The sequence below is a fragment of the Schistocerca piceifrons genome, chromosome 2 (assembly GCF_021461385.2).
Source record: "Schistocerca piceifrons isolate TAMUIC-IGC-003096 chromosome 2, iqSchPice1.1, whole genome shotgun sequence".
Lineage (NCBI taxonomy): Eukaryota > Metazoa > Arthropoda > Insecta > Orthoptera > Acrididae > Schistocerca > Schistocerca piceifrons.
In genome coordinates this window covers 731,976,579-732,120,757 of record NC_060139.1, presented here as the reverse complement: position 1 = coordinate 732,120,757, position 144,179 = coordinate 731,976,579, and positions in this window count along the sequence as shown.

Below are 144,179 nucleotides of genomic sequence, written 5' to 3'. Positions count from 1 at the left end.
GGTAGAATACCTGCGTCATGACGCACTTAAAATTGTTTAAATAAGTTCACCAGTTCTATTTGACCTACGAGACAGTGATAACTGTTCCCTGCTCCTGCATTAGTGATCTGAGCTATACTTCTAACTGATTTCACTTGGAAAACCTGCAAAGCAATTGACGTCTAAACTTAAATTCTATTATTTCTTTTGAAACTTATCAAATCTTTGAGAAGAAAAAATTCGGAATAATAGTTACAACATCATGTCCACAGTCTCACAAATGCAGACAGCTTCTACAGAGCCAACAAATGTATTGCCTGATGGATCAAACGAAATCGACTGTGTTCCTTCGAACTAGGCCTTCTCCAGATGTTAGCTCTACAATCTAACACATGACTGTCGCGGGAAAGCCTAGCTGTCTTAGGCTACAATAAAATCTAGCCTTCTGTTTCTCATTAGCTGCCAGCGAAATAAACCGTAAGTGCCACTTCCCGCTTCTTCTAGCCATTTAATTTATTGAGCTTCCATTGTGATAGTATCTTGCCTCGGAAATACTCATGTCTAAAGACGCAGCCAACTCTTCTGCCAGTTTATTTGTATTTTTTGCAATCTCGTCATCACATTCACGTCAAAAAATGAAGCATCCTTTAGATCCGCGTAAAATCATCTCGTACAGCGGAAAAGACGCACTAAAAGGCGTCCTCGGAATAGTGTGACTCATCACAAAATTATACGAGTACAGCGTAAATAAGAAAACTGGTACGCACCCTGAATGACTCTACTGCGTGTGTGGTACCTTCCTTGGAGAGTGATGTTCTCACATGCCAGTACACGACACACAACTACTCTGTCAGTTCAGCACAGATGCAGTGACGCCTCTTCTTGTTCGACAGTCGCCCTTTTTTTTTAGTATTTCAGTAGTCCTTAATGACATTTTTAGGCCTGCAGTCGTTTGACCTATACCGTTTCTATGCGTTTTGAATCGGATTCACGTTCGAGGAACGAGCTGGCCAATCTAGATGCCCGATATCTTCACTTTGTAGGCACAAGTCAGCCAGACCACTCCTCACTGCTCCATCAGTGTCACCCATCACGTGGACTGCAGGTTTATAAGCACCACGCAGCAGGTGCAGAAACAGTTGAAAGATGTCATTAAGTCGCAGCGTCACAGTACCTATGGAAGCATATTGAGTGCCGTGCGTGCGCACAACATGCAGTCGATGCAGAAAATAATACTGGCGGCGTTATTGGGACCATTCCACAAACCTGACAGTGCCGGAACGTTTACCAAGGCCGCACCGAAAGAATGAAATTTTAAATTCATGAGGTACCCTAGAGTAAAACACTATCCCACAGTTCTGAGTCTGGTGGCAAACTTCAAGTCTTGGCGGAAAACGCGACTGGACGGTTTTCATGTTATACACTGCACGCAATGTTACGGACTAACGCCAACAGTGTCCATAATTGGCTGCTGTCACTCTAATCAATGACTTGATGGCTGTACCTTTAACAAGCAAAGATAATGTAATACACACGTGTTTAATAAGCAGTACCGTTCGGCACAAGACAATGCAGCAGACACCACAGGTCTCTTTCCAAGACACTATCCGTTCCGTCCAACCGATCTTCCGAGTCCTTTTGCCTTCCTTACAGATCTATGCCGTCAGCAAACATTTATGAATATATTTCTTCTCCTTGAACTCCCAGAATTGTGCAATGTGACCTGGGATACAATTGTGATCTCCACATTCGTGAAGCTTCTCGGAACTATTTACACACAACCTCAGTATTGTGAGTAGCACTGTCCACATTATCGTAGTAAATTGTTATTATTCTGTTACTGATGTAACGGGTCCTAAGTGGTGATATTTTCTTTTTAAAAATTATACAAATTACAATGCAGCAAATAACGTGTTATAACACTCGCCGTCTGGAATGGAAGTATCAAACAGAATGCAGTTAATAGAAGAGTGAAATAAGAGAGGCCAGATCTGGAAAATATATTATTGAGGCTAAGTACGAGTAATATACACTGAGGTGACAGAAGTCATGGGATAGTGATACACACATAAGCAGATGGCGGTAGTGTCACCTACACAAGGTATAAAGGGGAGTGCGTCGGCGAAGCTGTCATTTGTACTCAGGTGATTCACGTGGGAAGGTTTCCGACGTGACTATGGCGACAATTCGGTAATTGACAGACTTTGAAAGCGAAATGGTAGTTCGAGCTAGGCGCATGGGATGTTTCATTTCGGAAACCGTTAGGGAATACAATTTTCCAAGATCCACAGTGTCAAGAGTTTACCGAGAATACCAAGTTTCAGGCATTACCTCTCACCACGGACAACGCAGTGTAGAGTTGTCAGTGCTAACAGACAATCAACACTGCGTGAAATAACCGCAAAAATCAATGTGGGAAGTACGACGAAAGTTCAGTTAGGACACTCTAGGGAAATTTGGCGATAGTGGGCTATGCCAGCATACGGCCGACGCGACTGCCTTTGCTAACAGCACGGCATCGCCTGCAGCGCCGCCCCAGGGCTCGTGACCATATCGGTTGGAACCTAGACGACTGGAAAACTACGGCCTGGTCAGGCTGTTGGTAAGAGCTGGTGGTAGGGTCCGAGTGTGGCCAAAACAACACGAAGCCATGGAGTCAAGTTCTGAACAAGGCACTGTGCAAGCTGGCGGTTTTCTATAATGGTGTGGGCTGCGTTTACATGGAATGGACTGGGACCTTTGGTCTAACTGAACCGATCATTGACTGGAAATGGTTATTTTCGGCTACATGGAGACCATCTGCAGCCATTCATGGACTTCATGTTTCCAGACAACGACGTCACGTCACCGGACCTCAGTTGTTCGCTATTTGTTAGAAGGAAATTCTGGACAATTCCAGAGAGTAATTTGGCCACCCAGATCGCCCTACATGAATCCCATCAACCATTTATGGGACATAACCGAGTGGTCAGCTCATGCAGAAAATTCTGCACGCCACAACACTTTCGGTATTATGGACAGCTCTGGAGGCAGCATGGCTCAATATATCTGCATGGGATTTCCAATTGGATGTTGAGTCCATGCCACGGCGAGTTGCTGCACTACGCCGGGCAAAAAGAGCTCAGATGCGATATTAGGACATGTCCCATGACTTTCGTCTCCTCAGTATATAGCAACTTTGCTTATTGTCTGTGGTCACTCTGTGCTGAAGATCGGGGTTAGTCACAGTGGAGGGGGCAGATTGTAGCGTCGTATGGAATGCAAATCAATCTATTTTTGGTGGTTTCTAACTGTCGGAAGCAGGTAGCACTATTTATCGTAAGCATGTAATACAAGAAAAACACATATTTGTCTGTCTTGCACCTACAGTTATTAGCTACAATGTTAAGCAACTATTGGAACGTATTCCACAGATACGAGTGTATTATCTGTGGATTTTCTGACAAGCTTTAATGGCAGAGTTTTACAGAAAATATGGCAGCATATTTAAAAAATAAAATACGAATCCGTACAATTAACTAAATGAAACATAAAAACGTAAAGTCTCTATGATTTCAATATTCAAAAAACCCATAAACGAAATTTTGACCTCGTAGGGATACGGGTCCCCTATGCGCTGTGCATCATCTGAAAGGCCATGTTGCGGAAATGTGTCCACGTCCAGTTGCGATGGAAGTGGAAGTGCGCGCGTTGTCAGCGGCGAGGCTGGTGGCTCGCGCGCGCCGTATATCAAGCAGCGGCCGGTATCGCGGCGTGGGCAGGCAGGCTGCGTCCTCGTTACCGCCCTGACAAATGGTGGCCGCCGCTGCCCTCCGCGCCGCGGTGTCGCCGCCTGCGCGGCCACGTCAGAAGCAACAGGTACGCCACACGCCCAGCATGGCAAAAACATGCGGCCGGCCCCGGCGGCTGCGAGACATCTGGCCCGCCGCGCCGTCGTCCGGCACACATTCGGTCGCTCTCAGAGCAAACAGCCCGGTCAACGAAAACCAGAAAATGTCGGCTGGAGGAAGAAATAGCGGCGTCGCAAAGTTTTGTACACAAGCAGGGGCAAGCTTCTCCCTTCTGTTCCAGTCTCGTATTGTTCGTGGAAAGATAGATTGTCGGTGTGCCTCTGTGTGGGCTCTAACCTCTCTGATTTTACCCTCATGGTCTCTTCGCGAGATACACGTAGGAGGGAGCAATATACTGCTTGACTCCTCGGTGAAGGCATGTTCTCCAAGCTTTAACAAAAGCCCGTACCCTGCAAAGTCTTCCCCTGGAGTTTATCTATCATCTCCGTAACGCTTTCGCGATTACTAAATGATCCTGTAACGAAGCGCGCTGCTCTCCGTTGGATCTTCTCTATCTCTTCTATCGACCCTATCTGGTACGGATCCCAAACTGGTTAGCAATATTCAAGCATGGGGCGAACAAGTGTACTGTAACCTACTTCCTTTGTTTTCGGATTGCATTTCCTTAGGATTCTTCCAATGAATCTCAGTCTGGCATCTGCTTTACCGACGATCGACTTTATATGATCATTCCATTTTCAATCGCTCCTAATGCCTACTCCCAGATAATTTCTGACATTAACCGCTTCCAGTTACTGACCTTCTATATTGTAGCTAAATGATGAAGTATCTTTCTTTCTATGTATTCGCAGCACATTACACTTGTCTACATTGAGATTCAATTGCCATTCCCTGCACCATGAGTCAATTGGTTGCAGATCCTCCTGCATTTCAGTACAATTTTCCATTGTTACAACCTCTCGATATGCCACAGCATCATCCGCAAAAAGCCTCAGTGAACTTCCCATGTTAACCACAAGGTCATTTATGTATATTGTGAATACCAACGGTCCTACGATACTCCCCTACGGCACACCTGAAATCACTCTTACTTCGGAAGACTTCTCTCCATTGAGAATGACATGCTGCGTTCTGTTATCTAAGAACTCTTCAATCCAATCACGCAATTGTTCTGATAGTCAATATGCTCTTACTTTGTTCATTAAACGACTGTGGGGAACTGTACTGAACGCCTTGTGGAAGTCAAGTAATACGGCATCTACCTACCTGCGAACCCGTGTCTATGACCCTCTGAGTCTCGTGGACGAATAGGGCGAGCTGGGTTTCACACGATCGTTTTTTTTCGAAACCCATGCTGATTCCTACAGCATGAACAATAAATATACTTAATATCCTGACTGGTGGTGTGTGAGAGTTTAAAGGCCAGTTTTTTAGGTTTTTCTTGAATACCAAATGAAATTTTATGGTTTTCAACTCTCGAACGTCTATGTTTTTCGTATACAGACTCAACCAATGAACCAAAATTTGTACAAAAACTGGAATTCGAACCTTGGCCTCCTACTCACTAGGCAGACGCGCTAACAACTACGCCACCCTGGCACAGTGGCTTTGCACAACTGCACGGACTACCTTAGCACGGCTCGCTGCTCACTCCAAATCACAATTCAGGTATCAGCCCACTTGATATTTCTCCTAAATTTGAACAGCATTGCAGAGGCTCTCCAGCTATGTTAGAAAAGCACCTCAACATCGAAGGAAACTGGGGATCCTGCGTAAAACCCAGGCATAGGTACTTTAATCAATACCCACGTGGTATTTCCTCTAATCTCGAACAGTGTTGTAGAGAAATTGGAATTCTGTGGTAAGTTCTATGGGACCAAACTGCTGAGGTCATCGATCCCTAAGCTTACACAGTACTTAATCTAACTTACGCTAAGGACAACAAACACAACCATTTCCGAGAGAGGACTCAAACCTCTGGCGGGGGGAGCCGCACGACCCGTGACAAGGCGCCTAAGACCGCGTGGCTACCTTGCGCGGCAGTGTTGCAGAGACTGTCCAACTGCATTGGAACAGCACCACAGTATGAAACGAAACGGGGGATCCTGCCAGAAGCCTAGGCATAGGTGCTTTAATCAATGCCCACCTGGTATTCCCCCTAAACTCGAATAGTATTGCAGAGGCTGTACAACTGTATTGTAATGGAACATCGGCGTCGATCTAAAAACTGTTGAGGTACTATTTCATTACACTTGGGGGACCTCGTGCAGTGCTGTTCAGGTTTAGAGGAAGTATCAAGTGGACTGAAATGTGAATAAGAGTTTGAATTGAGGAGGGAGCCGTGTTTGAGTAGTTCGTGCAGTTGTGTAAAGCCACTGTGCCAAGGTGGTGTAGTGGTTAGTGTATTTGCCTAATGAGCAGGAGACCCGGGTACGAATCCCGGCCTCGGTACAAATTTTCATTCTTTGCTTTCGTTTGCGTATGTGCATTTTCTTGAATATTTCAAAACTTGCGGCACACAGCAAAAATGTGTCCCAAAGCAAAACTAAACTACATAGAAAAATTTCAGATTATTGAAAATAGTGCTATAATGGTGTAAAATTAATGTTTATTATTAAGTGAAGCGGGTTAAGAACCAGTGTTAAATATGTGTACCACATCTAAGTGCAGTAGAGCCGTATTAGGGGGTAACTTGTGTAATCTGGTGGTGTAACAGGGTGGAGGCTGCGAGGGTGGAGGGTAAAAGCATGAGGGAAGGTAGGTCCCTGGATTGTGTTCTTGGAGTTCTCTCCTTCATAGGTCTGCAAACTGAAGAGCGAGCAGGTGATTCCCCGCACTATCTACCCCACTAAGTCACATGAAGCGGCTGCAGGGTATTTCATAAAGTTATACCGACCCTTTCTCAGCTTGCCTTATGAAGTACTGGTGACGTAGTATGTAGACATGCCTCGCGGTGTTTATTTTTCACAAAGTGCTTGAACACTACATGGAATACGGATATGAATTACTAATAATACTAACACAAGACACGCTTATGAACAGGACCTACGTAAATCTGCGCACACTGCTCTACAATGCTAGAGGGGAAATTGATTATTAGTCATCCAGTGCGGCTGTTGTAGCGTTCTGCTGGGAAAGGCGACTCCGTCCACCGAGAGCGCTGCTCGATATTCAGTTTACAGAAAGACTATTTCCCTCCCCCCAGCATTTCCTGGCCAATTCTCTTATGTGAGTAGACAAACTTATTTCACTGAGCTCGTGTTTAGATAGTGATCTACAGTTAATTATGTCAGTACTTATTTACATTTCGTAAGTGGACTTTTATGTAAAAAGCGTTCCTATTTGCAGTGAATCAGATGTGTATAATTTGTTTGCTGTTGTTGGGGAAGGGATTGGACTGGTAAATGTGGCACCTTGCTGCTGTCTATCGTTAATAACGTTTTGTAAAGCCATGTAACCGTGTTGTAGTCTCTTGTTGATGAATTAGTGGATGACCAGAAAGTTACTGTACTTTTCTCATCATGAACTGTGTTACTGGTGGACTGTATAAATCTCATCCATTTGGGAACTGCTGGCACTTGTAGAGTAGGCTGCACCGAGTGGAACCATTTACCATACATTCACAGTACATCTTCCAACGTGGGTTGGAATATATCTGATGGAATGGGACTGATAATGTACAAGTCTAGAACAGTCATCTTATGCGATGCATTGCTTGGCTTATACTGAAGTATCTGAAATTCCGTAACACCTAGGTGACCTACGTTTGTTGCAGAGGCATACAATTTAAGTCTGTTGGTGTCTTCAGATTTGGGGAGTCTAGGGCTGAGGTGATGCATTTGATACCCCTTATACTACGAAAAGTATTCCATCCACTCATGGTGGAGGCAGTGAAATCGACATTTTGAATACGCATTGACAGTATGTTACACTTGGAGCAGGCTCTTCAGTGTGGTAGACAGCTGACATCTACAGCTGTTGAGCTCTATACATAACTGCTTATTTAACAACTGCAGATGAGTACTCGCCTAATAAACTGGTATTAAAATTAGGTGCGCTAAACAAGAGCTCAGTGAAGTTATTTTGTCTACTCACATGAGAGAGCCGGACGGGATACAGGGAAGGTATAGTTTGTTTGTAAACTGAAAAGCGGTGGAGGAAGAGGCCTTTTCCGGAAGAATGCTACAGTTGCCGTACAGGGTCACTAAGAATAAGTTTATCTTTAGCATTGTAGTGCAATGTGTTGAGATTTACATAAATTCTAAACATATTCATTTCATGCGTTAGTATTATTAGTAAGCTATATCTGTATTCCATGCAGAGTTAACAAGGTTTGTGGAAAATAAACACCTCGAGGCATTTCTGCACACTGTGTCGCCAGTGAGTCATAAAGCGAGCAGTGCACGGGGCGGCATAACTTTGTGAAATACCCCGTAGCTGCTTTTTTCGCAGAGAGACTGGGGAATCGCGTGCTCGATCTTCATTTTGCAGATCTTTGAAGGAGGGAAGTACATTGCCACTGTCTGGCGACCCACCTTCCATCATGCTTCTAACCTCCACCCCCGCCTTTCTACCCTTTGACACCGCCGGAACACAATTTATCTCTAAATACAGCTCTACTGTATTTAGATTAATTATGGTTCTTATTTAACTCATTTCATGAAACAACAAACATCAATTTTATACCATTAAAATACTATCTTTAATAAGTTTATCGTCCCCTGCAATGCGGAAACTATAAGTCCTAGAGAAATAATAAAGGATCTTCTTTGTAGGAAATGTGGTGTACTTTAATTTTGTACAGGATAGCATTTTGTCTAGAAGCCGTGGTTTTCGAGCTATTCGAGAAAAACATAAAAAGTGACCTTTGAGAGTCTCTCTACCCCCACCCTCATACCCCGCCGGTCAATATTTTTAGTGTGTTCTTCATTACACTTCGCCCTATAACTGTACAAAACTTTGCGACTGCACGCAATTTTTCCCCAAATTTTCCTTTGTTGAAAGGACTAACAGCAGGTGAACACACATGGCCGACTCCTTCCATTCTTACCACAGAATAATTTATCGAATCCTTTCTTGGTGCTGAGCCCAGATTATCTGATATTTCTTAATCCTAATGTGTAAACTGCTGTAAGTGGAACATTGTTTGCACTAAAGAAACGCAGGTCAGAATTTGTCTAGTCGATTTCAACGCTATTGGAGACACAGCATGAGGAAACGAAAATAACATTTGGGACAGCTGCTTCTAAACTCAGTACCTTCGATCATTATGCCAAATACCCATCATCGAGGTCAAACGTTAGAGTTATGCTTTTACCTTCTCAAATAACTTCTTTGCAAACCGGTATTATACACTAGGGATGACTTGTACGAGGCCACTTTGTTTTAAAAAGACTAGCCTTGTACTGTAAAGGACGGAGGCTCCAATCTCTATCCGGCGATCCTACTTTAGGTATTTCGTAGTTTCTCAAAGTCACTTTAGGCAGATCCCGGGATAGTTTCTACAACAAGACAACAGCCAACTACCTGCCCGTCCATGCCAAACTAGACCTCTAAATACGTAAATGCTTATGTTTTTTTATACGTAAATCGAAACACCATGGTACGTCCAGTATCCTTGTAAAAGTGAGCTATGTATGAGCAAAACTACTGCTACTACTACTACTACTACTACTACTACTACTACTGCTGCTGCTTGCTGTAAGCTCATGTTAACATTGTGATTATACACCAATCAGTCAGAACATTGTAGCCAACAACCTAATAGCCGGTATGTTCACGGATAATAGCGGCGATGCGTCGTGGCGTGGAAGTAATGAGGCCTTGGTAGGTCGCTGGAGGGAATTGACACCACATCTGCACACACAAGTCACCTAATTCCCGTAAATTCCAGGCAGGGCGGCGATGAGATCTGATGGCACGTTCAATCACATCCCAGAGATGTTGGACCGGGTTCAGATCTGGCGAGTTGGGGAGTCAGAACATCAATTGTAACTCGCCACTGTGCGCCTTGAATCACTCCACCACACTCCTGGCCTTGTGACATGGCGCATTACCTTGTTGAAAAATGCCACTGCCGTCGGCAAACGTGATCGTCAGGAAGGGGTGTACGTGGTCTGCAACCAGTGTACGATACTCTTTGGCCGAGTTCCACTGGACCCATGGATGCCCACGTGAAAGTTCCCCAGAGTGTAATGAAGCCACCGCCAGCTTGTCCCCGTCTCGCGCTGCAGTGTCAAGGAGCAGTTCCCCTGGAAGACAACAGATTCGCTCCCTTCCATCAACATGATGAAGAAGATATCGAGATTCGTCAGACCATGCAGCGCTCTGCCACTGCGTCAACGTCCAATGCCGATGATCAAGTGCCCATTTCAGTCGTAGTTGTCGAATCGTGGTGTTGACATCAGCACAAGCATGGCCTGTCTGCTGCGGAGGCCCATCGTAAGGAGTATTCGGTGCACTGTGTGTTCAGACACACTTGTACTCTGACCAGCATTAAAATCTGTTGTTAGTTCCCCACAGTTCGCCGCCTGTCCTGTTTTACCAGTCCGCCCAGTCTACGACGTCCGATATCTGTAATGAGGGTTGGCCGCACAACTCCACGACGTCTGGGCATGGTTCCGCCTTGGTTTCGTCACGTGTTGAAGACACTCACCACAGTATTATTCAAACATCGGACAAGTCTTGCAGTTTCCGAAGTGCTCGTGCCGAGCATCCATGGCATCACAATTTGCGTTCTGTCAAACTCAGATATATCGCGCGCCTTCTCCATTGTGCACACGGACAGCATGCTCAGTGATACTACATGCACCGTCCGTGTTTCTGACGAACAGATATTCCACGCCAGGTGACGCTGCTATCGCCTAGACGGGTTTATACCGGGAGAAGGTTGGTGGTCAAAATGGTTCAAATGGCTCTGAGCACTATGGGACTTAACTTCTGAGGTCATCAGTCCCCTAGAACTTAGAACTACTTAAACCTAACTAACCTAAGGACATCACACACATCCATGCCCGAGGCAGGATTCGAACCTGCCACCGCAGCGGTCGCGCGGTTCCAGACTGAAGCGCCTAGAACCACTCGGCAACTCCGGCCGGTCATAATGTTCCAGTTGAACAGTGTACATGGCGTATTTACCATGAAAGCACCTTGTTCCAGAGCAAAGAGAATTTACCGAACCAGCCATCATGAAAAAGATTCTTCACCCTGTCGTTTCATAAGCGAGCTACATCAAACTTTCCCCTTCGTGCACAACTGTCCTTGTGTTTGCACACAAGAACTTTATGAGGTTCAACTTCAGATATGGGTTTTTATTTCAAAATTGCGGGTTTCTAATTTTACAGTTTTAAAGAAGTGAGTTCATTTGCTCTCGGCTGCAAAATATACCAAACGTTCTTTGACTCGCCCAACTTTTTGCTTAAGCCTCTGACCTTGCACAAGGATTTTTCTCCAAGAGGTCATAGTTTCTAGAACAGTATTTTCAAAACTTTGCTCCCAAATTCTTTTGCATATTTCTAAAGTCTTTTATTAACCTTTTTGTATTTACTAATGTGACTTTCATTTTTGTTATTTTCTAACTTACATACTGCCTATATACTATCTTTACGCGCAGCATAGCTTCTTTCATGAGTTATGTTCCAACCTCGCACAGTAATTCTGGTTTGTGTGTAAGAAAATGATGGGATTATCACGAATTATTCACTGGGTAAGGTGGTGCAGTGGTACGACACTGGAATCATATTCGGGAGGACGCAGGCTCAAATACCCGTCGGGAATGTGATTTCCATATACCACACAAGACGCATGCCGCGGTTGTTCCTATGAAACGATTCGGTCATTTCCTTCCTCGTCCTTTCCTAATCCGTCCACTTGTGGTCCTTGTCTTCATCATTTCATCATCATTCATCAAAGTGGCAGAGTGGACTGAGCAAAGGTTCGGAATTTGTACGGGCGCTGATAACCGCGCAGTTGAGCGCCCCACAAACCAAACATCATCATCACCACCACCACCTTGTGGTCCGTCTCTAATGAACTCTTTGTCGACGGAACATTAAACCATAATCTTTCTTCGTTCAGACCCTTAAGACCAATTGGGAAGCAGATTAAACTCATTAACAACGACAGAGACACGCAAGTCACTGAAGTGACTTCAAATCCAAGACTTGTGCCAGACGGATTGATTAAATCAATAATTACAAAAGGTGCAGTAAATCATCACGCTCTTCTTGGATGGTATATGTTAAAGAGGAATAAGGCCTAATTTCATTATTCCAGTCATAGAAATTCTTCGCAAAAACTCTCAGTAACTTGAAACTTACTGGCAGATTAAAACTTTGTGCCGGACCGAGACTCAGTAATTTGCATATCCTTCAAGTGAGTAATCTGCTTCCCTGGCAAATATTTCTGTATGTCATTGAACTAAACAGTCTTCGCTGTTTTACAACACTATAATATTTTTTTAAATGTGTAGCATATCTGTGAGGACCGTAGGCCATAGTTGAAGTTTCCACCATTACTCAGCACTGCGGTTGTTTGATGGAATCAAGGTGGCGGAGGCAGAAAAATTTAAAAATCCAAAATGGCTGATGGAGGGAAATTTAAATATCCAAGATGGTGTTGACAGGAAATTAAAAATCCAAGAGCGCGATGGTGGGAAATTTTTTAAAAAATATGCGAGTACACTGGCGGGAAGTTTTCTTAAATGAAACAGCCAGATGCAGTGCTTAAAAATACAAAATGGAAAAAAATTAACATTCATAAAAATGAAACTGCCAATGACATCGCAATATATTAATCTGTCAAAGCCCGCCATGTTCAAAAGTGTCCAGGTATACTTTAATGTTTCACCACTCATTATCAAAAAATTGTGTAAGTATCTAAAAGTCTGCCTCGTCAGTAAATTTAATTTCCGTTTTATACACCACTTTAATGATTTATGTCAAATTTCATAATCTATCTCTGTAAATGCTACTTGATATAGACATCAAAAAATCCATTACGGAGAGAATGGAAGGGAAAATTCTAGGTATAAATTTTTTCACTGTCACACAATAAATTGTATATCAGTTTTTCTTTTTTCAAGCATACATTAAAATCACAGTAACTTTGTTTTGTAGTACAAATAGTTCTGCTGACACATTCTTATACATCTTCAGCACTTTGTAGAATATCATCTATTGCAAACAGTAGATCCTTACATGAACACATGTCCATCTGCCAAGCTCTCACCTTCTCTGACGACACTTTATCTGTAATATTGGCACCATAATTTGGTTTATATTTTCAGTTCTCTGAAATCGAATACGATCCCTTGCTATCTAAGATCCAATGCATGCTGCTCGGCATGCGGAATCCGATGAACTGCTTCCAAATTTTTCGAATTTCCACAATGCACGTTTTGTCGATGTATTTCAAATGACGGAATTTTCTCATACACAACATCCCATTCAGCAGTTCACTTTATTATTTTTTGAGAGACCTCGTAAACTTCAAGCAATAATGAATACTTCACAGAGTTCCTTCTTAATAAATGCTATTTCATTGTGTGAATTATTACCTACCGTTTTCAAAGCCATCAAGAAAATTAATAACTGTACTAATTAATTCACGCCATTGCAATGTATGTGCTGGCGATTTGTTGGACTGTGTCTTCCAATAGTGAACATCATTTTCCTCATCGGAACCATCCTCTTCATCATCACCATCATCATCATCATCATCATCATCTTCTTCTTCTTCTTCTTCTTCTTCTTTTTCTTCTTCTTCATGATCATCATCATCATAATTTTTTCCTCTTCTTCTTCTTCTTCATCATCATCATCATCTTCCCCATCGTAATCATCCTACTTCTCGCCCAGTATCTTCACCTTCTGCTTTCACAAAAGCATTTTTTGTTTTTGCTTCATCTTCTCTGTATTGGCCCCTTGCCCTTTCGGAGCAGTTGCTCCAATATCTGTAGTGGTTGAGGAACGGGTTTAAACACAGAGTCAACTTCAGCTTGACTTTCTTGCAGCAACGCCGGGTTTCTGCGAATAATTCGACGAGATTTCATCACCCAGATTTAAAGAGTAATATTTTGTCCCACGAAATTGAGGGGTCCGCAGCTCGTGGTCGTGCGGTAGCGTTCTCGCTTCCCGCGCCCGGGTTCCCGGGTTCGATTTCCGGCGGGGTCAGGGATTTTTTCTGCCTCGTGATGACTGGGTGTTGTGTGATATCCTTAGGTTAGTTAGGTTTAAGTAGTTCTAAGTTCTAGGGGACTGATGACCATCGATGTTAAGTCCCATAGTGCTCAGAGCCATTTGAATCATTTTTTTTTTGAAATTGAGGGGCATGTTGACAACTGCAACGCTCAATCAGCATCTGAACCAGTTGCAAGCAAATGTCTGTAGTTATTCCGTAAACGGTAAACAGTTAAACAATAAAACAGTTGAACGATAAATGGTACCTATTACCCATTTAGTGTTTTCCGTTTACCCACTGCCAGTTCACTACTACATGTTACTTCTCACCTGTTTATTGTTACCCATTACTCGTTTGCCGTTAACCATTTCCAGGTTCCGCGGCAAGCCAAATGCTCCAAAAACATTAATTTCTACTTTTCGTGATAAAAACTGTGTATTTCAATATAGAAATCCAAAACAGTGCTTGCATCACAATCTGGTATAGAGAATGATTTGCCGGATATTATCGTTCTATCAAGCTCAGCACAACGAAAAACCAGCCAAAGTTGCAAATTTCACTTTCTTTCGTCACTCGACGAGTAGTTACAGGCCAGAACCTATTTTCAGATCATTCAAAAATGTTATTTCAGAAAATGCAAAAGCCATGTCAAAAATGTGCAAACGAACAGTTACAATGCGGCTCATTTGTCCCCTGGCTCAGCGTTATGTGACATTCAAGCCAATTTGTTTCGGCAGGCAAGCATTGGCAAGGCTGAGCTCGCTGAGTGTTCATTTTGCTTATTGGGACAATCCTCAGCTTGTCCTATCTTGTCTGAGAGAAGCACTCATGCGTTTTTGTCGAATCGGCAATGTATGACTTGCTTCGAGATTTTGAAATTACTGACTCGATGACTAAGCAGAAAGATAGGTAATAAAGTGAAGCAGGCACTACTAGAAGTCAGTCATTTGATGCTGCTATCTTCTATACGTGTCATACAGAAATTTTGCACATCGGAGTAGTGTGACATCTTCTTTCTGCAATTTTTTCGTGATGAAAAGGATTGCTAAAGACATTTCAGTAGTCTAAGCTATAAATGATTGTTTCTGAAGTGTTGGCAGAAGAGCCAACACTGTGTTGCTAGAGGAGGCCGAAATGCACGCGTTTATTACACGCTGACTGGCGCGAGGTCTGGAACAGTTAAGGGAATTAATAGTAGCAAATAAAGTACGTACTTGATATAATACTTAACTTTAATCCACAATTGGTATACATCGCTCTTGACGGTACATGTTATAATCTCAATATCAAATGCTATGACGCCTTGCTAGGTCGTAGCAAATGACGTAGCTGAAGGCTATGCTAACTATCGTCTCGGCAAATGAGAGCGTAGTTGTCAGTGATCCATCTCTGGCTAAGTCGGCTGTACAACTGGGGCGAGTGCTAGTAAGTCTCTCTAGACCTGCCGTGTGGTGGCGCTCGGTCTGCAATCACTGACAGTGGCGACACGCGGGTCCGACGTATACTACCGGACCGCGGCCGATTTAAAGGCTACCACCTAGCAAGTGTGGTGTCTGGCGGTGACACCACAGTTTCCCATTAATAATTGGTTCCTTTTACCGCCCCCCACCCCCACACCGACTAAGATCATTTAATTGCTAAACAGTTTAAAGAAAACTTGAGTGTCGTAACAAATAGGTACCTCACTCATACAATTATAGTTGGTGATGACTTCAGTATATCCTCGATATGTTGGCGAAAATACATGTACAAAGCCGATGCTTGGTATAAAACGTGCTAATAAATTATACTATATGGTTTCTCTGACAGCTATTTAGAACAGTTAGTTCACGAGCCCACTCGAAATATAAATGGGTAGAAAACGTACTTGACACCTCGGACACAAATAATTCTGAGGAAAATAGGGACCATCATGACGGAAATAGGGATTAGTGATCTCAGTGTCGTTATAGCGAGACTAACCACCACAAAATTCAAATCCACCAGAAATATACACAGAGCCGGCCGGTGTGGCCGAGCGGTTCTAGACGCTACGGTCGCAGGTTCGAATCCTGCTTCGGGCATGAATGTGTGTGATGTCCTTCGGTTGGTTAGGTTTAAGTAGTTCTAAGTTCTAGGGGATTGATGACCTCAGATGTTAAGTCCCACAGTGTTTACAGCCATTTCAGTCAATAAACGCAGAATATATCTGTTTTAAAAAACCGATAATAATTCCCTTGATGCATTTATAAGTGACAGTCTGCACTTCGTTCCAACTAACTATGTAAGTGGAGACGAAGTGTGACTTAGAGTCAAACAAATACACTGAAGCATCAAATAAACTGTTATAGCCATGCGTATTCAAATACAGAGGTATGTAAACAGGCAGAATACGGCGCTGCGGTCGCAACGCCTATATAAGATCACAAGTTCAAAAATGGTTCAAATGGCTCTAAGCACTATAGGACTTAACATCTGAGGTCATCGGTCCCCTAGACTTAGAACTACTTAAACCTAACTAACCTAAGGACATCACACACATCCATTCCCGAGGCAGGATTCGAACCTGCGACCGTAGCAGCAGCGCGGTTCCGGACTGAAGCCCCTATAACCGCTCGGCCAAGATCACATGTGTCTGGCGGAGTTGTTAGATCGGTTACTGTTACTAAAATGACAGGCTATCAAGAGTTAAGTGAGTTTGAACGAGGCGCACGAGCGATGAGACACAGCATCTCCGAGGTAGCGGTGAAGTGGAGATTTTTCCGTACGACCATTTCACGAGTGTACTGTGAACATCAGGAATCCGGTAAAACATCAAATCTCCGACATGGCTGCGGCCGGAATAAGATTCTGCTAGAACGGGACCAACGGCGAATGAAGAGAATCGATCAACGTTCCGGAAGTGCAACCCTTCCGCAAATTGCTGCTGATTTCAATTCTGGACCACCAACAAGTGTCACCATGCGAACCATTCAACGAAACATCATCGATATATGCTTTCGGAGTCGAAGGCTCACTCGTGTACCCTTGATGCCTGCACGTCACTAAGCCTGGGCTCCGCAACACCGACATTGGACTGTTGATGACTGGAAACATGTAGCCTGGTCGGACGAGTCTCGTTTCAAATTGTATCGAACGGATGGAAGTATACGAGTATGGAGAAAACCTCATGAATCCATGTATCCTGCATGCCAGCAGAAGCTGTTCAAGCTGGTGGAGACTCTGCAATGGTGAGGGGCGTATGCAGTTGGAGTGATATGGGACGTCTAGTTATGACTCTGACAGGAGACACGCACGTAAGAATCCTGTCTGATCACCTGCGTCCATTCATGTCCACTGTGGATTCCGACGGACTTGGGCAATTCCAGTAGGACAGTGCGACAACCCACATGTTCAGAATTGGTACAGAGTGTCCAGGAACACTCTTCTGAGGTAAAACACTTCTGCTGGCCACCAAACTCCCCAGAGATGAACATTATTAAGCATGTGTGGGGTGTCTTGCTACGTGCTGTTCAGAAGAGATCTCCATCCCTTCATACTCTCACGGATTTATGGACAGCCCTGCAGGATTAATTGTGTCAGTTCCCTCCATCATTACTTCGGACATTAGTGGAGTCCATGCTACGTCGTGTTGCAGCACTTCTGCGTGCTCGCGGGGCCCTACACGGTATTAGGCAGGTGTACCAGTTTCTTTGGCTCTTCAGTGTAACATCGGCGGCAGCTGAGACAATTACATCGAATTAACTAGAATTAATAAAATATGATATTGCTCCCACGTGGTACACAGAACACGTCAGAAAACTGTTGAAGAAGCAAAGAAAAGAAGCAAGCAAAATTTAAAAGAACACAAAGTCTCCAAGATTGGTGATGTTCTACCATAGCCGGAAACTTAGTGCTGACTTCAATGCGAGATTCTTTCAATAGCGTTCACAACGAAACTCTATCCCGGGATCGTACAGAGAATCCAAGGAGGTACTGGTCGTATGTAAAGCACACCAGCGGCGAGACATAATCGATACATTCGCTGCGCAACACCACTGGTAGCACTACCGATGACAACGTCGCTAAAGCTGCGTTACTGAAGACAGTGTGTGTGAACTCAGCGCTTAAGAATCGTATAAGTGGTACGTGCCGTCGACATAGCCAACTATGAAGGGTTTTAATAACATCATGTTGCAACATCAGAACTCAACATGCATTGTCAGTAACTATCAATAGTTAACTCTGTGACATTAGACTTTACCTCGCCCTTTGCTCTGCGCAATACACATCCTGATTCAGTATCTAGTGGATACATTTCAGCTCATTTACCGAAACATTCTGTAATAGGTTCGTCACTCATCTCGTCTTTGCATAATCCAATCTTCTTTTTATTCGCTAGTGGAATATTGTATCTTTACTTATAGATAAACCTAAATCATCAAAACACCTGATGTACTCGTATCACAGTTTTACTAGATTTCAAATTTGAATACTTTAGCTTTGGGTCAATACCGCCCGAAAAACGATGCTGACTAATTTTATGATGACGTTGAATGAATCCCGTTCCAGACCTCCCTACCTCAGGTTGATCTGAGGAGCTACCGGGAATTGAATCCAGGTCCTTTCGCACCAAAGGCAGTAACATTAACTGCTAGGCCACGGAGGTGGTCTGTTTTATCGTGTACGCGTGAAACTGTAAAAACGTTAAATGTGTTTCGTAATTGACTTATTGTGTGACAAATAAGCAAACATTTAAAATGGCTCTGAGCACTATGGATCTTAACATCTGAGGTCATCAGTCCCCTAGAACTTAGAACTACTTAAACCTAACTAACCTAAGGACGTCACACACATTGATACCCGAGGCAGGATTCGAACCTGCGACCGTAGCGGACGCGCGGTTCCAGACTGAAGCGCCTAGAACCCATCGGCCACACCGGCAGGCCAAACATTTGAAACCTCAATTTTATTTATTTCATCTGAAAATCATCCATTACGAGGAACTTGGGCTACCGTGTGTGAAATACGAGTAATTGTGTGTGTGTGTGTGTGTGTGTGTGTGTGTGTGTGTGTGTGTGTGTGTGTGTGTGTGTGTGTGTGCGTGCGTCTGTGTGTGCGTGTGCGTGTCTGTGCCTGTGTGTACACGTGTATGCTTATGAAATTTTTTTGATAAGTAGTGCGGTGATACAACTGTATGACTGGACGCTTTTGAACATGGTGGGTTTTGGAAAAAAAGCTCTCTTGTTGGCTGTAGAAATTTACAATTTTTTAATTTCTAAATTTACCATAACCATCTTTAGTTTATAAGTTTCACGCCGACCACCATGTTTAATTGTTAAATTTCCTGCTGCCGCTATCTTTAATTTTAAATTTACTGTTATCCACTATCATTAACTTTTAAGTATCCCACCATCTGCCATCTTGCATATAGTCACATTTCCTACCATCCACTATCTTGGACAGTTTTTTTAAATTTTCCACCGCTGCCGTCTTCATGACGTCACAGGACTGCGGCGTCGGCTACTAGCCTGAACTTGAACTGTGGCCCAGTGTTCTCATAGATAGAGTACTCAAATGATCTCCAAAATTAAAATACAATATTAATTGTCGTACCTAGATCCAATTAAGAAAAGTATGTTTCTCTGTATCGTTCAAAGTTTTACTGATTTTCTCTTTCGAATGGGTAACCGTCATCTATCCAGACATTATTTCTTTTTTATGTATAGTATGAAAATTTTACTCATTGCCCCTATCTTCTGCGCCACTCGAAGCGAGGCACAGAGTTATGAATATGGGAAAACACTACTTGTTGTGTTATAGACACTGAACCCGAACTCCACCAACAAAATTTGTGACGTTGTTTAGAGATAGTTTCTGATTATTTAGGTGAAATTGATACATGGTCTCTCGTGGTTCGTTGCAGAGAAATTATATTTTGTTTCATTTATGAAATCCATGTATCTTTATATATGTATAACACTAAAAGTATATGTACAATGCTACAAATATCGACGATATGCTCCGTGTGTAACTTTGGCAAAAAACGTGATCCATTCACTCGTGACACTTGCTGCCAACAACAGCACTGCCCAATTTGCTCTTCGCCTTCAAGCTTGCATTCAGTACCGCTCGATTCTGTCTCGGGCTTGCTTTTGCGGCAGTGTTGGTTGTACGTTAAGAGCGATGCGCGGATGTATGGACAGATTTACTGAATGCCAGAGCGGCTCACAGACGCAGTGCTGAGCTATTCCCTCAACTACAGCAGCCACAACAAAGTACTTTTGCAGATGAATGTTCTTGCATTGACTTAATCAGTGTTGTGAAAATATTTTCAAAGAATAAGGATAACTGGGATAGGAAACCGAATAAATCGTAATTAAATTATTATTCTGTAACGAACTGCCGGAAACCACGGGCCCCTTTACCAAAATACTCAGAACATGTCCCAGAGAATCCTATTAAATTTTGTTTGTGGAGTTTCAGGTCGTCCTGCAGAGAAGACGAAGTAAAGAAAATGTTAGATTTTAACGTTCCATCGATGGCCATATCATTAAAGTCGAAATGAATAAGAATGGACGATCTTATTTGAAATACGAGGGCTTGCTGAAAAGTAAGACCTCAGAAATTTTTATGAGAGGTTGCTTAAATCTTTTCAAATAAAAGATAGTTTACTTATCTTGAATAGTAAGGGGCTGTCTGTAATAATTACTTGAGAGAAAGTGAACTTCGTAACCAAGATCGCTTGTAATCAACTTTTATTGTTGATTACCAGTTTCGGTAAGCATGGTTACCATCTTCAGATTTCGATAAAAGGTTATTACATGTCCAGCGGTGCCATGGTTGCATTGAAGGACACAGTAGTATGTGGTATGAGACACGAGCGTTTGGCGAATTGCTCTACATATTGTGGTTCTGATGTTGACTTGCCGATGCATCGTTCATTTCGTCCCTCACATACCTGTTTTAGAAAGAGCACTTATACGGCAGTTATAGGGGGCATGTAATAATCTTTTATCGATACCAGAAAATGGTAACCATGCATACCGAAACCGATAATCGACAATAAAGATTGTTCACAAGCGATCTTGGCTAAGAAGTTCATCTTCTCTCGAGTAAAAACAAACAATATTAACATTCTTCATCTTTATTCTTCTGGTCTACATATTTGAGCCAAGTACCACTAGAGGGCTCCGAGTTGTGAAGTGTAACGTGGCGGTGTATAACGTTATTCGTAACTATGTAGATGCGTGACAAACGCGTGCTGTATTCGAGTTTCTAATTCTAAGAGTTCGTCCACACATGGAGCTGCCTCTCCATTACCATGACAATGCCAGACCACACATGAGCGTCGCGACATCTGGTACAATGCAACGTCTTGGGTTCACTGTCATCGATCAGCTTCCATACAGTCCCAACTTGGCTCATTCGATTTTCATCTGTTTCCAGAACTTAAAGAACACATTCTACGACTTCACTTTGATAGTGATGAAGCGGGGTAAACGGAGGTGAGGTTTTGCCTCTGTCAACAAAGTCAAGTTTTCTACTGTGACGGTATCAACAAACTGATCTCTCGTTGGGAGAAATGTGTTCGTCGCCAGAGTGACTATCTTGAGAAATAAATACGTAGACGTGAAGAATAAAGATGCATAATGTTAACAAAGTTTGATTTATCTAAAAAGGTTTAAGACCGTAAAAATTGGGAGGCATTACTTTTCAGCATGTCCTCGTAGTATCCCGGGACCTGCCTGGTTTAGGGAACAAGAATAACCTAAATCGAGATAATGGGACGGAGATGTGATCACCTCTTCTTCATAATGTAACTTACGTTTGTCAACAAGTAACCTAGTATAAAAGACTAAAATCACAAATTAAAGATATTCTTATAGAGAACCGAGCATAAACGAATATAAATGTACGATGCACAGAAGACTCCGTAAATACGGGTACAAGAAGTAAGATAACCAATTTCGTAACGGGGATGTCAAACATTTCACAGCTGTTCTATAAATGAGACTGGCTGGGTAATTTCTAATAGGCATTTAATCCCTTGGGGGAAAATGTTGTTTGCTTTATTTTATAGACGACACGTCTAAAGGGTAAAACCGCATATTCATGTGAGGTTGCTCTGCGTTAAACGATTATTGCTGAATGCATACAAATGTTAACCGCAGATAACTGTAAGCCCGCCTGTTTATGACCCCAATATAATCAACGAAATGAACCGTAAAAACCCCGAATATTGCGGTCAACGACAAACATTTTTCCACACACAGCAACAGGCCTTTAATACAAACTAGGGACTTCAAAGGAGCATTTTAATCGTCAGAGTGTATGTTTGATAATACACGAAAGTAAATTAGTAGTAAATACAAAAATATTACTAGAAATGTTTTCATTGTTTAAAATCGAGGCCATCTAATGCGGCAAAAGAGTAAAATGGTCTCTGTATCCTTTTTATTGTGCGTGGAGGAGACTGAAGTTTTCATTTGAATACAGGAAGAGTTTGTGATACATTAACTCTAAACAATCAAATTGTTCGTTTTTGCCTTGAGGGTTATTTATGTGTAGGTAACAACACGTCATTTTATCAAATACTCAAGTAAAAAGTGACTTTCTGTTTGTTTTTAGTGTCATGAAAGAACAACTACTCATAGGAGACGGTATACATAAGTGAACGCCGTTCAACACGTCCATTTGGTTCACTACGCTTAAGGGTGGTGTTGTAGGTGCCGATAGTGGCGGATATTTTAGTTCATGACTCTCGGGTGGCTTGGCGCGCTTAATGCTAGAGTTCAGCTATTTTTAATGATGAACACTTCTGAAATTCTGAACACAGTCTCGATTTTCCTGTGAGGTGATATGTCTATTCGACAGCCCTGTCTGTATGAATGTCACTTTGCAAAAGGTTCTCTCACTTTTTCGTTCTGTCCCCCTCCCCTCCTGTTTCCCCTCTCTTTTCATCAATGCATTATCTTACCTTCTTCCTGCTTGAAATTTATGACGGTGCATAAATTTTAAGGAACGTTCGTTCACAATTTTGGAGCCGATTTTATTTCCTGTACGATTTCAAATACTCAGATCATAAATTACTGAATTTTTCACAGTGACGGCATGACTGTTTAAAAAATAAAAAAAATTCCTTTGGTGCTTTGATTCCGAATTACGGTTATACAATTCTGTAAGTTAGGGAACAATTAAAAACAATATTAGAAATATTGCGTTCAGTTTCATTAACTAGATACAAGAACGCATTATGTTGTAGTATTTAGGATACTTTCCTTTCATTGTGAAACTGTATTACTCTGCAATTACAGTGATGCATCTTTCTTTCAGACACAGTGCTCAGCAAAACGTGGCGAACTCTCTTTCACACAAAAGTTTTGTTGCAAAAGGAATTAGAATTATCGACACCTTTTGTCACAGATACGGAGATTCCTTACCTATGTGTATCCATAACTCTTTCAGGGACATTTCATTAAATTTACCTTCCACTGACGTAGTACATTGCGAACCAATCAGCTTTTCTTATTCGTTTCTGCAGAGTATGAAACACATTCGAAATGCCTTATAACACAACTTCGTGAGTCAGAATCGTTGCAAAGTAATTTTCAAAATGTATTTCAGACCTTATACTTGGTTTTTCAAGTGCAATGAATGTTCCGGATAGTCAGTATCCCGAGGTAAGAGGGGGGAATACATCTAAGACATCACTTTATGTAGCAATTTTCTTGTAAATTTTTATACTTTGTCAAAAGATATGTGTTTCATTTGCCTACAGATAGGTGTTGTGAGTACTTAAATTTTCAAATACTGTATATTCACGAAATACTGCAAATGAATAAAAAGTTAACGTTTCTCAAATTTTCTGGTACATGGTAATCTCTCCCATGCGGGAAAGGGGGACATCTTGCCTAGGTCAACCACTTTCTGTAATATCTTGGCTGCTGTCATCTATCATTAGTATGATGTAGACCGAGTGTATTTAGCACTCGTTTACTTTCACATGGGGCTAAGAAGAATTCTAGGCTGTAGAAGATTTTTGTGGCTTAAATTCGTGTTTTTAGTTACATGGTGCAGCCTGCACGATGGGTTCACCCTTTTTTTTGGTTGAATTATACACTGCGTTCATAAATCTCAAAGAATGGAAGCTTTGACTTTTTGTTGTAACCCTGCACTTCCCCACGAGCTACCGATAATTCGCAGGCCCTGTCTCTAAATCATTTGTAGTCTCTAGAAAAGGCTCATAGAATAGCTGCTTCTGTCGGAGCCTCATCAACAAAACGAACAAATGCTATCATAGAAGCATCTTAGTTAAAATATCTCTGTTGCTCCATTTGAAAGACAATGCAAGCGCTGCACCACTTCTCAGCCTGTTGTTGACAGATTTATCGAGAGAGTTGAAATTCTTCAAGCAACGTCGTAGAAGAGTAGGACTGTGTTTGTCTGCTGAGGCGGTGATTCATTAAACATGGTTAAAACAACGCCAATCACTGTTTTTCTCCAATGGTGCGAGATTTCTTGTAAGAGGATGTATGACTCGCTTTTTGGTTTAACGAAGTCTGTCTGTGGACTTAAGATTTACAGGTTTTCTTCTAAGAAATTGTTTTGACTTATTTATCAATTCAGGATATGTTTGAAGATGCTTTTGTTAAGTTTCATTCTGTCTGTAAACGAAATTGCTAAAAAAATTACTCAGTATAGAGAAAAATTGTTTTTATAGTACCTTCGCGTTTCATCAGTTCCCTAAGTCTGTATGCAGCTATAGGCTGTACCAGAATCTATGTCCATATTGTAATCGTAATAGCTGTTTTTGAAATGTTTAATACTTGTTTACAGACAAGTGAGTATGAATGGATAAACAAAGTGTCAACAGCGCACACAAAAATCGAGAGAAAATGTAAAAGAAGTAAAAACGGTCGCATAATTATAAAACAAATACGCAACTAGTACAAAACCAAATCCTTCTTTTGCATCAATATTTGTTCCTGATTGCTCCATGGAGTGTAATTGAAGAACTGGCAAGCAACAGCGTAGTCGCTTTTGTCTACAGACCGGAATTAGGAAACAAATTATTTTCACGCGTGTTCTGAATTTGTAACACTTAAGATATCGTCAGTGGTTAATTAAATATAGCTAAAGAGTTAAGAGAAATCTTATATCGTGTGATGTTGTAAAAAGCCATTCTACTCTTGACACAAACAGTTACATTTCCATTATTACAGTTTTTTAAAGGGGGAGGAAGTTGTAAAGTTTGAGAAACTCTGTCTCGTCCTCTACTCCATCAAGAAGGACGATCAATCGCAATTGTGTTATGCGCTGAGAAACAGAACAGATGGCATTTTAGAAGTACTACCTACGAACGTGGTATAAACTGGTAATGTTGATCAAAAGATCAGCTTCCCTTCTATAGAAACACTAAGAGATACCAACTCGGCCTAATTTAACCTTCAAATGTAGAGATAGGTAGTTTGGTTGGTACTATAGCATTTTAAGTTTATTCTGAAATCCTGATTCATGAGGGGTTACATTAGATTCTGTCTTTATGAAAGAAAATGGGACCCGGTCTTTTCAGACAATATGTTACTGCTCTCTCCTAATCCATTCTTTTTCGAAGCATTTTTGTTTCTGTCCTTTTTTAAAGAAATTTTTAAACTGTTCGTAAAACGAGTGAAGCTAATGGAAGGTGTGATGGACTTCTAGACGCCTACCCTGCGGCTTTAGAAACTGAATGGTTCATGAAAACTGAATACAAATCGAGGAAACGCAATAGGGAAGGCCAAATCGAGGGTTTCCCTTCTGATTTAAGATTTATTTTGACCCTCTTTATTGTTCTGGGAAATGGCGAGTTGAACTCTTCAATCGGGCCACATCCATTTCACCGTTATACCGCAAATAATATGTAAATTGAATCAGTTTTTCTGAATACAGCGAACCAATAAGTATTCTGAATACGAATGAAGTGGACTTAATGTAGCAAAGGGGAAAGAGATGTGCGATCTGTGATTTAGAGACTATGATACCGGTAAGCACTATGTACACAACAATTACTCATATGTAAGCCAACTGATTGGACACTGTGGTTAGTTAGCAGCCCAGTTTAAGGCGCAGTGGCGCCTGACACAAAAGACTGTCACTTGCATTTACTAGACCTGTTTGTCACTGCACAAATTTACTGAGAGTCATTTTCAGTTCGTAAGATACAGCTTATGCTAAAATTAAATACTATTATCTTATCTGTGAACTACTGCTCATTTTTAACTAACAGATCGATGTACTTAGTTTCAAGTGACTGAAAAAATTAAGGTATATACTTCTCTATATTATTATGTATCTCGTCACGTAGTTTTTTGGTAAGCATACGAGAATTAAAATTTCGTTCTTTTGAGCAAAAAATCAGCAATACCACTATCGTCGTGTATTTATAGTCCAACGAATGGACTACCTATGTGCCAAACCGACTTTCTATCATAATAGACGTAAGCGTAATCTTTCGCCAAAGCCTTAGCCTAATGAAACATTGAATTACGACAAAAAAAGTTACTGTTTCGTGGTCAGCAATTTATACTTGTCTGACATTTTGTTTGGCTGTTAAAAATAATGTTGCAAAAGATGAAGTCGAAATAAGCTGTCGTTCAAAAAATCTCAAACTAGTATTGCATAAAACTCGCCGGGTCACACATCTACCGTACAACAAGCCTCTACTTTCAGTGCAAAAATTCTCTGTGATTTCGGCACGTCGTAAATATTTCTTGTACACTGTGAAAGTTAGCTTAAACCTTGTGACTGTCTTAGGAGAGGACGATTAGTTGCAGAAAATCGAGCAGAAAAAAAATGCAGGTGTGTTGTAGCCTGTATTATTATATGGCGTATTAATTTGTCGTTGATTAATACGTCTTCTACCCATTTTTGTTATTCTCCTGGAAACCCAAAATACGTATCAAGCTAAAATTGTCACCTGGCTTACATTCTTCCATTGCTGAATGGAATTCAGTGTAGGGTGTTTGAGGCAGTAGGAACACTGCCTTTAGAAAATTTTCTTGCATACTGAATGAGTAATAGACATTCTGTGACGATCCTGTAGTGATTTCCACATTTAAAATGTTGCAGTGACTGTTATAAATTAAAAGTGAAGTAGTTGGCACCAGCTGTTGATATACAACAGTATTTCTTAACTATGAAAACGCGTATTGTCAGCGAGTTTTAGGGTGTGCCGGTGTAATATCAGTTCGGTAGTAGGTATGACAAGTGACTCGAATAATGTGAATTTTTACTGGTGTGAAAGAACGACAAATACGAAGTAAAAGTTATACGACGAACATGCGTGATTCAGCAGAAAAAGGAAACTAGCAACGCTTCCTACCCCCTGAGTGAGCTTCGCTGCCATGAAGAAGACGGCGGGAAGATTACAATTTGCACAGAAGTTGTTTGTTTGTCAACAATTGGGTCAACGCTTTCTCAATAGCTCAGAAAATAGTGAGGCCATAGTATATACGACATATTTCGGTCATTTTAATTCACTGTTTCATTGAATATCAGTCTCTCATAGAAAAGATGTTAATGATTTCTTACAACAGACTCCTGCGGTCATTTGTACGTTTACGTTAAATTACTGTTCAGCTTCATTGAATCGTAAATAACGCAAATATCCTACAACCCATGGTCCAACATCGGATAATATATCATGTATTGTTGGAGTTTATTTACGTCTTTGAAACAGGAAGGAGAGGACTTAGACATGTGTAAGCAAATACACAGAAGACGTACTGGGCAGTTTGCTTTATGAACCTCCGATCGTTGCCTCACACGGAAGTACTTTCTGCAAAAGTACTGAGAATATTAATGAAATTCACACCAAGGCATATGCATTTAAAGATAATTTGTTTTAAAGAGAGTTTATATTTAGCTTTGATGTGACAGGAAGCATAGCAGACATTGCAATACCAAAGACATCCAGAGTCGTTTCTTCCGATGTTGTAAATTTGTGTACAAATATAGCCGTTAGTAAAACAATTTAATTAATTAATAAGAAATTGGTTGAATATAAAAAGTAGTTCGTGAAAAACTTGTGAATTTGTTGAAATATTATCATTGGTGCTGTTGCATAAATATTTCAAATTTAATAACAAATTCTATATACGGAAAGATGTCTCAGTAGTGGGCAATTGCCCTACTAGTCCTCTGCCCAACGTTTACATAAATAATTTAAGGACGTCGTATTTCACCGCTAGTGTAGTAATAGCCATAAAATTAAATGTTAGAAAACACTTAACTTTTTTCATTGCACACAAGGCGAAAATAGATTACTTAGCAAAATAGCTCATCAAAATGCAGCGTAAGATAGAATTAAGTGAAGAACATAAAAACGAAATGGGCATAAACTTCATTGACGTAGGTATCGTTAAACTCTACGGCAAACATGAATTTGAAATATATAGGAATCTACTAAAACTGATGTTACAGTTACTAGCACGTCATATCATCCTGAGAGTTAAAATTTTGAATATTTTAGAGAAATACATGCCATTGGATAATGATGATAAGTGCCAAGAAATAAACGTAATTAAACTCTTAGGCATAATAATGATTATAGCTCTTCCATCATCAATAAACTCTGCAGCAGCATTAAAAAATAATACGTTAACAAAACAGCTTTGTATGTTATTTAAAGCACATGACTGCAGTTCTTCCTCGTTCTCCACTACTCTGTGGATTAAGTCTGCATGCGATTCACTGTTAAGGTGTCACATCAGAATACATACATGTTCCATGTTAAAAATATTCCATAAGTTTTCAACAAAAACTATGATTAAATGTATACTAATTCATGGCTTAAATTTAAAGAATGAAGCTCGCCACAAATCCGACATTTATAAACTGAAGTGTTCTGCGGCTCGCAAGTATTAAATTTGCCAAACAGGGAGTACCATACAATGCAGATAACACACGGATGCACTCAGGCTAAAAAACCCTAATAAATCAGTTTTTGCTGCTCACATGGTTCAATATACAGACACAGGAAATTGCACTGAAGAAAACTGAGAAGTAATATATTTTGCTGAGAAGGGAGTACAGGTGAAGAGTTATAAATATAAGCATGCATGCAAGCATGCATGCACAACAAACTTCACTGCATCTTGACTGACCGACTAGAATTAAGAAACCAAATGTAACTACAACATTTCATCCAGTTCCTATAATTTTGGATTGATAGAGAGAGCCTGTATAGTGTGTTAGTTATCTTGAGTTAGCTAATAGAAAAGGAAAAAAACTAAACATTATCCTAAGAAAGTCAATTCTGCATTGGACATTGCCACTAGTATTAAAATTAAATGTGTACATTTCTTCACCACCTAGGCTACGAACCAAAACCTTTACAATAATGAACATTATAGCTGTAGCGTAGGCGTTAAACTAGTTACAGGAAAATAAATCATTCATTCAAAAAGTGTGACTGTTTACATTTGTTTTAGTGACGCTATCAAAAGAACAACTGCGATATGCTTAACAAAATCAAAATAAAATTTATTATCGGCAGTAAAGTCGTCTGTATACGAAAGTATTTCAAATGACATCCTTCTAAGTGTGTGATTTTATGGACATATTCCAATTATTTTGGACACCAATAGTGCAACGAATTTTTCAACTCTAAGACCTATCGCGTTTACAGCCCTTTCCTTTGATCGCAAGAGTTTATAAAGAGCTGATGATTTTTAATCAGATTAATCACTTAAATTTCATTCAGTAAAACAGCATTCAGACGTGCAGAACTTTTGGTAGCCTCTAAAGCTTCTTCGTATTTCTTGAAATGAGTGAAAGTAGTGGATTGAATTTTATCATGAAATATAGCTACTCTTTCTGTTATTTAAGCTGCAATATTGGTTCGACTCCGCAACATTTTTATTCAATTACGAACCTATTCCATCGAAAAAATTTTCTATCTTTTGAAAAATCTAACCTGTAACATTCCCTGTTAACTGCCGACAAATCAATAAATATTGGTTCACACTCTCAGCGTAACTGTACCAGGCCTACATTAACAACTAAATGAGATGTTTAGTATCAGTTGATTCACTTACCTAAACGGCATATTTCGAACTTCCTCTAATTCCTAAACACGTTCCCACAGCGGTCGCTGATAATTTCCAAAATACGTGTACCTATTGTATCATTTGACAGTGGATTTTTTAAATTCGTCTTAATTTTTGGATTAGGATAATTTCATTCATTCATACTACGGCAGATAACACAAGAATTTCGACTGTGCTGTATTACTTCTTAACCTTTGCATTTAAGTAAATGGCTACACACAATGCTCTTAAACTCTTCTTGTATATCATTGTATGGGATCCATGATTTCAAGAGCCATTCAAAAAATTATCGGAATAGGGAAAGTATAAGTTTTGGCTATAGGCATAAATCTTTCTGAATTTTGCTTTTTCCAAATTTTCAGTTGCCAAGCATTGAATATAAGCCAGGCATACAGGTCTTTATTATTACCACAAATCAATGTGGATTCATATTGCAGAAACACTTAGCTGTATTTCTGTTTGTGTGTGAATGCACAATGTCTTCGGTTTTACCAGCATATACATGCTATAACTAGGTCTTGCGGCTTTGCAGGATGAAAAGATTCAATGTTGTTTTGATCTTCGAAAGATTTAACCACTTATACATTGCTAAAATGTGTTGGATTATCTTTTATTCTGCAACAGTGCCAACCCGTAACTCGACGACTTCACTCGGTCGTTTCCGACTTCGTACGCTGGAGCAGAGTAGAAACGTTGGCATACGTTATATAGAACTGGTGACCTGCCCCAGCATTGCCCGGGTAGGACTAGGTATCTATGACCGGACGATCTGTCTGGGATAGTCATGGTGTCGTGTTATGGTCAAAATTCTGGTGTGAGCTAAGGCCATTTGCCCGACAGACGAGTCCAGCTACATTTTTTTGTGTGACCTTTTCCCCCATTTCCCAACATAACATTGCTAGAAACCACGCTCTGCCACGTAACATTAGTATGAAGCACCCTGTACTATGCAACTTCGGTACAAAGTACCTTCTGCCACGCAACACTGCTACGGACTACCATCTGACATGCACAATAGATACGGAACAGCTTTCACCTCCCAACATACTATGAAGCACCCTCTGCCGCGTAAAACTCATAAGAAGCGCCATTCTCCACACAGAATTGGTATGAGGCATCATCTGAAACGTAACGTCACGAAGTACACAGTGCCACGCATATATCGGTACAAAGCACCCTCCACCACGCACAATCGATATGGAACACCCTCCACCACGCGTCATCAATCCGGACCACTCTCCGCTACACACAGTCAGTACGGAATACTCTCCACCACACACAGTCAGTAAGGAGTTCCCTCTGCCATGCTGTATGGTAAAAAGCACCCTCTGGCACGTAACATTGATAAGAAGCAGCATCCGCCATTTAACATTGGTTAGAAGTAATGTCGAACTGAAGCACAATGTGCCACGCATCAATGGCATAAAACACTGTCTGCCAGGAAGCATCGGTAGGATGCGCCCTCTGCCACGAAATATTTGAATGACGCGCTTTCTACCGTTCAACAACGGTACGAAGCGCCCTTTGCCACACACAGGCTGTACTAAGCATCCGCCACCTCACAAATGTTTTAACGGAACGGAGTTCCCCATAACCCAGCCTTGACGAGTGGAGAAGTAAGAAAGACCAAACAGCACATTGAATATTTATCATAACTGATTTCCATAAAATACACTACTGGCCATTAAAATTGCTACACCAAGAAGAAATACAGATGATAAACGGGTATTCATTCGACAAATATATTATACTAGAACTGACATGTGATTACATTTTCACGAAATTTGGGTGCATAGATCCTCAGAAATCAGTACCCAGGACAACCACCTCTGGCCGTAATAACGGCCTTGATACGCCTGGGCATTGAGTCAAACAGAGCTTGGGTGGCGTGTACAGGTACAGCTGCCCATCCAGCTTCAACACGATACCACAGTTCATCAAGAGTAGTGACTGCCGTATTGTGACGAGCCAGTTGCTCGGCCACCATTGACAGACGTTTTCAGTTGGTGAGAGATCTGGAAATGTGCTGGCCAGGGCAGCAGCCGAACATTTTCTGTATCCAGAAAGGCCCGTACAGGACCTGCAACATCCGGTCGTGCATTATCCTGCTGAAATGTATGGTTCCTCAGGGATCGAATGAAGGATAGAGCCACGGCTCGTAACACATCTGAAATGTGACGTCCACTGTTCAAAGTGCCGTCAATGCGAACAAGAGGTGACCGAGACGTGTAACCAATGGCACTTCACACCATCACGCCAGGTGATACGCCAATATGGCGATGACGGATACACGCTTCCAATACGCGTTCACCGCGATGTCGCCAAACACGGATGCGACCATCATGATGCAGTAAACAGAACCTGGATTCATCCGAGAAAATGACGTTTTGCCATTTGTGCACCCAGGTTCCTCGTTGAGTACACCATCGCAGGCGCTTCTGTCTGTGATGCAGCGTCAAGGGTAACCGGAGCCATGCTCTCCGAGCTGATAGTCCATGCTGCTGCAAACGTCGTCGAACTGTTCGTGCAGATGCTTGTTGTCTTGCAAACGTCCCCATATTTTGACTCAGGGATCGAGACATGCCTTCGCGATCCGTTACAGCCATGCAGATAAGATGCCTGTCATCTCGACTGCTAGTGATACGAGGCCGTTATGATCCAGCACGGCGTTACGTATTACCCTCCTGAACCCACCGATTCCATATTCTGCTAACAGTCATTGGATCTCGACCAACGCGCGCAGCAATGTCGGGATACGGTAAACTGCAATCGCGATAGGCTACAATCCGACTTTTATCAAAGTCGGAAACGTGATGGTACGCATTTCTCCTCCTTACACGAGGCATCACAACGACGTTTCACCGGGCAACGCCGGTCTACTGCTGTTTGTGTAGGAGAAATCGGTTGGAAATTTTCCTCATGTGAGCACGTTGTACGTGTCGCCACCGGCGCCAACCTTGAGTGAACGCTCTGGAAAGCCAATGATTTGCATATCACTGCATCTTCTTCCTGTCGGTTGAATTTCGCGTCTTTAGCACGTCATCTTCCTGGTGTAGCAATTTTAATGGCCAGTAGAGTATGTAAAAAAAAAAGTAACGAACCCAATGACTATAGCCAGTGAGTGATTACAGTTCTTCTTCTTTCACTGCTTAACATTGTATGTTAATCCGGTTGTCGAAAGTGAAGACTAAGATAAAATATTACGATGAATGTTTCTCTTCCCTTCTGATCATTGTGGAACCGCCATAAATCTTTACGCAAACTCCAGCGACGCCAGTCTGAGAAACACTGGATTAACTGTCAGATATAGTTTGTTCACCACGTCCTGAACGTGTTTTCAGGGGGGCTACAGGAAACAGAGAAGCAAGCTGCTCCTTCCGAAGCCCAACTTCGGCTAAAGTACACTTAAGTAGGGTTCTGCTGGATCGCCAGTGTTGCCAGCGGGCGGACGTAAAACATTCGTTGGCTAAAGTCGACCAACTTCTACCGGCTCCAGCCAATCCAGAACTAGGGAGCCCTCGTACAACAAACTTACATATATTACTATCAGATGGAACGGTGTGGCAAGCAGAATCTGGTAGCCAGGCAAATCTTATCTCTCTTTCGCGGCATTACAGATTTTGAGGCTGCCAGTTTTCGGAATGATGTGCAATATTTTTTTCATCTAATGCGTTGTTAATTTAGAATTGTATCATCTACATAGCTGTGGTAATGTAGTAAGATGATGGTGAGATTAAACGACTTAATTCGGACTGAGAAGAGTGAGTTGACAAAGCGGTGTACATAGCATGTTGCGGTCGGAGCGTAACGAGCCTCGGAGGTCAGCGAGAGACGGCGGGTCGCGTGGTCCGGCAGGTGACAGGGAGGTGGGAGGCGGGAGTGGGCGGCGGGCGGCGTGGCGCTATCGATCAGAGCAGGGCTGAGGCCGGGCGCTGCCTTATCTGGACACGCGGCCGCTGCCGGCCCTGACCCGGCGTACTGCGCCCGCACACGTGCCTCGCCACACCCCTCACGTGACGCCTGCCACCTGCCACCTGTGTCCAAACACCGCGCGCGCTCTGCTTTCTGCCGGATTCCCAGCGGCGACACAGCACACTCACCTCGTTGCTATAGTAACTGCGGCTGGAACACGTCCTAATGTCAGGGCTCAATCCAACTTCTACATACAAGTCGTCCCGAGAGAAATGGTCAGTATTCAGGGATATGACAGGAACGATCATTCGAGGCAAAAAAGTCTAGTACGAATTGGCCAGATGCGAGTTGGACCCGCGCTCTGAGGGTTCCGTATAAACTTGGTTATGTTTATTGACATTTTACCTATCCCAAAAATCGAGGCTATTGACTATTTTTGGCTGTTATCGACGTTCATACGGGCAAGACATCCATCCCAGGGATTCCAAGCCGTTCGAAAATGGTTTAATGCTTACTGCCAAATTTCATGATTCTATGTGAACGGAAAATACCCTATAGGTTTTGAAGAGTGAGCTTTCGAGTATCAAAATAAGTGACATACATGACCGTATCTGTTGATTGCATTGACTTAGGAGCTTAAAATTTTTGCACCGCCAAGAGACCATAGACCTCAACATTTGACTTCACTCTGGAACCGCGCGACCGCTACGGTCTCAGGTCTGAATCGTGCCTCGGGCATGGATGTGTGTGATGTCCTTAGGTTAGTTAGTTTTAAGTAGTTCTAAGTTCTAGGGGACTGATGACCGTAGATGTTAAGTCCCATAAGTGCTCAGAGCCATTTGAATAATTTTTTTAAATTGATTTGTATATGCAGTAAATGAAGTAGGCAAAAAGGAATACAAACGTCTCAAAAATGAGATCGACAGGAAGTGCAAAATGGCTAAGCAGGCATGGCTAGAGGACAAATGTAAGGATGTAGATGCACATATCACTAGGGATAAGATAGATACTGCCTACAGGAAAATTAGAGAGACCTTTCAAGAATAGAGAACCACTTGTATGAATATCAAGGGCTCAGATGGAAACCCAGTTCTAAGCAAAGAAGGGAAAACAGAAAGGTGGAAGGAGTGTATAGATGGTCTATACAAGAGCGATGTTCTTGGGGATAGTATTATGGAAATGGAAGAGGATGTAGATGAAGATGAAATGGGAGATACGATACTGCGTGAAGAGTTTGACAGAGCACTGAAAGACCTAAGTCGAAACAAGGCCCCGGGGGTAGACAACATTCCATTAGAACCACAGACAGCCTTGGGAGAGCCAGCCCTGACAAAACTCTACCATCTGATGAGAAAGATGTATGAGACAGGCGAAATACCCTCAGACTTCAAGAAGAATATAATAACTCCAATCCCAAAGAAAGCAGATGTTGACAAATGTGAAAATTACCGAACTATCAGTTTAATAAGCCACGACTGCAAAATACTAACACGAATTCTTTACAGACGAATGGAAAAACTGGTAGAAGCTGACCTCGGGGAAGATCAGTTTGGATTCCGTAGAAAGGATGGAACACGTGAGGCAATACTGACCCTACTACTTATCTTAGAAGCTAGATTAAGGAAAGGCAAACCTACGTTTCTAGCATTTGTACACTTAGAGAAATCTTTTGACAACGTTGACTGGAATACTCTCTTTCAAATTCTGAAGGTGGCAGGGGTAAAATACAGGGAGCGAAAGGCTATCTACAGTTTGTACACAAACCAGATGGCAGTTATAAGGTTGTAGCCTATCCCCGATGTTATTCAATCTGTATATTGAGCAAGCAGTAAAGGAAACAAAAGAAAAATTCGGAGTAGGAATTAAAATCCATGGAGAAGAGGGTTGGGTTGTTTGGGGGAAGGAGACAGACAGCGAGGTCATCGGTCTCATCGGATTAGGGAAGGACGGGGAAGGAAGTCGGCATTGCCATTTGAAAGGATACATCCCGGCATTTGCCTGGAGAGATTTAGGGAAATCACGGAAAACCATGGAGAAGAAATAAAAACTTTGAGGTTCGCCGATGACAATGTAATTCTGTCAGAGACAGCAAAGGACCTGGAAGAGCAGCTGAACGGAATGGACAGTGTTTTAAAAGGAGGATATAAGATGAACATCGACAAAAGCAAAACGAGGATAATGGAATGTAATCGAATTAAATCGGGTGATGCTGCGGGAATTAGATTAGGAAATGAGACGCTTAAAGTAGTAAATGAGTTCTGCTATTTGGGGAGCAAAGTAACTGATGATGGTCGAAGTAGAGAAGATATAAAATGTAGACTGGCAATCGCAAGGAAAGAGTTTCTGAAGAACAGAAATTTGTTAACATCGAGTATAGATTTAAGTGTTAGGAAGTCGTTTCTGAAAGTATTTGTATGGAGTGTAGCCATGTATGGAAGTGAAACGTGGACCATAAATAGTTTAGTCAAGAAGGGAATAGAAGCTTTCGAAATGTGGTGCTACAGAAGAATGCTGAAGATTAGATGGGTAGATCACATAACTAATGAGGAGGTATTGAATAGAATTGGAGAGAAGAGAAATTTGCGGCTCAACTTGACTAGAAGAAGGTATCGGTTGATAGGGCATATTCTGAGGCATCAAAGGATCACCAATTTAATATTTGAGGGCAGCGTGGAGGGTAAAAATCGTAGAGGGGACCAAGAGGTGAATACACTAAACAGATTCATAAGGGTGCAGGTTGTAGTAGGTACTGGGAGATGAAGAAGCTTGCGCAGGATAGAGTAGCATGGAGAGCTGCATTAAACTAGTCTCTGGACTGAAGACCAGAACAACAACAACATTCATTCCTGAGATGAAGAGTTCCTATCAGTGGGACAGATAGACAGACAGATGGACTGGCAACAAAGCGATCTTTACAGATTGAGGCACGAAACCCTATAAATTGGCTCCAAAATAATGTTCCTCTTCGCTACGGTGAAAACCATCTCTTCTGCTGAACAAGTGCTCGTAGCTCTTAAGGTGTGCTCTTTAGAGGCCAAGTTTACTAGACTTCCTTTTTCGACTTGAGTGATCGTTCTGTCATATCCCCGAACATGGACCATTGCTCCTGGGACACCATATATACATCGCTCAAGCGACGGTACAGTGGGTGACAGAGCGTCTCCTCAACAATTTCGACTATTTTATGTCCTTTTCCATATGTCTACACTCCTTGTTATTGCTGTCTTCAGTCCGAAGACGGCAGCTGTCCACGCTTGTCGGTTCTGTGTATGGATGTATGGTTATTCTCTGTACGTACACCGCCGAGGAAGCTGTCGGTTTGAACGTCTTTGTTTAGACTATCTATAGCAAGTACATGCCATAATGTCGATGGAAAATCCCAATTCCTGGGGACAATCTCAGTCACTGTGTTCTTACTGCGCCGATGCTGTGCACACCTCTTTGACCGTTGTGGAAAATGACCGTAAGTGCCGTGTCTGTCAATGAAGCAGGCTTAGGCAGAAGTTGGTGTTCTTAATTTAAACTATTGCGAAAAACTGCGGATAGCTTTGTGTCTCTAAGAACAAAGTTTATTTAAATCATCGTCTCTGCTTATTATTCAGTAGACAGAACGTTAGAAGATAAGTGTTTCAAACTTCAGAGATAGCCTGTATGTCGCCCAAACTTAATGGATGTGGTCAAAGATTCATTTTAATCTTTCACGACTGAATCAGCTGCAAACATTTCATGGCGACAGCAGACAGAATTCGTAATATCGCCATGGAAAATAGTTATGTGGATACTGGCAGTGAAACGTCATTCAGCATTGAAAAAGAAGTCTGGTTTCTATTCTTGTAGCAACTTGTCTATTGTTTGAGTACCATTTACTCATTCAGTGTATGACTGAACTTAATATACCGATTAGTGCTGCAATTAGTGCTCTGTTGTAGAGCTCAAAAAAACTGAAGACGTGAATATGGAAAAGAAGCAGCTATGTGCTTGACGATTCAACACAAGTAACACACTCTTGATAAGTGTGGAACTCATAACACCGTTTGTGGCGAGCACAAAGGGAAATCTTAGTCATCTCGCAAAGCAACAGGCATTGTTAACTCAGCTGCGGCAGTAGAAAATTTTGCAAACTAAACTCTCTACATAGCAAATTCGTTATTTTTATGATAAAATTTACAGGCTGCTGCCAGACTTTGCATCAGATGGTAAGCATTAATGGTTGTTTCTTCATTTCAGGACACTTTTTTGCCGGAGTCATCTCTCTTTGATATAACAGCGAACTCAACGAACAGTCTCAAATAGGCGTTGATGTTATCTCCCTGCTTCTCTCCTGATATATGCTGAGTGATGGGCTTTATTACGCTGAAGGTTATAGATGGAAGTGATGAGGAAGGAAATGTGACACAATGTGAGCAATCCCAATTGATTGCAAAAGGTGAAAAACAAGTGGTTTCTCACCAAGAACTGGCATTTACACGGCAGTTTAACTAGTTATTTATAGAATACTAAGTACTGTCACACATACCTGCGACCGGAAGGGTTATCAGATTGCAAACCCTTGCTCAGGTTTTTGGTGGACGAGAAGGTAAACTGGCAGCAACTTAGCTGAGATAAAAGATCCTTTGGTCGCCCAAACGAGCTAAGGAAAAGTGCGGGAAGTCAGGTAGTTCGAAACGAGAGTTAACCTCAGCCTCGCTGTATTCCGTTCAGCTTCATACTGCGGCACCTCGATCAATGTATCAAGCCTACGATTTCTCAAAATGGTAAATGCGGTACGGATTCATGAAGCAAAAAAATTACCGCCGAGCGCGCAGGGTATCACAGTAATAGTAAACTTTCAAGTGTTCTGTTATGTGAGTGTTGGTGAAGAACGTGCATTACACAGTTGAGTCTTGCTGCAGGGGGAACTAGACAGTATCAACCTAGAGCAAAAGCAGCATTTCCGATTACTTTGACGTTACGATCGTTGCAGATGTGGCAAAAAACCTGAGAGAAATCAAGCCCTCAAACAGAAAACCAAGAACGAGTATGCGTGTTTCAACTTCATTTGTTCGCGGACTTCCTCGCCATAAAATATGCTATATATATTCACGCTCTATAGCTGTGCCAAGACAGGTTCATGAAAATTGGGAACTTACGATCTGTTACATCTATTTTCTCTCCTGAACGAGTTAGAAATTATTGTGTCGCAGCTGCTACATTTACTTTTGTTGAAATGAAGTTGCGAAACACTGACCACCTGGAATCAACGATATTTGGTACGAGTAATAACGGGGAGGATTTGTACGTAACTTTAATATATGCAGGCGGTTTCCACTGACGTCTTTATTATTGGTAAAATTGTTTCCAAATCTTCTGCAAGCTAATAGATTTTGGATGTAAATTACATCTTATGGAAGAAGCAGTGGAAGATAAATTCTCGTATTGCAAGGTTGCATTTTGAGCCAAGGCGCACGTTATCGCAGGCAGTGTGATCTGTAAACAGCTTTTTTTTTTTTTAAGTTTTTAGTATGTGGCATGGTTCACACTATTCGGCAAGCTGGTTTTTTGTTTGACCAAATGGTTGGGTGTTTGAAAACAGCCGTCTTGCGGACGTGGAATCAGTGATAGGGAAATTGTGACATTTGGAGCGTTATTTACCATAGTGCCAATATAAGAGATCATCAACATCTTACAGGAGCTAATACCAACTGATATTTGTGATGAAGCTAGGGATTGCCTAAATCATTTGTAAATATTTATGATGTGCTGCAGTTGTGTAAATCATCGCCGTCTTTCAGCGTCGACGCAGATATTACGATCGTACAGACGAGTTTTCGATGGACTTACCCCCTCTCTGGCCGCAGCTGATGTCTTCTCGTGAGCCTTCGAGCAAACAGCTTAACTTCTACGCCGTGGCACCCACGCTGCCGGCAGCGCTAGTGGAGGACATATTCGTCATATGGTGGCATGCATACTTCACTTTGGATATAGAAAATAACAGCACTGTTCCGTTATTGGTGTAGAAGTTTAAAGAACACAAAGCCCGAATTGGGACAAAATTTTCTGGGAACCGAAGCTCACAAATATAGCAGAGACACACTGTAATCCAGCATAACAGAATTATGTTTCACATATGCTGACAGCTCGAACATAGCGGATAAGCGATTCTGAAACTTCGAATATTAACAAAACAAGTCCCTCACCACATTCGGCTTAAACGGTACAGCATTAATGCAAACCAGTCAAGAAGGTGCGTCAAAGACAAAATATATAAAGAAACAGAATAGCGATTTCGTGTTAATCGATTACCGTTTTGAGTGTGGATATCTATCGTGAGGGCAAGATGCTTCGCCACAAGGATATTAACCAAATACTTCATAGCGGCCGATTGCTGTTGTGGAGCGGTTCTAGGCGCTTCAGTACGGAACCGTGCTGCTGCTACGGTCGCAGGTTCGAATCCCGCCTTGGGCATAGATGTGTCTGATGTCATTAGGTTAGTTAGGTTTAAGTAGTTCTAAGTCTAGGGGAATGATGACCTCAGATGTTAAGTCCCGTAGTGCCTCGAGCCAATTGAACCATTTGAACTTCATAACGGTAGCCGTACGAACCATCTTTTGCGCCCCAAAATGATGCGCTCTGCGTTGGAAGGCGCGTGTTATGTTCGGTTTAAGTGCGAAAGCGTACAAGTTGATCAGTCAAATAGATATTTAAGAATTTTGTGGCGTAGCCTCAACACTATAAACCACGAAAACAATCCAGCAAATCAGCAGTCGTTGAAAGTTACGTGAACTATGGTGGGGTCAATTCGTTTCAAAGAAAAAAGAAAAGTCTTGTACTTGCCCACAACCGTGGATGTATGGACGGAAAGTAAGAAGGCTTACCTCATTTGTTAAGCGCCCTGTAACATAAACAGGATGGAATGTCTGCCACCTGCCAACATCCTTGCTGTATTTGTTCGGCAGACAGTAGCTTAACAAAATCCAAATGCAACGGAGTGGAGGGCTGGCCATAGGATAACTGTTGTGCGACTCCGAGGTTTTCCTGCAGGTAAACTCTGTCCATGGGTACCAGCTGCTGCGCGATTGACAGCTGCAGGTGTTGACGAGTAAAGAGATATGTCTTGGGTCAAGGTCCACAGCACACACACTTCCATTTTCTTTGTAGTGTTCAGCGCGAGTGACTTGTGATGTGACCATATATCTGAAGTGTCTGTTGTTGCATCCATTAAAGTATCCAGTTGCGATACTGATAACTTTTCTAAGTAAGCTAGAACGAGTTTTTTAACCTTTTAAAGAAATCTGTATTGCAAATTTGGATCCAAAAAATATATTTTCAGCCTTGGGTCCAAATCCTCCGCTGAAATACTTCCAAGAGAGCACTTTCAGGACAGTGTCAAGCTTAATTATGGAGAGTATGTATTTCTTGACTGAAGAAAATAGTTTCGTTCTGAAATTTTCATACTGGCTGTGACTGGGCTTTCCTTGACAGTTCTTTTGTCAAATGCCCCACATACATTAAATTTTTCACTTCTTTAGCATTTTTCAGCACCGTTGCTCTCAACGTGGGTGTGTACTGGAGCGCAGAAACAAGACTACTGTGAAATTGTGTGTTAAAATAAGAAATCGTTCTGTCATGTAGAATGTGGAATTCTCGCATTCAGTAATATTTTTAAAGTTTCTCCTTCGAGAAATATTTTCATGTTTTGCACTTGTCTCAAATACTTGTAGATAGACGCTTTATGGCTTTAATAATATCTATAACGTTTCACGGTAGGAAATTGTGCAACCAGCGACAAGCTGGCTGGCTGGTTGCAGTATTTCCTACATGTAATATACGAAAACAGCTGCGGTGTTCTCTAACCAAAATGGATAAAGTAATTTATAATGTTGTTTATTGTCACATATAAATGACTTATTACAAATATGTTTACATCTTCATCTACATCTATATAACTACTCTGGAATTCACACTTAAGTACTTGACGGAGAGTTCGTTCAAGTACTTTCACACTATTTCTCGACCACGTAAATCCTTCCGAGCGAGCTCTGATTTCTCTTATTTTACACGTATCACGATGGTCATTTCTTTCTGTAGGATGGGGTCAACAACATATTCTCTCATTCGGAGAAGGATATTAAAATTTAGTGAAAATATCTCACCGCAACGAGAAAGGAAATTACTAGTAGTATGCGCTGTAAGGTGGATTGAGGAGTATCGAGAACGTCTTAGTTTGAATGATTTCCCGCCCCACTCACATATCATACCTGTGACACTCTCTCCCTTCTTTCGCGATAGTACAGAACACGTTGCCCTTCTTTGAACGTTTTCGATTTCCTCCATCACCATTATCTTTTAAGGATCCCATACGGCAGGGGCGGGCAAACGTTGCACGCGGCTCATGAGCGCACAGCGCTGCACGTGTGCTGCTCGCGTGCAGGCGTCCACCGGGGCTGTGGCGACAGCCGGCAGGTTGCGGCAGTGTGGTGCCAGGCTAAGCTGCGGACGTTGATGCGAAGCGAGCACTATGTAGTGAACATTGTATTTCAAGAAACGGAGAAGTGGAGATTTGCTATCTTTTAAAAAGTAATGGGAGAATCATTTTTTCTTTGTGCAAAAACGTGAAAATTCGAAATGTTTAATATGTGGCAGTATTCTCGCTGGTCAACGGAAGTTTAGTATTGAAGGCCATTATAATAAATTCACAAGGACGACTACAATTTATTGTCGGATTCTGAGCGGATGGGGAATTGACTGAGCTTAAGAAGAGCGATCTGACGATAACAGATGAATCTGTCGTAGTTGGCCGGCGGGAGTAGCCGAGCGGTTCTAGGCACTACAGTCTGGAACCGCGCGACCGCTATGGTCGCAGGGCCTCGGGCATGGATGTGTGTGATGTCCTTAGGTTAGTTAGGTTTAAGTAGTTCTAAGTTCTAGGGGACTGATGACCACAGCAGTTAAGTCCCATAGTGCTCAGAGCCATTTGCATTTGTCGTAGTTGCTGTTGTCACGAGAGATCTGCGACTTTCTCTCGTCATGTCTCTCATCTAACTGATTTAACATTTTATGGAGCACTGTTTTCAAGTTTTCAGGACGACAACAACAATAGCCCAGCGGTATGTGCAAGTTATAATACTGCGCTTAATATAGCGAGAGCTGGAAAACCATTTGCTGAATTAATAAGTCTCGGTTAAGAGCAAACATCAGTGATGAAAATTTACGTAACTGTTTGTGTTTGTCTGCATGTAGAAATTTTGTTCCAGTTATTAAACGTATTGTAAACTCCGCCTGTGATAATTAAATAAAACGTATCGTAGGTAATAGGTACTCTTTCAAACCATGATTTCTTTCAAGCACTCCTACTAACCTTCTTCATTCACTCAATAAAGCAAGGTAGGAAACAAAACGCATTACAGAGGAAGGAACGGACAGAAGGTATAGTGGGGATGGGAGATAAGCGGGTGGCCAGCTTGCCCCTATGTGCACGCGGAACACCTGTTAACTGCACGCGTGCAAGTGCACCGCACATGTGCAGCATTCCTGCCCGCCCCTGCCATACGGCATGATACTGTAGCAGAGGATGGGCAAGCGTAGTGTAGGCAGTCTCTTTAGTAGACCTGATGCATGTTCTTAATGTTCTGTGTGAAGGTTCCAGATTAAGTTGTCAGTTATTGTTACACCCAAGGGCTTAGCTGATTCAAGAAAATAGTCCGTTACTGTTATCCTTAAGTATTTAGTTTATTCAAGAAATTTTATATTTGTGTGATTTATCGTGTGATCGAAACTGAACTGATTTATTTGTTACTCGTGTGGAGAACCTAACAGTTTTTATTGTTAGGGATCAATTCCCACTTTTTGCATAGGCCTTATTGATCTCCTGACGAGTTTACTACACGGTAACGACAGAATCATCTCCAAACTGTCGACTCGAACAGCTGACACTGTTTCCTAAATCGTTTATATAGGGTGGAGAAAAATTGTGTCACGAAATTTTAACTCAGGGTAGCTGATGCCAGTAGGAACCAAAATTACTAATGTTGTGTAGGTCGATAACGCACTGTTTTTAAACTACGGAAACTTGGTGCCATGAGCTCCGATTGGCCGCGGGATTTCCCCGTTTGCCGTTCGTCGGTTGATGGCCAGCGCTATGCTTATCGGTTCACACATACAAACGTCCCTTGCCCCAGCGTGATACGCACGTGTGTCTAATAGGTCTTGCTGTTTGTCTCCACCTCACGTCAGACGTTACCAAGCTTGTGTCGCGTCAGATGGTCGCCAATTAGAGCACCTGCTTTAAGTAAATAATGTGCTAGCTACAAAAAAGGCCCTTTCTAGGGCCGACACAGTTTGTAAAAGACCTTCTGTACGCGAACTAACAGCTGTTGACGGGTTTGGCTCTGAGCACTATGGGACTTGACTTCTGAGGTCATCAGCCCCCTAGAACTTAGAACTACTTAAACCTAACTAACCTAAGGACATCACACACATCCATGCCCGAGGCAGGATTCGAATCTGCGACCGTAGCGGTCGCGCAGTTCCAGACTGTAGCGCCTAGAACCGCTCGGTTGACGGGTTTGTTCCCGGTACGTCTTATCATGAAACTACATTGGATGTGTCGGGACCCCGGCGGATTCGCCCCTAGGCCCCTAGAGTGGAAAGCTGGCGCGCTACCACCGAGCGTGCGGCCCGCCTTGGATACATCGCGTTCTGCGGCAGGCAGGCATTCGCGGTCATGCGTTGTTCAGAGCATCCGGCAACAGGGCAATCCTGCGGCAAATCGGAGCGCGTGGCGCCACGTTACCGTAGTTTAAAAATTGCACTTTGTCGACCTACACAACATTAGTAATTTTGGTTCCTACTAGCATCAGCTATCCAGGGTTAAAATTCCGTGACACAATTTTTCTCCACCCTGTATAAATAAGGATCAGCAAAGGGCCTATTACACTTTCTTGGGGAACGACAGATATCAGTCGCACAAGTGAGTCGATACTCTATATGCGCGCAATCTGGTTAGAAGCTGCTTGTGAGGAACGGTGTCCAGAATCTTCTGCAAATCTAGAAACATAGAATCAACTTGAGATCCTCTGTCGATGGCGCTCATTACTTCGTGAGAATAAATAACTAGCTCTGTTCCATGAAGACAGTATTTTCTGAATCCGTGCTGGCTAAGTGCCAATAAATCGTTTTCTTCGAAGTATTATAAATTTCGAGCTAGTGTAAAACATTGCCAATCGAAGAGATTTTGCGTTTATTTAAATCTGGCCTGTTTTTTTGTTGCTTCTGCCACAGTCTCGTGACCTATACTGATGTGACAAAAGTCATGAAATCTCAATATGCATAGGAGACCTTATGTAAAGTTTGGAAGGTAGGAGACGAGATACTGGCGGAAGTAAAGCTGTGAGGACCGGGCGTGAGTCGTGCTCAGATGGTAGAACACTTGCCCGCGAAAGGCAAAGGTCCCGAGTTCGAGTCTCGGTCGGGCACACAGTTTTTATCTGCCAGGAAGTTTCTCATTCTCAATATGCATAGTAGCCTAAACGTTCCAAAATCCTACTGCAATTCGATGTCAATGATATGGGTCTATAATTCAGAAGATTACTTCTATTTCCTTTTTTTGTGTATTGATGCGACTTATGCAACGTATTATTCTTTAGATATTGATCTTTCGTCAAGCGAGTGGTTATGTATGATTCCTCAGTATGGGCTATTCTATCAGCATACTCCTAAAGAAGCCTAAATGGTGTACAACCACAGAAGACCTGCCATTTTCGAGTGAGTTGTTTCCTCGCTACACCGAGGATATCTACTTCTAACTTACTCGTGTCGGCACCTGTTCTTGATTAGAATTCTGGGACATCAACTTCGTTTTCTTTTGTGAAGGAATTTCGGAAGCTGTGTTCACTAACTCCGCTTTAGTGGCATTGTCATCGCCGGTGCTTTTTCATATGAGCAGAATCTCTTTGGATTTTCTGCCAGATTTTGAGACAGAATTTCATTGTGTAAGCAGTCTCTCGTTGATATCAGCGCTAAATTTCGATCTAATGTAAAACATTGCCAGTCTAAGAGATTTTGCTTTTATTTAAATCTGGACTGCTTTTTTTGCTGATTCTGCCACAGTCTCGTGACCTACGCTGATGTGGCAAAAGTCATGGGATAGCAATATGCACCTGTACAAATGGCGGTAGTATCGCATAGGCAAGGTATGAAAGGGTAGCGCATTGGCAGAGCTGTTATTTGTACTCAGATAATTCAAGTAAAAAGTTTTCAGACGTGATTATGGCACAACGACGGGTATTAACGGACTTTGAACGCGGAACGGTAGTTGGAGATAGATGCGTGGGACATTCCATTTCAGAAATCGTTAGGGAATTCAGTGTTCCGAAATCCACAGTGTTAATGGTGTGGCGAGAATACCAGCGGTGTTTGCGTAGAGTTGTCAGTGCTAACAGACAAGCCACATTGCGTGAAATAACCGCAGAAATCAATGTGGGACGTACGATACAGGTATTCGTTAAGGCAGTGCGGCGAAATTTGAGCGTTAAAGGGCTATGGCAGCAGACGACCGACGCGAGTGCCTTTGCCAACAGCACGACATCGCCTGCAGCACCTCTCCAGGGCTCATTACGATATCACTTGGAGCCTAGGCGACCGGAAAACCGTGGCCTGGTCTGATTAGCCCCGATTTCAGTTGGTAAGAGCTAATGGTGGGGCTCGAGTGTAGCCCAGATCCCACGACACCATGGACCCAGGTTCTCAACAAGGCTTAGTGCCTCTTGGGATCTGTGTGTGGTGGTTCCATAATGATGTGGCCTGTGTTTACATGAAATGGACTGGGTCCTCTGGTCGTCATGACTAAAAATGATTATGTTCAGCTACTTGGGGACCATTTGCAGCCACTCGTGGACTTCAAGTTCCAAAACAACTATAGAATTTTTGGGAATTTGTGGTAAGGTTCTATGGGACCAAACTGCTGAGGTCATCTTTCCCTAGGCTTACACACTAATTAAACTAACTTACGCTAAGAACAACACACGCACCCATGCCAGAGGGAGGACTTGAACCTCCGAGGGGGTAACCGCTATAGAATTTTTATGGATGGCAATGCACCATATTAACGGGCCACAATTGCTCGCGATTGGTTTGAACAACATTCTGGAAAATTCGAGCGAATGATCTGGCCATTCAGATTGCCCGGCAAGAATCCCATCGAACGTTTATGGAGCGTATTCGACAGATCAGATCGTGCACAAAATCCTACACCTACAACACTTTCGCAGCTACGGACGGCTATAGAGACAGTATGGTTCAATATTTGTGCAGGGGACTTCAAACAACATGTTGAGTCCATGCCATGTCTAGTTGCTGCACTATGCCGGGTAAAAGCATGTCAAACACTGTATTAGGAGGTATCACATGACTTTTGTCACAACAGTGTTTGTGTTCCATGGGGTTTCTGTTTCATCTCTTATTATTTTCTTCGTATACGAATCTCAATTGCTGGCAATAATATTTGTTTGAATTTAAGCCATACATGCTTACGTAGTATGTTTGGAAGGAACAGAGATAGTCTTTTAGGAAAACGTCAAGCAGATTTTAAAACATCAAATGAATTTTGCGTTTTTTTTTTGGTGTATTTCGAAGTTACGGTGTCCATTCTCGTGCAAAGGACTTGTGGCTGCTAATCCCTGTATCCGTCATGACGCTTTCTCTTTTTTCAGGATTGTATCTTGCTAAGAGATTTTATGAAACATTCTTTTGTTTCGTCTATTATAGAGGATGTGTTATTACGCATATGCTATAGCGATTGTAAGTCTATAGGAAATAGAACAATGAAATCCATTTCCATAGAAATTTGAGTGTTGCTTTCTTCTGTCGATATATTGCCGTTGAACTGTATTCCTGTTTTGTTGTTGTGGAGACTATCGGCTAAAGTTGCTAGGAGCCGGTTTGGAGGTGATGTGTGAACTGTCGGCGGTGTACATATTCCAGTGCAGTGGTCGGATCTTGATATTGTTGTGAGGGTTTTTGAATTATTGACATTGAAGTAATGAGAAGCTTAATACTATCTCTTGGGTCAAAAGGGGAGTGGCCTGTTATGTAGACTAATCTAATAGCTTAGCAGCACAGCGGTTTATCTGGACTTGCCAATAAATGTTTCGTATTAAATCTGCGGAGCAATACGTTTGTCTCGCGCGCCATACATTACATGGCCGCGGCCGCGAGTGTGATTTCGAATGACGCCACAGAAGTTTCCAGGAGGGCCAGAAAGAACCACAGATACTAGAATACACAGCAGAAATCGCAAGGTATATTCGCAGTAGCAAACCGCGTCGCTGACGTCAAGAGTGAATGTAACCATCGCTTCGCAGCTCGCAATTGCTGTAACGTATTGTGTTGTGGCTTAGTGGACGAATGAAAACAAGGCTGTTTATGGCAATGTGGATTTTTACTAGTGGCAGGCGACTGAGTACGGAGTTACGCAGTAATTATCAACTTATTGAGGAAATTTGTAGACTAAGTTCTTAAGTAAAAAAGAACGGATTCCTGCGCGAGAGGCGCTTGTAGTATTCACAGAGACAAGTAAGTTAGGAATTAAGTTTAATACATTTTCTAAAAACAATGAGACGAAACGAAAATGGATAAATGTCTGTAAACACGCAGATTCCTTTTCAGTTGAAAAAGCACGTGTCTGCTCTATACATTTTACTACTTCGGATTGTTAAAGGGATTTGAGATTTGAAAGGTGAACTGTTTAATATGCCTTTGAAACGGAAGTAGAAAATTTACGCTGTTTCAGCTCTAAATATATCATCTTCCGGTGCTGATTTAGGGCGCACAGTGGTGAGCCTAATAACGAGAGAAATGTTCTGGCACAAAAACGAAGCTGCCTTAAGGAATAAGAAGATAGGCTTATTGTACAGGTAAATATATTAATAACTAATGGATAAATTACTTCTGTACGGAGTGTAAACCGTGAAAACAAACACTATTGTGAATGCGACAGTGCGTGCTTACACCAACCATTAGATATTAAGGAAACAGAAATAAAAGACCTTAAAGAAAAGGATGCAGATTTACAGGATCGTCTCTTTTGATGTAGCGCTGAGTTGGTGCAATGAAATGAGCGTATGGCATCGTTGGCCGGGAGGCCCCATCAGGGGAGGTTCGGCCGCCAAGTGCAGTCGACGCCACATTGGGTGACTTTCGCACCGGTGAAGAGGATGAAATGATGATGAAGACAACACAGCGCCCTGTCCACGAGCGGAGAAAATCTCCAGCCCGCCCGATAATCTAACCTGGGCCCGCTTGCAAGGGAAACAAGCACGTTACCACCCGGCTAAGCAGGCGGACGAGTTGGTGAAATTATGAAATGACTGTCCACGACAAATGGTTGTGGAAAGACGGTGTTCTAACTGGTCATCCGAAGATATTGCAAAGGATGCGACTTTACGTTGCCTACCTTATAAAGCGTTATCCTTTCCAGGAACGAATTGAAATATTCCATTCCCAGTGAAGACACTATTAAAAGAAGACACAGGCAATTCCGCATTTCACCATTTACGACGTAGTGTTTTGAAAACATAAAGTTGTTAAAAAAATATGAGAAAAGGCGTAGTTCTTAGGTTTGATGGAATGAAAGTAAACAGTGATTTACGTTTCGACTATTTCGACTATGCAGAGAACATTATCAGAGGACCACACAACAACGCTCAAGTTATGGTTATTAGAAGTTTGGTAGGAATATGGATGCAGCCCATTTATTATAACTGTGAGACAGCCGTTTCCGCCGGCCGAAGTGGCTGTGCGGTTAAAGGCGCTGCAGTCTGGAACCGCGAGACCGCTACGGTCGCAGGTTCGAGTCCTGCCTCGGGCATGGATGTTTGTGATGTCCTTAGGTTAGTTAGGTTTAACTAGTTCTAAGTTCTAGGGGACTAATGACCTCAGCAGTTGAGTCCCATAGTGCTCAGAGCCATTTGAACCAGCCATTTCCAGCGGATGGTGGGGCTGAAACGGCTCAGGTAATAAAGCATGTTGAATTTAAAGTGAGAGAATTTATGCGTGATATGGGACAATCAAACAGCAAACTAAAGACAATGTTTGGTTACACAGAATTCGAAAATCCATCAAATCCAAACACGAAAATGTGGAATATTTGTGATGTGATTCAAGTCTCAAAATTATTGCGGAATCATCTTGACGATGGTAACGGACTAAAATCAGGTATTTTGCCCACTAAGTTAGCTGAACTTCGAAACACTGACATAAATTTAGAATATTCTCCGAAATTAAACATGAAAAAATTAATAATAATACTGTAAAACATGGAAAATCTGGATTACATTCATATCTGCGTATGAGGTAAACATAGGTGCGCCGTGCGCCTATCGTAAGGACGGGAAAACCGACTGGTTAAAACCGATACTGGTAGTTTGGTTCTGAATAACCGGTATTTTTAGGTATTTGTTTGGTTTCGGTTACAACAGGTGTTTTTTCCCCAATAACCGAGTAAAAAGACTGGAATATCAATTAACCATAGCAGCAGTACAAAAATTTTTCGTTTCAATAAATCTTTCTTTTTTTTTTTTAAAAAAAAAGGAGAAAGGTAGATGGAGTGAGGTTTCTTTTATTTGCCAACGTAATTTAATATTTTGAGTCTATGTATCTCGAAACTGAGACAGCCAAAATTTTTCCATCTTCGTTCGATTTCTACGTTTATTAGAGCAAAGAATATGAAAAAAAGCTGAATACAGGCTGTTTTAGAAATCGGTTATTCTGAATCGTTTCAACAGTCAAGGTAAAACTGTTGCGAAAAAAAACAAAAAAAAAAAAACATTACAACCAAACACCGGTTGTTTCAGCGATAACCGCGATCCCTTGTCTATAGGCTTCAGTGTAGTGCGGCGTGGCGCGAGGGTTGACGGTAACGTGATAGTTCACTGCTCTGGGCCAGCGAGATATACGGGCCCTGCAACGCTAGTCGGCTTGTCCAGCACACTTCGCGACCGCTCGGCTCCGTACAGGGCCCAATGGAAATCAGTACGTAACTGAAAAGGTACCCACTAACGCTCGAAATTACTTGTGTGCTATCGAGAGCTCACATGCATTTAAACGAGCAGGTAGGAATTATTAAACCCGTCTGAAATAGATACTAGCTCCCCGCCTGAGACGGCTGCCAGCACTCGTAAGACCTTCAGCGTCACGTGCTGTGACGTACGAACCACGGCCTGTGTTTCTAGTGGGCCTCGTCATTGCCCACCTGTGCGTGATCCGTACCGTGTATTCTACACTGAAGAGAAAAAGAAAGTGGTACACCTGCCTAATATCGTATAGGCCCCCGCAAGCACGCAGAACTGCCGCGACAAGACGTGGCATGTTTCTGATGTAGTGCTGGAGGGAATGACTCCATGAATCCTGCAGGGCCGTCCATAAATTCGTGAGAGTACGAAGGGATGGAGATCTCTTCTGAACAGTACGTTGCAAGGCATCCCAGATATGTTCAACAATGTTCATGTCTGCGGAGTTTGGTGGCCAGCGGAAGTGTTTAAACTCAGAATAGTGTCCCTGGAGCCACTCTGTAGCAAATCTGGACGTGTGATGTGCCGCATTGTCCTGCTGGAATTGCCCAAGTCCGTCGGAATGCACAATGGACATGAAACGATGCAGGTGATCAGAAAGATGCTTCTGTACCTGTCGCCTGTCAGGGTCGTATCTAGGAGCCCCATATCACTCCAAATGCACACGCCCCACTCCATTACAGAGCCTCCAGCAGCTTGAACGTTCCTCTGCCGACATGCACGGTTCATGGATTCATGAGGTTCTCTCCATACCCGTACACGCCCATCCGCTCGATACAATCTGAAATGAGACTCGTACGACCAGGCAACATGTTTCCAGTTATCAGCAGTCCAACGTCAGTGTTGATGGGCCCAGGCGAGGCGGAAAGCTTTGTGTCGTCCAGTCGTCAAGAAATACGAGTGGGCCTTCGACTCCAAAAAACATATCGATGATGTTTGGTTGAATGGTTCTCACGCTGACACTTGTTGATGGCCCAACATGAAATCTTCAGGAGTTTGCGGAAGTGTTGCACTTCTGTCATGCTGAAGTATTCTCTTCAGGTGTAGTTGGTTGCGTTCTTGCAGGAACTTTTCCCGGTCGTAGCGATGTCGGAGATTTGATGTTTTATCGGATTCCTCATATTCACGTACACGCGTGAAATGGTCGTACGGGAAAATTCCCACTTCATCGCTACCTTGGAGATGCTGTGTCCCACTGCTCGTGCACCGACTATAACACCACGTTCAAACTCACTTAAATCTTGATGAGCTCTCATTGTAGCAGCAGTAACCGATCTGAAAACCGCGCCAGACACTTGTTGTCTTATATAGGCGTTACCGACGGCAGCGCCGTACTCTACCCGTTTACATATCCCTGTATTTGGATACACATGCCTGTACCAGTTTCTTTGGCGCTTCATTGTAGTATCCGTGCAAAGAATATTTCAGTATAGAAGGAGGACCACTTTCAGAACCCAGTAATTTTGTCATCCTGTGAGGAACGCTGCGAGTCGGTCGAATCGTCGGTCTTTGATTTATGGATTCTATTTTCGTGCTACAGCATGGCCACATGGAAACAAAAAGTGCGTAATCAGTTGTTACTAATTTATTGTACAGGGCTGTGCTATCCACTTCTCAAAATCCCCAGAGAGTGGCAGCGGAACACAAAAATGTTCAAATGTGTGTAAATTTCTAAGGGACCAAAATGCATCGGTTCCTAGACTTACACACTACTTAAACTAACTTAAGGTAAGTTATGCTAAGAACAACACGCACAGCCATGCCCGAGGGAGGTGTGTGTGTGTGTGTGTGTGTGTGTGTGTGAAATCTTATGGGACTTAACTGCTAAGGTCATTAATCCCTAAGCTTACACACTACTTAACAAAAATTATCCTAAGGACAAACACACACTCCCATGCCCGAGGGAGGACTCGAACCTCTTCCGCGACCAGCCGCACAGTCCGTTACTGCAGCGCCTGAGACCGTTCGGCTAATCCCGCGCGGCCCCGAGGGAGGACTCGAACCTCCGGCGGGAGGGGCCGCGCATTCCGTGACATGGCGCCTGAGACGACGCGGCGACTCCGCGCGGCAGCGGAACAGAGTATCAAGGTTCAAATGGCTCTGAGCACTATGGGACTTAACTACTGAGGTCATCAGTCCCCTAGAACTTAGAACTACTTAAACCTAACTAACCTAAGGACATCACACACATCCATGCCCGAGGCAGGATTCGAACCTACGACCAGAGCGGTCGCGCGGTTCTGGACTGTAGCGCCTAGAACCGCTCGGCCACTCCGGCCGGCAGAGTATCAAGGCAACAAGATGTCTTGTAGAAACGCCGAGCTGTCAGCTTCTACCGACGAGATTTGCAGGTGTACAGGATTTTCCTGCTTGGGTACGGTGCAGATAGTCCCTCTACTACAATCCTACGATCACTGGAACTGTGTAGATAAAGTGAAATTAATTTTGTTTCAGGAGTGTGGCAAAATCACCCCTGCTGATTCGGTGCTGCAGCAGTGTATTTAGAAGGCGTGTTAAGAGCCGAACAGCGAGGCTTGCAGCCCTGGTACGGGTTTTCACGGCGGTCTCGCGCCGCGCAGGGGCGGCAACAGCACGCTAATTGCGTTGGCGCGGCCCGGTGCGCCGCCTGCCGGCAGTGCCAGATTTACATGCAAATGAACCGTGGCCGCGACCTGCGGCGGCCGCCCGCGGCGCGCAGCTGCCGCCGGCTACTGGCTGCCAGCTGCCAGCTTTTGTCACCCCGTCTCCGAATCTTTACTCGCCGTCCCGTCCCGAAAGCTTCATTGTGCACAACACTATGGCCAGCCAGCCTAGGAATATCTAGGATTTTAAGCAAAATTTTATTTCAGACTTTGTTTTGCGTTTTGATTTTCAAGTACCCTCTCAGTATTTCACCGATGCCTATATGCCAAACCAGTCTGCCCTTCAGGATCGAAGCAGTTCATTTCGGTAAAAGCTGCTTACAAGGGACGCCTTCAGCCCTCTGCAGAATAGACTAGCGTACTCACGCCACCTCGCCAACCAAAAGGGAACGCGTGAACTGAGTCACGTGTGTGGTCGCAGGAGGGTCTTGGGAGGACATGCGGCTTTTCGCGGATGATGCTGTAGTATACAGAGAAGTTGCAGCATTAGAAAATTGCAGCGAAATGCAGGAAGATCTGCAGCGGATAGGCACTTGGTGCAGGGAGTGGCAACTGACCCTTAACATAGACAAATGTGATGTATTGCGAATACATAGAAAGAACGATCGTTTATTGTATGATTATATGATAGCGGAACAGACCTGGTAGCAGTTACTTCTGTAAAATATCTGGGAATATGCGTACGGAACGATTTGAAGTGGAATGATCATATAAAATTAATTGTTGGTAAGGCGGGTGCCAGGTTGAGATTCATTGGGAGAGTCCTTAGAAAATGTAGTCCATTAACAAAGGAGGTGGCTTACAAAACACTCGTTCGGCCTATATTTCAGTATTGCTCATCAGTGTGGGATCCGTATCAGGTCGGGTTGACAGAGGAGATACAGAAGATCCAAAGAAGAGCGGCGCGTTTCGTCACAGGGTTATTTGGTAAGCGTGATAGCGTTACGGAGATGTTTAGCAAACTCAAGTGGCAGACTCTTCACGAGAGGCGCTCAGCATCGCGGTGCAGCTTGCTGTTCAGGTTTCGAGAGGGTGCGTTTCTGGATGAGGTATCGAGTATATTGCTTCCCCCTACTTATACCTCCCGAGGAGATCACGAATGTAAAATTAGAGATATTTGAGCGCGCACGGAGGCTTTCTGGCAGTCGTTCTTCCCGCTAACCATACGCGAGTGGAACAGGAAAGGGAGATAATGACAGTGGCATGTAAAGTGCCCTCTGCCACACACCGTTGGTTGGCTTGCGGAGTATAAATGTAGATGTAGACACAGCGCGATTGCTTCTTACTCTTGATTCGCAGTTCCGCCTCTGGCCGTGCTCACTGAGGACCGATCAGAACCCACACGAACGTGAACCGCCACCTCTCCTGTTCCCTGTATTTTCATTAATTGTGACCAAACTCCTAGACGGCCAGTCAACCTGTACCTCTGCCCTCAGGAGAAGCACTTTGTGTATTCCGTGCACACGATTGCATTGTTTTGATACACTACATAAATGACATAGGAAATAGTAGGATCACAGGTAGTATTGGGAGTACTGGTTGAGAAAGAAACATAAATGTATGTGTAGGAGAAAATGGAAGCCAACGACTTCTCTTTTTTTTCTGCGGTAAGTTTCTGTGGGATCAAACTTCTGAGGTCATCGGTCCCTAGGCTTACACACTACTTAATCTAACTTAAACTAACTTACTCTAGGGACAAAGCACACAACCATGCCTGAGGGAGGACTCGAACCTCCGACGGGGGAGCCGTGCGAACCGTGGCAAGGCGCCTAGACCACACGGCTACCCCGCACGGCTCTGTTTTTTGTCTGTTTGATGTTTTATTTTCCATATAATTAGAACTGCTCATCATTCAGTGTTAGTCCGTTGTTATTTTTATAACCTTGCAGAATATAAATTGCGTTTTGTAAGTAATAAAATTAGTTGATTGCGTAACTTCTGCACTTTTTTGTAACCAAAGCAATTACCTTCGGCGAAAGTACAGTTTACATGCACAAACATAAAAAATATACAATTTTTGTAGTTATTTTATACTCAGCGGAACGTTCATCATCATAATCAAAGGAAAGGGTTTCTTGTTATTACTGCTAAATGCGAAAGTTGTTTGCGAATAACAGAAACATGTTTTATATAAGTTCGACAACGTACTGAAGCGTTGTCGAATATATTTTTGATCTGTGTATTGTTTATTTTACCTTTTTGTTGAGTAAGTTGCGTTTTGTAGCGCTATATGATAAATCTGTACTGTTTATTTTTACTACAACATCCTTCTGTTTCATGTTAAAATCAACTGTTTTCGAAAAAAACCGAAACGAAGCATTGAGAGTTTCAATTTTGCTCTAAATATTGTTTGTTCTTAAGCAAAAGACATCGGGATAGCTATGCAGAGCAACAATCTTTCGTGCGTTACCTGGGCCTTTATTTATCCTTACTCAGTTTCTAGACGGCTCAACGCTTCCGTTCTTTAGTGGAATTTAATAAGACACTGATCGCATGCGTAAGGAAAGCGGTCGTTATGAGGTAACCCCCAATAGCTACGCGACACACTCGACTTTAGGCGACCAAAGCTACTAGAAAAATATCGTAGCCTATGGTAGTTTTACAACTCTGCTTCCGACGCACACCGTCCCATTCCGCATCCCGTACAGTTGTTTGATTACTAGCTGTTGCATATGAAGCCCGAGTTTTAGACACCGTAAGCCATCGTGATTCACGGTAAAAATGGTTCAAATGGCTGTGAGCACTATGGGACTTAACATGTATGGTCATCAGTCCCCTAGAACTTAGAACTACTTAAACCTAACTAACCTAAGAACATCACACAAGACCCAGTCGTCACGAGGCAGAGAAAATCCCTGCCGGCCGCGGTGGTCTCGCGGTTCTAGGCGCTCAGTCCGGAACCGTGCGACTGCTACGGTCGCAGGTTCGAATCCTGCCTCGGGCATGGATGTGTGTGCTGTCCTTAGGTTAGTTAGGTTTAAGTAGTTCTAAGTTCTAGGGGACTGATGACCTAAGATGTTAAGTCCCATAGTGCTCAGAACCATTTGAAACATTTGAAAATCCCTGACGCCGCCGGGAATCGAACCCGGGAACCCGGGCGCGGGAGGCGAGAACACTATCGCACGACCACGAGCTGCGGACTGCTTCACGGTAGTCTGAATGGTTGTGTAGTGGCCAAGATTACACTAAAATGCTTCGCTATCTCCACATACTTTAATTCACTTCACACGCGGCAGGGACCTTCTAGATCAGTGGTTCCCAAGAGGTGGTCCGCGGACCCCCGGGGGTCCGCGAGCTATACCAAAGGGGTCCGCAAGATGTTATTAGAATTAGAAAAAAATGTATTAAATATATTTCTTATGATAACAGATTTTTTTTGTTTTCGCCGCTTCCTGCATGAGCAGAGCTTTAGCGGACCCTAACTTCTGCGTCTAGCGCCTTCCTAGAGCCAACTGACACTAGCACACTCTAGCGCAAAACTAGAATTAGATAGAGGCAAATAGTTCTGCTGTATGCCGTTAGACTCTGCGCGCTGCCTTTTTGCAGCTGACAACTGCCATTGTTAATTTATTGCCAGTGCTTTCACAGACCGTGTTGTTTACATATTCACTATTCTGTATTAGAGTAATGTTTGTAAAGCGTTGTTTTTGGTGGAAGCTACATTTCACGTAGTTAATGAAGACTAAATTGAAAAAGTTTTAAGCTCAATATTTTTTCAATAATGAATATGTCAATGTTTTTTCTTAGTACCAAAAATAGAAAACATATAAAAAGACTCATAATTTGGCTTTTTTAGGTACTTGATACTGTGATATGACAAGGTACCAATCATGCTCGATGAGGGGATCCTCGAGAAAATTTTGTTGAGAACCCCTGTTCTAGACCATATACCTACTCTACGAGCCTGCTTCAATTCTTTCTGTCGAGACACTATTTGTCCATTTGGTATTGATGTTCATCCTAGCTGTGTCCCCCAGAACTCGCCATTCTGGCTCTTCCGCTTCCTTTTCTTCCATCTATTGTTTTACAGAATGTTATTCTGCGTAGTCTGTCCTCCATCATTCTTGCTATATGGTCTGTCCAGTTCAACCATCTCTTGTTTAGCACTTTCACGATGTCATTCTCTGAATTATTCATTTATTCTTATCCTCTATTCCAAATACACTACAAAAAGAAATAGAAAAGAAAGAAAGAAGCACCACGAACAAGTTATGCAAGTTGGTCACAAATTGATATTCATACAGGTACCGACGGAAAATGGTGGTTGTAAACTTTGGCGGCCGGTGGATGAATGTGTTACACTGTAGCACAGTTTCACCGCGCAACTGTAAGGGTAGTGAATTTTGTATTCCGTTGGACAGTAACTGTGCCACACAGACTGGCGCGTGAACAGTACACGCAGATGCAATAATTTGAGAAAGGGCTCAAAGAAGCCGGTTGGAGTAATTGGCGAATCGTTGGCCGTCTGAATAGGAGCGATGCCACTTGTCGATGATTTTGGAGGAATGGGTGAACCATAGCCGAACACAGCGTCCAGAAGGAAGCGGTCGACCTAGATACGACAGAATGTGAAGAATTAACAATCGTAAGAGGGCACTCAGAGCCTCGGATTCATCATTATCATCGAACGGACGTGCAACTGGTGCTTCAGTGGTTACAATGACCATTAATAGGCGACTCACAGAAAGGAGGTCACAGTGCCCCTTGCGCGGAATACCATTGACCACTGTACGTTAACAAGGCAGTTCGCAATGGTACCGAGCACGTTTGGCCTGGTATGTCATTGACTGGAGTACAATTGTCTCAGTTCCCCATCGAACTGAGCCCCAATGACCAGCGGAGCGGTGTCTGGAGACTCCCCAGACAGCAGCCTGGTACCAATCTGACTGTCGCCCGCCACACGACCCGATAACCAAGGCTGATGGTCTGGGATGCCACTTCATTTCATAGTAGGACCCATTTGGTTGTCATCCGCACCCTTACAGCACAGCGGTACATCGACGATATTCTACACCCCGTTTTGTTCCCTTTGTGACAAACCATCTTGAATAAATCATCAATTTTTTATGAAATTGTAAACATTTGTTTGTCTGTACATGCCCATCACTTATACCGATTTCTGTCCCATTCCTATAAATCCTTCATGGTGCATCTTTACTCCTTCATGGTGCATCTTTTTTTTTATTTTAGAGTTTATCTTCAACACACATCTTCGTCTTTCGAATATTAACAAGTTCATCTTTCTTCCTAAATATCAGTGCTTCACATCCGTACAATGTTACCGGTATAATAGTGAACTGATACAAGCGGATTTTGAAGTTAGTGATTCTTTTCTTTAGAATTTAGTTGAATCTATTGTTGTTAGTAAAAAGACTAAGTACGTGAAGCGGTCAACACTCTTGAAAGTGAATCCATCTACAGCCAAAGGTGCATCACTTCCGATTTTCTTACTTATGACCAGGTATTCTCTCTTCTTTTTATTAACACGAAATCCGGTTTTCTCAGTGATTTTGTAATAGTTTTGCATTATTGCGATTAGTTCTGTTTTGGAACTATTTATTTTTGCTGCACCATTTGCGTAAGTCATTCTAGCAATGCTCACCTCTTGCATTTGGATCCCTTGTGTATAAGTTTTACTGAATTCTTTGCCGATCTTCTTTAAGACGAGATTAAATAAACTAAATGCGCTCCCTTGTCTCAGTTCAGTGTATACCATGATGCTACCGGCGTCGTTATACGACGTAAAGTTCCGTTTATACGTATTTTAGCTAATCTTATCTATTTAGAGGGTGTTTCAAATCCCCTCGTTATATTTAGGAATGTCTGTCGGTGTACGCTATGATAGACCTTTTCGAAATCCACAAATAATTTGTGGGCATCTACACTGAATACCCACGCCTTATCAGTTACTTGTCTTAAAGTAAAAAAATAAATAAAAAAATAAAAAATAAAAAAAATAATGTGGATCTGTTTTTGCGGAAACCGCCTTGGTAGTCCCCAATTAGTTATTCAGTTTTTGGATCAGCCTGTTTAATCGGTAGATCGACAGGATTTTTTAAGTGACATCCGGAAAGCAATTCACCTGTAGTTATTGCACACTGGGAGATCGTTCTTCTTAAATATGGGCTACATAACAGCAGTTTCCTAGTCTGCAGGTATAGTTTCTGTCTTCCCGATTGTTTCTGTTAAAGACTGTAGCTCTAATTCCAGTTCTGGTCATCCATTCTTTAATGACTCAGCGTATATCTGGTATTACCCACAAGCATAGTTATTCTTTGATTTCTTTACTGCTTACTGTAGTGCCTTTACTGATGGGGTGGTGACTTGTACACCAAATATATCAGATTTTTCAAAGTAAGACTGTGGATCATTGCAGTTGAGTAGTTGCGAAAAGTATGTCTTCAACCTTAGTTGTATGTCAGTCTTGTGGATGAGTATTTTTCCAAGCTGATCCTTTACAATGAGAAGTAGCGGCTCCGGTCTCGGAAACTGACATACGGCCGGCAGAGCAGTGTGCTGACCCCATGTCCGTCCATATCCGCATCCAGTGACGCCTATGAGCTGACGATTACACGGTGGCCGGTCAGTACCGTTGGACCTCCATGGCCTGTTTGGGAGGAGTTTAGTTTTAGTTTTAGATCCTTTAAAAACCGTCCCCTTTTAATTGACTTACCGAAAGAGTTATTCATATTACAGTACATCTGTCTTGCCCTTTGATACTTGAATTAATCTGTTTCTGTTATCACATTGTTGCAGTATTCCCTTTTCTCTTGTCTTAAGGTACGTTCTGTTTCCTGATGGACTTTGTAGTATCTTTCCTTCACTGTCATATTTTTCCTTTCTTGAATACGTGCTTTCCTCGCGTTTCTTCTCTCCATATAGAAAAATAAAATTCTTTACGGAATACTTGTGGTAATCAATTCTTAAAGATGACTGCAAGTCTAGTACGTAGAATAAGCACAGACGTTCTTAGGCGTTGAAAACAGTCGAATATGCGCAAAAACATATAAAGGACCATTATGGACTGGCAGTACTCGATTTTCTTCCTACTCACAGGACACCAGTTTCCTAAAGGAGTGTGTCTTACTTCTAAAAGAAACTCGAAAAAATTCTGTGTGATACTTCTGAGCACAGTTAGGAATAAATAATTTCAGGAATCTTAATGGAGCCACCCTTAACGGACTGACGTTCAAATACTCTAAGCGTGAAGAAATTGAAGGCTGTTCCGTAAGTTCCCTCGTTAGTGTGATACAAATTAGACGCTCCGTTTGAGCGGGAAGAGCAGTTATTATGTAAATATTTTACAGCTGGAAGTCTGGGCAGAGCTGACGCATGCTACTGTATTCAGGCCGATGTGACAGAAACAATTCTAATTCAAATGAAGTTCTGTTTCAACTAGAGTGTGTGGTAGCATAATGATAACGCAACATGTACCGCTACGATATACACCCGAAAACCTCCTTTTTTGTGTTATCCTTTACTTTTCTGAACTTAACCATACAAAATGAGTAGTCATTGTAAAAACCTATCAGAATTTCCTCACGAACCAAAAATGTGTTCTCTGTGTAGAAAAAAAAGTGTCCGTATTTCGAAAATTCTTCTGAGTGAAACATAATATGAATTTGTGCAGTCGTGTTTGTATTTTCGTTATACCCAAACTGTAATATCTCAGTCTCAGTAGCGTTGAATTTAGCACCACAGTATCGTTTCAAGACTTTGGGGATGAGTCTGAGACCAAGAAAATGTTCATGGTAGATTCGTACGGCATCAGGCAAAAATTGCTACTCCACAACAGGGCCGATACGGAACTCAACGACCGCTGCGTATGGAGTTCGTAGCTAAGATACCTTCGGCGAGAGGAGCGGAGAGGTCGGACCATGACTAAATATAAAAATATGCACGGAGCAAGTAGAAACCACTTGAACACTGAACGAATTGGTGCTATGTTGGAATGCAGGCCCATATTTCGGACACTCCAGTCACTGTGGCAATGGTTTTCCCAAAATTGCTATAGGATTAACACCCAAGTATTTTAAGACTTTCGCCGTAGATTTCTTCCCTTGCTGTTGCTTCTTATCGCAGCAGTTAGCAGGTAACCTTGTCATATGACTTAGCGTAATGAAGTGCGGGGAATCGTTTGAAAAAGAAGAAAAATGTTTTGTTTATGAGATTAAATGACAACTATGGGAGAAGAAATAGTAATGTAAGAAAAGCGCTTGGCTGTTCGAATGAGGATTTGTTGAGAAAGTGTAAAACTTCAGACTCTAGCATTTGATTAAGAAAGATGTTTCGCGGATTTTGAAACACTTTATAGGAAACATGGCATGAAACATTCAAAAGTTCCGGTTATAAGCATGTAAGAATCATTTATGCATAGAACGGACCCAATACGGAATCTATGTATACAGGAAAGGAGAACAAACCTGATGAGGTTAGCCTGCAGTGACCCATATCATCCCCAATTAGTGTAATTACACAAGGTGTTGAGATCAGTGGTTACACTAAGTGTGCAGAGACAAGAGAATTACGTTGAGAGAAAACGAACTACCTTAGTTTTCGTCGTTGAGTTGCAGGATGGATTAAAAGCATTTATTAAATTTACAGTTTTAGTTAAAATAAGAACAGGAAAAAAAACAAATATATATATATATATATATATATATATATATATATATATATATATATATATATCCGCAAATAGGTGGGTAGTCGGAAGATCACCCTATGGATAACTTCAGTACTGTGGAACTACCACATTGTTACGGACAGCGGAGTCTTTGACCTTACTTTCTTCCTGTATTGATTTGGTCATTTGTGGTGTGTTTCATTTTGTATGAGTATCGTAGGAAAAGCCATTCACCAGTTGCTTTCCATGGAAACGGTATTCTGTTTGTTGGCCTACATTTCTTGCTCTTACCACCTGCACCAGAGCTTCATATTTCTGCTCTGCTAGCCGTTAAAATCGCAACGAGATGAAGGCGAAGTGCAACAAATGTAAAATTACGCTCCGCGTTACTGATTCGGAAATTACACTGGAATGTTGTTTGTTTTTGAGATGATCATGTTATGCCTGTACGAGCACGTTTCGTAGGTAGGATCGTGGCCTATAGAGACAGTGGTTTATCGTTCTGTGATTCTGCTGCTCGCGTTGATAGAGGTATCACTTCCGTAATGTGTATATGAGATAGATGAGTCGAGAAGGGCCATTGTCAAAGTCATGCAGGACCTCGACGACCCCACGCGAGCAGCGTTCGAGAGGACAGACGTATTGTTCGGTCGATCACGCAGGATCGTACAGCCACGTCACGCACATTGCGTCGAGAACTGGGCTTATTTGCAGTAAGACGGGTACCAAAACGGAGAGTGGAACAACGTCTGGAGCAGCACTGACTGTCAGCACGGTGACTGTCGCGGTATCCGTTGACGCGACGGCGGAGGTAGGCGTGCAGACAGTGGTTTGTACAATGACAGCACTGTACAGCAGTGACACCGCTTTGTTTCCGACAAGTCTCCGTTTTGCGTAAACAGTCGCGGCGGACGTATCCGTGTGTAGATGATCCGGAGAGAACGAAAGTTGCCATATAGCATGCGTCATCTTTATACGAGCCGTTGCCACACTTAATGGTGTGGATATCACTGGTTACGCAACGCTGTCACCTCGGGTTGGCTTAGACAGTAATGCTGACAGCGGCTGTTACTCTTGTGGCCTGTTACGGCCGGTGGCTGTGGTCTACCGTAGAGGGCTCCCTCACTTTATCTTTCAAATCTTTCCACAAGATAACTCAAGACCGTAAGTTGCGTGTGGTGTACTTAGCTACCTTGATACTGGGTATGTTTGACTATTGCGCTGGCGAGCACAACTAGATCTCTCACCTTCTGAAAACATCTGGTCGTTGCTTGCCGTGAGTCCAGCATGCAATCTCCTGCAAGCCTCTAGGTTTGATTGGCAATTAGGTGAAGCAGTATGATGTAATCATATCTGTCATCTAAGCTCAATTCGACTCGATGCCCAGACGGATTGGAACCATCGTGGCCGACAGAGGAGGCATCTCAGCATACTAAATATCTCACTCTGTACATCCGCAAGTCACCTAAAAATTTAGTCATTTATTTCTCCTACTAGATTGTATAAGAACCTTTAGAAAAATTTCGTTTTGAGAACGAAAAAACAAATAAAAGCTTTCAGCCGTTCTCCAGGTTGCAATTTTAATGGCCAGCAACGTGTATTCATTGATGATAAAAGATTTTGACCCGTTTGGTGCGTCACGTTCTTCTTCAGACTTCTTCATTTCTTGCCGTTTCGAGTCCTGTGGCCCCTGCCGGGATTTTCTCCAGCATTCCACTGGTATTCTGGGTAGCTGAACACTCTCCAGGAAACTCGATGGAGTCGTGAAGAAGATCCCGGCAGAGGGTAGAGGGCTCGAAACGGCAAGATGTGAAGAGGTATCAAAAAGAATGTGACGCACCATTACGACTCACAAGAGGTTATCATCAATTACAACCGCTACGAAAGACTGTAGGCTTATATATTTGTTGTTCTTAGGAACAACTTTCCCAAATTTGTGACATTACTTATCCGACTCTTTGTGAAGAATCAGTGACATCATTTGTCCGACTCTTTGTAATGAATTTGTGTGTGAAAATCAAGCTATTCCATTATAACCCGCAAGTAAAACTTGCCTACGGCAATCCTGATATCTTTCGAAGCATCTAAAGGCAAGCGCTCTTTCCTTCAGTTTTTCGCTAACGCAGCGGGCAAACATGGAAATATAGCTGAAAACATCGCAGTTGTGGATTTCGCAGTAATTTGAACAGCGTGTATAAAGATGTAAACTGCCGTCGCGCAAATCCCCAAGCGCGTGCACACGCTGTTTTTCGCTAACGCAGCGGGCAAACATGGCAATATAGCTGAAAATATCGCAATTGTGGATTTCGCAGTAATCTGAACAGCGTGTATAAAGATGTAAACTGCCGTCGCGCAAATCCCCAAGCGCGTGCACACGCTGATTTGCCGAATGTCCCACATCAGCTGTGTACGACGCGCATCTAGCGAGTGGTACCCACAGTCGTGAGCCCTAGCCATCAATCTTCATCTCTCCTGTGCACCCGACCTGCTTCCGTCTGTATTTGCCGGTGATAAATCACGCCGCCGAGTACGGCTGACTCTATCGGCGTTGAATGTACCGCGCCTTAAAGTGGATATTATACCGGGAAGCGCAGTTTGGGGCAGGGGAAACGCTTATCGCAGTAGTCAGTTCCGTACCAGCGCACGGGTAGCTCTCTTAGACGTCTCATGTTGGCCTCAGATAAATCTTCAAGCAATTTTACTTCTGGAAAATTGGATGCAGATGAATTCCGTCCTTACAGGGCCCAACAAAGACACGCTAGCGGTGGACGGTATGAATTGCGATAAGACAATTTAATACCGTAGTATGCTTTTCTGGAGCAATCTTCTGTGAAATTGTATGCTGAGCTTAGAGACGTCTTTATGCTCCAAGTGAAGCACCACAACTCAAGACGTCTACTGTTTCTGCTGGGGCCCAGCGCTGTCGTCATCCCAGCCTCTCTCTCTCTCTCTCTCTCTCTCTCTCTCTCTCTCTCTCTCTCCTCTCTTCAGTAACTCCCACGCTAGCCACCATTGACTCACTGTAACTACATAAAATCAAAGTTCCCTAAATACCAAATACAGCTCAAAAAATAAACATTTAGAACGTTTACAAACAAGTAGAGAAGTTACACGGACTCTTACGACGTAATAAACATATATCATTGCTTAGCTCTTTCGTACGATCGGAAACAAATTTCTAACCCATCCTTAGCAGATGAAACACACATTAAGGTATAGTAACACTTTACTATAGATGTTAAGATGAACGCAGTTAGTGAAAAGCGACGCATAATGGTGGCAGAAAATATTAGCAGAAAAATGAATCAGAGAATTTAGACAATGAAAACAATAGGCCATGTGTAAAGTACGTATGTAATAGGAATAAGTGAAGAATGGAGAATACAAGTGGTAAGAGAGTAACGGCTGGGAATCAGTATACAAAAGAAACGAAATGTGAACTACTGTCAAACCTTAGGCATTTCTGTTTGTAAAACAAAACTGCTGTATGGTCTCCCTAAATAAAACCAAAAGTTATTACGGTCAAGACGATATGTAATCACGGCCGTCAAAATACAGACTATCCTACAGAAAACAGACAAATTTTGCCGTTGAGGTCATAATTTTTGGAATCTCTTGTTAACTGAAGTTGTCTCTGCGATAATAATTTTGAGATATTCTGCATATGTTTTTCGTGATTGTGAGTTATTTGGAAAAACCAACAGTTATAAAGGTAGCCTAATTATAGAATACAGCATTACGCTGTTACAGAAGCTACTTTGCTTACTTACATATGTAGCGTTTTTTACTTTTCGGTGAATGTATTGAATTACGTGATGCATAGTGAACTGCCGAACATGTTAGAACAACGAGCAGATTTACAACTGACTGGACTTCACTGTTCAGCTTTCCATGGCGCCTTTTTTTACCAATATAAAAGATGAGCTTGAACACAAGATGAACCAGAAGATAGTCGGTTGTGTAAAACCGATTGCCAAATGAAGTATAATTTAAATACCAGCTTACAGTCGTATTTGCAAGATGCTATTCATTAAAGAAATGTGACAACAAGATGTATGAGATAAACTGTATCGATTTAGTTGCAATGCAACTCAAAATGTGACTAAGCAAGTATATGAAAATGAATAATCTGAATAAATTACAGTAATATAGTCATAATACCAAAGATAAGTGTACATTTTCATGCGAGTACAGAGCGAGACGTCAGAGGTTAAGAACAGGTGTGGCATTCAGAAGCAGCGAGATTCACATTACCTTCCGACCAATCAGATATGGGTTACTCGTACTTTCCGTAGATCTCATATTTCATACATCCCTTCCCTGATTCACCCTTGCCCGATTTCTTCTTTACCGACATTATTTATTTATTAATTTTTCAGCTTGATCTTGTAACTGATACCTGTTTCCGGCATTGAGGCTACCATGAACTGTTTGACAAACTTTACCGCAAATGGTATTACGTTCGCAAAATGTGATTTCAAGCTTGAGTAGAACTGAGGTGGTAACCTCTAAAAGAAAAAAATTATTGGTCATAACTCATGAGTCGATGGAAATTATGGTATAGGAAAACAATAAAATATAGTGCAAATACTTAACTTTGAACTAAACAGGCATTAAGATAGAACGAAATGATATTGAAATTTATAAAATAGTATAGCATCTTTTAGGAAAAACAAAGGTTTATAAACTTCAACGAAGATAATTATTATTAGAGTAGGAGGAATCTTGTTAAGGTAACAGAAAATTATCAACCCTTTGTAGACCAAGATCCACTGTAACTAAGATAGTTCTCATTTATTGTTCCGTCTCAGTGGCACATTTTTAATTCGATTGCATGTTTCGATCACTCTGAATCAAATGGTTCAAATGGCTCTGAGCACTATGGGACTTAACTTCTGAGGTTATCAGTCCCCTAGAACTTAGAACTACTTAAACCTAACTAACCTATGGACATCACACACATCCATGCCCGAGGCAGGATTCGAACCTGCGACCGTAGCGTCGCGCGGTTTCAGACTGTAGCGCCTAGAACCGCTCGGCCACTCCGGTCGGCACTCTGAATCATCTTCATATCTAAGGAATTGCGTCAGTAATCCGTCTTGTCTACTCATGCTCTCTCAAGACGACTATGTCGACTACAGTGTTTCACAGTAATATTACGTACAGATGGCGAGTGCTTTGAATACTCTGGTTATAACGTATTTTTGTTGTCTTTCTAGCATCTTTTCCGTCGCATTCAATGAAAGCCAGTCAGGCATCTCGTTCCATGTATATCCTAAATCCTACAACGATGCTAACCAGACGTCAGCAGACATTTACATCGATGCGATTTCGTGTAACGGACCTTTTTGGGATACATATTGGAACAAACAAAGAACGTTTGGTGCTCCTCAGTGAGGCACATTACAGTGACAGTATTACGCACATAGTTGCTTTTAATCATCTTGCTGCATGCCATTGCAGTTGAAATGCCTTGTCTAGTCTTTTCGGCTATTTTCACGAATCAGCGCGCCACACAAAGTACAAAATGCAACTATTGAATTAAGCTCGCGTTTACTGCGTTTGCTACTCAGACGGTACTATCGCCACAGGTGTGTGCTATCCATTACAGGGATAGTTCGAAGCAGACTGGAGTTTTTCAGCACTGACGGAAACGTTCAAGAGGTAATAATCAGGATAGATGTTAGGCAGCGCGCTTTTTGTCACCAGTGATACGTAATTTTTGAGTATAGGAGGCAGCGAGGGAAGAAAAGGACCGTCTCCATGTGGGAGTTGTTTCTCACAGACAGATAATCAGCATGATATAGTCACTGATGACATAGTGGTGGTCGCCAAAAGTGGACCGGAACTGAACCGTGTGCCTAAGTGAAACGGAGGGTGTTTTTACACATCGTTTGCATTTAAGCAGGAAGAAAACGAAGCCAACGATGTTCGCAGCAGGCGGACATGCTAGATGGCTGTGTGTTAAACCTGGGCAAGAGATCGTTAACGAGATGGACGAATTTTGATGCTTCAAGAAAGCCTTAGCAAAACAAAAAAGGGCTTTCTGTAGAAAGAAAGTTATTTGTGTCCAAAAATATGAAACCAGAGAAAAACAAATGCATATTGCATTTCGAGAATTACTCTCTTTGGTTGTGAAATATAGACAGCAGGCCCAAATTACATGGATAGTTGCTGCAAACTGCCTTTGAAGGGATGGCGGAAGGATAGTATTCAGGTGCACGCCTCGATACGAAAATATAAAGCAGATCGTTGTTGAGTTTGCTTGTAGCAATAACGAAGAGGATAGCTGAAAAGAAAAACTGGTAAAATTGTTTTTAATCACCCGATGACAGTGCACAAGCAAAAGCGAGGTGGGACAGACCCGGGTCGAATCCACCCGTACGTCTTGTATACTGACCAGTTTCAGTGCGTACTTTTCGACACTGCAGACACCGTAGATCGGCATTCAGTCAAATGCGTGTGGACGGTTGTGGTTTATTACTGCAGTCTGCCTTGGGCTAGAGAAACGCCGAAGAAAAATAAAATGATAAAATTAGATAAAAAGCTAGCACTGCGAATGACTTTTTTTGAATAGAAGTTACTCCTCTCCCATATTCAGTTCATTAAACCTATTCTTCTAGAAAACAGAGGAACATGCAGTTGCAGACTACCTGTTTAAGGAAGGTGGGGCAGTCTCTTAAGACACCAGAAACAATACGGTCTTAGCCAGACGTTTATGAACAAACTTCCTAAATAAGCATCGCAGTATTATTAGATGTTCAGCGCAAGATTGCTTTTCGATACACGGGGTGCATCTTATAACATAGTCCGAAAGTTCGTTCCTCTGTTATTGCTGCAAGGAGCCGTGAGGTTACAGTATACCAAACTTTAAGTCAGTTTTGCTCATACAATCTTGGCGAATTTAGCGTTCTATACTTCTTCGCAGTTTTAGCGGACGATGGAGAAACCGAGGGAAGACGGATGCACGTAAACGTAGCGTTCTTCTCTTCTTCCCTTGTTGGCATTAAACTTCGAAGGAACTTGTTTAACATCTATGATATCTTTTGTATGAGCAAAACGACGACTTAACTTTTTACAGTGTATAAAAACTGATAACCATTTAATTATTTTTTCGTCTGTAAACGTAAGTAAAAGCATCGGATATTTAATCGAAACGGGTTTGCAGCGTCTTCCTGGAGAAAAAAGTTCCTGGTGATCCAGGGCGGAAGCAATTTACTTACAGTTACAATACGGACAGCGGAAATATTCCTCAGAGGAACCACTGCATGTCATTGACGTCTGTCTGTCTGGAGCTCAAACATGACAATGTGTCACGTCGACAACTCAGCAGACGAAAGGGTAATGCAACCTCCATAAAATTCAGCAGAAGTTTACATGTGCCCTGAAATAAAAGGCTTGTCCAACTTTACGAATGTATTCTCCTACCAATAAGCTAATTATGCAGACAATGTTTAACATGTTTCCAAAAACTTAAAAAGGGCATTTTAAATAGGAAACAGCGACCACTTAAAACACGAGTCGAAACTATTTAATATTAAAATTCAAGGTAATTTTGCTTGGGCATAAATTTTCCATCAACCTCCTGTGCTTATTTTAAAAAGTCTCGATCGTGTTTGGCCAACGCTCCATTTCGTTTGGCGTGCACACTTATCATTAATAGTTCAACCGGTTGTGCTGATCTTCAATAGATTTGCTCTTCAGAGGTGAAGGCAACAATTTAATGTATCAATTATCTTCCTACCGGTACTGTAAGAGCCTATCTCAAAAACTGCGTTCCTGCAATCTGCATTTTGATATTACAGATGAAATTTATTTTTTTAATTGTTCACAACTACATATTAATACCATAGTAATCGAAAAAGCTTCAGGATGGTTGCAGGCACAGTTATGTTCTTCCTGTTAATTGTTTTAGAAAATTCGCAAGTACGCTGATAACGATCGACAACTTATTGATGACAGCATGTAACGAGACACTAAGTATTTCTATATTTTATTTGCTGTCTTAAGTTTCCATGGTATGAAACCATATACTCACTTCTCAATGTTCTAGACGTCGGAATACGTGAATGTGCCAGGACCGTTTTGTAAGTAAAGCACAGGTTTCTACACTGAAGTGTGCATGGTGCATAATATTAAACATTACCAGAACTACAGTAGAGGGGTTTAGGAAAGACTGGGTGTTCATTCACAACGTGAGACAGAAACTGATCTTCCACTGGTTTCGGGTACCGGCACTGTGACGGTTGGAGCTGATTGGTTGTACATGAATCGAAACTTCCTGTGGTAAAAAGTTCACCATTTGAAGTGAAGTTTACGGTGAGTTAAAAGTGGATTGCAGCACACTTCGTCGATGATCCAATAGTTTCAGCGTGAGTATAAACGATGATCCATGACAAGGAAAGACGAGAACAACAGTATATGAACGTGACAGATGCTCTTGAAGAAAATCGTCGTGTAAAATATAAATAACTTAAAGACCACAGCGAGTACAGCAAACGAATTCGGGACAACAGATTTTAACCAAGGGGTAATTTCTGCATAAGTCCCTCACTACTTGAGTGCTGAAGAGACATGGCTGATATTTCGGCTTTACTGAAACAAAGAATCAGCGCCGAAGGTGGAACATGGAAATGTCTCTAATGATGGAGCGTCGGTTAGAGTAGTAAGAGTCTAACAAAGTGAGACGTCCAGATGTTTCACAACCAAACAGTTTTCGACGGCAGTCAAAGAGCAATCAATAATGATCATTTTCCTATCAACACCAATCGTGATGAAAAAGTGCGACGTGAAACATTGCTCACCGTACATTATAATCGTGATTTTGTTGTGAAATGCTTGGAATCGTGTAGAAATCATGAACACAGTTGCTCGAGACTACGTCACTCATTTTGCGTGACAGTGCCTACCCGCACCTCTGAAGCACTGTAAAAACAAGCTACGTGAATAATGTTGGAAAGTGTTACTTCACACTTCGTACAGTACGAAAATTAATCCGTCAAACTTCAACTTATTTTCAAAGTTGAAACAAGGAGCCATTCGACTCATAAAGAGAGATGGCATTTTAGATGGAATAGTGCAACTGGAATAGTTCTCTTGTTCTTTTCTTCTCAACAAGGTGATGTTGCGAAAGCACGCCCGCGGCGCGTTCCACGCGCTCAGTATTTTCGCGTCACACTCGATCGCGGAACGCGACGTAAGTGTACCATTGGTGGGACGGATCAGCTCTCTGCACGAATGTGTTAACGGAGTAGTATTAGAAGAGTCTAGCCTTCTTCCGTTTAACATGCGAGTCGGGGCTAAAAATGAAAGATCTTACACAATTAATTACTGCCCTGTAGCATCAGGTTGTATTCACATAAATTCCAAAAATGGTACATTAGGCTGGAAATATATTAATTTCCTACTAGTTCTTTGCAGTCTGCTTGGCAAGAAAGAAGTTTCGAGATAACAAGATACTGAGATCAGGAAGCCGGCCGGAGTGGCCGTGCGGTTCTAAGCGCTACAGTCTGGAACCGCGCGACCGTTACGGTCGCGGGTTCGAATCCTGCCTCGGGCAAGGATGTGTGTGATGTCCTTAGGTTAGTTAGGTTTAATTAGTTCTAAGTTCTATGCAACTGATGACCTCAGAGGTTAAGTCACGTAGTGCTCAGAGCCATTTTTGAGATCAGAAAGTACAGCGAAAATCAACACTCCACTTTCCTGGGAAGCAATACTATTCATTCCCACTTTAATCTAATTCGTCCCGTCTGCTTCGCCGACAACACTTCCTTCATCTTTCTGAAATGATACGGAACTGCTGCCGAATAACAACACCAGCGTTCCCTAAGACACCTTGCACTACAATCTGAAACACTTGACTGCCGACCTGCTTTTACTACAGCAATGCTGATACCGTAAAAAGGGGCACTAAATGAAAAAGTCCGCCTGTAAATCGGAGCAGTCGGTAGGACTCAGCACTCAGGCCCGGCTGGATCTGCCCTCTCACGTGTGCCGAGATCCGCAACATACTCCCTGACTTCGTCTGATTAGAACTAGGCAGAAATTTGTTGATAATATAGACTTCTTAGCTAGTCAGCATTGTGCCTGCACAAGGATCTTCTTGTTTCTCGCCTACAGCCATTCTTTTTGTTTCCCTTCAACAGCTAGTAACATCATACTCGTGCCCAATTCTGTTAAAGTAATGAACAGGAAAGTACCCGTGACATCACGGAAAACACTGTGAATACTCTGCGTCGTGAAACACTTCCCAAGTGCTGTACTTCGCTTTGACTTGTAGAAAATCATCCCATAGACCTCAGGATGCAAACAACGGGAGTACCCTTGCTCCCGCACTGTTCAGTACGTCTTCAGAAAATCGTGCTACGGATCACGTTGGTCTCTGCGGTTGCAACCGTCGGGAAATTTAATTATTTAAAATTACTTCTGATATTGTAATGTGGCTCTAATAATTAATCCTCGGGCTATGAATTCCGACTGGCATGTAAAAGATACGATACAAAGATATCCAGAATGTCGAAGTCGGCGGTTGAGAAGCAAAGAGGGTATATTGAAGTACTGTGCAGTGATTAAATATGTAGGTGGACAGAGAATTGTGGGCGTTATTTATTAAATGAGCCATTTAAATAGCTTCTCTCAGAAACGGAGAAGGAAAAATCTACGTTTAATGTTCCGACGAAAACGATGCCAAACCGTGGTTCTGGCAGGAAAAGGACGAGGAAGCCAATCGGTTTCCTACGAAGCCAATCCTAAAGGATCGTTTGTTGTTCAGATTGTAAAACCTTGCTTTAAGAATGCTTTGAATGCTCCTATATTTCATCTGTTTTCATCGTTGTTTCTGTCTAAGAAATTCAGTGAATAATACACCATAGAGGAAGTGGCCAGATAAGGACTCACTAACAGAAACAAGCTCCCAGGTAGGAAAATAACAATAAACACTTATGGACAATAACGTAAAAGATATTTCTCTTTAAGCCTCAAGGGCTACAGTTAATAAAGTGACAGTAGCACAACTAGACTTCTTGCATCAATCGTAAAGTTGCCAAACTGTTTGGATAGCAGTACCGCGTGATCGCTACGGTCGCAGGTTCGAATCGTGCCTCGGGTATGGATGTGTGTGATGTCCTTAGGTTAGTTAGGTTTAAGTAGTTCTAAGTTCTAGGCGACTGATGACCTTAGCAGTTAAGTCCTATAGTACTCAGAGCCATTTGAACCATTTTTGATAGCAGTAAAGCCGGCCGCGGTGGTCTCGCGGTTCTAGGCGCTCAGTCCGGAACCGCGCGCCTGATATGGTCGCAGGTTCGAATCCTGCCTCGGGCATGGATGTGTGTGATGTCCTTAGGTTAGTTAGGTTTAAGTAGTTCTAAGTTCTAGGGGACTGATGACCACAGATGTTAAGTCCCATAGTGTTCAGAGCCATTTGAACCATTTGATAGCAGTAAAGTCACTGATAAGTGTGAAAGTAGAGGTTCACAACGGAAAACTATCACTGGGAACCAAAACGTACAACTGAATGTCAAGACGAGCCACAGTTTGGACGGCTGTCCATAATTCACTATCACAGAATAGAGTCAAAGGTCGTGGATATCAAGTCCTGGAGCTGGAGTCTGCTGAGGCCAAGGTCGCAGACCGTTGTTCCGTAATGAATTCTGATGCCAGTATTTAATGGAATAAAATGTGAAAGATTTTCTCTTAAGAAGATTGCCGAAACTATTGCCGTCATTGTTTGTATCGCATTTCTTTAGGATCAGTACAAGTAGTGTCTGAAATTAGAAACTTTGCAATTCATTGGTCCCTATACATACGTTCTGTAACAACGAAACTTCGGCATAAACGGAAGCACGTTTTGTTGATGATACTAAAAACATAATTACCATCCCTAGTGATTCAACTAATGTAGCAAACAGAAAACTATCACCATCCTGTAATTGGCGCATGCAGGGAGTTAGTTTCTTGTAGATTCGTGGGACGATCGCCTTGAATCATGGAATAGTGCTGTACCATTTCAGCATACTGCTACCACTTTCCTCGTAAAATACAGCCGCTTTCGTTATCATCTTTCGTTTTTACCGGCGTGTTTTATGTCCACCGCAATCGCCAGTGCGTTGCAGGCCGTACTGCCGCGATTGCATTATTGAAGTTGGCCTCGCGCCAAGTCAGGGCTGCGGTAACGAGGCTCGGAAATGCACAAATAGTACAGAAAACTGCATCAGCAAACGAGTAAAGCGCTTAACAGCTCGCCTCGGTCTGGTTTTACAATAAGATACAACTAAATGATGCTTATATCCTCTGAAATTATTTCATGGGAAAAATGAGAGAGATTATTAGGTACTAATTGCGATTGTATTTCAGTGATGCGATAAGGCTCTAAAAATTTCGGGCTTGGCTGCCATAGCGACCTATGCTGGCTCTGTGCATAGTGGTTAGCAATACAATATTTTTTAATGTGCTTCCTAGAATTAAATTGCGTTATTACTAGCAACGGACCTTTGCTCCAGAGCATTAGACAAAAAAGTGGTAACCTTCACCACTGCTCGAAGAAGTAGCGTTTTCTGTTAGGAAAAGCCGACATTAACGGACGAGAGAGCGATATGCTAAGCACATGCCCTCTCCACTGACGTATGACGACTCAGTAGGTAGAAGATTACACACCTGTCGGTCGGCATCACAAGTCTTTTCTGGCCTGACATCAGCTACTTGTCTCCAGAATTGAAGTAAATCCCGAAATCAGACTTTTAAACTTAATTTTATGTTGAAACTACACCTCTGATTACATGTCGTAATTTAAAATTGTGTGTCGACATAGACTCAGATACAACAAGCAGTGGCTAAGACACAGGACTTGGATTCGGAAGAAGCGGCTTAGCATCGTCGTCCAGCCGCCCAGAATTCCATGTTCTGTCTTTTTCATTAGCCTTTTCAATTACTGATTTCACATGTTTCTCCCTCAGCGTATCGCATCATAGTACCACTTCAAAGCATTTAAATACTATGACACTCTCCAGATGTTTATCACTAAAGCTGTAATTTGACATTATTAATACCAAGATTAGGTAATGTTTCACAACATTTAATGAGAACTGGCCTTCAGTGTAGTAAGTGAGAACACTTTCTAATTATGAGTTTTCTTACATCTACATCTACATGACCTATAGTGCAATTCACATTTCAATGCCTGGCAGAAGATTAATCTAACTACTTTCACACTGTTTCTATACCGTTCCAGTCACGTAAGCGCATTGGCTTATTTCACTACGAAGGTCTCAGACTAAAGCGCCTAGAACCGCACGGGCACACGGCCGGCCGTTAAGGATACACCACCTCCAATAGCGCCATGCGTACTTAAGCAGGCAGGTGTTAAAAAGATACTACGGAATTAATACGTACCCTTTAATGTTTATATTTTCTTCCTATTTAACCGATGTTCGAAATGAGTCATTGTAGAGAAAAGACAACTTATTCCTAAACGAATTTAGCAAAATATGTTGCCTGTCAAAAAACCACCGAACACTTTTATGGCTCTGAGCACTATGGGACTTAACATCTGAGGTCATTAGTCCCCTACAACTTAGAACTACTTATACCTAACTAACCTAAGGACATCACACACACCCATGCCCGAGGCAGGATTCGAACCTGTAACCGTAGCAGTCACGCGGTTCCGGACTGAAGTGCCTAGAACCGCTCGGCTACCGCGGCCGGCGTGTGCAAGCTCCTTCATCTCCCAGTACCTACTGCAGCCTACATCCTTCTGAATCTGCTTAGTGGTTTCAGCTCTTGGTCTGCCCCTACGATTTTTACCCTCCACGCTGCCCTCCAATGCTAAATTTGTGATCCCTTGATGCCTCAGGACATGTCCTACCAACCGATCCCTTCTTCTGGTCAAGTTGTGCCACAAACGTCTCTTCTCTCCAATCCTATTCAATACCTCCTCATTAGTTACGTGATCTACCCACCTAATCTTCAGCATTCTTCTGTAGCGCCACATTTTGGAAGACTCTATTCTCTTTTTGTCTAAACTATTTATCGTCCATGTTTCACTTCCATACATGGCTACACTCCATACAAATACTTTCAGAAACGAGTTCCTGACACTTAAATCTATACTCGATGTTAACAAATTTCTCTTCTTCAGAAACACTTTCCTTGCCATTGCCAGTCTACATTTTATATCCTCTCTACTTCTACCATCATGAGTTATTTTGTTCCCCAAATAGCAAAACTCCTTTACTACTTTAAGTGTCTCATTTCTTAATCTAATTCCCTCAGCATCACGCAACTTAATTCGACTACATTCCATTATCCTCGTTTTACTTTTGTTGATGTTCATTTTATATCCTCCTTTCAAGACACTGTCCATTCCGTTCAACTGCTCTTCCAAGTTCTTTGCTGTCTCTGACAGAATTACAATGTCATCGGCGAACCTTACAGTTTTTATTTCTTCTCCATGGATTTTAATACCTACTCCAAATTTTTCTTTTGTTTCCTTTACTGCTTGCTCAATATACAGATTGAATAACATCGGGGAGAGGCTACAACCCTGTCTCACTCCCTTCCCAACCACTGCTTCCCTTTCATGCCCCTCAACTCTTATAACTGCCATCTGGTTTCTGTACAAATTGTAAATAGCCTTTCACTCCCTGTATTTTACCCGTGCCACCTTTAGAATTTGAAAGAGCGTATTCCAGTCAACATTGTCAAAAGCTTTCTGTAAGTCTACAAATGCTAGAAACGTCGGTTTGCCTTTCCTTAATCTATCTTCTAAGATAAGTCGTAAGGTCAGTATTGCCTCACGTGTTCCAACATTTCTACGGAACCCAAACTGATCTTCGTCGAGGTCGGCTTCTACCAGTTTTTCCATTCGTCTGTAAATAATTCGCGATAGTATTTTGCAGCTGTGACTTATTAAACTGATAGTTCGGTAATTTTCACATCTGTCAACACCTGCTTTCTTTAGGATTGGGATTATTATATTCTTCTTGAAATCTGAGGGTATTTCGCCTGTCTCATACATCTTGCTCACCAGATGGTAGAGTTTTGTCAGGACTGGCTCTCCCAAGGCCATCAGTAGTTCTAATGGAATGTTGTCTACTCCCGGGGCCTTGTTTCGACTCAGGTCTTTCAGTGCTCTGTCAAACTCTTCACGCAGTATCGTATCTCCCATTTCATCTTCATCTGCATCCTCTTCCATTTCCATAATATTGTCCTCAAGTACATCGCCCTTGTATGGACCCTCTATATACTCCTTCCACCTTTCCCCTCTTTGCTTAGAACTGAGTTTCCATCTGAGCTCTTGATATTCATACAAATGGTTCTCTTTTCTCGAAAGGTCTCTTTAATTTTCCTGTAGGCTGTATCTATCTTACCCCTAGTGAGATAAGCCTCTACATCCTTACATTTGTACTCTAGCCATACCTGCAGCCATTTTGCACTTCCTGTCTATCTCATTTTTGAGACGTTTGTATTCCTTTTCGCCTGCTTCACTAACTGCATTTTTGTATTTTGTCCTTTCATCAATTAAATTCAGTATCTCTTCTGTTACCCAAGGGTTTCTACTAGCCCTCTTCTTTTTACCTACTTGATCTTCTGCTGCCTTCACTACTTCATCCCTCAGAGCTACCCATTCGTCTTCTACTATATTTCTTTCCCCCATTCCTGTCAATTGTTCCCTTATGCTGTTCCTGAAACTCTGTACAACCTCTGGTTTAGTAAGTTTATCCAGGTCCCATCTCCTTAAATTCCCACCTTTTTGCCATTTCTTCAGTTTTAATCTACAGTTCATAACCAATAGATTGTGGTCAGAGTCCACATCCGCCCCTGGAAATGTCCTAGAATTTAAAACCTGGTTCCTAAATCTCTGTCTTACCATTATATAATCTATCTGATACCTTTTAGTATCTCCAGGATTCTTCCATGTATACAACCTTCTTTTATGATTTTTGAACCAAGTGTTAGCTATGATTAAGTTATGCTCTGTGCAAAATTCTACCAGACGGCTTCCTCTTTCATTTCTTAGCCCCAATCCATATTCACCTACTATGTTTCCTTCTCTCCCTTTTCCTACTGTCGGATTCCAGTCACCCATGACTATTAAATTTTCGTCTCCCTTCTGTACGTGAATAATTTCTTTTATCTCATCATACATTTCATCAATTTCTTCGTCATCTGCAGAGCTAGTTGGCATATAAACTTGTACTACTGTAGTAGGCATGGGCTTCGTGTCTATCTTGGCCACTATAATAGGATCACTATGCTGTTTGTAGTAGCATACCCGCAGTCCTATTTTTTTATTCATTATTAAACCTACTCCTGCATTACCCCTATTTGATTTTGTATTTATAACCCTGTAATCACCTGACCAAAAGTCTTGTTCCTCCTGCCACCAAACTTCAGTAATTCCCACTATATCTAGCTTTAACCTATCCATTTCCCTTTTTAAATTTTCTAACCTACCTGCCCGATTAAGGGATCTGACATTCCACGCTCCGATCCGTAGAATGCCAGTTTTCTTTCTCCTGATAACGACGTCCTCTTGAGTAGTCCCCGCCCGGAGATCCGAATGGGGGACTATTTTACCTCCGGAATATTTTACCCAAGAGGACATCATCATTTAACCATACAGTAAAGCTGCATGCCCTCGGGAAAAATTACGGCTGTAGTTTGCCCTTGCTTTCAGCCGTTCGCAGTACCACAACAGCAAGGCCGTTTTGGTTAGTGTTACAAGGCCAGATCAGTCAATCATACAGACTGTTGCCCCTGAAACTACTGAAAAGGCTGCTGCCCCTCTTCAGGAACCACACGTTTGTCTGGCCTCTCAACAGATACCCCTCCTTTGTGGTTGCACCTACGGTACAGCTAGCTGTCGTCTGTACGGTTGTAATATCGCCATAAGGAAGTTCATATTTAAATGTCAAATTTAATATCAGTGTCCTCTTTGTGTTTAGAAAAAAGACTGAATCACGAAAGGCAAGATTGAAGCTTTCGATGCGTTCATTGACCTAAACGTGGGACTAGCATTTCTTCACCGCCTTGGGCGTCTGCCGGTATTGGCTTGAAAGAAGCGTCGTGTAGCGGAACTGTAGGACTGGCAGGCAGGTCTATCGTGTCTGCTACTCGGGCGATAAGGGGCGCGCTTGTCAGGGCCAGCTGCTGGCGAGCAAACACGCCGTGTTTGCAGGCCGTCCGCAGGACTGCATTCACGGTCTCCACGTGTCGCGCGTTATCAGTTACCGGGCTGCAACTCCATCTCGGTGACCGTCTGTTTCGTGGCATTCTCACTTCGGAGATCGGGGATCATTGCTGCATCTCAGTAAGCATGGAATTTGACAGAAAACTACTTTACTGCCGGTCTCGTCCATATAACGAGCAGGAATGATCGATATGAAAACATTGAAACAAAACGATAAGCGCCAAGATGGTTCTTTAATGTAGACGGATTGGGCAAGCGCTTAGAGCATAGGGATGAAGAGGAGAGCAAGTTTTGGGTTTTTTGTCGATTTGCCCCCCGATAATTGTAATATAAAAACATTTATCTTGTGCCCATGGAAGCACCAACCCCGATGGAACCCATTCACTAGATTTTCTAAAACAACATTAGTAAACACCAAGGCGGATTTGCCCCATCTCGTGTGCCAGCCAGTGCCGCGTTATCTGTCTGCTGCCGTCGTGAAAAAGCATAATTCAAGGGAGATTTCACATTCCCTGAAAAACTACACGGCTTTCCTTTAATAACCACTGTGTTATCTTCTGCAGAAGAACTCCTAGTTTAATAAGTAATCGTAGAAAATCCAATAACACCAATATACTGAAACAGTGACATGCGTTTTTTGGCATTTCTTTGTTTTGTATTGAGTCATTCTTCGCAAATATAGATGCATTTTCTCCTGTACATCACAAGGACGTTGATTTAGTAATAACGTAAAGTAAGTTGGATTGCTGTAGTGCAACAACTCACTTACCGAGTAATGTTCGGACTTGTGACGGCGTGGCTAAATGTTCGCTGGAGTCGATAGGGGCGATGTTGACGGGGCAGGAGGCATCTCATCAACGCCGTCATCGATGTGCCTACTCTGGCATGTCCAAGTAAAGTTGGATAGGCAAGTGTCTCCTTTTCTGTCTCGAAGGGAAGTCCTCCACCCTTCCCCTAGCGTTCTGCGGAAATCTCAGTGGGCGTGCTCACGCATTCGATTGGCCAGCTCATGTTCTTATTCTAACAAATCAGATTATATTTCTTAAGTGTTGCCTACTTCTCACAGTTCTCACGATAGAAAGACTACCCACAATTTCAAGAAAGTTATTCCTATCAGGCATTCCCTCGCTGGAAAAGTTGCATGTTTTCCGTAAAGTGGTGCCGGCCGGTGTGGCCGAGCAGTTCTAGGCGCTTTAGTTTCAAACCGCGCGTCCGCCACGGTCGCAGGTTCGAATCCTGCCTCGGGGATGGATGTGTGTGATGTCCTTATGTTAGTTAGGTTTAAGTAGTTCTAAGTTCTAGGGGACTGATGACCTTAGCTGTTAAGTCCCATAATGCTCAGAGCCGTTTGAACCATTTTGAACGTAAAGTGGTGACGTCCTGTGTCCAGTGGGCGTGTTCACTGGTCATATCTGTCTCCGAAAAGCGTCTTTACGTCTGCATGTCACTTCAGGCAGACAATATGTTACAAACTGTGTGCGTTCGAAACATCATGTGTGCTGTTACTCTAGAGTATTGAACCACCACTTGAACCCATTTATCCACTTTTTCTATTGCTGTGACGATCTGGAAAGAGGTATGTGTATGCAGGCCAATAAAGAACTATCTGTTGTTACTGCAAGGAGTTGTAAAAATGTGAGGCTCGCCATACCTCCTGTCGTGTGGCAGGTTTGGCATCTAAATTACCGGAGAAATGCTGTTTTCCACGGATCTGTCACTGCATTTTCCGGTCTCAATCAGAATCTTTCATTATTGTTATTGAGTGGATTTGTTCAAAGGAGTTACGATCATTAGTACGAGGGGCGTTCAATAAGTAATGCGGCATGTTATTCTTATTTAGGATTCCACTAAACCCACTCTTTTGTCTACAAAACCCTAGTTTTGAACATAATCTCCGTTCCATGCGACGGCTTTACGTCATCTTACTGGGAAAGCATGTATGCCAGCATGACACCATTCTACTGCTCGGCGACGGAGCCAACGTCTTGTTACATCAATTAAGAGCAAGCAATTTCGCGCAGATGGTCCTTCGTTGCTCTTTATGATATTCTGTTTTGCGGCGAGAAACCCAGTCGGCACGCATCTTTGAGTACCCCAACTGGTGGGCGAGTGTGTCAGTACTACCAACAGAGACTTCAGGTTGAGCAGCGAGGTATTTTATTGTGATCCGTCGATCACATCGAATGAGAGTGTCTGCACGTTCCAACATCGCAGAATTCACAGCTGTGTGCGGCCCGCAGGCATGCGGTAGATTGGACGGGTTTGCTCTACCTTGTTACGATGATGAAAGATGTCTCGCCCAACGACGCAACGGCTCACCGTGCTTTTGTTCACTGATAAGTCTCCGTAGACATTGTGCAAGCGCCCATGAATATATGCGATGGTCTGGTCTTCCGCTAAAAGAAACTCAGTGACAGCTCTCTGCCTGGAAGGCACCTCAGTTATAGACGCCATTTTGACGGCTGCGTGTAGCGCCGTCTATATCTGAACTTTATGAAACTATACAGGCTGAACCGGGAGTATTCCACATTCTTCCACAATAAATTCCGCATTTTTCAACCGAAAATGACCGAGAAAAAAAGAAGTGTTGCATTTCTTATCGAACGCCCGTCGTGTTTTGATCGTTTTCCAGACGATATCTATAACAGACTTGTGCAGTACAGACGACAGTTCAAGAACTTAATTGCTTTCTGAGGAATAAGTTGTATCGTAGCCAACAGGTTTTGTAACTTAAATAGCCGTAACTTCCCATTTTCACTACCTTTTCGTGTTTTCTCAAAGCTTGGAGAGAACACTGTGTCATGCAAAATAGAATATGCGACGGAAACTGGTGCTCCCCGCACCCACTCCTCAGTGTGTTCATTTCTAATCCGCGGCGTGATAAGGCTCACGTTTGTACAAGTTACATCATCTAACTTACTCTGTGTGGTACTGACACTAATTCCCACCTCACTATGACACTTCGTTTGTCCTATCCATTGTGGCTTTTCCAGACGTTGCGTGTCAAACAACGCTGAAACGAGGGACTTGGTGGTCTGCAAGCTATCCCACAGAAACTTGTCTTTCACTAAGTTTTGCAACTAAACTGTTCGACTCTCCTTGATGCTGTGCACTCTCCCTCGCAGAAAGTTTAATAATTTTTCTCAAATTATGACTTTCAAACCCAGATCCTCTTCGTACACTAATCAAAATTGTTAGAGGCATTTAGAAGTATAGCACTGCAGTTTAAAGCGTTTTTAAATAATTTTAATTATGCCCTCTCAGACTATCGATAACTTCATGTTCCTTTGTCAGTTTGCTCCGCATTTATGTATGAAGACAAATGGCGTTAACTGAACACAGTTTTTCAATTTCGTTTCCCAACAGGTATTGTTTATTCGATTTCCCGATGATATATTATACATGACTGGGGTAAGTATGATCCGTATGATACACGCCTGTGAACTGTTATTGGTTATAAATTTCATGAGACGATCCTACAGGTATCGCTTTGGCACTTGTTTGCTGGAGCGTGGGATTATCGAAGCGCTTTGCTGTAATTAATTTACGATGCCATGTACCGAGTGGATTACATTGCTCCTGCCATTTCTGCAAACAATACGTGTTCGATTAATTAATTATCTGCTCGAATTTTTACTTCGTTTAATCTTCACGAACAACATGAACTGGGTTTAAATCTGACTCTACTCAACTGAAAAAAAACTGCAATTAATCATCAATTTCCTCTTGATAGAAAATTCAGTGTACAGACACGTCTGACTTTGGTACAATGACGACAGTGGAGGCTGGTTTCCTCTCGCCTACGATATACGTATATTAGTTTGTGGTACTATAAAGGACAGACTGAAAAATATTTAGTTTTGAGATTTTGATGTAATTATATTTTTTCTCTTAATTACGTTTCCTGTATTCCACGGTTTTTTCCTTGCGTCGCTATGACGTCGGTATTAATAACTTTGTTATCTACTCGGGAAGACCCAGATTGGTGAAACAGTTGGAAAAATGAAAAAAAAGAATCCGAACAGACGTGGAAGTTTCAGCACGGAAGAATTTTATCGATGTTTCGAATTACTTGAACTTTTCTGGAACATACCTCAACTACTTTCTTTAATATTAATTAGTTATGAACTGGGTGGTGTGCCAATCACTAGTAGCCTACGTGTGAAAAGAAGGTGCCAGTAATTAAAAATGTTACATGTTGCTATTGTTACCAACATTTTTTGGCAGAAAACTCATAAAATGGTCAGTAACTTTAACTGCTTAGAACAAAAATTTTCCCCACGCATTGGCAAGATAAATAAATAAATAAAATAAAAAATAAAAAACTCATCGTGAAACTTATGTAATGACAGAAGACTAATATAACATAGCACCTTGTTGCAAATATTCTGAATAAAGTACATATAAAATATGTCCTTAACTTCACCATTTGAAATAAAGCAAAGCGAAAGTTTAATTTGCTAAATTGCAATTTTGCACAGAATCAAGAACAATGTGCCAGCAGTTATAAGCCTTAATGCAAAGGGTCACTTTTGTACAGGCAACACGATACATTACATTCTTAATTAATGAAACTTAATCAACGTGTAATTTATATCGATACCAATTGAAATTTGAATATAAAGAGCTATATAACAATACCCCATGTAAAAATTAGTTCTTTTTGAGGTGCCTGACTCCAGTGATAGGAGCCTGTAGACGTCATGGCGTTGGATTAAGTTGACGCTGAACGTAACTCAAAGGAATGAATCGCAAACAACTTTTTTAGAGTCTTATGTTCGACTTCTTTGTGCTCAGAATGAACGTCTCGAGCGAGTGATCAGCAGATAATATCCAATTTTTATCGCTGAGATACGTGTACATGTAAGGGCAGATTCGGAGAAGAAGTGGCGTTCACTGCGCACGACGTGGAGGTGTCGTGCGCAGTTGGAACACAGCACCATCGTTACGCTGTCAGATCTTCCCTGTTGTAGTAAGTTCTGTTGACAGTTCTTGTAACGATAGACAACACCAGGATTTCGCCCATTTACATTGTTTCTGAGCACTATGGGACTCAGCTTCTGAGGTCATCAGTCCCCTAGAACTTAGAACTACTTAAACCTAACTAACCTAAGGACATCACACACATCCATGCCCGAGGCAGGATTCGAACCTGCGACCGTTGCAGCAGCGCGGTTCTGAACTGAAACGCCAAGAACCGCTCGGCCACAGAGGCCGGCCAGACGGTGTGAACAGTCGCGAACTGAAGAGCGAAAAGCAACGACGAACGTTAATTATGGTTGATTTACGTCAGTTTTGTATGAAAAGAGACATCGTTTAATATTTGACGGTGAGCAGACCGAATCAGCAAAGCGGTTGGTAACTTGAATGGAGTTGGAGGAATGTGTGAAAGCTAATGTAGTGACGTTAGACTTTAGTAGGGATGTTTTCTATGAACTAAACGTACAGTAAATTCAGTGTCTATAACAAAATGTTTCTGATTCTACGACACCTTTTTCATTATTTTTCTTGTCTTACTGACTTACAAAGCTGCGGCAGTGTTGGGCACGGGAATAAAGCGACGTATCCGATAACTGTACTAAATTTGTCCATGAAAGATAGAATATATGTGTATTATCTATGTTTTGCAATGAAGAGCAGATTTAATTTTCCAGTAATTACCTGGAGAAACACGAGTGAGGTCTTTCCTTCTTTTTTCCGTCTCTTTGGGAACGTTTCAATTGGACCACGGCCTCATTTCTGTACCCTCTACCGGATTATGTACTTTGACTGATTCGTTCCAGCAGCAGCATTATTCTGTGCATGGGTGCAATTTTACGATGTCAAAAATCATTGTCAAAAGTACACTCCTAATGTAGGTCCATTGTTTGTTCTTACGGCGCACCATCATATCATAGAGGTCTTGTCCGTTTTTGTCAGCTATTCAGTGAACCATTACCTGCGCATATGCTTCAAATTGTGATAAGAAAGATCAACCTAAGGTCGTAAAAGTCATAAATCATTTATGCGAAAAAGTTACTATACTTTTGATGTCCATACAATCTCACACTTCAAACTCATATACATGGATTAGATATTAAGCTGTTTTGATACTGGTATTTTTATAAAAACTATCTTGAAATGTGAACCTTCATTGAAAGGTCTAAAGGATTCCTGGAACATAGGAAATTCTTAGTTACCGATCCAGAGAAGTACATTCCAATCGCTACCATGATTTCATTTTTCTTGCTTCGTGAATAATGACATTGTGGTGGTGGGAGACGTCAAACGATCACATCTTCGTTTCATTTTAATAAATTTAGTAACCGCTTAGATCTCATCACCCTGTCTTTTCTTCACCGGTTTCGACTAAGGTAATCCATTTACGGATGTACAGTATCGTATTTATGTGCGTAACGGATCAGTGACAGCACAAACATCGAACATACTTCGTCAAGTTTGTAAGAAGTGTGCTAATAAAGTTCTTGAGTAGTGTAGCTTACAGGATTATAGAGCTGAACAAGAGAGTATCTTGGCGAAACCAGAAATAATATGATATTCAGTGTCTAGATAACAGCACAATAACTTATCCATTACTAGAAAAAATGGCGACGTTGTCTCTGCTACCGTGTATCTAACCCTCCTCTTTCCCAGTTCTTAGAGTCCTATTACACTGTACTGGATAAGTAACAATTTGGCTTAATTCCCTGACATTTTCTACGTCGATGTTTTCTTCAGCTTCGCGCTGCCATTAATTCACTACTGGTTACTATTATTCAGTGCACTCCTTGTGGCAATGACGGACAGAGGCAACGTGGAATATGACAGCATTTAAGGAATCATCGTTGCTCTCCTGGAATATTTTGAGGAAGGAACGGTAAACTGATTTCAGGATTCCCAGTAGGAGTGCATTGTTTGTAACTGTGCAGTTCAGTTGTTTTGAAACTTTCCTATTTTGATATTTTACGAGATATTAGAAAGGCACTTCAGTTGATTGAAACTTTTAACGATTCACAGGTATTTTCCTTGTTTGAGTTGAAATTACGGACAGCGTTGTACACACGTTCAGAAGGAAAACGTTCTGCGCAGATTAATTCGATAACGGCCGCGCGGAGAGCCCCTTGGCACTTCCCACCGCTCGGTTATCCGCAGTTTGGCGGCGCGCTCCTCGTTAGCAGCCCGGGCCAACCGTCTTCTCTGCTTCCCGGGATAACATTTTTGCATTTCTTAGAGGCGCCCTAACGAGATTATACGCGGGTAATTAGCTACGTAGCTTTCTGAGATCCCCGCGGAGCCGTCCTCTTCATTAATATTTCCTATTATCTGCGCCGAGGTAAGGGCGGCAACAGCCGAGCTAAGCGCCCCACATCGCTCTCGCGAAAGCTGTCGTGCACTGCTTGACTGTGATATTATTCTCTTTGTAGGAGAGCAGCGGCGAAAGTTCGCAATATCTCCAGCTGTGTACACTTCACGTTTATGTATCTCTGTACATCTACTTCTTGAGTACGCGATCCCCGGCACGGTATACGGCATATGCTACTTAATCTGACATGCTTCCTCTTGCCATTACTTTCCTGGATGGCGCGCGGAAGAAGGAATGTGTGCGGGCATAGTTTTAAGGACGCTTTTCTTTCACATTACCGTCAAAAATGTATGTCGGGTGGAGTAAAGTGTATCTTGAATCTTCTTGGAACGTCACTCTCAAAAGTTTTACTACTACCCTTTCATTGCGCACCACGTCCTAGTAGTGTGTCCTACTGCTCATTCCATCTGCGCCCTATCGATGGTTCAATAAATCCACAGTGAATTTTATAGAGGCAGCGTATTTGCCGTTAATCACACAGTCAACACACACACACACACACACAAACGCAAGTTAATTTTAATTTTTGTCTGGCACAGTGGATAGCATTGTTCCATAAATAAATTGAAATGGTTCCAGTCCCCAGGTTCTGACAAAGGTTTGTGTTGTGTACATAGTTCCGCGTAGTTAGCGCGTACACAACTTTCCCACTAGGGCGCGCCCCGCTAAGCACAACAGCGCAGGCGCAGCGCTCGTCCGTCTCCGCTCTACGAGATGGCGCTGCCATAAAGACGGACCAAATTCTGCTTCCGCCGATCCGCGTATTAATATGTAACGCAGCCAATGAGATTGCTGCTAACGTAGAACCTTTTCTCCTCGCGGATCACACTCGCGCAGTGATACCTGATCGCGCGATGTATTATAACGAGTGTACAGACCTCCGATTAGTCAGTCTGCATTTGTCTTCACCAGTCTGTACGAGTCTGCATTTGTCTGTACCAGTCTATGGTCAAGTTTCAGTCTGTGCCTAATGAGATTACCATATTCCTGTACATAGCCATGAAGGTAAATGTATAGGCACTTTGTCAAGTATCAGAGATGTGTGAGAATAAGATTAACGTACCAAGACCAAAGGAAATTCAGATTGTCAATTGTAAATAGCATCCAGATTCAAGTTAAGTAAAGTTTATGCTTGTTATTATTTTAATAAATGTGTGTGAAAATTAATCAAGTTCTGTTTAATGTTGGTCACCGTCAATCTGCTACTGTAAGCGTGCAAGTGGCATTCGCATCGTCTGACCTAACGGCAGAAAAGTAAACACGCCACGATAAGACCACGAGACATATTGCTGACACTCGCCTACTTCGTTAGAGCGACAAGCCAAATAATCTGATGGTGTGTGTACCGAAGGTCTTACAGTACGCACACCACAGTTTGTGAGACGCTTTCCTTAGTTTTCGGATAAACGCCGAGAGTAGTAAGCCCCTCCCACGTATTACGGCGTCCCAGGTTAAAGAAAGCTGATGGTGAGTTGATAATTTTGAATTTACTTTCATACGTACACTACCGTTTGTGGAAATTGTAACACCAAAAAGGAATCGCATGAATTCAATTAATTTAATATCACAGGTTAGGTGCTTGACAAGTAACAAATGATTACCTTTTCAAATCTGTACATGTCCTTTGAGCGCTACCATTCAGTATGTCAAGTGACCACAATGCGCTGCAATTAGAGCTGCTATACGCCGTGGCATTGAATCAATAATGTTCTGAATACGTTCCTGAGGGATTCCCCTCCATGCAGTTTGTATCCGAGCCCACAAATCCGCGGCACCAGTTACTGGAGGACCGTGACGCACCAGGTGCCGACCAACCATATTCCAGACATATTTGATGGGCGACATGACTGTCGAACGTGCAGGCCAGGGAAACAATGGCACCCGTTGCTCTTCGAAGAAGGCCTCTACATTCCTCGCCATATGTGGCCGGGCATTGTCCTGTTGAAATGTGGCCTGTGGAGATGCCTGAAGCACGGGGAGGACATCACGCTCCAGAACCTCCGTTAGGTACCGGTTCCTGTTCAAAGTACCCGCAATACGTACGAGGCGAGATCGGTTGTTGTAACCAATGGCGCTCCAAACTATCACATGTGCTGTTTGTTCGCTATGTCGCTCCACAATGCAGCCCTCCAGGTTGCGCTCACCACGGTACCGCCGGACACGTATGCGGCCATTACTGTAGGACGCGTTGAAGCGGGACGCATCCGTAAAGGTTACATGTTGCCCAGTGACAGTGTTCACGTGCCCATGGCAGTCGGAGGAGCTTGTGGTTTCTGGACCGTGGAAGCCGACGTAATGCCATGCGTGCAACCAGTCCAACCTGCAGCAGACGGCCACGAACCGTCAATGCAGACAAGTTCACACCTGTTGCAGTGCTTCAGCGACGAGCCAACGCTGTGGATGACGCTGTACGGTCCGTAATGGCCATGGGGACAAGATGACGGTCATCCCGTGCTGTGGTCATGTTCCGTGGTCCAGTTCCCGCTCGTCGCTGCGTACGACCTTCCTCTATCGACTGTTTCCACACACGCATCACTGTCGTAGCAGCATAGCCTGTGCGAGCCGAAATGTCAAGGTATGACAACCCCGTTTCCCGGAGATCGATCATTCTGCCCCGTTCGAACTCGCTCACATGCCGATATGGCTTCCTTTGACGTCGACGAGGCATACTGGCACTCGCTTTATTGTTTCCACCTTGTGTGACAGCTCTGCACTACACTAGGCGCAACGCCGACCCTGTCGGACCGACACGAGGGGGCTCTGCTCGGCCTGCGTGTACCCCATCTCGCTGCAAAACGTATCACGTATTGGTTGCACGCCTATCGCCACTTACACCAAGTGTGGCGCTATTCGGATAATTCCTTCTCGGTGTTGCACTTTTCACGAACGGCAGTGTATGTTATAATACTGATTACTGTATTCTATAAAAGCGAATCAGAATAAAATATTATCATTCAGTGATTACCCTTTCGGAAGTTCGAGTCCTCCCTCGGACATGGGTGTGTGTATTGTCCTTAGCGTAAGTTAGTTGAAGTTATATAAAGCAGTGTGCAAGCCTAGGGACCGATGACATCAGCAGTTTGGTCCCATAGAAACTTTCCACCAATACCCAATTTCAATAATTACAGAAGCTGAAGTAATGAATCAAATTTGTGCTCCGGCCGGGACGCGAACCCGGGTCTCCAGCGTACTGGGCTTAAAATTTGATTCATTTGTTCAGAGTCTATCATTATCGAAGATTAAATTGAGACTCATATGTCTCAAGGAGATCGTAATTCATTAATCAAAATTGTCATTCATAAAATCTCAAGTCAGTTGCAAGTATAGTGAAAGCCATTAAGGTGAACTGTGAAGTTATAAATAAATAGTTTGGCGCCAGCTGCTTCGCTCGCATAAACTCTATGGCCTGCAGAGATTTTTTTCTTTGGTCTAATTTTTACGTTGTTCACAAATTTCAACATCACCTAAACTTTTCAGGGTAATTAAGGCGATAGAAGCATGATCTTTTGCTAATCTGTTTCTGACGAAAAAGCTGTTCTGATAGCTGGAGTCCAAGGTTTTTGTTACTCATGCCTTTCGCGTTCTTGTGATGATATTTACGTAAAGTCTTTCATCCCCTAGCACATATTTCTTTATATAAAAAACAGATAAGCGAAATTCTTGTTTTCATAGATTTAACTTAAAAATTTTTTTAGTGTACCGGTAACTAAATGTTTTCTTAAAAATTTCAGCCGCTATTTCATTCCCAAAGGGGTTGAATTTCCAAAAACAGTTAAATACGGATTTTTTTATTTCCAACCCGGAAATTTCATAATGAAATATTTGATAAAAAATTTCATTTTCTGTAACACGTCCTGTAGAGTTTAGTTTCCAAATCAATTTTTATAGATGTAGTCTTAAAAATACTTCACTAGTTATTTAATAATGATTTATTTTCAAAACAAGGTTTCACCCACTATTTCATCCCACAGGCGTTAAATTTTCGAAAATACTGCAACACGTATTTTTTTCTGACCGAGAAACTAAATACCTATTTTTGTAGGTCTACCTTCAAATTTGTGTTAACCTCAACATACTCTCAAAAAATAAAAAAATAAAAAATAAATTCATCCCCTATTTCACTCCCTTAGGGGTGGAGTTTCGAAAAATCCCATCTTAAACGACGCCTGCAGTATAATATCAATATCCTCTTCAAATTTCAAGTTGCTATCCTTAGCGGTATGGGCTGGGCGATGATGACTCAGTCAGAACACTGTCTTTTCTATTTATGGATTTAAGACCATACAATAATGCACCTACGTTAAAGACTCTAACATTGCAGTCTGTGAGTAAGCGGACACCCTGCTGAATACGTCTCCAGATCGTTCTCGCAAATGCGTAATACCTTAGATCGCGGGACACCACACCTTAATGAAATACACGTGAATATTTCCACCTGATTTACCAAGGAACATTACAAACGATAAATGCGTCTTTTGAATTGTTTACCTTCTTAACTAAATCCTCCACATGTAATCACATACATGAAATATCACAACCCCCCCTGAGCGTCTTACAACTACTATTCATGTAATATACCATCAACATTGCTCAATTGGCCAGACCATAAGATATTACGTCCTACTCGGATCAGTGCTACCGCCGGACAGAGTAAAGAGATAAATTAAAAAATTTGAACTTATTGATAAAGCAAACAAGGCATGGCATTCAGTCAGCGATTTCGTACCATGTACTCAATTGAAAGACTAATCATAGACTAAATAGATCCTGTAATAATATTCAAGAAAAATATTACTTTATGCTTTTGATGTTACAGTACTCCCAGTTTGGGAACTGCCTGTCACGCTACCAGGTTGACTGATAATTCGCTGAAAAGAACCGCAACTCTATAAGGGGCCGAATGTAAAGCAGTCCGCTTTAACTCTTTGGAATAAAAAAAGAACAAAAACACAATACCTATCGTCGGCCCTGCTGAGTAATCCCCCAGATTGAAGGAAAACGGTTTTCTAAGCAGCATTATGAATTTGCGTCATACTGCATAAATCATCTGCCACAACTGTCTTCCAGAATCACGCGCGTTCATAGGTATCCCGTGGCTGGATCAGTTACCTGATAAAAATTTTCACTGCCGGTTAACTATGTGTCTTCTTTACTCTTGACCGTTTTAGAACAATAAATGCGCAAGGATAGTCAGAAGAAGCGAAAACTGTGCATCCCTCAGCACAACAGCTATAAAAGTTTGATGTGTTGAAGTCTTGCGAATTAGGGTATACGGGGAGAAATTGACAGGATCGAGAGGTAGGATCACCGAAATTTTGGTTTTGTTCTAAGTAACTCTAGTCTCTTGGCCCACAGCAGCTGTAGGCCCAAGTTTTTCCCACACTGGTAGGGTAGCACAGCCAGACACTTTCCAGTTTCCAGCTGCCTCGGAGTCGGTTTTCTGCATCTGCTGTTGGTGCCAGCTGATTACGGTATATCTGATGATTGTTTTGACCCATTTACTACAGTTGCCATTAAATACACTTTAAGACAAAAGAACTGCTCCACAGCAAATTCCACATTTTTCCAATTGAAACTGGCCGAGAAAAAAAAGTGTTGCACTACTACGCCTCTCATGCTACCAGACCAACAGAGATCAAAGATGGAATAACGACAAACAGACCGACAGAGATTCTGCAACCACGTAGTGCTTTACTGTTTCCACTGCAATAGAATCCGAATGGGACGGAAATCGATAGATGTGATGTACATGTAGAAACAACCGCCACGGTCGCAAGTTCGAATCCTGCCTCGGGCATGGATGTGTGTGGTGTCCTTAGGTTAGTTAGGTATAAGTAGTTCTAAGTTATAGGGGACTGATGACCTCAGATGTTAAGTCTCATAGTGCTTAGAGACATTTGAACCATCTGTCCAACTGGTCCGTTAGATCGGTAAAATCCCGAGGTCGTTGGAAGATGCTGCTCATAAGTCTCCAAGCGTTCTGAATTGGGGAAAGATTCGGCGATCTTGCTAGCCAAGAGAGTTTGGCAAGCACGAAGACAAGCAGTACAAATTCTAGTCGTGTGAGACGGGCATTATCTTGCTGAAATGTAAGCCCGGGATGGCTTGGCATGTATGGCAACAGAACGGGGCGCAGAATATCGTCGACGTACCGCTGTGCTGTAAGGGTGCCGTGGATGAGAACTAAAGGAGTCCTGCTATGGAATGAAATGGCACCCCGGACCGTCACTCCTAGTTGTCATGTCCTATGGTAAGCGAAAGTCACGATGGTATTCCACTGCTGTCCAGGGTGTCTCCTGACACGTCTTCGGCCTGGAATCTCATTGACTGGAGTAGAATTGTCCTCAATGATGAGTCCCGCTTGAAACTGAGCCGTGATGACCAGCGCTTCGGCTATTTACGTGAAATACATTACCATATGTCGAGGGTCACTCAGCAATCTTTGCTCCAGGCGTTGATCATCTGTTGCACTGCCTGCACCTTCCAACAATTTTCTGATACTGCGACTTTCCGGAATTCAGTCGCGTAGTCACTGAAAAACCACAGACAGCGAACCACCTTATAACTGCAGCAGATTATTTAGATGTCCCATGAGCAGTAAATACAGTACATCACTTTTTTCGCTGGCCGGAGTGGCCGTATGGTTCTAGGCGCTACAGTCTGGAACCGCGTGACCGCTACGGTCGCAGGTTCGAATCCTGCCTCGGGCATGGATGTGTGTGATGTCCTTAGGTTAGTTAGATTTAAGTAGTTCTAAGTTCTAGGGGACTGATGACTACAGCAGTTAAGTCCCATAGTGCTCAGAGCCATCACTTTTTTCAGGCATGCACGCTGCTACTTTTACATCTAACTATGTTTGTTCATTGAGAACAACATATATTTTATAAAGAAATCTCCAATACAATCGACCCTGGGTCAGTGCGGCCAGTATTGTGTAGAGATTATGCAGTGGCGGCTTGTGGAGGCGGCGATGCTTTCCGGGGTTGGCTAGGAAAGCTCCGCTGCAAGATATAACATCTTTTATTGGTTGTTCAGCTACAATGTTGAACTGCTGCGACGCCCCCAGATACGCCCCCTACGGGCGCATTGTCTAGCTGCGGTGTCGTTGACGTCGAAAGTTCGCAGTGGCGGCATTGCAATTTGACGTCCGCGCCCTGCTTTGGTGACACTGTTTACCGAACTCGCCAGCGCGTGCCTGATCACTATATGGCCCTGAGTGAACTGTTCCAGCGACGCCAACGTCCATTGTTCTCGTAGGTGTACACTGCTACTGCATTAGAAGCTCGTCCTGATGGGGATGGAGGTGGCAGTAGCGCTCTGGCTGCGAACCGCTGCCCTCCAGGGTAGGAGTTCGGTTGCCACCGTGGAGCCTGGGGATGGCTCGTCTTTCGTGTCTTCTAAGGCCCTCATGTCCCTGACGACAGAATGCGTGCAGCATGTGCCAGAATTTCGTCCATTGGGGATGTTCGGTTGGCCGCCGCTGCTCGCACAATGTGTCTGTCTTGACGTGTGTGCGTTTTACATGGACGCCCAAGATCTGCTCTACAGGTGTGGGAATTTTCCACAGACCACTCTTGAAAGCAGTGAAGAACCGCCGATACGTTGTGCCCAACACGTGCAACAGCATGTCGACACATCCGTCGCGGTTTCCGCAAGTCGACAATGCGACCCTGTTGAAATGGGTGAATGTGTGTAACAGGAGTACAAGCTAAACGATGGGGCATGCCTGTGCCCTACTCTGAAAGCTGCAAACGAAGTTCACTTGTAAACACGGCACAGTTATTGCCTGTAGAGTCAAAACAGATGGTCAGACAGCTTTTCTGAGTGCTATCTGGTCGGTGATAATCGTGACAAATGAATCACTTAATACTACGACCCCTCACAGCATGGACATATTATAACCTGGTACCACTGAACACAGTCTTCGAGAGTGTTGCATTTTTTTCCGCTGTGTACGTCAAAGGCTTTCCGGAAGCCGACGTCAAGTTCGATTCCACTGTTTTCAGCGTATGGTTTAGTATAGCTCTTTTAACAATATAGACCTGTATATCAGAATGTAATGCCTTCCGTTATATGATTAATTCCTACTGTTGAGATATTGATTGTATGGATAACACATACGTACTTTTATTCCCTGTGGTATCTTGTTTTTATTAAGAAAGGTAATGAGCTACAGAAACACTGACAAAGCATGATATTACATCACTGTACAGCACTTGATTTCTGCCCATACGCCGCGCGGGGTAGCCGTGCGGTCAGGGGCGTCATGCACGGTTCGCGTCGGAAGTTCGAGCCCTCCCTCGGGCATGGGTGTGTGTGTTGTCCTTAGTGTAAGTTATTTTAAGTTAGATTAAGTAGTGCGTAAGCCTAGGGACCGATGACCTCAGCAGTTTAGTTCCATAGTACCACAAATTTCCGATGTCCAATTTCTCTGTCCATACGATCCTGCGTTAAGACAATACCATTTTCGCATGTTTGGATCGTACTGTTTGCTTCATTGCTTAAGACATTTTACTGGTAGCTAAAAGGAGATCTGAAATCCGCGACAAGTTAGAAAATCGACTTTTTCCTTGGTGATCTAAAATTGCGTCCGGGAATGCTGTGGTAATTTTTCTTAATAATATTATGGCCCTTTGTGCTCAGTTAACTTATAACGTCTTCTGATGAAGTGGAGTCCATGGCTCTTCACATTACAACATTAATGTCTGAAACACGTGTGCCGCGCGGGATTAGCCTAGCGGTCTCAGGCGTTGCAGTCATGGACTGTGCGGCTGGTCCTGGCGGAGGTTCGAGTCCTCCCTCGGGCATGGGTGTGTGTGTTTGTCCTTAGGATAATTTGGGTTTAAGTAGTGTGTAAGCTTAGGGATTGATGACCTTAGCAATTAAGTCCCATAAGATTTCACACACATTCTTTTGAAACACGCGTACACTGCAAGACATCGACAGTGAAGTGTCTGAATGCTTTACCGATATCAGTTTATGTAAGCTTTTCGAGAAATACTATTATAATATTGACATTGTAGCAAGCACTTTATTTATGTTCAACTTACATTATGATCTTATTCTCGTGGGAAGTCAAGTTGTTAAGGCCCCAATGGCATGAGGCCACTTGATTTGAACTGTTATACCCCATACGCAATTTTGCTCGAATACTTCATGCCTTCGGTTACACGACGATCTTCATTTTTAAAAGCAATTAAGTTTTTGTCTTTCGACTGGCTACTTAACACATGCACGCAAGCGCGGGAACATATGATATGACGCACTGAACTTCGACTAGATCATGATTTAAGGGAAAAATTCGTCTGTTTACGTAGTGGAAACTCATATTAACAAAGGATGAAAACGGAAATAGGGCATGTTTTTTTTCAAAGGCAATATCCTGGAATTTTCCTCAAGCTATTTACAGATGCACATGACTGCTCAAATTACTCAGTCTCTCTGTCTTATTTTACTTTCAATATGTAGCGTGTCATGCTGTTTTCTTTCTGTGTGAGAACAAGTGCTGTGGTCTCAATGGAACAAGAGAAACTTACAAAAGGTAACGATAAATCAAAACATGTCTAATCGTGTCTTCTCCGTGAGCAACAAATATGACGAAAAATTGGTATTTGAGTTAATTGCACCATAAAGCAATAAAAATACTATCCTTGTCCTAGCGAGATCTAACAGAGGAAGTAAATATAAAAAATATTAATCAATTAATTAAAATTATTATTTCGCTGTGGAGAGAGAGGCACTACCAATTACTAATTTGAAATGTTAAATTATATTACTGACTGATTGTTCAGTTATATGAACGAAACGGAAAATTAAGTGATATAATGTATCGAATGTGATGAAATATGAGCAAAATGTGGTACACGTGAGGGAAAAGGCCGTAGTATCTGGGTGTTGCCACTTCGTGGCAATGACTAGATTAGTTCCGTTCTTCTAGTTTAGTCAGTTTCTGAACAAACCCAGCCGGAGTTGTAGTTTTTCCTGTGAACCGTGGCGCCTGAAACAGGAAAGCGGGAAAGTGACAGTTTTACACGTGATACCCTCTGCCGCTCGCCGAAGGTGGTTTATGGGGTATTGGTGTTGATGTAGATGCAGATGTAGATCTAGTTTTGAGCAGCACCCTTGAGAAACATTGGCTGAATAAGGCGTCAATACGCGCTCTAGCACTCTGAATACTCTTTAGTGTTCACTTCAACGGCGGCAGTTCTCTCCCTACGACGTCATTTCACTGCGTTGGCGCCAGGCAGTTCAGTGCTTCAGACTAGGGCGTGGCGCTGTAGTACGTACATAAGCAGCAATAATGACGTTTCTGTGACCTAAAGATGTGTGATGCCACAGTTACACGTGAAGAAAGGCGGTGGACTGTGAATTCACCAAATGGCATCTCGCAGTTTACACGATAACTACTTCTTTCAAAGTCCACGGGTTTCAGAAACGTCGGGTGCTTGATTAACGGTTTTGGGTTCAGACCAATTCAAAATACACCTGCTGTTAATTTTGCACGCTACCCTAGGACTCGTCCGTAAAGATGTTCATCAAATGATCTACAGTACAGCGTCCATGTGGTGTATGCTCTCTCCTCTGATGGTGAGTGGTATATATGCGGCCCGTCATCTGTGATATACGTTGAACTGGTGTTGTGAAATCTGCTGCTAGCGCGTGTCAAATATTCTAACTTCATTTTTCAAAAAATGAAGGGGGCATAAAGTTGAATTTTGGTTAGCAATTCCCAATTACATTTACAAAGAATGACAGTTATAGTGTTTAGCTTAGTAAATAGTTGCTTCCGTTTCGTGATAATTTGATGTTTCATATACAATTCGCAGCAAATTGCCTTCTTTCAAGGAGTGCTTTTTTTATTATTTCTGTGTATGTACTTCTGCTCTAAGGGTAAGAATATACTATAAGACTAAAACTAAACTCCTAACAGCCCTCGGAATGGCCAACGGTACCGACCGACCGCCGTGGTATCCTTACCGGTAGGCGTCGCTGGATGCGGATACGGAGGGGCATGTAGTCAGCACACCGCTCTCCGGCCATTGTCAGTTTTCGTGACCAGAGCCGCTGCTTCTCAGTCAAGTAGCTCCTCAACTGACCTCACAAGGGCTGAGTGCACCCCGCTTGCCAACAGCGCTCGGCAGACCGTATGGTCACCCATCCAAGTGTTAGCCCAGCTCGACAGCGCTTAACTTCGGTGATCTGACGGGAACCGGTGACACCACTGCGGCGAATCGTTGGTTAAGAATATGCTACAGAATCTGTACAGTTCCTCTTTGTCACTCGAAAAAGTTTTTAAACTAACTATACTCATTTGCGTCAGTGTGTTTTTTTATTAATATCATACTTGTAGTCTTCCTTTTCCCAGGCAAAAATAGTTTCTTCTGCTTGAAAAATTTGAAAATTCGGAACCATGGCCAGTAAAAGGAAGACAAGACTGCCAACTACTATTCATATGAGTAACTTTATTGCAACTGGTCGAGAAATGCTGCCTTCTCAGCTCCCAACTGTGCGTGACGCTCTAAGGTATGGACCTCTGCTGAGAGAGAGGAGAGTGGAGAGAGTGGCAGAAATTGGCGGCAGCCACTCCTGCAAAGCATGTTTATCCAAAAGTGTTTGAAAAGTGGGAGTTGGCAAAGGGTTCTTTTGTAGTGCCAGTTTCAATTTCGAAAGTTACAGTCCTGAAGAAGATAGAAGAAAACTGGAAGAAAGCCAAAAATACCGGGTGATCAAAAAGTTAGCATAAATTTGAAAACTTAATAAACCACGGAATTATGTAGATAGAGAGGTAAAAATTGACACACATGCTTGGAATGACATGGGGTTTTATTAGAACAAAAAAAAAGTATTGCTAGACGCGTGAAAGATCTCTTACGCGTGTCGTTTGGTGATGATCGTGTGCTCAGCCGCCACTTTCGTCTTGCTTGACCTTCCACGTCCCCAGACCTCAGTCCGTGCTATTATTGGCTTTGGGGTTACCTGAAGTCGCAAGTGTATCGTGATCGACCGACATCTCTAGGGATGCTGAAAGACAACATCCGACGCCAATGCCTCACCATAACTCCGGACATGCTTCACAGTGCTGTTCACAACATTATTCCTCGACTACAGCTATTGTTGAGCAATGATGGTGGACATATTGAGCATTTCCTGTAAAGAAAATCATCTTTGCTTTGTCTTACTTTGTTATACTAATTATTGCTATTCTGATCAGATGAAGCGCCATCTGTCGGACATTTTTTGAGCGTTTGCATTTTTTTGATTCTAATAAAACCCCATGTCATTCCAAGCATGTGTGTCAATTTGTACCTCTCTATCTACATTATTCCGTGATTTATTCAGTTTTCAAATGTATAGTGATTTTGGATCACCCGGTATGTCACTTGGCAGAGGAAAACTAGGAGGCTTTCATAGCAGTGTTAGACAAGCTCTTTGACATCCTCAGTTGCAAGTGTGAGATTAAGTTATGTTCAGAATTTGAAGGTCAGTGCCCATGTGGTGCTCACCGTCAACACGAAATGCACTCGCGTGCTCTTGTTCTAAGGCAATGAAGATACCCGTCAAACAACTAGCTTTTATTAAATGTCAAAGAGAGAAGGTTGGATCTGTTGGACAGCATCAAATTGGGTTACCACATTTGTCTGAGCACAGAATACAAACTAAAACGCAGAAGAATGAAGGAGATGAATTCAGAAGAATTTATGAAAGTAAGCAGAAAAGGAAAGAAGAGTTAACATTACAATAAAGTGAAATTCTTTTCTCCGAAGAGGGTGCAGACATAACTGACGTTAAAGATATAGATTCTGAAGATCCTTTGCAGATATGATGATTCAGATGCACCTTCTGCATCAAGTACAAGTCAATATAGTGATTTCAACTGCGCAATGTTGCATTGCAAAGTAATATGTATGGTGTCGGTCAATATGCTACAGCAGCATCATACACTCCTGGAAATTGAAATAAGAACACCGTGAATTCATTGTCCCAGGAAGGGGAAACTTTATTGGCACATTCCTGGGGTCAGATACATCACATGATCACACTGACAGAACCACAGGCACATAGACACAGGCAACAGAGCATGCACAATGTCGGCACTAGTACAGTGTATATCCACCTTTCGCAGCAATGCAGGCTGCTATTCTCCCATGGAGACGATCGTAGAGATGCTGGATGTAGTCCTGTGGAACGGCTTGCCATGCCATTTCCACCTGGCGCCTCAGTTGGACCAGCGTTCGTGCTGGACGTGTAGACCGCGTGAGACAACGCTTCATCCAGTCCCAAACATGCTCAATGGGGGACAGATCCGGAGATCTTGCTGGCCAGGGTAGTTGACTTACACCTTCTAGAGCACGTTGGGTGGCACGGGATACATGCAGACGTGCATTGTCCTGTTGGAACAGCAAGTTCCCTTGCCGGTCTAGGAATGGTAGAACGATGGGTTCGATGACGGTTTGGATGTACCGTGCACTATTCAGTGTCCCCTCGACGATCACCAGTGGTGTACGGCCAGTGTAGGAGATCGCTCCCCACACCATGATGCCGGGTGTTGGCTCTGTGTGCCTCGGTCGTATGCAGTCCTGATTGTGGCGCTCACCTGCACGGCGCCAAACACGCATACGACCATCATTGGCACCAAGGCAGAAGCGACTCTCATCGCTGAAGACGACACGTCTCCATTCGTCCCTCCATTCACGCCTGTCGCGACACCACTGGAGGCGGGCTGCACGATGTTTGGGCGTGAGCGGAAGACGGCCTAACGGTGTGCAGGACCGTAGCCCAGCTTCATGGAGACGGTTGCGAATGGTCCTCGCCGATACCCCAGGAGCAACAGTGTCCCTAATTTGCTGGGAAGTGGCGGTGCGGTCCCCTACGGCACTGCGTAGGATCCTACGGTCTTGGCGTGCATCCGTGCGTCGCTGCGGTCCGGTCCCAGGTCGACGGGCACGTGCACCTTCCGCCGACCACTGGCGACAACATCGATGTACTGTGGAGACCTCACGCCCCACGTGTTGAGCAATTCGGCGGTACGTCCACCCGGCCTCCCGCATGCCCACTATACGCCCTCGCTCAAAGTCCGTCAACTGCACATACGGTTCACGTCCACGCTGTCGCGGCATGCTACCAGTGTTACAGACTGCGATGGAGCTCCGTATGCCACGGCAAACTGGCTGACACTGACGGCGGCGGTGCACAAATGCTGCGCAGCTAGCGCCATTCGACGGCCAACACCGCGGTTCCTGGTGTGTCCGCTGTGCCGTGCGTGTGATCATTGCTTGTACAGCCCTCTCGCAGTGTCCGGAGCAAGTATGGTGGGTCTGACACACCGGTGTCAATGTGTTCTTTTTTCCATTTCCAGGAGTGTATTTGGATGCTGCATTAATTACTGAAGGAGACTTATGGTTGCTCATAATAAAGTAAAAAGAACTCAAGGAAAATTCATGAAATCACTTCATGAAGTAGTTCATGCTCGTTGCAGAATAGGCAAGATTGAATGTATCCTCTTTGTAAACGCCGGGATTCCATTTCAATTTTGTTACAAGCAAATAATTCGTCATCAGTTTCCAATTATTTTGGAAGAAGAGCATTATGCTGTTTACTCCGGAGAGAAACTTAATGAAAAGGAAACCTGCTGAAGCTATTATCTCGTGTGAGCTTTTTAAAGAAAAACAGTACTGAAAAAGCTTGCAGACTGCTGGTGATGATTCAATAAATTTCAACAGTGGAGGAATCATATGCTGGGTTGAGACGGAGCTGAATCGTAAACTCATCTGTTTTTTTCTGCTCTCCGTACTAATGAGCAAACCTTGTGCCACCTGATCAGACGGCTGGATGGGAAAAACTTTGTCTAGGAACAAATGGATTGGTTGGATTGGCAACATGCTTAATAGCACAAAAGAACTTTGAATCAATTCCTTATTTGTCAGAATATCCTTTCCAGAGCCTTTGGTTCCACTGAGTGACACTATAGTCAAAGATCTCTCTTCGTATTAGGGTTATGGGTACAGGATAACTCGGGCAATAAGGGCAGGAGCACTTCTCACTGATGTGACTTTATTAGAAATTAGTCCTGTAAGCCGCTCTCACTGGTCAACAATTGCAAACAGGCTTTGTGACGTATGGATTTGAAAACATAACCTTCAACGCAACACCTTGTAGATGTTACAACTGCTTGTGGAATACGTTGTTTGCATTTACTATCCATGCTGGTTTACAATCACACATCCTCTGAGTGGTAGAACCCACCGCCACCCACACATCCTTTATCAATCGAAGCTCCTAGAAACCCAGAAGGAGGCAGCAGCAGATACTGCTTTGCCAGCAGTTCAACGTTTATCGTGTTTCGCGTTTAGTGAAATGGAGCTTCAGACACTTTTATGTTCGGAAGACCAAGAAGAAACGAAAACAGGGGTCAAAGAAGATAAGTTAATTGAGGAATGAAGGTGATGATACGCCAGTAGACGTATCTGTTCGGCCTAGGAAAATACCTGCAATACATCCAAATACAACTTCACTTCTGCAACTGATAACTGATTGGAAAAACTGTATGAACCTCCACTTACTTGTAAATTCAAAATACCAGAAACGAGGAAGTTTAATCAAGCGACAATATAAGTACCAATGTGGCCATGTCATGGGCAGTCCACAGAGAGGCTTCTGGCAAAGTGTATACTCATGAGAAACGAGAAGGATATATCAGAGGTGAGGAAACAAGCAGAAGAATGACGTCTGGGAACGAATCGACGCGATATTTGAGGAATATTGTTGACTGAAGCATTTTACATTTTTCACAGTGTATTTTCAGTATCTAATAATAGGGACAGAACATGAGGATTATTGTTTGAGTTCATTGAACCACTTTTTGAGCAAAGTTTGATGGAGTTGAGATTAATTTTTGCCTTTTGTCGTAAATTTAAATACACATTCTAATCAAGCGCAAATTTACCAAGCCAAACGTCTATCAATACAGAAAAACATTTTAATTAAGGTGTCACACACCAACAGGCACCTTTTGGATCCTCTCACTCATAAATATCGCGAAATTTTGTTTCCACACTCTAAAATTACACACCCTATTCTGCTACGTGAGGTACTGTATCACCGTTGGCATGGTTGTGCATGGTTGGCATGGTTGTGCCAAAGGCGGTCCATACTTGATATGGGGTCACGATAGCTTTGCTTGTAGTTCTTAAATGCAAATTGCTGTTATTATTACCATTATTATTTTATTTACAGTCTATTGTCGCATTCATATTATAAAAAAGTTACCGATTTCATTCGAATATCGAACATTTTCATATCATTGTGCTTGAAAAGGAACACATTAACTTTGTATACAGTACACAGCTTCCCTAAGTTGTTAATGACACTAATGATGAAATTGGTTAGTGTTGCAGAGGAAAATGCGACAGTGTACTGGCATAAAAATATTAGAACAATCATGTCAGACTTTCATAAATGCAAATATTTTTCATCTGCACTCCTGGGGGAGGTGTTATCTAAATTTGTGGTTAAAAGTGAATAGCGAGAGAAAAACTGGCGTGCCAATTAGTTACTCCAGCAGTATTCTCTAATTCTTAAAGCACCAACTGTCGCCCTGCTCTCAAATACGCAATTTGAGCTAATGAACGTGTGCTGCCAGTGACTTGAAGCGTTAGTTTTCTGGGACGCTGTTCTGGTGACAATATACTTTAATGTCGTGTCACTTGCTTTGTGTTTCATCAAATTATCGCTATTTCACATAATTACAGAAGCTGGTGTACATTCGCTTGTCGTTTTACAGGCCTGCGAGGCCTTCCTGTTGTGTGAGATGTGCAACATTGTTTTGAAACACAGCTACGCGCCTGACGTGTTCTGTTGCAGTTATTTTATCAAAATAGTTCGTATAATGCTGTAAGAGTGAAAATTTAGATCGTTATGTGGAATTTATTAGCAGATAACCATCTGTAATATAGCATAGAAGTTTTGAATAGACACTTTGTTATCGTTACGCTAACGTGTTTGGCTAGCGTTCACTTGCCTCATCTGGCGACTATTATCTGTTCAAACAATGTACAGTATATTATCCTGTATATTATCTTTGACGATGAAGTTAATTGATCTGAAAATTCGGTACAGGGTAGTCGGCGATTCCCTCACATCTAGATGTCCACACCGCTGTACCGAACGTTGCCCGATGTGATTATTCATGAGCTTTTTGTTACAACTTTTGCTGCAAATAGATTAAAAAATAAATTTAAACTGATGTAGATCACTTTAAACGTTACAATCTCTACAAGCTATAGCCTGGTTTTATTAACTGTCTACCTATATGCTGTCTTTACTTCTTCAAGCAATTTTGTAGAGAACCTTTGGATTTTATTTTCTTTGCCAATGATCTAATGATTATCTTCACAGACACAGCTATCATTCTAAAAGTAACAGAAAAGATCTTACCGGTAGCAGGTAATTAATACGGATTGCAAGCCTTGTGAAGAAACGGAATAAGACTGTATGCGGATGTAAGCCCCGCTCCCTAAGAAAGGAGGCAAGCCCCTTACTCACTCTGCCAGCTCGCTGGGTACCACTTACTGCTGCTACATGTCTGAAGAACAGTGTAATGTGATACGATACGTCGTAAAAGGAAAGGGAGTATTTGAAACTACGTAGAACGGTAAATTTGCAAGGTATAATATATCAACAGACCCTGTTCTTCTGTCTCTTTCTCTCCTCAATTAATGTTGAAGACACTACGGTCGAAAGTACAATGGCAACTTCAGTGCATATTTAAAGTTCGTATAAAATTTGGTTTATTGCTATTGCGTCGATCTTCTTTTGCATACGCACACGCATTTAAAACAGAAACAAGATTTTCTTTGTTGTTTCCAGTTTTTGTCTGTACAGAATGGACGTTGATGAACTTCGTAAGCAATAGACTGCTGAGACAAAAGGCAAAGTCAGTACATCTGTATGGTTTAACAAACAGTGTTTGCAATGCAAAATTACGCCAAAGTACGTCACCAAAAAGTCAAGAGGAACGTCTGTCGCTGCAAATAAAGTCTGGTGGGTAAAGGAGAAAATGAAGAAATGCTATCGTGTTCGTGACAACGTCTGTACTCATCTAAGAGTGGTACCTACGGCTATCATATCGAAGGTACCACTAAATGAGTTTGATGTCTTTGATCGTGAAGTTCGTCAAAGTGTGAGTGCTCTAATTCATATTATATTTTTGCGGCAGAACAAGAAATCAGCTGTGATTAGTAATGCGTTTAACACCAAATTGCAAATAAAACTTTTCCCAACGTGTCATTAACCTATAGAACTTGGTTCTATCGCCAAATGAACGAAAAGTGCTTGAGAAAGGTTTTAAGTATGATCCTTCCCATCCTCCATCAGAAAAACAACTGGACGTTATGAAAGTAAATATTGAATTTGCTGTCACGGAAGATGCCACTGCAAAATATTTAGTTGCTTATGCACTAAAGAAAGGAACCAGATATGAGTGTAACATCTCACAAGCTACTTATTTTCACACTCTCAAGATCTTAAAACGGAAATTATCATTGCCACGAAATCTGGTAAAGGCAATAATATTGTACTGTTGAACAAACGTGATTATGTGGATAAAGTTAATGATTTCCTGAGCCCCATATGCTTCGGAGTCCTTCCTAAACACTCTGCTAAATTATTCAGAGATGATGTTAAATGTACAATCAATTCATGCAAAAGCATGTTCTCTGATTTTGAAGCAAAACTGTTAATTAATATGAGTTCAGTGCCTCCTAGAATGTATGGGCTTCCTACTACGTATAAATCACTATATACCGCCAGGGGTGTAATGGAGGCAAAAGTGAACCTGCCTCGACAGAATAGTTTATTACAACACGCTGTGCCTTCAATCAGGAGAACGCATCTTGTGTACGTTGTCAAATCTTTGAACGTGCCTTAATCGGTCATTTCAAGCTTGGTCGTGCGTTTGTTATCACTAGAAGGCTCCAGGGAAGAAACCAGGTACGTCACTTTTTTCTCGAGGTGAGTTTTGGATGCTGTTAGATTTTCCATCGAAAGGGCTACCTCTTAGCAGCACGAAACACGAATTAAAACAGCTTAGTCATGCATAGATAGCGCTATATCGCGTTAAGTCTTTACCATAACTTAACGTGCACGAGCGACAATCCAGTTAAAAATAAAAATTAAGTTAATTTATGTAATTTACACCGCCACCTCCTTCAATAAGAAACTATAGCTAGGGCCTTTAATTTACTGCAAAGCGACAGTTAACGTTTACCCATGCACTAATTCACACAATAATGTAGAGTGAGAGGTAAAAATTGACAAGACGTGAGTGAAGCCACATGAAAAACGTGTATAAAATGAGCTGTTGTGGGAGACAGTCAGATCATTCCTAGCCTGGCTCATGCACACATGCTGGAAGAAACGACTTATGTGCAATATGGCGTTCCATCCCATATTGCTGCACGTGTGAAAATCTCTTGCGCACATCGTTTGGTGATCATCGCGTGCTGAGCCGCCACCTCCATCATGCTAGGCCTTCCTGTGGTTTTGGGGTTACCTGAAGTCGCAAGCCTACTGCGTCGTTGGAAGAATCCTAAGGAAATGCAATCCGAAAACAAAGGAAGTAGGTTACAGTACGCTTGTTCGCCCACTGCTTGAATACTGCTCGGCAGTGTGGGATCCGTACCAGATAGGGTTGATAGAAGAGATAGAGAAGATCCAACGGAGAGCAGCGCGCTTCGTTACAGGATCATTTAGTAATCGCGAAAGCGTTACGGAGATGATAGATAAACTCCAGTGGAAGACTCTGCAGGAGAGACGCTCAGTAGCTCGGTAAGGGATTTTGTTGAAGTTTCGAGAACATAACTTCACCGAGGAGTCAAGCAGTATATTGCTCCCTCCTAGGTATATCTCGCGAAGAGACCATGAGGATAAAATCAGAGAGATTAGAGCCCACACAGAAGCATACCGACAATCCTTCTTTCCACGAACAATACGAGACTGGAATAGTAGGGAGAACCGATAGAGGTACTCAGGGTACCCTCCGCCACACACCGTCAGGTGGCTTGCGGAGTATGGATGTAGATGTAGATGTAGACCTCATTAGGGATGCTAAAATACAAAATCCGACGACAATTTCTCACCATATCTACTGATATGCTCTACAGTAAGGGCCACAACATTGACCCTCGACCACTGATATTGTTGATAAATGACCTGCCGTGTTAAGCATTTGTTACAAAGAGAATCATCTTTGCTAAAAATCGGTTGTTATGCTAGCTATCGCTTTTGCATCATATGAAGCGTAATATGTTGTTCATTTTGTGAACTTTTTTTGTTTCAGTAAAAACTCTTATCATTTCAAAATTGTGTGTGTCGATTTTTACCACGCTAGCTACATTATTCCATGAAGTATAGAATTTTCAAATGTCAGCTGACTTTTGTTTTACCCTGTATATAAGCAAACTTTTTATACCGGGCGAGGAGCCACGTTGGCACGTCAGTTCTTACGGCAGCGGCATCGCCAGGCTGTTGTTCCTTATGAGCCTTGGTAACGATGAGAAACATGGCACCCAGTCTCGTCTCTAAATTTTGCTGCTTCGCCGCTATTGAACTTGAATAGAACGCGAACCACTGTTCTGATTTTGATGTAGATTGCAACAATGTACTTACAATGTTCAGCTGCAAATTATCAAAAACAAGAAACAACAATTTCTTTTTAAATAATATTAAGGTGTTAAGAAATTTTATATTCTGGAATGAGCGTGGACAAGGAATTGAAATAAAAGTGCCAAGTCTTATGTGGATGTATGTGGAAGAACTTGGACTTATGAATCAAAGATTTACGTGCCGTAGAGCTCATTTCGTATTCTATACGTCGCGACTAATGGAAATACGTAAGGGCGCCCGAGGGGAAAGCAGAGCCAGCTGGCAGTTGCGATTTGTGCACTGTAGGCAGACACTTGTGCCATCTGAGAGGACCATGTCCCTGATGGCTTTAGTATGATTTTTGCTCTGAATAGTATGAACTCGGTGTAGAGCCGTTGAGAGTATTATGAGATAATTATTTTTAAGTCGCGTTAACGAGCAGCCACAGTGCATTTCACATTTAGAAAGCAAGTTTACATGTGAGATACCAAAGCAAGATGAGGTACTTCAACATAAATCCAATAACATAGTGGAGGTGCCTGGTGTGATCTGAGCGGTGGCCAACACGGGCCGATAACCGACGAATTCTACACTCCAGGAGCGTTCATTAAATTGAAAAACAGCCTGCGACACATTACGGTTACCGTAGTTAGTCAACACGCTACAAAGACAGTTTTTGCAGTATCACTGGAGAGAGAAGATGGCGCGTGGGTATCTTAGAATGGAAGCCTAGAAAGAGCAGAGGAGACGGAGGAAACATGTAATAAGGAAAAAAAAGAGAGAGAAAATCAGAACTTACGAAGACCAGTGTAAGCGATTAGGAGAATCTCTTTCCTAGCAGTGGAACGTCGGATAACGACAGTAAATCGATGTTTTAGCACTTGTGGCATAATTATGGAAGGACTCTATGAAAGTAAAAAGGATTCCCTGTTAACTATTTCATCCTAAGAAAGAAATAGATAACTTTAGTTTAGCAGTGTATGGCCAAAGCCACTTGCAAACTCTCTCAGACTGCCTAAGCCTTCCTTCTGAGAGGGAGCAAGTTTTGTCCACCTGAGAGTCACAGAGCACTATATCAGAAAGTATAGTCGGATTGTGAAACTGTCGAGAAGTGCATTTGTCCAGTCTTTTGTCTCGAAACACAAGCCTATTTCCTCCTGTGCGCATCAAGGACGATGCTAGCGTCATTCCAAGTTTGGAGTAAACGAAACAAAGAAATACGTGGACGCCCCCAGGGCCCACAGGACAACACGGAGTGCCCTCAGTGAGATTGGCTCCCAGTGGGATTCCGGCCCGAAAAGTTACGGCCGGAAACAAAGGTCAGTGTGCCTCTGTGGGCCTGCGCCCTCTCCCACAGATTGGGCTAGGCTCTACTTGCGGGCTGCACAAAAGTAGTCCCATTATGAAACTTTAGAACATAAAGGGACTCTTTGATATTTTCTTTATAACTTAATTTGAAAAGACAGTGACGTTTTCTCGAATGGGAAATAAAACTGTTATTACGAGAAAAGATACCTCATACTACAATATTAGGATTTATTATAACGCTGGTATTATTCTTATCTCCAAGAGTAAGAAAGGAGAATCTTTCTCAATTTGGTGTCACTTGTTTTTACACTCCTCTCTTGTTATCTGTTCTTAAGATTTTCTTCTGGGATGTGTCTGTACGGACGTATGGTCTGTGTACGTTTACTCACTGACTATCAAGTTAAGATAAAAAGCCATATTGGCGTGTCGACTTTTATCATAATCACAATATCACATTTTAATAGCTCATCTTATGGAACAATCGGTGGACTTTTGTAATCAGCATTAGCCGGGTTGGCTTCAAACTGTTCAGCCATCATTGTGGCCATTTCCTTAAGTTAATTATTACTTAAGTTCATTGCATAGAAGTTGCTTGTTTTGCATTGACGAAGTCCAGTGTACTTGTGCCACCAGAAATTGGCGCACATATAATTTTAAATGTCACTATCATTCAAAAGGCTATATTTCGTGTACAAGTTATTTTTAATTTACTGGTTTAAAGATTGGTATTTTGTCGTAAGACATCTGTAATGAACAATTTCAACATAGTCTTCTCTCTTGCCGATGTGACGCATGTTTTATGTGACACGTAACTACGATTTGTTAGCATTTGGTCAGAAAGAGTTTTCTTAATTTTCTGGCTGTTCAGATTGTATATAACGGGCGTTACATGAAGTTACTTATCTCTTGCAAACAGCACTGGAAAACAGGCCGCATATCGGGTGATCCACGTGCAGTATTTTTGACGAAAGTCCTTACGACAGTGTGAACAGCAACAACATAGGCAGGGACGCTGCCGTGGCATCCGGACGATGCGACAAATATTGCTCATAGTCGGTTAGTGCAAAAGAGATGTTTTTCATACCGTTAAACAAAAGCAGAAGCTATTTAAAGCGCATACCAGTACTGCATCATTTACACAGGATTGTATTGGTAACAAATGAAACCTATTAACATGCGAATCCCACGAGGATGCAGGCAACGAACTGAATTTAGTAAGGCACTAATTAAATACATAGCCAATCGACGAATGTGTCGTTCTAAATAGCAAGTAATCAAGCTATGTTTTGCAATGTTTGAGCCTGAATTTTATTTGGAAAGAACAGGATTCAGATTCCGCCTTGAAAAAATTACTATTATTTCTGTGGTTTCTATAAATTTTCTTATGCAAATAGATACCATCAGTCCTGACTCGGCGACAGTGTGCTATGTTACTATATCCAGATCGAACGACCGCAGCATCACAATTCTGAAATTAAGATATAGCCCTAAAGAACCACTTAGACAATTCGCAGCTAAAACGAAAATTAATTACCTGAATAGGAAAAAGCTAGTTAGATTTGAAATGTTAACAAACACCAAGAAATGAGAAGCACGCCAATAAAACCAGATTGTAATGTGTGAAAAATCACTCTACGAAGATTAAGTACACAAAAATTTGAGAACATTGAAACTGCGAATATCATAGTAATTAGAAAATGAAAATATCGCCGTGAATATTTAACAGAGAAAGAAGCACGAAAGGTGGAACAAAAAATTAATATGTTATCATCTTACGAAGAGGACGAAGTAATACAGATTATCAAAAGCGCTTCCTTATTGTAAGTACAAAGGTCGCAGAGAATTAGATGGACGAGACAAAACACAAATATTACTATATTAGAAATTATTTAATGCTACTGCCCTGCTTTGCGGTATACCTTCGATAAATGGCTACTTACGTTCCTTAACTGCAGTAATGAAATGCGCTGAATGAGGTAATTTATGACGATTTCAAAGAATTTATATTTACTTCTGTTCACTATCATTGAACGCCAGTACGTAGTCCTCCTTGACATTTAAATGCAGTCTAAATGAACATGAAAAGCATTCGATACCGTACTGTACAGATAAACAAGATGTGACCGGATGTGGTCTCTCGTAAAGCATGTGGCGGACACAAGTAAGTTCTCGCTGTATAACCAAGTACATTGTACCTGACAGCGCATGTCCTCAATAAACTCGTACATAAACAATTTGCCGGAGAGGATTAGTAGCACCCTCAGATTGTTCAAAGATATGTCAACAAGAAAGTTTCATCGCTGGATTATTGTAAGAGACGACTTCTACAGTATAATTGCGTTGGCTTCGCGGCGAGAGTCAGTTGACATACAAGTTTTCTGGGTATGGTACCGCGTCATAATGTATAAAACTACTGCTGCTGGACATAAACCAACGTTTCGGCCACGGTTGCGGCGGCTTTCGTGGTGGATGCATTACACAGCAGGCGTGTACAAGGTCGAGTGCGAATGTGGAGAGGCATATATCGGCGAGATTAGCGGGCTAACAGCAATGTTCATTCAGGAACACGAGCGCTGTATTCGTCTAGGACAACGCAACAAATCTGCAGTGGCAGAACATCAGCAAGGTTGCGGAAAAGAACTAAAATCCAGCGAAACCTTCGTGTTGGGCAAGCAGCCGGGTATGACGAAACGCAAAATCAGAGAGGCTATCGAAATACTTAAACACCCTAAGAACATGAACAGAGAATATGGACTCGGGCTTGCCGCGTCTAGGCTGCCAACAATCAGAGGCCAACAGACCGCACTGTCAACACGAGGCACGAGCGCTACCGGCCGACGTCCAGCATTTGATAAACAGGAGCCAGCTTCTCATTCGACAGTGACCACCAATCGTGGCACACAAGAGCCAATAGACAACAGAGGTTACGCGCTCCCTCCACCGCAATAACCTATTGAAATAAAGTTCCCTCCCCTTCTTCCTTAAGTGACCAATGAAACGACCTATCTTTTAAAATTATGACGTAATGGCAAGCGCAGTGAGCAGTAATAACAAAATATAAGGGACACTGCATAGCTAGAACGCACCAGTAGACCCAGAAGGAAGCCACTGCAACCGTGGCCGAAACATTGGTTTATCTCCAGCAGCAGTAGTTTTATACATTATGACGCGGTACCATACCCAGAAAACTTTTATGTCGACTTCTACAGTATTCCCATTTGGTGTACTGAAATATCAGCTGCCTCAGCACGTAGAATAATGCAAAAAAATGTTCATATCAAGGCAAATGTGTAGTACTCTATTTCAAATTTAACAGAACATCTCTGGAAGCTGTTACAACACATAACTAACTTGAGTAAGTACGATATGTTTTTTAACGAAAACGTAAAATCTGTAGTTGGAGGACGGTGTATTGAACATACGTAGATCTGGTTGAAGGATTCTCAGAAAATGAATGCATCTGTAGAAGATACATGACCTTAGGTAAGACACGAGTGGCCAGAGCACATACAGAGGGAGGCGCTCGTATCTTATCAAAAGTATCCAGACACCCCCATGTAATGCGGAACTGAACACTTAACGTTACAAGTGGCCAGTATAGCAAGGAGGCGGGTGGTATTGTGTCGTTAGCAGAAAAGCAGTAAGCAGCAGAATGGCTCGGTCAGGAGCGCTCTGTGACTCCGAACATCGACTAGTCAGTGGATGACACCTGAGTAACAAACTCATAATGGCCATTAATCCCCTCTGAAGCTGCCCAAGCAGTTGTTGGTGAAGTGATTGTGAAGTGGGAACGTGAAGAAACAATCACAGCTGAACCAGGACCAGGCAGACGCCATGTACTGACGGACGGAGTCCATCGATTATTACAGGGAGTGTGCAGTAAAGGAACAGTTCGGAGACGGTGATTGTTTATACCAGGAAGCCAATGCAGTTGTCGTAAAGAAGCATCTGGGTCCAATGGTTTTTGGACAATAACTTTTCTGAAGTGGACTCGCCTGCCCAGAGTCCCATCCTGAATCAAGTAGAACGTTTTTGAGATGAGTTAGAATGTCGACTTTGCTCCACACCCGAGCGTCCAACTTCACTACGTTCTCTTGTTTCGGCCCTGGAGGAGGAATGAGCTACTACCCTCCGCAGATATCCAGACACCTCATTGAAGGTGTCTCCAACAGAGTTCAAGCCGCCACACAAGCGAGGGTGGACACACCTAATATTAATGGGCAGTAATAGGTGTTCGGGTACTTTTGTTCATGTAGTGTACTTGTATATGTAGATGCAGGCCAAGCCGTGTTATCAAACCCATTGAGGGTCCAATTCCATAAATATTGCGCTACATCTCTTCACTAGACTAAAATCTGCAGGCGAAGAAACAAGAAAAGAATGGAAGAAAGAACATGGAAAGAACCCGAGGAGGAGATGTCCATATCAAAAATTTGTACGCGGCAATGAAATTCCTACATAAGCGAAGCGAAAAGTAGAGGTGTCACCTTACAAACTGCAGACGATAATCTCATATGAACTATAGAAGAAAGTGCAGATGAAGAGGACAAGAGCATTCCGAAAATTTATGCTACATAAAGGAGTAGTCCAATCATATGTTGGAGGAGCCTGGGTCGGTTGATGTCGAGAAAAAGGTGCTGACAGAGCATTGAATGGTTTAAGCGGTGAAAAGTCAGCGGAAATCACTGAAATACTTTCGTTACAGGAAAAAAAAAATGTCGATTTACAGGAACTATCTGATCATTACTCTCCAAATATATAACACTGGGGAATTACCATTAGATTTACAGAAAAGCGCCATCATCACACAGCCTAAGAGAGTACTACGAGAAAAACGTGAGAACTACCTGATAGTGATCAGTTTAACATCGCAAACCTGCAAATTACTTACTAGAATATACCGACGAATAAAAAGGTAGTATTAAATAATTACTGGACAAAAATCAGTTTCGGTATGCAGGTTCAGCATACCTGAATGGTTTGCACTGATATTATTTCATGCCACTGCATCTTCATTGATTTCATCCATCGATCAATTCATTTAATTTCAGTGCATTTAATTCGTTTCAGGAAATCATGAGTTACAGAAAAAGTTATTGCAAAAATAATTGCGATCTGTAGTTTCTTAATACAAAGAAAAAAGGAAATAACCATCGTGGAATTTGTGGAACTAGAGAAAGCAGTGCACAAAGTAAGGCGAACAGGAATGAAGATAATTTACAGAGACGGGAAGTACCCTTTTTCTTTTTTGACAGGGGTTTAGTTAAAGTTAAGAGAGATAACGTTTTGTTGAGAAATTGTAGATGTAGTCTAACATTGGAATATGTAAATCAGTTTATTAATAATGTTGGGAATATTAGGCTTGGGGAGACAAAACAATAGGCGCATGATAGGAAGATATGAAGAAAAGCATCAAACAGTTGGAAAGAGTGTTGATTTTAAAAGAACATGGGGACTCAGAAAAAGTAAATGGGAGTTGGAAGGACATATTCATCATCGCTGTTCGTACGGCAGATAAAAAAGATAGTTCAGTTCAATACTATACAGTAGCTTGTAGCAATAGTTTTGAGTTACATGTTATTATCATTGAGACGTAAATTCCTCAGGAGTTTTACATAAATAGCGATAAATGTGTAATCGTTTTCCAGTAATTATGAAAAAGAATTCTTAATTCACATATTTTTAGAAACATTTCTATCGCTAGCAATCTAGTCCAGGTGGCCGCCTCCAGCATTCGTATGTTGTTGTTATGATCTCAGTGTTGAATTTGGCTTTGTGTGATTTTGTGTGTGATTATCGACGGTTAGCTACGACCATGTTTGACAGGATAATAAACAGCAGTATTGAGTTTTTGGTGTAGTTCTTCACGTGTTGCAAAAAAAGATAAAAGAAGGATAATTTAGATCATGACATAGTTATTGTCAGCTAGTCCCCGTATGATAAATGCGTATTGCCTATTGTTTGATAAACAGAGAAAGGGGAAGAGCGCAGTTCTATATGTATACCTGGCGCGAATAATAGGTATAGGAATTTCTGTTCACATATTTATGTACACTTTTAGTACTTCCACTTGTTTCCTCAATACGTCATTCATTAGTACATTTGCTAATGCCTTATTGGTACACAGGTTGTCCTTTCCCAATGACCTCCTGCTGTTAGCTTGTCTACCAACATACAGCTATCCTGAACGAGGAAGAGGCGAAGGATAAAGCTTCCGATACCTGTGAAATAGATTCCGAAAGTGTCTTTAATGGTTCAGTTAAATGCGATAACTTTCCCATTGTCGTATGGATGTTCATGGGACAGCAGTGCTATGTGGGGACAAATGTGGGATAAAAAGGCAGACGTAGGGTGAGGAATATTTACACGAGGATCACTTTAGCTCTTGAAAAATTTTAAATGCTACGCACTGTCATCGAAAAGATTCCTGTGCGATTGCTACTTCTTTCACGCCACGCTGGGGAAGCAGCACATCTCTTCTTTTCATCAGAAGAATGAAATTCATGTCTTCTTTGACGACGATTGAAATTGGCGAAACAGCGACTGATTCTAAATGCTTCTAAGTAGTTTAATTACGGTAACCAACCAATAATTTCTATAATCATTTCTCTTGAATTCGCAAATTATCTTTATCTCTCCATTTTTACGACTACTTTGAAAAATGAGCAAAGAAGTCTATTTTTTATCGATCCTTCTCCGCCAGCAATTCAAATCTGTAAGCCGACTTGATATTTCTATTTCCACAGTTCGTAAGGCCGCTGAATTACGTGTTCTCACTCAGGACATGGGCTTTCTAATGTAGTACTCGAACAACATTCACCAGGATTACGCTAAAGGAAAAAGAGAAAAAACTAGAATTTGAAGTGCGCTTATTCCGAATACGTCTCGTTATGAGTTAACAATTGAACCATCTCGTTTGGTTACGCCAGGAGTAATAAAATCCTTATTGTAATTTGCTTGAAAATATTATTTGGATAAATAAGGATCTCCAATATAACTGGATATCACAAATTAACAGAATGTAATTGATAGTAAGAAAAGCAATGTAGCCATACTGTGGTAAACGTGAGTACGCTAGTACGTTCAGGTTGCAGAAGCGCTTTATGTAAATCATAGCACCCAAAATGGAATATGCCAGAAACACTACTATTTTAGAAATGCTGGAAACCAACACATACATAAAGAAAACTACAAGAGAAGTCTATTTGTTATGGATAAACGATAATGGAATATCTGATACTGAAAGGATTGACTCCTTAGTGAAGAAGCACGTTAGACGCCAGCTGCATCTAATACCGATCCCATAAGTGGTGTAAAAAATAGGATCAAGAAGTCTGCTTATCGCAACTGGAAGCGTGTATGAATAACATGTATCTCAGCAACGGAGATGCACACGCTTAAGTGTAACAGCTGGGTGTGTCTCCGACGTTATGGTTTATACCTTGCTAGCAAACCTTAGGTCACGTCTGTAATCAGTATGAAGCTGGGACACAGACGCTAGGCATGGTATTTACATCAAATAAAAAATGTTGTTCTGCAAATCTATCCTGTACGAAAGATATGCAGCTGGGGGTTAAAGTACATAGGAAATTAATTTCAACGCGAGTTGTCGTCGTGAAATGATACTGTCTTGCTGTATCATTTTAATTCATATATTGTGATTGTTTAATTTTAACGGAGGCAGATGTGCAAATTTATAATTGCGACAACAGAAAGCAGTTAACGAATATGGGATTCCATGATAAAATTTTAAAACTGAGTTCTGGCAAACAGGGAGAATAATGGTATAATAATATCTATTACAGTGGCAGCTTGTCCGTGAATTTTATTATACTTCGTATCTGTTCAATCCTCTTAGACTTACGGATAATCTAACGGTGTTTGGAGTAGTTTTTGGAACGATAGTCGCATATAACGACATAAATACTGTCTTTTCCGTTAGCCGTGTGAAATATTGACAAAGAGTCGTACAGATGATAAAATGATCGCGAGACATGTTAACAGTAAACGAAGTGCGTTCAAAATACCCCGGAACTTCGTCTACAAATTTTTTCTGCGCTTATGTTTTGCCTACTGAGCATGGTCTTCTTCGAAATACTCTTCTCCACAATTGATACACCGCTTCCAATGCCGTTTCTGCTACCGGAAGCAGTCTTGGTACGCCTCTTGTCGGATCGCGCGAAGTGCCGTCTGCGAATTTTCTTTTATCTCGTCTATCGTTGCAAATCTTCGGCCTTTCAACGGGGTTTTCAACTTTGAAAATAAAAAAAGTCCGCAGGGGCCAGGCCTGGAGAGTACAGGGAATGAGGCAGCACAGTGATTCCGTTTTTTGTGCAATAGTCACGAACCGACCAGGATGTATGTGCGGGTGCGTTATCGTGATGCAAGAGCCATGAATTGTCTCTCGACATTTCAGGCCGTTTTCTTCTCACATTTTGTAGCAGGTGTCGCGACACATCCCGATAGTACCATCGAGTAACAATTTCTTTGTGGCACGATTTCATGATGAACTAATCCTTTGACGTCAGAGAAAACTATCTGCGTGACTTTGACATTTGACCTGACCTGATGAGCTTTTCTTGGTCTTGGAGAACCTCTCCTGACCCATTGTGAAGAATGAAGCTCGGTATCGACATCATATCCGTAGACCCACGTCTCATCACCAATTATGATTCTCTTAAGGAACATCTCGTCCTCATTTGCGCGATCGAAAAGCTTTTCACAGATTGTGAGGCGAAGGTCTTTTGACCTTGACTCATGAGTCGTGGAATGAAGTTGGCGGCAACGCGATGCGTTCCAAGATGCCATGTTAGTATTTCACGAGATGATCCAACTGAAAAGTTACATTCTTCTGGAATCTCTCGGACATTCAGTCTTCGATTGGCACGCATAATTTCGTTGACGTTCCTGACATTTGCGGCGGCGGTAGACGCAAGGGGGGGTCCTGAACCAGAGTCATCATTAACTTTCGTGTGGCCATTTTTAAACCGTGTGAACCATTCCTAACACCAAGTATGGCGTAAACACTCATCACCGTAGGCTTCCTGCATCATTTGGTGTGTCACTTTAAAGGTTTTCTATAGTTTCACACAAAATTTAATGCAGAGACGCTGTCCTGTAACTCTGCCATCTCGAAACAACATTATACCCAATACAGCATTGAATAATAACTAATAAACATAGAACAATGATACTTCCGGCAGTTACAAATTAAATACAGGCATGTGCAGGGACGGCAACCGCATTTCGCCTCAACACACCATTGCCGCTTAATTACGAATGTTCTGGAATTTTTTGAACAGACCTTGTATGTTTGACATCTTCCGATCAGCTGCTTTTTTTTTCGTTTGCTGTTTGTGTGTACAATATGTTATCGATTTCCGAGTTACGTTGCGGCGCGCTGTGCGTCGCCCATCGTGATGTACCGGTTACAGTCGCTGCTGGCGCTGTACGGGTCATCGGCTCGATTCCCACCATTTCTAATTATTAATCATTTAGTATCTGCAGTTGATAGAAAGTCTAGTACTCAATCATATAAGAAGTGCAGCATTTTACTGGAAGACTCTCTGGCGAAGCGGACAGTCCAGGTTCGTGACTCCTTTCGTGTGTGGTCGATGAGCGTGCTTTCATTGTGCATGTTAGTCTTTGTTGACAGTATGACTCCATTTTCAGATGTCCGTATGACTTACTAGTCAATCGACTATGGCATACAGCGAGCAAACGAAGTAGCGTACACATAGAAGATACAGTGTGCGAGCTCACTTTACAAGGATGTAGGTAAAAATACGTTTCCAGCGGAAATACTGATGTCCGAGTTACGTACGCCTGTCTTAGAAAACGGGGATTGCTGTGAAGCTTTTAAGTCAAGTCGCTAAGAAGAGTTCAGGGAATTTAAGTGTGAATCATAGGAGGAAGGACGACGTATTTCTCGCGAAGCACTGTTAGACTAATGTAGGGAACCTATATTCGCAGAAGAATGCAACGATCATTCTGCCACCATTGCATACCTCGCGTAGAAAGAGTAAGGCAGAGATTGATGCATATGGACAGCCATATTTCGCTCGAATGGAATAGGATAAAAATCACTTATATTGATACGATATACCCCTCCTCCCCCCCTCCCCCCCCCCCCCATCATGCACTGTGCGAATGCTTGCGGAGGATACGGGGTTTTAGAAAAGTGTTTCATATTTTGACAGGTCACGGTATGAACAAAGCAAATGATCAGTAAACATGGGCTCTAGCAGGCATATATTAAGAGCTATGAACATTTATTCAACTCTCTAACGTGAAACACGTCTCTCCTACTGCAAGCTCTGTGCTATTAGGAACGAGCAGCAGAATCGAACAAACAAATGAAAACACTTTCCCCTGTTATTGTCAATGAATACAGCAGATAGAGAACATATGTTGGTATTGTTTCTATAAGCCGTATGCACAGTTCAGGGAACGTGCAGCGCATAGTTTGTGTTTTGATACGTTTTAGAAATGCTTTTACATTATAGTTATATCTTTGCACGTGCCACATTGGAAATGGCAGACATCGTCTTCTGTTATGGTTTGGCAAATGTAAGCAACCTTGGTGCCTTTGTCCTATATGCTGAAAAGTATCCAGAACGCGAAGTACCATATGCACAATTATTCAGCCGTCTTTAGGAGCGGGTTAGCAGACTGTAGCTCCGTAGCTCCAACAGAGGCGGGTCGTGGTGGGCCTCGCACCATTCGTACCGCTGCTGTGGAGATGCGAAAGAAGATCCTGGAACTAGTTGAAGGGTATCTCTCGGTGAAAGATATGGCACACTTATAATAGTTGAATAAATATTAAATAAATAACTTGGCCATGTTTATCTGTTGCACAACAGATAGCAATAGGACGTAAAATGGAAGTTTGCGAGGGAACGTGTTAGCATGTGCTCTTGGTAAAAATATCATGTTTATTCAAGAACAGCTGAACAAACTAATAAGGTAAACAACTAATACATTGGTGATGGTTGCGGTTCTTCATAACACTCTCGGATGAGTTACAAAATTACATTTACAACTGCGTCTTGGAGACCCCACCACGATTTATCATTAATTGTTAATCATGGAAGCGTCAGGGGAATCTTTCAATGGCGACATACACGCTCATATTCACATACAATAGAGATTCAGAACTAATATAATAATAAAGAAAACCTTTACAAGTATGTACGCGGTTGGCAAACGGTCATTCTCTTGGCTTGAGTGCACGAAGCAAGTGAACAAGAATTCACTGATAAGAATAAACTATTAGTAGGTGCACAATAGAAGAGGTTCTGAAACTAATTTGTAAGTTTTACCCCGAGAATCACTAACTGTGACATGTAACGACTTCCACAATCCGCGAACACGTGGTCATCACAAACAGAAATTCTGGATAAAATGAGAGCTAAAATTCAGAATAGCTAAGCAAATTGGGCGGGATATGTTACTGTGAGACACGATCTGCGAACTTAAGGCTCTCAGATCCGCACTTAACAAGTGCTCTGACGACAAAGACACCTGGAAGCATATGCCCATATCATGCACAGCGTATCCTAGCCCTTCTGCCACAAGATGAGCCTGCCAGAATGCTGTTCTGCCAACGGCTGGAGATATAGTTCAGGCACATTCTCTGAAATGTGCGAGAACATATCACACGGACATTTAATGGACTTTGGATTGGTCGGGGAGGTTCAGTACTTCGGCCAGCTCTTTCCTTCATCTTAATACCTTGGAGTTTGGGTTGTGGAGACACTTGAAATCTTTGGCGTGTACAGGCTCCGTTAATGATGCACGAACAGTACAGGATCGCACTTTGAATGCCTGCCAGCGCATCTGTGTGATTCACCGGAAGTTTTTCAGAGAGTGTGTGATTCCGTCAGACGTAGGACACAAACATAATCTACTATGAATGAACACCCTTATCGGAGACTCAGAAGTGCCGATCGCATGTGATAGCAAGCAGATTATCCCGAATGAGATTTTCACTCTGCAGCGGAGTGTGCGCTGATATGAAACTTCCTGGCAGATTAAAACTGTGTGCCCGACCGAGACTCGAACTCGGGACCTTTGCCTTTCGCGGGCAAGTGCTCTACCATCTGAGCTACCGAAGCACGACTCACGCCCATAGGCTTGGGTTCCGTGCGCCAGCCAGGCAGAAGTAAAGCTGTGAGTACAGGGCGTGAGTCGTGCTTCGGTAGCTCAGATGGTAGAGCACTTGCCCGCGAAAGGCAAAGGTCCCGAGTTCGAGTCTCGGTCGGTCACACAGTTTTAATCTGCCAGGAAGTTTCAAGCAGATTATGTTAGAAGGTCTGCTGTTTCACAGTAACACAGTAATGTGTTATCATTTGTTTATTCCATTGCGTAGATCGTTCGTAACAGCAGCAGTAGAAGAGGTATTTCACAGTAGCGAAGACGAACAATTTTACATTTTAGAGCCCATGTTTACTGGACGTTTTTTCCTGTTTTGGCCCTCTACAGATGTGGAATACTTTCTGTTAACACCCTGTACATATAAATTGAAACATGTCAAACGCATGTTGTTAATAAATAAACGTGAACGTCCAAGAAATTTCCAAGAAATTTATTTAGCAGAGTGGATCAAAAAGAAGATTAGGTATGATTAATCTTGTATATCATGTGTAGTTTAAATATAATTTATTGGATATAAAGTGTTTAAGGAGTGCAACTTGTTTACAGGCTATACAGACAATTCGGGTTGTGCCGCATCAATATATCCAAATTGTCATAGGAGTAGTGTCTAAGGCTTGTCACGAATGCATTATGCCCATGAAATTTTATGTGCATTATGTGCGTATGCTGTGCTTATCGTTGAATGCAGTATTAATATAGCTGAATACACGTTTGTACAAAAACGTCTTAAAGGTGTCTAATTTCGGTTTCGTGGGCGATTACATATCTGTGGCAGTACTCAAGTGTGATGGGCGTGATTAGGAGGCGTCACGGAGTCGCTAAAGTGTGATGATATAACTGAATAAACGAGGAGGGTCTCTGTTACCCTGATGAAACAATGGCGACGGTAGTTCGTTGTTCTACGAATAAAGTGCTATCAGCACTGAAGCAGAGACTGATGTCCATTAGCAAATGTAACGTGCGGAGAAATGCGAGGCATTTAGCCTGGCCAACGACGGCCCAAGACTCGCCCTAGCAGAGTCGGGCCCGCGCTCATTTGTCTGCGCGATGGGGGCGACAGTGACGTACGGCTGAGGTGGAGGAGTCGTACGCGGGCCACGGCGTCCACTATTCCGGGCGCGCGTTCCGTCCGGCAGCCACGCCGAACACGCGATTCCCCCATCCGGGCTGTCTGTCGCGGCTTTGTGTGTCACTCCGCACACACGCCATTTGGATGGCGCTCCACTTCTTCCGGCCAAAGTCCTGCACTACGGTAGCAGCGGCGCGCTTAACGTTCCAGCCTTTTTCTTGAATATTCATACACGGTTAACCCAGTTACCCGTAAAGTGAGATTCAGCACGTCGCCATTCATCTATGATAAGTAACTCACCGACAAAAGCTGACGCGCGGTGACTAATGTACGTTCCGACTGTTTTCCAAGCCTTGCCTCAGAGGTGATAGGGAAAACTTTAAGCCTCTGTTACTGAAGTCACGAGTGATACAATTTTGTTAGAGGCAGCGTCATGAAAAATTTTAGTCATTCATTCAAGTTACATTATTATGACCGGAGTAGACGTCGTTTGCTTCACATTCAGCGACTGGACTAGTTGGAATTAACTTAGTCACCTGTTAACCTGCTAATAGGTCAACACGAGTGTCTGGGAGCCATGCTGTCCGCATATAATCCCGTTAATGCTATAGGGTGCATGGCACAAGAAAGAACATAGAGAATATGATTTCCGAAGCAGTCCCATTAGTGTTCCATTGATTTGGGATGCACGGATTTCGGACGCAGGAAAAGTGTTTTGGTGTCTTACTCGTGCTCTTACAGCTACGTGTGGACACGTTCAGTGGAAAGAATTCACACTCCAGTACTCCACAGGGAGACAATCTCACCAAAGATGGCTTCGTAATAGAAGTAGTCACGTCTTCAACGTGGATTGCGGCCCTGCGGAGTAGCATAAAGGCTTTTGTATGTCCATCCTTTTGATTTGACGTCTTGGGGACCACGGCCGTTCACTACTGTAAGAAAATGAACGCCTACAGCCGTCCTTACGATCTTATTTATTGTGTAGTTACCAGTTTCGGCGCTTCAGTGCGCCATCTTCAAGCATTAGTTGAAGCTGAAGGGATAATCACGATGCATATATACGTTGATTCAACTGCAGTTGATGGTTGCTGTGCTGACATCACAGTTACAGTTAGTGTGCGTAAACCAGTTATGTTGGTCACTGCTGCAACGTATATATGCATCGTGATAACCCCTTCGGCTTCAACTAAGGCCTGAATATAGCGCACTGAAGTGCCAAAACAGGTAGCTACACAACAAATAAGATCATAAGGACGGCTGTAGGCGTTTTATTTTCTTACAATAGCATAAAAGCTGTCCCCAGAGCGTATCGTTGTCGCCATTGCCTTACGTTATTCCAGAACTAGTAGCAGATTATCCGACATTCTTTGTTACACAAGAAACTGTTCATCTTTTCACGAAGTAGAATACAACCAGTCTCGGTAATACCGTGCAAAATTTGTGTCTTTTTTCCTCCATGACTGCGATATTGGATGCCATAGACCCAAACACAAACAACTTTCTCGATGCTCCACCGTTACTATGGATGGATTTTCCTCATGTATGTACGTCGCCAACGTGCATTGGTTGTCGTAAGTTATAAACTGTGGTTTGTAGACGTCGCATTTAGGGGTGGCTATAATTATGTTGTTCGACACACTGTTTTCTTGTAAGACACAGTAAGAGGGGATTCTTGTCTTAAACCACACATATATCAAAAACAGTTTTGCATCACCCAGGTTACAAGAACTCCTGAAGATAGACGTTGACTGTGGATATTGTATCACAGACTGCCTTTGACTATTCAGAGATGTCATTAAACCCGCCCAAAGATGTAAACAACCATGCATGAGAAGCGCCTGTTAGATGGAGCAGATCAATTCCAGTCATTCCCCAGGAAGGAGGTACACGGATCGTGTTGTCTGTAGTTCAACCACGCCTAGACGATCAATACCGCGGTTCGATAGCGTCCGCATTGTTGCTTTGTGCCAGGAAGGGCTTTCAACAAGGGAAGTGTCCAGGAGTCTCGGAGTGAACCGAAGCGATGTTGTTCGGACATGGAGGAGATACAGGGAGACAGGAACTGTCGTTGACATGCCTCGCTTAGGCCGCCCAAGGGCTACTGCTGAAGTGGATGATCGCTACCTACGGATTATGGCACGGAGGAATCCTGATAGCAACGCCAACATGTTGAATAATGCTTTTCGTGCAGCCACAGGACGTCGTGTTACAACTCAAACTGTGCGTAATAGGTTGCACGATGCGCAGTTTCACTCCCGACATCCAAGGCGAGGTCCATCTTTGCATCCATGCAGCGCGGTACAGATGGGCCCAACAACATGCCGAATGGACCGCTCAGGATTGGCATCATGTTCTCTTCATCGATGAGTGTCGCGTATGCCTTCAACCAGCCAACCGTCGGAGACGTGTTTGGAGGCAACCCGGTCAGGCTGAACGCCTTAGACACACTGTTCAGCGAGTGCAGCAAGGTGGAGGTTCCTTGCTGTTTTGGGGTGGCATTATGTGGGGCCGACGTACGCCGCTGGTGGTCATGGAAGGCGCGATAACGGCTGTACGATACGTGAATGCTATCCTCCGACCGATAGTGCAACCATATCGGTGGCATATTGGCGAGACATTCGTCTTCAAGAACGATAGTTCGCGCCCCCGTCGTGCTCATCTTGTGAATGACTTTCTTCAATATATTCACGAGGCATTCGTCTTCATGGATGACAGTTCGCGCCCCCATCGTGCACATCTTGTAAATGACTTCCTTCAGGGTAATGAAATCGCTCGACTAGAGTGACCAGCATGTTCTCCAGACATGAACTCTATCGAACATGCCTGGGATAGATTGAAATGTTTTGTTTATGGACGACGTGGCGCACCGACCACTCTGAGGGATCTAAGCCAAATCACCGTTGAGGAGTGGGACAATCTAGACAAACAGTGCCTTGACGAACTTGTGGATAGTATGCCACAACGAATACAGGCATGCATCAGTGCAAGAGGACGTGCTCCTGGGTATTAGAGAGACCGGTGTGTACAGCAATATGGACAAACACTTCTAAAGGTCTGGCTGTATGGAGGTACAACATGCACTGTGTGGTTTTCGTGAGCAATAAAAATGGCGGAAATGATGTTTATGTTGATCTCTATTCCAAAGTTTTGTACAGGTTCCGGAACTCTCGGAACCGAGCTGATGCAAAACTTTTTTTTGATGTGTGTATAATAATAGAAAAAATTAGTCGCAACACTTAGCACAAACCTTACGTCGTTTGTCTTTTCAATCAGTCCATTGTAAATAGGTTCACGGTCCAACAACTAGAATACATCTATTGAAGTGTCTAGAAAAATTACTTAGTCACTCCTTATATCTACTCACATGTTACATAGAGCAATGTCCCCGTAACTGTCCGTATAGTTTTTAACTTGATTTCAAGGAGTTCCTAAACTGTCTTCGTTCTTTGCTGCATTATAAATCTGTGGCGCCTATACCCATGTTGTATTTATAGTATTCTATAAGACATAAATGTATCATTCATAAATATACCCGTCCGAAAATTTACATTATTATGGAAAATTGTTATCTGTATGAAGAAGAAGAGAGTAGAAGTAAGGCCGAAGTGTGGAGCCTGTTTTCATTACAGTACGTGATTAATACAATAACAGCAATGAGCTGCCTTGCGTGAGATAAATTGAAAGATTCTCAAAATCAATGAGCATATGCGTGCATTACAGACTCTCACCCGATCTGAATGTCAGTAATTAGGTCCGTATGACGATCATAAGATATAACGTGAATTATTTATATGCTCTTCGACGTACAAGTTCATTGAATTCGTCTAAATCGTGGCCAAAGTCGTTTCTGCAATGTACGACTTTCAAGAGTCGGATGCTATCAGATTCACTTTATCTCGGTATGTCTTCGGACATGCAAAAATAATGGACCCAGTAGGTGTTATTAAGAATTTGTGCCAGCGCAATCGAAATGGCACATTCGATTATACTCCTTTCGTTCTTTCGTGTAGCGTAAGACGTCTAGTAGGAGTTTTTTAGTGCACGCTATCTATTTTTGGCGCTTCCTTTCTTTTTAATTGCTTAGTCTTCGTCTGTAAGTGCTATATTTAATTTTCTACAGTTCTTTCATAACTCACGTGAAGGATGCAAGGATAGTATTTTACTGTGATAAAAGATCATTCTCGTTCCTGGCATTGCTTTACAACGATCACGGCACATTGGGTACAACATTGGCTGTCTTTTATATGCCAATAAAGGACGCAGAAACAGATGCAGTTCAAAGAGGTTAAGGGTGGACGCTGCTGTCAACCGTAAAAGACTAAACTAACCATCGATATCCTGAGGTCCGGAATGAAGAAATACGTGTCTCATCTAACCGGTTTTCTGACGATTGAATTGTCATATTTGATCATTGCTGTGCGTCGAACTTAACCATATAACTTATTCCAAAAAGAATCCACAAAGCTATGTATATTTTATGCATGCAGCCAGTCCCGACGTGACAATGTGGTGTTAGTTATATTTACGAGAACGACATGCATCTCTGCATAGCGTAAGAGCAAGTGAATAAATACTTGTACTGTAATAAGCAACTGCAGCTGGAGATATTTTTCATGTCAAGTTCACGAAGATAATGTCCAGAATGTTAACGTATTACTTGTCTCTGTTATATAGACGTAATACGCGACCAAAGTCATAAGACGTACTTACCTACTAGTTGCTGGTAATTGTGATTTACATAGGCAGTTGTGAAACTTTTCTAAATGATGACTGTTTGTGCGGCCATTCAGGTAATCATGATTCATGAAATCTGTGCTGCACAGTGGGTATTTGATTTTGCCGTTTAGCAATTTAAAGTACTTATTTTTTCTGCTTCGTTAAAGCGTCGTTACTTGTAGAACAAGGTTTTTTACATTTTTCTTTCAGCCCAGCAATAATTTTTTTTTACTCGGATATACGCATTAGTTTCTGTGACACACACAAACGTCATAGTGTGAATAGGAAAATGCAAAGACGGTAAAAAAATATGAACCCTAATAGCAATTTCGTCAGTAAACCAAAATTTTTATAGAGATAAAACTATTAGTTACAATATGTAAAATAGTTGCAATATTGTTTGTGAATATATCCTTATTTGCGACCTTTTACTTGTCCCTGGTTTTCATTAAATTACGTTGGAATTACTACGTACGATTCAACAAGGAAATAAAAAGTGCAAGCCGCAATTCCGAAATGATTTCAAATGGTTCAAATGGCTCTGAGCACTATGGGACTTAACATCTTAGGTCATCAGTCCCCTAGAACTTAGAACTAGTTAAACCTAACTAACCTAAGGACATCACACACATCCATGCCCGAGGCAGGATTCGAACCTGCGACCGTAGCAGTCGCGCGGTTCCGGACTGCGCGCCTAGAACCGCGAGACCACCGCGGCCGGCCGAAATGATTTGAAGCTGATGGAAATGCGGACTATAATGTTTTACCAAAAGATTCAAAGATTTACTTAAGGGAAGGTGGCATTTTCTTTGTACTTTCGTTCCATCAGTGGTCACCGGCAAGAGCTTTCAGCACCTGCTGTAATGGGCACAGTATTCAAAATATCGCCAGATAACATCTCCGTGTAGCTTAGAAAATTAAAACAAAAATAAACCGGGTAATGTTACCAAAGTAACGTCCACATCACACAGTTTTCAAATAAATGTTATCGGGTTTACAATTAAATTGATGTCAGTTTCAGAGGATTATACAAGTATACTGCTTCGATGCTCATGTCATCCCGTACGGGAAATACCAGTCGTCTAAAAAGATGTTACACAATGTATACTTGTTATTCGACTGCTTCCAGCGCTCGGGCGCTACTGCAACAGAGCAAAAGACGTGCACCTGTCCACGCGCCCATTGTCCACGTAACTGTGAATGCCAGCGAGAAACTGGACCCATATTAGTTGCCAGCAGCCGGAAACGCTTGTCACTGAACACAACTTGCTTGTCATGGACCCCTAGTACACACTAGCTGGCTACTATTGAGCAACAGTCATTTCCCTCAGTAGTATCAATACCCAAAGTTTCTCCTGTGAAATAGGATTATCTGAACTAAGACAGCAAATATCTTATTTTCTACTGGGTATTTAACTGTTTCAATATAATTTACACTATTCTTAGTGCATCTCATGATATGGAGTGACTCGTCCATAAGTCTTTACAATTACCACAGGCGTTATTCATCCATAGAGAATCGTCGTCGTTTCTGCGTGTACTCGTGCACGGTATACCATCTGATGACATTCACATATCGTACTGTATTTAATTAGACTACGGCTACTTTTATACAGAATGACAACAGTAATGACTCACAATACTTGACCAAAATTTTAAGATGTCTTCATTACATACCTAATTCGTAACTGCTGTTGTTCGTTTGAAAACTGTGCGATTTGAAGACACTTAAAAAAGAAAACAGCTTCTGAATTAAAATATCAGAACTGTTCTTCAGAAATTATATTTTAAGTTAAAAGAGGAAAATATTTTAATACATGGCAGCTTGTGTAATAAGAAACCTCTATCGCGTATTTTAAATTTGCGCCCTTTGGAATATAAATAAAACTAATAAAACTCGTTGTGAACTATGGTTGTATAACTCCTCCAGTGTAATAAAAAAGTAGGAAGGTATGAATTCAATACCTCAGGTCTGGGGAAGTATACTGAACATATCCCGGTTCGTAAGTGACAAAACGGCGAACCATAAAGTTGTACTGGCGGCCGTCGCACGGCCACAAGTACGCTTCATTTAAATTAAATAATTATTTCATCCTTTTCCATTCTAATTCGTTATGGAATCCAATGTTATTACAGCGCAGAATTTGTATTCTGTTATATGGTGATGCTTTATTTACCCCCCACCCCTCCTTTTCCTCTTTCTTCGTTGAAAGGAAAGCGTAAATGACAGTGTTAGGAAATATAAATACACTTCATTGTTTGTGATGCTGCAAGGAAGTTATATATGAAAGGAAAGGACTAGACGAGAACTAACTGCTACAAGGCAGCGTGACCTGTTTGCAGAGCTGAAAGCGTCGGCGTCGAAAGACAGTCAGTCTGTGTACCACGAAAAGTGCGATGCCCTTATAAAAACCTTTAAGATGGCTTGGAACTAAATCCTTATATTGGGGCGAAGTTAGCGCCGCCCAAATTTTATAGTTATCTAAATGCTCATCTGTTTTACGGTATATCTTTACGGCTTTTCAATATAGTGCCCATACTTCTCAACGACCGAGTTATAGCACCCGCTGCCTAGACGATACGTCAGACCCTAATACTGTTTTTTTCCCGTCTTCTTAAAGCTTTGCCATTTCAGGTATTGCATTAAAACGATTCACCTTCAGAACGGCATGGGAGACGGCGATGGGAAGCTCTTCCGTAGAAGAACAGCGTCATCCATAGGCAGGTTTCTCAACGTAAGTAGACACATCTTTGGATTGGGCGGACCATAAGGTACCATTTACCAATCGTAACATATGGAAACTGTGAAAACATATGTAAAGGTGGGTCATAGTGTGGTCTGTCCGTTCCCATCGCTAAAGTTCTTTTTTTTTATGTTTCAGCTGCATCTCTACTCGAAGAATAAATAAACGAAATAATAATCGAAATAAAGAAATAAGGAAAACTTTAAATGATTTTCACTCATTTGTTCGACGCTTTTCAGGAACCCTTCCTTAAAATAATTTATTTTAGTGAGATATACAGAATACGAGAATGGGCTGTCAAATTATAAAATACTTAGCTGGTGATGAAAATAACTTAACCGACTTTGCTTACTACTGCCATTTGTAATATTCGTTTTGCAACACTAAATGTCTGCTGAATCATCAACACTTATAGGTACATAGGATAACTGACGGTTGTAGGTACACCACCTGAAAAAAAAAGAAAGACAATGACTTCACCTAAGCAGCTATTGCTCTCTCTTTATTTTCGCTATCATTTTTGAGTAGTTCTCACTGTCAAGTGGCACCCATACAGCATCAAACTGTCAAAAATATACAATCGGCTCTAAGATAAAGTCGTTTGTCTAATTTTATTAGCTTATAAACATCGGCTTTATGACTTACATGTTCATACAGAGTCTTTGTTATTGAGTTAGATAGTTATTCGATAATCTATGTTTTCGCTGTTTACCCAAAGCTAGTTGTTTTAAAATGTTCATGTTATCGATTAACTTCGCGTGTATAAAACTATGTACAGCCATTCGAATCATACAAATAGGACAACAATTTAGTCCAAGATACAAATTGATACAGCCTCTCCGGATTCATTACGCAGTTCAAAAATGGTTCAAATGGATCTGAGCACTATGAGACTTAACATCTGAGGTCATCAGTCCCCTAGAACTTAGAACTACTTAAACCTAACTAACCTAAGGACATCACACACATCCATGCCCGAGGCAGGATTAGAACCTGCGATGTTAGCGATCGCGCGGTTCCAGACTGAAGCGCCTAGAACCGCTTGGCCACTCCGGCCAACAAACTAACAGAAAGAACTGCGAAACAAAAGATAGGTCGAGAACTTCGACCTCGTTCTGCTAGATTAATAGGCAAAAATAATACAATACGAAGTGTTTAAAAATCGTATAAAAACTGGCACGTAATCCCACAAAACGAAGAACGGCCAATAGCTACACCACCGTAACTGATTGATAATATCGATAAAGCAACTTAGGAGGCTGCAGATCTCTAACAGCAACGAATTTGAACGCGCATCGTGACCATACTGTCGGTGTAAGAAACATTATTCCCTTGGCCATACCACGTAATCTTAGTACCAGTTACGCGTCTCTAACAGCTGCTACAGGTGCTACGAGACAAGAAGCGCTGTGGAATTAGGAGCGAAAATACACAGAAAACTATTGCAGCTTTGATGGATTTATGTCTTCTACAAAATCTTTAAAAGCTGTTGATAAACACCCCTATACTTTAAGTTTCGAACTTTAAACAAGTTTTTCTCGACTCAAGGCGTTGTTGATAGGGAACATTTCAGAAAAAAAAACGTCAGCAGCAAGACTACAATAGTTGTTACCGCCTTGAGGTGTCTGAAGAGAAAAGATAAGCTGTATGTATTGGATATAAGACAGAAGTGCATTAGCATGTAAAACTGTACTGTGTTGCAAGTTACAGATCCATTAGTCGTAAACACGTGAAAACAACAACGTTTTGTTAGAATTAATTACGTTATTATTATTTATTCAAATATTTCAGTGCTCGGATCACTTGAGATCCGCCACGTTTCACTCTCCGCGAATATGAAAAAATCATCGTCAGTTAAAGGAGGATACAGTATCTGTCTCCTCGTCGCGAACGAGAGCTGTTGCGTGGGAAAGATTACGCCGCAGGAAATTCAGGAAATTTGCCATCTTGCACCGCATTCGTCGTCAACTCCTACGTTCCCTGTATAAATTCGTGTGCCAAATTTGAACAAATTGAGGTAGAATAGGCCCGAGATGCTCAATGGCCTTCTTACGTGGGAAACAACCACCTGACGGACATCTGGGAAAACTCGTTCAGTTCGTGTGTCGGAGTCCTCAGGACCTTTGCGAACTTCTTCCGGATCAGTCCATATAATACGATTACAGATGAAGTTTACCTCAGAGTTTTTCTGGCTAGCGCCCTGATCGCCCGTTTATTGATTTGAGCTATTTCACTCCTGAACGTTTTCTTGAATGGCTCGTTTCAATAGAAAACTTCCGTTTCAGTTATTTCCTTCTCATATCCACGAAATTCGCTGCGTAATGTTCAAACTTCAGCTAATTCTACCACTCAGTTTCGGTGGGCTACACACACCGCCTTACAAAAATAATGCTATGACTGTACACAAAACTTATCGTTGCGTTTTCTGAAGGATCGAGAGGGAGAATTAGAAACACGAGGAGGTTCAGAACATAACACAGGCTTTTATTTTCGTGAAACAGACTGCGTTATGCTGTGAGATGATAGTAAATTAAAATGGACGTTTTTTGAAACAGGCGCGACATCATTTGCATAAATCGAAACTGGCAGACCGTTGAGCCTGAAGTTGTGTAATCAAGTAGACTGAAGGAGAGAAGGGATGAAATTGGGCCATGTTTACCACATGGTGAGGATGTTCCATTAGGAGTATCTGTTCCCTTTTTCTGAAGATGGACATCTTTTTTATTTTTTATTTTTGGATGTATAGTGCTATTCTATATTTTACTCACATTGTAGTCGACTCGAAAAGCCTTTCCAGAGGACTATAAGTGCCCTGATAAATATTGATAGCTTTTACTCCATCCGAGATGTAGCGTCGTCGAAAATATATCGATACAAATCGGTAAGCTATGTGTAATGAGGAAAAAAGACAATAAATACGACAAGTACGGTTAAGATGGCACGGCAGCTGCCCTTGGGAAATAGAAAAAGTCTGAAAAATTTTGACTACATGGTCTTTCATTAGAACGCATATTTTTTGAAGCAGTAGTAATAGTGTCGTGATAAGGATCAGGGTCATAGCGGCATGAGATCTGATGTAAAAATATTTGAATCTAACACTTAGAACTTCCGTTAAGAGCACGAGGCGCATCTGACTTTGGAAATTAAGCTATCGCTCTCAAACGTACTTTTAGTAAAACACAAAGTGCGTCGTAGATGAGACATTATCTAACTCTGAAATGTTACTGGGTGGTGATAGTCCGAACTCTGCCTTCATGGAACATTCACAAGCACCACAGCTACCAGGATATGTTAATGGTGTCATCGCTATCCTTTCCAAAATTCGCAGATCGATTCCACCTTCTCTTTGCTTCACTGCACGCCATAACAGAGACAGTCCGAGGCTGTAAAACGGTGCAACAGTGTGGATGTGCGGTGCCGAAGGAATTCCCAGAGAGTAATTACAGGCAGACAGCCAATATTTACAGAGGGATTGCCCGGCAGTCCATAGTTTGACAGTCGTGGCAGCTGTCTCGTTATTCTTGTTTAATGGGCGGCCTTCTTACCGTTATTCTAAGGTGTACACCAACGGCACATGACCATCTGGAAACTTTCCCGGCCGGCTAATGAAGCTTAGAAGCACTTGAGTGACCACCTCATCATCATCATCATCATCATCATTTAAGACTGATTATGCCTTTCAGCGTTCAGTCTGGAGCATAGCCCCCCTTATACAGTTCCTCCATGATCCCCTATTCAGTGCTAACATTGGTGCCTCTTCTGACGTTAAACCGATTACTTCAAAATCATTCTTAACCGAATCCAGGTACCTTCTCCTCGGTCTGCCCCGACTCCTCCTACCCTCTACTGCTGAATCCATGAGTCTCTTGGGTAACCTTGCTTCTCCCATGCGTGTAACATGACCCCACCATCTAAGCCTGTTCGCCCTGACTGCTACATCTATAGAGTTCATTCCCAGTTTTTCTTTGATTTCGTCATTGTGGACACCCTCCTGCCATTGTTCCCATTTACTAGTACCTGCAATCATCCTAGCTACTTTCATATCCGTAACCTCAACCTTGTTGATAAGGTACCGTGAATCCACCCAGCTTTCGCTCCCGTACAACAAAGTTGGTCGAAAGATTGAACGGTGCACAGATAACTTAGTCTTGGTACTGACTTCCTTTTTGCAGAAGAGAGTAGATCGTAGCTGAGCGCTCACTGCATTAGCTTTGCTACACCTCGCTTCCAGTTCTTTCACTATGTTGCCATCCTGTGAGAATATGCATCCTAAGTACTTGAAACCGTCCACCTGTTCTAACTTTGTTCCTCCTATTTGGCACTCAATCCGTTTATATTTCTTTCCCACTGACATTACTTTCGTTTTGGAGATGCTAATCTTCATACCATAGTTCTTACATTTCTGATCTAGCTCTGAAATATTACTTTGCAAACTTTCAATCGAATCTGCCATCACAACTAAGTCATCCGCATATGCAAGACTGCTTATTTTGTGTTCACATATCTTAATCTCACCCAGCCAGTCTATTGTTTTCAACATATGATCCATAAATAATATGAACAACAGTGGAGACAGGTTGCAGCCTTGTCTTACCCCAGAAACTACTCTGAACCATGAACTCAATTTACCGTCAACTCTAACTGCTGCCTGACTATCCATGTAAAGACCTTTAATTGCTTGCAAAAGTTTGCCTCCTATTCCATAATCTTGTAGAACAGACAATAACTTCCTCCTAGGAACCCGGTCATATGCCTTTTCTAGATCTATAAAGCATAGATACAATTCCCTGTTCCACTCATAACACTTCTCCATTATTTGCCGTAAGCTAAAGATCTGGTCCTGACAACCTCTAAGAGGCCTAAACCCACACTGATTTTCATCCAATTGGTCCTCAACTAATACTCGCACTTTCCTTTCAACAATACCTGAGAAGATTTTACCCACAACGCTGATTAAAGAGATACCTCTGTAGTTGTTACAATCTTTTCTGTTACCATGTTTAAAGATTGGTGTGATTACTGCTTTTGTCCAGTCTGATGGAACCTGTCCCGACTCCCAGGCCATTTCAATTATCCTGTGACCACCTAGAGAGAAAAAAAAAACTGTTATTTTTAGGAGGGAAAATCAGACACAGTATTTCCTCCCACTCTTTTCAGGGCAGAGGGAGCTGTCTTTATTTCTGCTATAGCATAACGCCGTAACATTGGAGTTGTTTCAGACGGCTTGGTGGGTCCTGCAGTGCGATGGACCGGCCGTGCCACGTGCGCACGTGCAGCGCCCCGTGCTGCACCTGTGCCCAGCAGCTCAGTGCTCTACTCGATCACAAACACCGTGTACGTGAGGTACTACGAGAGAACGATGAAAAGTGCTCGTCTAGGCACTGAAATGTTGTGTTTTTTAGGCAATACATGCAATTACGCTTCGACGTAATTTCTTATCGATCAGTACGCTCTGGCCACCTTTACCCAGTCGATAGATCCCATCCTGGAAACGTTAGTATGGAACGTCCTCAAAATTCCCATCCATGGCTGTCATAACATCCTGACCTCAAAAGGTCCGTAGAGGCTGAATATGCAGAAGTTGATTTTTCAATAATTTGTTTTTAACAATTCATACTTCAAACACTTATCTTAGAAAATAGACTAAGGAAAGGCAGACGTATGTTTCTAGCATTTGTAGACTTAGAGAAAGCTTTGAAAGGTGACAGGCGTAAAACACAGGGAGCGAAAGGCTATTTACAATTTGTACAGAAACCAGATGGCAATTATAAGAGTCGAGGGACATGAAAGGAAAGCAGTGTTTGGAAAGGGAGTTAGACAGGGTTGCAGCATATCCCCGATGTTATTCAATCTGTATTTTGAGCAAGCAGTAAAGGAAACAAAAGAAAAATTCGGAGTAGGTATGAAAATCTATGGAGAAGAAATAAAAACTTTGAGGTTCGCCGTTGATATTGTAATTCTGTCAGAGACAGCAAAGGACCTGGAAGAGCAGCTGAACGGAATGGACAGTGTCTTGAAAGGAGGATATAAGATGAACACCAACAAAAGCAAAACGAAGATAATGAAATGTAGTCGAATTAAATCGGGTGATGCTGCGGGAATTAGATTAGGAAATGAGACGCTTAAAGTAGTAAATGAGTTTTGCTATTTGGGGAGCAAAATAACTGATGATGGTCGAAGTAGAGAGGATATAAAATGTAGACTGGCAATGGCAAGGAAAGCGTTTCTGAAGAAGAGAAATTTGTTAACATCGAGTATAGATTTAAGTGTCAGGAAGTCGTTTCTGAAAGTATTTGTATGGAGTGTAGCCATGTATGGAAGTGAAACGTGGTCGATAAATAGTCTGGACAAGAAGAGAATAGGAGCTTTTGAAATGTGGTGCTACAGAAGAATGCTGAAGATTAGATGGGTGGATCATGTAGCTAATGAGGAGGTACTGAATAGAATTGGAGAGAACAGAAATTTGTGGCACAGTTTGAGTAGAAGACGGTATCGTTTGGTAGGGCATATTCTGAGGCATCAAGGGATCACCAATTTAGTATTGGAGGGCAGCGTGGAGGCCAAAAACTGTATAGGGAGACCAAGAGATGAATACACTAAACAGATTCAGAAGGATGTAGGTTGCAGTAGGTACTGGGAGATGAAGAAGCTTGCACAGGATAGAGTACCATGGTGAGCTGCATCAAACCAGTCTCTGGACTGAAGACTACAGCAACAACAAATTCAAACACGTTAGTGTCTGCAATGTGAGAGTGCCTCTGTACTGAAAAAAGCGATTTTTTCCCTTTTGCAATGCAAGCATCTTCTAGTGTATATTTTTTATGATGAACTTTCTGAAGATGTACGGATTTCTTGATAGTTCGTTGGTTTTCGCATTATCCTTTACAATGTAATCCATAGCTTTACATCCCATGAAACGCTAGCTGCAAGTCTTGTGAAAAGAAGACTATTTCACGTTTTTTGGTCCTGGATCGCCGGCTTCGATCCACTCCTTTGAGTGCTGTTTGTATTCTGGCCTTAAGTGATAAGCGTATGTTTCATCCACTGTAGCAACCCACCCCACAAAATCAGCTGGGTTCTGTTTTAGTCGCTGGAAATATTGCCGAAAATTTCACATTTGTATTTACTCACCATGCAATACATGCAGCGCTCATGATTCTCGGTCTTTTCTAGTAGCTGATACCTCATGTAATTCGTACCGTACTTTCACATCTGATATGTCAGTGCCGTCAACCAATTCATACAACTATCATTGCCAGAAGAAGGATGATGGAATGGTGTCCAGTTAAATCACGTGATGCTGAGGGAATCAGATTAGGAAACGCGACACTAAACTAGTTAATGAGTTTTGCTATTTGGGCAGAAAAATAACTGACGATGGTCGAAACAGGGAGCGTATAAAATGTAGACTGGCAGTAACAAGAAAAGCGTTTCTGAAGAAGGGAAATTTGTTAACTTCGGATATAGATGTAAGTGTTAAGAAGCGTTTCCTGAAGGCATTTGTCTGGAGAGTAGCCTTGTGTGGTAATAAGACCTGGACGAGAAACAGTTTAGACAAGTAGAGACTAGAAGCTTTTGAAATGTGGAGCTGCAGAAGAATGATGAAGTTAGGTAGGTAGACCACGTGATCATCAACTTCAAATAAATTTCAGTAATCGACATAGTCCTAAAACCAAGCATTTTATAGTGTCACGGTATTTTAGTTATCTATTCGAACGAAGCAATTGCAGTACGATGATTTTAAAAAAACCGTGTCAATAAAACTATTCCACAGATCAAGGTATCACTTGTATTTTTAACAACGTGCAGGAACCTAACACAAAATTTCACTCATAACCAAGGTCATCTCTGTGGTATCCTAAGAAATGTTCTACATGTCCTCCTCTACTTAAAAAAACGAGAGCCCAGTAAACGTAGTAAATGTGCTACGGACCACAGTGAAGCGGTGGAGTGGGCTCCTGTGTTGCGTCATAGTAGCCGCGGAAGTTTCGATGGCTTGCAGTACCGCAAACAAGGTTAGAGTGCTGGACAAAAGCCCACGGAGGGCGCTTAAACGCAAGTGTCGGCCGCTTGACGATGATACACGACCCAGTGAGGGGAGCGTGTACCACGTGACCCCGCAGCCCCGTGCTGGACAACGACGGCTCATCAGCACTGCCGCTGGGCTGCCTTGCCGTTCGTGATGTAGGGTGCACCTGGGCCGTCTGCCACCAGTTTCGTCGACCAGTCGTTCTCTGGCGCACCTCCACACGATATGTGATTAATAGTCAGAGAGAATGGTTTATATCCAAGGAAGTGAATTATTGAGATCCTAGATACGGAATGGAGTTTTTACCACCCTCAAGTCACTTGTATACTCACCGACCGAAAGCAAAAACGGAAAATGAGTTTACATAACCATTTGGGATTTTTCTGTACTCATTTTGTGTGGCTGTTTGTCTACAGACGAGGCATTTTCCCTCAAAGATAACTGACAATGAGATCGAAAGTTATAAGCGAAAATCGTTCTGAGACCTCTTACAGTGGACTTCTTCTAAAGCAGGCTCTTTCCTTTCCTTATTTAGGGTAGAGGTAATAAACATAGTTCTAAATTGCATGCCTTAAAAGCTATGAGCATTTCTTCAGTAGAAGAGATGTGTTTTCACTGTAGCTAAGATGAACAAGTGCTCACAGATCTTAAGGTATGTACTTTACAGCCCATGTATACTGCACATTTTTTTTTCTTGTTTTGGTCCACACCAACATCTCTCAAAATGTGGAAAGCTCTTTAACTTGCGATAGAAGAGGTCACTGTAAGAGGTATCAGAACGACTTTCGCTTGTAACCTTTCGACTCTGTCGTTTCCGGACCAAGGTCCCTTGCCTGAACTTGATACATTTACCCTTGTCCTTCATCTCTGAAAGTTGATAAAATCATCACCCTGAATATATATATATATATATATATATATATATATATATATATATATATATATATATATATTGGGATTCAACGAATATTGCCCACCAAATATGTAATTTTTTCAGACAGCGCTATACGAAACTATGTACACACATCAAAAAAGTTTTGCCTCACCCCGGTTCCCAGAACTCCTGAAGATAAACGTTGACTGTGGATATTGTATCACAGACACGGTCCCTATGACTGTTCAGAGATGTCACTAAACCCGCCGAAAGATGTAAACAACCAGGCATGAGCAGCGCATAATAGACGGAGGAGGTCCGACAGCTGATCAGTTCCAGCCATTCCACCAGGGAGGAGGTACACGGCTCGTGTTGTCTGTAGTTCAACCATGCCTTAAAGGTCAGTACCGTGGTTCGATCGCTTCCGCATTGTTACTTTGTGCCAGGAAGGGCTTTCAACAAGGGAAGTGCCCAGGCATCTCGGAGTGAACCAAATCGATGTTGTTCGGACATGGAGGAGACGCAGAGAGACAGGAACTGCAGATGACATGCCTCTCTCAGGTCGCCCAATGGCTACTACTACAGTGGATGGCCGCTACCTACGGATTATGTTTCGGAGGAACCCTGACAGCAACGCCACCATGTTGAACAATACTTTTCATGCAGCCACAGGATGTTACAACTCAAACTGTGCGTAATAGGCTGCATGATGCGCAACTTCACTCCCGACGTCCATGGCGACGTCCATCTTTGCAACCACTACACCATGCAGCGCGGTACAGATGGGCCCAATAACACGCCGAATGGACCGCTCAGAATTGGTATCACGTTCTCTTCACCGATGAGTGTCGCATATGCCTTCAAACAGACAATCGTCGGAGTCGTGTTTGGAGGCAACCCGGTCGGGCTGAACGCCTTAGACACACTGTACAGCGAGTGCAACAAGGTGAAGGTTCCCTGCTGCTTTGGGGTGGCATAATGTAGGGCCGACGTACGCCGCTGGTGGTCATGGAAGACGCTGTAACGGCTGTACGATACGGGAATGCCATCCTCCGACCGATATTACAACCATATCGGCAGCATATTGGCGGGGTATTCGTTTTCATGAACGACAGTTCGCGCCCCCGTCTTGCACATCTTCTGAATGACTTCCTTCAGGATTACGACATTGCTCGACTAGAGCGGTCAGCATGTTCTCCAGATATGAACCCTATCGAAAATACCTGGGATAGATTGAAAAAGGCTGTTTATGGATGACGTGACCCACCAACTACTCTGAGGGATCTATGCTGAATCGCCGTTGAGGAATGGGACAATCTGGACCAACAGTGCCGTTATGAACTTGTGGATAGAATGCCACGACGAATACAGGCGTGCATCAGTACAAGGGGACGTGCTGCTGGGTATTAGATTTACCGGTGTGTAGAGGAATCTGGACCACCACTTCTAACGGTCTCGCTGTATGGTGGTACAACATGCAATATGTGGTTTTCATGAGCAATAAAAAGGGCGGAAATGATGTTTATGTTGATCTCTGTTCCAATTTTCTGTACAGGTTCCGGAACTCTCGGAACCGAGGTGATGCAAAACTTTTCTTGATATATGTATTTAGTATAACAAAAAGAACCCAACACAGTTGCCCTATATGTGTGTTCTCCATATTGTGTGCGCTGAGTGTGTACTGGGTTTCATTGGCGTAGTTCATTTCCAGTAATTTTATACCATAATCTGAATTTTTAACAATGCTTTGCTGTTCCTTACAGACAAATGGTTGCATATTAGTAATGTAGATTTAATGTTAAAAGCAGCGTTTCCTATCAAAATGCCACAGCAACAAGCTAACGTCTAACTTATAAGTAATCAAAATAAATTTCTAGGCTACACATTGTGAAAATATTTTTACGTACGTACTTAGTCTAAACTGGAAATTGCTGCACGTTATTCTTCAGCTTATTCTATTACCTAACGTCCGTGCGTTATCTGCAGCAAAAATTTTGTACGTTACTTGTAAAGGAAAGGCAAAAAATTTGCGTACCTGTAGAGAAAGCTGCACGATACACCATATCACTCTGTTTACGAGCATGTGTCAGTATGTTGTGGGCCCTCGAATAAACTAAACTGAAGCGCCTCAGAAACTGCCATAGGCATGCGTATTCAAATACAGAGACATGTAAACAGGCAGAAGATGGTACTTCGGTCGGCAAGACAGCAAGTGCCTGGCGCAGTTGTTGGATCGCTTACTGTTCCAACAATAGCAAGTTATCAAGATTTAAGTGAGTCTGAACGTTGTGTTAAAGTCGCCGCACCAGCAATGGGACACAGCATCTCCGAGGTAGCGATGAAGTGTGGATTTTACCGTACGACCATTTCACGAGTGTATCGTGAATATCAGGAATCCGGTAAAACATCAAATCTGCGAATCGTTGCGGCCGGAAAAAGATCCTGGACGAGCGTGACCAACGACGACTGAAGCCAATCGTTCAACGTGAGAGAAGTGCAACCCTTCCGAAAATTTCTGCAAATTTCAATGCTGGGCCATCAACAAGTGTGAGCGTGCAAACCATTCCACGAAACATCATCGAAATGGGCTTTCGGAGGCGAAGGACCATTCGTGTACCCTGGATGACTGCACGACACAAAGCTTTACGCCTCACCTGGGCCCGTCAACACCGACGTGGACTGTTGATAATGGAAACATGTTGCATGGTCGGACGAGTCTCGTTTCAAATTGTATCGAGCGGATGGACGTGTACGGGTATGGAGTCAACCTCATGAATCCATGGACCCTACATGTCAGTAGGAGACTGTTCAAGCTGATGGTGGCTCTGTAATGGTGTGGGTCGTATGCAGTTGGAGTGATATGGAACCCCTGATGCGTCTAGATACGACTCTGGCACGTGACACGCACGTGAGCATGCTGTCTGATCACCTGCATCAATTCATGTTCGTTGTGCACTCCGACAGACTTGGGCAATTCCAGCAGGACAATGCGACACCACGTCCAGAATTGCTAAAGAGTGGCTCCAGGAACACTCTTCTGTGTTTAAACACACCCCCTGGCCACTAGGCCACTAAACTCCCCAGACGTGAACATTATTCAGCATGTCTGGGGTGCATTGCGTTGTGCTGTTCAGAAAAGATCTGCACTCCCTCGTACTCTTACGGATTTATGGACAGTCCTGCTGAATTCATGGTGTCATTTCCTTCCAGCACTACTTCAGAGATTTATAGAGTCCATGCCACGTTTTGTTGCGGCACTTCTGCGTGTGCTCGTGACGGCGATACACGATATGCAGGTGTATCACATTGACAGACATACACAAGCAATTTAACGGACTGTGTGCGTCTTGCCAATAGTCGACGACAGTAGATGTGGAACACCTGCTCTAAATTTGTATCAGAGAGAACTCCGTAGGATAAAACACAATGTACACACAAATTTTGCGTATGTTCTCGTTTTGTGTGCTAATTTTATCGAAGTCAGCTTATCAGTGGACATTGCCTCTACAAACAATCATTATAACACATTTTCGAATACAGTAGCGCTTTAACGCAGCCAAAAAAATAAGTATGTGTTGTAATCACAGAACTAGCACGCAAAACCGTGGTGTCATAATTGTTTTGAAGATTAATAATGTGTAATCGAAACACCTATTAGCGCGAATGACTATAAAATGTGTACAAGACGGGAGGATTTACAAATAGTCATTGGAAGGCGGAAACTAATCCCTGTTCCATTTGGAGATTAACTGTTTCGGCCATGATCTTGTGAGAGCAGCAAGCACAACAAGATCTCTGTCGCGCAACATTTACAGAAATGTATGAAATACTGCGGTGGGAGACGATAGAAGGAAGGCGTCATGCGTCGAAAAGAGTCATTGCCTAGTAATTTCCGAGAGTCCTGGCACCAAAAACGTGTTAATTCTTCCAACATTCATCCTGTGTAAACCGGTAAATCGAGAGAAATGCTGGCTTACGCTGACGAGTAGCCACTATCATAAATCCTGCATGCCACCCACATGTGGAATGGGAATGTTAAAATCTTATTCTGGGACACTGTTTATTTTCAGACACTTAGAGTGCAATTGTTTTCAGTACAAAATATAGGTATTTCAGGTTCTTTTGTGAAGCGTAGCTGTCGGTTGTTAGGGAAGATTAGTTGTTAGTAATTATTTTTGTAGCGTTCTTTATACAGAAAAGGGAACAAATAATATAGACGATATTTTTTTTTTGTATTTTAAAACTTTGTTCGTGTTCAGCTGTCTGTGTGCTTGTTCGTGTGTTGGGACGTCTCTTGCGGTAGGGTCTTTCGGACAGCCTCCTGCCTTTTCGCCGCGGCAGGAATTGTAGAAGCCAGAACGTGCTTCGCGCCGGCTTTGTTAAGTGTACTTTCCGCTGGACACAGCTGCTGAGTTTCGCGGCGCAGTGCCTAAGGGTCTGGTGGAAAATAGGTTCTTAGTGGACGGCGAAAGCCGATTACGGCCTCCTCGTCCGGCAGCAGGTCCTCGGGCGGTGCAGAGGGTCCTGCCTGGCCGGCCATCCCTGCTTCTCCTCTGCCGGGGAAGGCTCTGGCAGCTGGGACGGGCTCCACGTACAGGGCGGCGCTGCATCAACTTTTCAGGCTATCGGAAGATGGTTTCCGACAAGTTACAGCCTATCGAACTGTTAGTGAGGTACAAGGTGTTACAAAAAGATTAATCTAATTAACAGTTCTACACCAATGAAGATAGAAATTTGGAGTGAATTTTAAGTTACTTGTAGGACTACAAATATTATCTTTGCAAAAGAACTTTCCGATTTCACAGTAGTATATCTTTTACATGAGCGCACATACAGCATTGGAGTACATTTTACATATACATTTAGTATCAAAGTTATCGTTTACGTTATATGTACCGTACATCGGACGCACTTTAAACTTCCAGACGATAGGCAGACTCTTCCCAAACTTTTACGGATGTCTGGAGTTACTGCAGTCGCTGTTATTGCTATGTGGCGTCGCATTTCATTCAAAATTGTTGGGAAGGGACATCGACGAAGTCTTTCATAAAACATCGCTAAAAAATCACATACTTGAAATCAGGCAGCCTTGGTAGCCAACAGTAAGAGGGCATATTTCCGTTTGTCAGCATACTCAACCTGGCCATTAACACATTCCTCCCAACGAGAGGCCATTTTGTTGAGGCTGTCACCCTAAAATGTTTGACTATGTTCACGGAGTCACAATCTTACCCGTGCTTGCACCTTCATCAGTATCACAGTGAAGTCCCCGAAGATGTTTTGGAAGAAGAAGTTTTTGGAAACAAATGAAAATCTGATGGGGTCAAGTCGGCAACTGTATGGAGGATGATCGATGTCAGTGAACCCAAAGCTTGAGACTTTTGCAGACGTAGCACCGGTCGTAAGTGGTCTAGCATTGCCGTGCTGAAAGAGAGGGTGTTCTGTGCGTGGACGAACTCTTCGAATTCGTGCTTTCAGTTTCTCACGCGCCGACGCAGTTACATTACATTCCACCATATTACATGCTACAGCTCAGAGCTCTCTAGGGGCAGAGTGTTGCAACTTGCGTCAGCTAAACGGGAAAATCGACGGAGTAACATGCTTGATGTGTAATATGTGTAATATATATTGAGGACAGAATAAAACATGTAGAGGCATTACTTTTCTGCACGCCCTTGTATTATGACAGATTTGTATGCGCTTCCAGCGGATCCTTTGTCGAGGCAGGACACGCCCAGGTATGCTCTTTACATGCAGATATCAATGCGGGGGAGATCCGTCCTCTTGAGAAACGAAACTTCAGCATGTTCTGGCAGTTGCGGAGGAGGCGAGATCTCCAACATAGCTACGTTCATGATTCTTGTAATCGTCCTTTCGGCAAAAGAAAACG